Source organism: Pteronotus mesoamericanus, unplaced genomic scaffold, assembly GCF_021234165.1.
Source record: "Pteronotus mesoamericanus isolate MK-2021 breed Mesoamerican mustached bat unplaced genomic scaffold, CSHL_Meso_final contig_246, whole genome shotgun sequence".
Classification (NCBI taxonomy): Eukaryota; Metazoa; Chordata; class Mammalia; order Chiroptera; family Mormoopidae; genus Pteronotus; species Pteronotus mesoamericanus.
Window position 1 is genome coordinate 3174193 of NW_026555104.1, and position 109818 is coordinate 3284010.

The window sequence follows — 109818 nt, forward strand, 5'->3', positions numbered from 1 at the left end:
TTTCTCTCTTGCTTCCTTTAGGATTCTCTGTTTGTCTTTGCTATTTGCCATTTTAATGATGATGTGTCTTGGAGTGGGCCTCATTGGGTTCCTCTTGAATGGGACCTTCTGTGCTTCCTGGACTTGCGTGACTTTTACTCTCCTCAAATGAGGGAAGTTTTCCATCATTACTTTTTCAAACAGGTTCTCTATCCCTTCCTCCTCTTCTCCTCCTTCTGATATCCCTGTTATATGGATATTATTAAGTTTCAGGTTGTCCTGAATTTCCCTAAACGCCTCTTTCTTCTTTTTGAGTCCTTTTTTTTTTCCCTTGCTTTTTCTGGGAGCTTTTTTCTACCTTATCCTTCAGTGCACTGATTTGTTCCTCTGCTTCATGTAGCCTACTTTTGATTCCTTCTACTGTGTTCTTCAATTCAAAAATTGTATTCTTCATTTCCTCTTGTGTTAGTTTCTATGTCCTTTTTCATGCTGATATACTTTGCAGTAAGTTCCTCATAGTTTCCCTGTAGTTATTTGTAATTCTCACTGAGCTCACTGAGCTTTCTTAGAACCATTGTTTTGAACTCAGTATCTGATAGTTTAGTTGTCTTTATTTCATTTAGTTCTTTTTCTGGGGATTCCTCCTTTCCTTTCAACTGGGGTGTGTTTTTTTGTCTTCCCATTATTTATGAGACTCTTCTTTTTTGCTTCTGCTTCTTAAATTGATCTGTCTTGATTTCCTGACTTTGTGGTGTGACTTCTATGGTAGGAAACCACTTTTTTCTTTCTGGATCTGCCTCTGATGATGTCAGATGTTGACCCTATCTGGCCTTAGTCAGTCTGCTCGAGACTTCCAGGGGTCTACTGTCTGTGGCTGTCTCCTTCAGCTGTTAAGCTAGTCACTCTGCACTCAGCAGGCGGGCTTAGACACCACAGGGTGAGGCTGAGTCTCTCCTGGGGGTGGGGCTATTGTGTCCTCTCATGCTGCTGCCGCTCAGGGGAGTGGTCTGCCTGAGCAAAATGGCTCATTTTATAGGGCATGAGTCAGCACTGGAATCCTGCTGGCTACTCTCTCAGTTCTCTCCCCAAAGCCTCCTTCCCTAGTTTATTCTCAGGTATCTCTAGCCCACTCTGTCCCCACCTTTGCCGGAGACCAGGGTAAGTGGCTGCAAATAAATTTATGCTTTGGCCCTTTAAATGGCTCTTTGCATCTCCAGCTGCCTGTCTCTGGCAGAGAGCAACCCTGCTGCTTTTTGCAGCTGTCTGTTTTCTGTGTGCTTTTTGGGCTCTGGTGCTGTAGGCTGGAGACCCCTGCTTATGGTTTAGACCCCACTCTTTTCAGGGGGATCCAACTGGCCATCTCAATATCCTCCTAGTGCTGCCACCTGTGGGTGCCCCACCTGCCTTCTTGAGACTCTACCACACTCCTTAGCAGTTAGGTTGTGCTAAAGCTGATTCTTCTGTCTGTCCGAAGTTATAAGGCTCCTCTTTTACTATTATTCAGTTGTTTTTTCCAGGTGATTTCTCCACAATTGAGTTGTAATTCCAGATTGGTCCTGGGAGGAGGTCAGTGTGACTTCCACTCACTCCTCTGCCATCTTGATTCTCCCTGGTAGTATTTTATTTTTACTGTTTGCTACCTCAACTTCATTAATCAATATGAGATGGCATGAATAATTTATAACAAACAAGAAAAGTATATTTAATAATTCTGTTATTTAAAAAAATCCTTGTACATTTAAGATAAAGACACAGTCATTGTATGGGGCAGATAAAATTTATTGAATAACTCTCATTATGTCTTCTGCATCTGATACTTTAACTGAGAAGGAATAGATAAATCCTTCAACACATGTTTTCAATTTTTAAAAAATCCAAGTTCCCTTTCAATGAGCAAAATATCCTCATGGTATTTTTGATGTTAGGTGAAATGTAGAACAAACACAATCTAATAATCTTGTTTAATTTAAGGATATCTCAGTCTATCAGTTTTATATCTTTGAAGTCCAACTGAGGAGAAAGAATTCTAATGTCCTTCATTAGAATACTCCCCAACTTTATATTAATTCACAAATGTAGTTAGACATTGCAGGAAAAAAAATTTAGCTAACTTGACTTGGTAGCATCAAAGTCCTAAATGCAACATGAACACATTGAGGAGGGCAGAGAACTCCGCCCACTCAAGTAAACTGTGACATTACTATTAGCTCTATAGTTACCTGTTATTTCAGTCAAAAGATAAGGGATGAATAGTGGATGAAGCCCTTATAAAACACTTGCCCAGGAGCTTCTGGAGCTTACAATTAAGAAGCATGGCTTAATAAAAATAAAAACAAAAGCAGTATTATTTTTGAAGTCCTGGTAAGCAGAAGTAACTTGCATGGTGGCTTTGAATGGGTCTTGAATTGGGATATTTATCCAAATTGTTCTTTCTCACTAGTCTTAAAGGCTCCAGTAGCTTAATGCACTTTCCCTGATACCTTTTCTTCAAACTTCTCAAACAGCCATCCTTCAAGAGTTCTGGCCAGTTTTTATTACCTCCTGAAATGGCAGCAGAAGAGCTCTGACCCTCCCCAGCTTGGGGCCCCTTGGCATCAACCCTCTCCTCCCAGAATTGATTTCCTCCCACTATTTGTTCTTTGCCAACATTTTTCTGCCCTGCTGGGAGTTCTAAAGGAGTCAGGCTCTTCAACTTTCTGAACCACAGAACACAGTTTCTTCATAACTTCCCATTTTTTTGAGTAAATATGCGGCATAAAGTCCCAGAAATCTGTGTTCACATAGAAATAGCAATCTCCCTATATTTGTTTTGAAGCATCTCTGCTGTTCACAACCCCTCTTCCAAGAAAACAAAGGAAGTGGCTATCTGTAAAGGAAACCACAGAGTTGATGACAAGCACAAACTGGATGTGTCACTGCTTAGACAGCTGCAACTAAATGTCCAGGAGTTATGGTTTGCATTTTGCCACAAGTCCATTAAAATGTATTGAGTGGCCACAAACGATGGCCATGCCCATTACATAGAAATTGAACAAAGGGCACAGGTCTAAAAAGGTGGCTCTGGGAACATTTCTGGTCTCTTCTTCCCCATATACACTTCTTCAATTTTCTAGGCAGCTAAAATAATTATCTTACAGTTTATTGGTCTTGATATTCTCCACATTGGAATGGGAACTGGATAAACCAGTTCATGACTCCCTACCATTTCACCTGCTTTTCATTCTTCCTTTTAATGACTTGCCATATTCCAACTCATCCTTTAGGACCTAAATTTAGGGAAACCTATCCTGGAAATTTTCTTTGCTTCAAACTTTACACCTCCTCCCAGGAAGAGCCAAGAGTCAATTACACAATTCTGCTACCATTTTGGTTTTATGCAGTCGTTTGCATTGCATTTGTCAGATTCTATTTTCATTCTAGATAAATGGTCATGGGGTTTGGGATCAGAAAGACTTGCATTCAAGTTTTAGCTCTACCAACCATGTGATTATGATACAGGATGCAGAGCAAGAGGTCCCCCAAACCCCACAGTCCTTGGTTGGGGGATGGGGAGAGTGGATGATATAGCAGTTAAGATACTTTTCATAACAATGGCAAGCTAGTGGCTAGCTAATAGCTGTGCTACCATCCCAGGACAAAAGGTATGTACATGACTTTCAGAATGTTGGTGACTTGTGACACAGGGGGTGGGGTGGGGATGAAGGGGGTTTACAGCACCTGCTCTAGAGGCAGGGAGGCAGCTCCACCTGCATCACTGAGTCACACTTGCCCTGACTAAAAGTGGTAGCCAAGAGAATGTAAACAGCACACAATACGGGAAACTGGCAAATGTGGCTCAGTGTGGGAGGAGCCACATAGGGGATCACGTAAAGCTCTGGGTCAGGATTTAAACTAAGGGTGGGCAGAGAGAGGCTGGTCTTCCATGAGGGCTGAGAGAGTAGGTAGCAGCCATGCTGATCTGTAATTAAAAAGGGCAGCCATGTGAGAGATTCAGCTGTGTTGCTGGTAGTGAGATAGGAGCCATGTGGGTGGAATGAGCATAGAGAAGGAGGAGCCATAATGTAGCAGCTAGGCAATTTGTAGTCAGGATTTGGCCATACTTCCTGGTGTAGTAAGGAAGAGAATGGCATGCTGCTGCTCTGATCATGCCCACTCTAGCTGACTCAGAAGCCATTAAGGACTCTGCTTTGCAAGATGTTGACTCTTGGGACTTGGGACATACGGAAAGGCCACTCACTTGGGACTTGTGCCTTTCCTGGACTTCATCATGAACCAGTGCCACATGGTATGTGCTCTCCTAGACTGTTAAATGGAGGCTGAGGATAACATACCCCAGATCCTGAAGGACAGAGCTGTTGTGTGAGGATGGTGGCTTTGAGACGCCCTCGTGTACTTTCCAGGGGGACTGAGAACTGTTTGTGCAGCTGGCTTAAGATAAGGATATGGGGAACTATTGGGCTTGACTTTGGCTTTTAGCCTTTTGAGGAGCAAGGGAAGTGCTAGGTCTTGGGGAAGAACAGAACTCTGACCATAAGGGCTCTCAGCACCCCCAAGGTTGGAGTCTTGTAAATAAAAACCCATTTCCCTCAACACTGATTGTTGGGTCATGCACCAAGGCACCACATGAATGGGCCCTTGTTTGCTCAGTTACAATTATAGGTGAGTTACTCAAAGTCTGAAATTTAGTTCCCTCACCTGTCAAGTGGTAATAATCATCTTTTTAAGATAGTAATCTGAATGCCTAGTATATAGAAGATGCTTAGTAATATGAGTCCTCTTACCTCCGCTTCCTGATGGTGTTATATTTATTGTGATATTCCTGCAACTGTGTCAGTGTTTGGCACATAAGGGGTTCAGAAGTATATAGGCATTGAGGAAATGCATTAGTCCTCTCTATGCGGTAGATTGTACATCATGTATTTTTCATCTTGAAATAAAGCAAACCATCCATCTTAAGTTTGATTTATCTTCTCAGTCATTGATTTTGTATTTGTTGTACAATTTTCCACATTTCTTTGGATCTTAGAAGCTCCCAGATTATAACCAGAAGAATTAGTCACTATTGCTCAAATGTCAATGACCTTTGATCAAACAATATTCGGTTAATTTTGGCCACACACTGTATTTTAAAGTAAGAACAATTCATCCTAAATAATCCCTAGCCCCCAACATCTTCTTTTGTTTTTAGTTGGAGATGGTATTTAAAGTGATGGTTTGGCCCATTTGGGGAAGTTTCTCACTTAAGGGCATCTTCCTTATATACATATTTATCTGTGTTTCTCCTATTAGTCTTTTTATTATGGGATGGGGTTTAGCCAAGAACCTAGAAAGGTAGAGATAAAATTATTTTTCTTCCCTACACTTCAAAAAGTATCATCTAATGGAGAAAAAACTTTAGAGAGAGATGATTACATTTCATAATAAGTGCTAGAACAGAGAGAGGCAGGGATTGTATTTAGGTAATTGATTAATTTAGTAATTATTTAGTGGTTGCCTATTGTGTGGCAAGTATTATTCTAGTCCATGGGAAAACAACGGTTAATGAGACAAATAAGATCCCAGCACTCATGAAGTTTGTCTTTAACTGGAGGAGCAGGGGAGAGAGACAGTTAATTCAGAGATAAATAAATAAACTAGATAAATTAAGAAGAATAAAGCAAAACAAATAGTGAGAGTAACTGGAACTGACTTTAGATTTGGTGGTCAGGGTGATGTTTTTGATGAGAAAAGTGAGCTGAGTGAGACATGAGAGAATCAGGAGCCAAGCACATGGATGTCCAGGAGAAGAAGGGTTTTGGCAGAAGGAAAAGCCGATGCAAAGTCCTGTGGGAGGAAAAATTTTGGTTTTTAGGAACAGATAAAACGCCCATGTGGCTGTAGTCTCAGAGAGGTGGGCAGAAGCCACATCATAGAAAGATTAGTAAACTTGAATTTCAGTTTAGTGCAATGGTGGATTTTAAAAGGGATGTGGTGATGTAACCACAGAACCAGCTCAAAATGGTCCTATCCTGTTTAACAAGAACACTGAGTTGCTCTTCAGAGACAGCAGACCAAAACCACATGTTATGCAGCTGAAGCATGGGCAGAGTAGAGAACTTTGATGTCCCGCTGCACCCAGAACCAAAGTCCCATGTTCCCTTCTCCCCCTGAAAACCTTAGGGGTCAAAAGACTGAGGCATATCTGGAACTTGAACACTGATGGCCTTTCAAAAGTGAAGGGTCCATTGTCCAGGAAGATCTAGTACTGATGCCTTTTACCATGAATGGCCAAGTTCCAAGGTCCTCCAATTAAAACTTGTCCTACTACCAGTTCTGCGTACCTGTTGTCCCTAACCCCTCAAAACCCCTTAACCTAGTCCAGCGAGCAAGATGGATTTGAGGCACCAGTAGACCTCCCATCTCCTCAGTTGGCACCTTCTTGATCAATAAACCTTCACTTATTTCAAGTTCTGAAGTTTTGACTTTTGGCTTTTTGAAGCATAGAGCATACAAACTTGGGTTCAGTAACAGTGACATGATGTGATTTGTGACCGCTGCATGGAAAATAAAGTACAGAGTACAAGATTGGATGCAGGAAAAATAGTGTGGAGGCTAATGTAGAAATCCTGATGAGAACGCCCAAACTATGGTGTTAACAGTAGATGGAAGGAGGTAGATGGATTCAGGGTACAGTTTGGAAGTAGGTTCAGCAATACCATTGAATCAGCTGAGGGGAGGGAGAGGAGAGAGAAATCAAAGATGGCTCCTATGGTGGCAACTGGGTGTTGCTATTTACTGAAATGGAAAAGGCTAAGGGAAATATATTAAGACTTCTATTTTAGACATATTTTGTTTGAGATGCAAACTAGTTATTCAACTGGAGAAAATAAGCAAATGGTTGAATATACGAGCAGAGTTCAAGGGAAAGGCCAGGGTCAGAGATATTTGAAAGTTTTGATGCATTTGAAAGATTAGATTCCAATGTTTATTCCATCCTCCTTCCTTGAGTATCCAGGATTGTAGAAGCTAGAAATTTAAAGTGCTGCAGTCTCCTCCCCTTCACTTCAGGACCACCCCAGCCAGCTCAGGGAGTCAGATTACAAATAACTAATAAGAATCCCTAGCTTGTTTTAAGCTTTGTTCTCATGAGTTCTCTGGTGGTAGCAGAGCAGCTTCAGCCTAAGTATAACCTGGCTACAAGCCACCTCTCAGTCCCCAAACCAAGACTTAAATTACTCAGGCTTCCAAAGGTTAAGATCTCAACTTCACAATCTCTTTTTAGCTTAAATCTCATGTAATTTTTCCTTGGGTATGAGAAAAGGATGAAAATACATATTTTAAATTACCAGCAAAAATGTAAGGAAATTCTGAACTTTGTAAAAACAGTATTAACCCTCCCCTCTTCTACATGTTTCTATGTTCTCTGTATTATGTGATGATGATAATTTTGTCTCTCTCCTAAATACTTTCATAGTGAAATGGGGTACAGAGCAAGATGTCCATGAAACAGTGATGTTCCCCCACAGCTCATGGTTGGGGGAAAGGGAGAAGCAGATGATACGGTTTAAGATACTTTTCATTACAATGGCAAGGTGATAATTGTGTCTTTCCTGAAGGGAGGCTGCGCTGCCACCCAGGTAAAAGGTCTATGTGATTTTCAGAATGTAGAGTGCCAAGTATGAGGTCATGGAGGAAGCCCCACATCAGCATTTAAAAATTAGGGTGGCCAGCCATGATGAGGGAGCCCTGCAGGAGGGAGCCATGCAGTTTGAAAGGGTGTAGAAGGGCCCCACCCCCACACCATCTGCCATGAGGTCTGATGTGAAAGGAGGTGCCATGCAATTTTGGATTAAGAGGTGGAGTAAAAAGCAGAGATCCATTGGGAAACCTCCCTGGAGAACACGGTGGCATGGCTGATGGAACTAGACATTGAGGGAATCTTCCTAAGCAAGTGCGGATTCATGGGAGATGCCTGGAAGGCTGAAAACTGTAACCGGGAAGGCTGAGCCACAGACTTCTGCTTTTCTGAAAGATGGTACCTCTGACTGGTGTATTCTGAAACTGGCCTGGTCTGGCAAAGTGGGGCAGGACTATGTATTTTAGGGTGTTTTAGAAGGAGTGGGACTTAACTATAGGAATCCGCCGTTATTTTCAATCTGTATAACCTGTAGATAAACCCCCTTGCTTTTTCACCAAACTCTTGCATTGGGAGTCACGCTTCTTGGCAGTGGGCAATCAGACCCCACAGCTGTTCCAGAGCAGCACAGGCTGTGTTCTGTAACGACAGCTGTGATGGTCTTGTCTGAAGTAGACAAAGGGTGCCTCTTGAGACACTTAGCTCCTGCCATCATAAAGATATTTCCTATCTTCCCTGTTCCCTTGAGCATCTCTCGTTCAATATAAAGTATTATGTGGTTCCCCTGGGATCTCAGAAGACTGTTCATTTTTTTTTTTTTTTGTAATTGTGGGAAAAATCCTCCCCCATAGTTTTAATTCAATAAAGTCTTGGAAAAGATTTTGAAAGTGTCACAGACTTAGAAAGGAGAGGAAAAAAATGTGTGAGCAGAAAAGGAATCAAAAGCACAGAAACTGGAATAAGAGGGAGCTTGGGACAAGGAGACAGAAGCCATATTTCCTTGACGTTGTACATCTGGTTGAAAAGTGAAGATGTTGGTCATAAGCAGATGTTTCTACAATACCAACCAATTTACCTTAATTAAACATTTCCCTTGAATATAATTTTGTTTAGTCTCTATACAACCATAGAAAAAGCAAAACAAAGGAGGTTAGAAGAATATTATTTAACATAAGTGAGATGAGGATTTTAAAAATGGATGGATAGAGGAAGATTGACCATAAGGAGCAGAAAGAATGATGTTTTGCACAGCGATATGTTTCCAGTCTTCTGTGGTGTAGAAATATAAGTGGCTGTGACCTGCTGAAGGTAAAATCTACAGAGTTAATCTGTGCTTTTAGTCCTAGGTTTTCTCATTGGCCTCAGAAATGTCAATTACTGCCATCTGGTCACCAAGCATTTCAAAGTTTATCATCCTCTGTGTAGTACCAGATTTTTGATAATGAATTTCCTTTGCAGATGAAGGGCACCAGAAGTTTTGCTTTCTGAGGTACTGATTTTAAGATGTTTATTAAACAAAGTTTCTGAGCCTTCAGGCAGGGGGCCTGGTAGCGGTAAACTGATAAACCAGGGGTCTCATTGTTTCTGACCCCTAGCAAGCATTGGCCCATCTTGTGTGTCTCCATCTTCTTCAACTACCTGTAAATCCCCTGTTCTCACTTCTGAAATCTAATAATCCATTCTCCTCCTTTGTCCAAAATAACATATATACCTAATGTTACCTTGCTGTCTTTGCAATTGTCATGCTAATGTGAATTCCCCATATGCATGTATTAAAATTTGGTTTTCTCCAGTTAATCTCTGCTAATTTGATTATTAGCCCAGCTATAAGAATTTAGAGGGTGGGAGGAAAAGTATTTTTTTTAGCCCCCACACAAGTGTATCATTCGAAGCCAACACCAGACTGGTCCCACATGGAGCTGCATAAAGAATTGGGCAGCCTATTCCTTGGAAAGAGCAGATGGAAACTCAAGGTCAGATTTGACACAGTTGTCAGTTTCATTTTTTTCCCAAAGACCAGGTTGTCTGTGATAGTAAGGCTGGGTCAATCCATAGGCTGAATAAAAAGCCACTTGAGAGCTAAAGCTCTGCTTGTTCCAGGATATCCCTCCCATTAACCTGCCAAATAGCTTACAAAAAAAAAAAAAAAAAAAAAGAGAGAGGTACTTTGTGTTATTTCTTTGGGTTACAATGCAAAGTCCTCTGTTAAAATGTCTGTCCAGTGTACTATTTACAGATACCTTCTCTGGCCATGGGGGAATGAGGTGAAAATGTGTACATTTTGATGTGTCCTTGAGAAACGAGGGGATAGGAAAAAAAAAGGGGGCTGGCCAGAGTGTGACAAAACCTCTGAGAGCCCCTGAGCACTTCTAAGAGCCAGGCAGCAGTACAGGGCTCTTACTACCTATGTTACTTTCGGCTGTCAGGGTACCTGTCTGCTGTGGGTGCTGAGCTCTCCCTTTTACAGATGAAGAAACAAGGTCTACACAGAGAGTAAATTGGAGATCCAGGATTGAATTTAGGACATGCACTAAATCACTTGGCCACACAGCCACATTCTCTGAAGGTAGGGACTGAGTTTGATTCTTTTTTTCTTCCCAGCACAAGATGAATAAACCAACCTCCCAAGAGCCTAGGCAGTTGGTCAGGGAAGAGGTGCCCTCCAGAGCAGAATTTCCTGGGATGGTAAGGGAAGAAAGGATATTCAAAGAAAGCACTGAACGCTCAGAGAGGCATCTCCACCCCTCAGAAAATCTTGCATTTTATGCACGGTAAGCTCAGCCCGTAGTTTCAGGTGGTTTTTCTAGGAAACATTTCTGATTGCCACCCCTTTTTACTTCCTTAATGATGGTGTGGTGTTTTCTTCCTGTAGATTTTGGTAGCACAATGATTAAAGCAGCGAACTCGCTTTTATATTAGAAACTATTTTAAGTTGAATTACAATAAACGTGTATATTGGAGGCCAATGAGTTGGGAAACAAAAGACACATGAAATTTAAAAAAAGAATTCAAAACTACATGAATGAGATTTATTTTATCTTTTCTACCATTTGGTCATTTAACCTGTTATGATAATTATCACCTTTCTGAGATGAAGTGGCAGATATCCATAAAAGATCAGTTACAATATAAGCAACTTTAGTGAAGATTTAAAAATATAATAAATACAATGAAAATAGGATTTTGTTGGTTTATAGAAAAAAGTATAACAAATTCCTCATAGCCAGTTTTTCATCTTCCAGACTATGTCTATATGATTGATAGTGTTGCCAGTGGATATGTTATCAAATATATTGATATCAGATACTATGACTGATGATGTTTTAATATTTTTAGCCATAAAAAATACCTTAAAATTTATTTCAATATGTGTGGCACTTTTTGACACACAGTCACTTAAATTATTACTAAAATATCACCTTTACAAAGTAAGGCTGAAGAGGAAATACATGGATTTCTCAGTCTAGGTTATGCTTTCAATAAAAAATTAAACAAAATTTATGTATCATATTCAGAAACTGAAGTTATCTTATGAAAGTAAATTTATTTATTCACATTAGACAGAAAAATGGGAGCAGGGTGACCTGCAGATACACAGCGGCTGTGCCCGGGGGTGGGCCCAGCCGGGCCCTCCGTCCCTCCTGGCCCGGCGCTCACGCTCCCTCACCAGCCCACCAAAGCCCTGCCCGTGTTCACCCTGTAGGTTCCAAAAATAAACATTGAGGCTGTAAAAAGAAATGTCTTAAAAAACAACCACAGGCTTGAGGAGAGACACAGGGTATTTGGGGCTTCAAGGCTCTTCCTCTGGGAGGAGCTCCTGCTTCATAGAAAGGTGAAGTTCCTCATCAAAATTCTCCAGCTCCTGCTCCTTGGAGAGCTCCAGGAACACCTGAGAGCAGATAAGGAATAGACAGAGGGAAGTCACACTGCCTCCTGTAGCTTCAAGAGAGTGAAAAGTATTACTTATTGTACATTTATATTCCATGGATGATATAAAATCACTAAAAGTGACCCACCTGCTCCAGGGTGGACTGCGAGAGGCTGTACTCCTCCAGGTCAAAGCTCTGTTTAACTGCACAAGGATGGATGTACATTAGGGGTTCATATGTTTTTATATACAGATGGCCTTAGAGGTCAGCACAGAGTACAAATAACAATTTTTAAAAACATTAAATAAAAAGGTTAAGACAATAATCGCCAATGGTTTAAATACAGCGTTCAGCTAAAAGAATACCAAGTCATTTACGTAGGTTTGAGGAAAAGGTGCTGGTGCTATGCCTGCATGTTGCACAGGTTTTGAGATCTCTATTTAAGGGAGAAAATGGTGCTGAGAAGGCTTTCTTCCCTGCAGGTGAGCCAGCATTTTCGCATGTTCCGCTCAGGAAGCAGTAGAAGACAGACACATTTTGAAAAGGGTCACATCAGAAGACTATAGAGAAAGATGCCTGTGGTTTTCTAGAGAGCAGGTAACCCTCAACCAGCTTCTTTCCATCAATGCAGCTTGAACCCACTCAGGTTGAAAACCCTTCTCCTCAACCAAAATGGACTGGGCAGGGTAGTTAGAGCCCCAGTAAGAGCCCAGTAGACTGGAAATATACCACCAACAGTACCAGGTCAGAAATATGCCAACAAAGGTACTAGACTAGTACTGGCAGCAGTGCCAGTCTGGGGAGCACTCACATGAGGGGGTGCTCTGCTCAGGGAGTGGAAAGAAGAGGTGTCCCTGCGACCACAGATGCTATCAACAGGAGTTAGAAGAGTCTTCTAGAACAAAGAGACTTGAGTCTCTTCTTCAGGAAAGGTGATAAGCACGCAAAGATACCACTGAGCAGTGGCAAGGAAAGAACACAGGGAGGGAGTGCCAGCTAGCACAGAGGAGAGCGGCAGAGCTCGTGGGCCTGGATGGCAAGCACAGCCCGAGCCTGGGGGCGGCAGATGCAGTGTGGTCAGTTTTAAAGTGCAGCAGACATAAGAAGATCATCTTAATGACCAGACAAGAGGTTAGTTTCTTAATATAGAGCCTACGGCAAAAAAATATATGCAACTCCACCTAAAATTTAATTTTAAATATGTCAGCACCAATATTCCAAAAGAAAGTATTCTCCTTAAATACACATATAACTGAGTTTTGACTTAGCTTGTACCAATGTATATACAAAAAGACAGGCAAAAACCCCAGAAAGAAGTCACTCCCATTACCCTGACCCTACAAACACACACAATTCCTCCACTTCCTTGATATTGTGCTCCTAAAGTTTTAACTTTTAGGAGATTTTAACTTTTGAATTTAACACATTATGTTACATTTAGTGTTTGTCATGAAGATGGATTATTTTTATGATATGAAATTATCTGCTTTCAGGCTCTCATTTCAAGGTGTATCAGTCTTACCCTTTTCTAATTTGAAGAAAGCTTGGGCTAAAGGTCGCACGTCTTCCACCAACAGCTTATAGACCATCAGAGATGAGTACCTGGGAGAGGAGGGGAGACAGGATGATACTACCTTTGACGGATGGAAACGGACTCAGACATCTCAGAGAGATGCCTTTATTTCTCTAAGTGTGGTTTGGTGCAAGTGAAATGCATAGGCTGAATCCACAGTACTAAAAAAGAGGCATTTCACAAAGAAAAACGGGGATGGGAGCCAGACTCAGACAGTTTTGTGCTCTTGGGCTCTTGTATGGAGATGAGCAGGGATGGTACAAATTGCCAAAGTCACCTTCCACCTGACTTTCTAAGCTCAACACTTACTCCTTGGCTTCATCCTCCAACCAGGCCCTGATCCCAGGTAGTTTCTTAAAGTTCCCCAACTTGGGCAGAAATCTAAGTTTATTCTCCAGGGAATTCATACCTCTCCTACCCCCCAACCTCCTACTCAAACTGCTTTCCTAATGCAGGATAACATAATCGAGTCTCTGATTAGGAGACTGGAAATCTCTAGGAGTTCATGCCCCAAAGAATGTCCAACAACCACTTTAAAATAATTTGTTTATCAGATAAATTTGTCTTACACCACTTGAAAATCAGGAAGATTTAGACATCATTTCATAAGATACTATTTCATATATTTATGGAGCAATCATTCTTATCCATTTTGCTCATTCCCTGTACTTCTGTGACATATTTCTAGTTAGTCTGGGGCTGCATGTTGAGTTACAGCATTGCTTTTATATTTATAGGCCACTGTAGAAATATATTTTCAGACCTTGTCGTTATGACTTATTTCTCTTTACTGTTTTCTCCCCAACTCCTAAATTACCTGTCTTCTTTGTAGGTGTTAAAAATGACCCTAGAGTTACTCTTTTGTTTTTTTTTAGGGTACTACTTTTGTGAGGGTTGTTTCATTATCAGACTTTATATAAAATTGGAAATATTAATATATTTGAAATAATCAGTTTTACATCCCAGTTCTCTCACTTATAAGCTGTCATGTGATCTAACCTATCTACCAATTCCCTATTTATAAGGATAATAATTCCATTTATTAAGGTCCTTGTGAAGGTCAGACTATCACAATGCCCTTTTTAAAAAAGATTTTTAAAATTGTTATTCTATTACAGCTGTCCCAATTTTTCCCCTTTTGCCCTCCTCTGCCCACCCCACTCCCAGCTCCCAGTCAGTTCCCACACTGTCATCCATGTCCATGGGTCATACATATGTCCTTTTTAGCTAATCCCTTCCTTTTCTTTCCACCATTATCCCCCTCTCCTCTCCCCTCTGGTGACTGTCAGTCTGTTCCTGTGTACAGGCATGGAAACATGGAACAGACTGACAGTATCCTTTTGAAATCATCTAATTTTTCACTGGAATACCAGAGTCTAGTTTAGAGGGTTTTGGTAAGGATTAAATAAGATCACCCAAGACCAGGACAGTACCTAGCACACAGTAGTACCACAATACGCAACATCAGCCCTTACCTCAGCTCTTCTTTGGTTTACTTTCTGCAGTATCGAACACATCATTTCTTTCTTTTAGGTTTCCTTTTGGGCCAAATGTGGACTCGAAGGACTACAAATTAATGAGCCTGACATGGAAAACTTAACTTTTGATACTAGATCAAAGCCAGCCACCATCTTTACCTTTCCTGCCGAGCAGCCTGGGGGAAAAGCCTCAGAATTTCCATGTGGAGGGGCTCCACCTGCGTGGGAGTCTTCACCTTCATCTGTAGCAGGTAATCTTTGCCAAATTTGCTCTTCAGATGCTGGATGGAACCGATACATCTGGAAGGAAGGAGGAAGTCATAACACAAAGAGGAAAAGAGGAAAAATGCAATGTTTGAGGTCCATAATTTGCTGCTAGCACTGTCTCAAGGCTTCACTGGTGGACCCTGGTGATGTGGTTCCAGTTATTCACAGTAGCCTCTCTGCCTACCGACAAACTCTGCCAGCTGTCCACCTGGGGGAGTCAAAGGTGGGCTTGGGCAGACACCCACCTCAGCCTTCCAGACACCATGATGGCCACGCGGTCACACACGGCCTCAGCCTCCGCCATGTAATGGGTAGTCAGGAGAACGCCTGTCTCCATGTTTTTAGAGGTAGCCCGGATTGCCTGCCTAAATTGCCAAGAGAATATTTGCAATTAAGGATGTCATTGAATTAATCAGAGAAGAGACTTTTCAACGGGCTTGAATGTAAATAGTTAGCAAAAAGAGATTAAGCAAGGGCAGGTGGGAGGAGGAAGGGCAAGCCAGGTGAGAGCTATTACACTGTAGGCAGGCATTAGAAGAGGGAGTTCACCGAACACAACATTTATCATGAGGCTGTGTTGAAGGAGAAGTGCTGAGCAAGAGACTGGTTATGAAGAGGCTGTGTGAGGGGGGGCAGAGTTGTCATAACCTGGTAGGGAAAAAAAAGCACAGGGAACATACATGACAACAAGAGCCCTCCTTCTGCCCCCTCCTTCACTTGCTAATGAGAATTACCATTCTCAGGAGAACTATGGGACACGGTGTGATTGTGTCATAATGTGTCACAGAGAAGCACCAGAGCTGCCTAAAAGATTAATCGAGCAATTCCAATACTCAGACTGAGTATGCTTGAGGCCTGACAATGATTATTTTTCCTTTAATGAGAAATGGTTAGGAAGTATTATCAGGATAAGACTTTTTCTTGTTTGGCAAAGTATTGGTTATATAATGATACTGAGGGTTTTATTAAGAAATGGTTTAAGGGAGTGGTGGCCACCTTGCTTCCTGGTAGAGCTGAGGTGTGGCAGCTGCAGCCTCTAGGACATGGTGACCTGAACTCTCAGGGGAGGCAAGAGAACTGAGTGGAGCCATGGCCAGTGAAGGGTGAGCAGTTGGACTGACCACAGCTGCTGCAGAATTTGCAGGCTGTTATGTTTTGCAAGCCATGAGGCACATGGACTCTCAAGCCAATGAAGTTTTTCCAAAGTCTACCAACATCTGCTTTCAGGGGTGGCTATTACAGAGGTGGGTCTGAACCCAAAATGACAAAACGGGAAGCAGCATTAATACTAGGTCTAAGTTCTACTGTCAATAAAAGAAAAATAAGAGATGCTCATAGATGAATTATGCTTTTAAATCTGCCAGACAAGGGAAGGTCACGTTATATAGAAGCCAAAATCAATGAAGCTCAAGATTTACTAAAAGGTCAAGCTAAAAAGTGAGGTAAACATGAAAAATTTTAAATTCTTATTAGTTATGTATATGAACACTAGCTTTTTATAATAAAATGTTTCAAAGTTACAAATGTTAAAGATGATTTTGCAGAAACTAAGTTAAAGCCTTGGTATAAACTCCCTGTTTAAATTTGAGGATTTTAAATCAGACTATGGAATATTTGAAGATTAGGAGAATCAAGATGGCAGAGGAGTGAGTGGAAGTCACAGCGACCTCCTCCCAGGAAAAACCTGGAATAACAGCTAAACTGTGGAGAAATCACCTGGAACAAACAACTGAACAATAGTGAGAAAGGAGCCTTGTAACCTCAGAGACAGAAGAATCAGCTTTAGCGCAATCTAATTAGTAAAGAGTACGGTACAGACTCAAGAAGGCGGGCGGGGTGCCCACGGGCAGCAGCACCAGAAGGATATTGAAACGGCCAGTTGGATCCCCCTGAGAAGAGCAGGGTCTAAACCAAAAGCAGGGATCTCTAGCCTACAGCACCAGAGCCCAAAAAGTACACAGAAAACAGCCAGCTGCAAAAAGCGGCAGGGTTGCTCTCTGCCAGAGACAGGTAGCTGGAGACGCAAAGAGCCTTCTAAAGGGCCAACGCAAAATTTTTATTTGCAGCCACTTACCCTGGTCTCCGGCAAAGGTAGGGGCAGAGTGGGCTAGAGATGCCAGAGGAGAGACTGCGGAAGGAGGCTTTGGGGAGAGAACTGAGAGAGTAGCCAGCCGGATCTCAGTGCTGACTCATCCCCGATATGGAAGCAGCCATCTTGCTCAGGCAAAGACCACTCCCCCTGAGCGGCACCAACGTCAGAGGACCCAATGGCCCTGCCCCCAGGAGGGATTCCACCTCACCCTGTGGTGTCTAAGCTGCCGGTTGAGTGTAGAGTTACTAGATTAACAACTGAAGGAGACAGCCACAGAGAGTAGATTCCTGGAAGTTTCGAACAGACTGCCTAAGGTCAGAGAGGGACGACATTCTGACATCCTCTGAAGCAGATCCAAAAAGCAAAAACAGCATATCTTAGAAGTTCATACCACAAAGTAGGGAAGTTAAGACAGATCAACTTAAGAGCAGAAGCAAAAAATAAGAGTCTCACAAATAATGGGAAGACAAAGAAATATCCCCTACTCGAAGGGAAAGGAGGAATCCCCAGAAAGAGAAATAAATGATATAGAGGCTAGTAAACTATCAGATATTGAGTTCCAAATAGTTCTAAGGAAGTTCAAGGAGCTCAGTGAGCTCAGAGAGAATTACAAAAAACTACAGGGAAACTATGAGGAACTTACTGCAAAGTATATCAGCATGAAAAAGGACATAGAAACTATCAATAACACACAAGAGGAAATGAAGAATACAATTTCTGAGTTGAAGAACACAGTAGAAGGAATCAAAAGCAGGCTAGATGAGCTGAGGACAGAATCAGTGAGCTGGAGGACAAGGAAGAAAAAAGCTCCCAAAAAGGGCAAGAAGATGAAAAAAAGACTCAGAAACAATGAAGAGGCATTTAGGGAAATGTAGGACAACCTGAAACTTAATAATATCCATATAACAGGGATACCAGGAGGGCAAAGATGATGAGGAAGTGATAGAGAACCTGTTTGAAAAAGTAATGATGGAAAACTTCCCTAATTGTAAGAGAGAAAAAGCAACACAAGCCCAGGAAGCACAGAGGGTCCCATTCAAGAGGAACCCAATGAGGCCCACTCCAAGACACATCATCATTAAAATGGCAAATAGCAAAGACAAACAGAGAATCCTAAAGGAAGCAAGAGAGAAAGAGGTAGTGACACATAAGGAAGCCCCAATATGGCTAGCAGCTGACTTGTCAACAAAAACACTGCAAGCCAGAAGGGAATGGCAAGAAATATTCTAAGTCATGAAAAGCTAAGGCCTGCAACCAAGACTGCTCTACCCAGCAAGGCTCTCAATTAAAATGGAAGGTGAAATAAGGAGTTTCCCAGACGAAAGAAGGCTAAAAGAATACACCTCCACCAAACCAGCACTGCAAAATATGCCAAAGGGACTGCTTTAACAAGATGAAGAAAAAGAGTCTATGGATACCATACTTCCTTTCACAGTCACCAATACTTGATATAACCAATATTTTTTAACACTTGATCTAATTGTGACAATGATGTGTTATTTAATTGTTCCTTTATTATTTGTTGAAACTAAATCCATTTTTGTATATTTCTTGCCTATTTCTATTATTTTTAAAAAGCTTTAAATTACTTTTTGGCATTCTTTATCCATTTTTTGACTAAATGTTTGTAGAATTTTTTTCCCTAAAAAAACGCCAAAACTTTAACCCTTTTTTAGATGTGTTGCAAATACTTTCCTATTCTATTACTTGTCCTTTAACTTTTTTATATGTTTATTACTATACAGTCTTAAATGTTTAATATAGTCATATTGTCAATATTTTACTTTATAGTTTCTGGGTTTGAATATTTTACTTCAGGGTAAGAAAAATATAATTTTGTATTTTCTCCTAGAACTCCTTAGATTCTACATGTTGATTTTTAACTCACCTGAATATTTCTTGTATAATGTGTGAAATAGGGCTCTATATTTGTTTTATTTCAAGTAATAATGGTCCATGTGCCTTATTTGTTGAATAAGCCTTATTTTACCCATTGATTGAAATATCAACTTAATTATATATTACATTTGACAGATATATACATTTGTGTTTAGAAGGCTCATTATATTTCACTGATCTACTTGATTTTTTCTGTGCTGCTCTCATGTTAGTTTAATTGCTGAGATTTTATTTTTTTTTATATTTTATAATTAACTTTGACATTTTAAAAATAAATAAAATCAATCTGCATTTAAGAAAGAAAGAAAAAGAGAAAGAGAGAGATGGAACTCCTACCGTTTGTGACAACATGGATGGAAGTGGAGAATATTATGCTAAGTGAAATAAGCCAGTTGATGGAAGACAAATACCATATGATCTCACCTATAAGTGGACTTTATTCAACAGAATAAACTAACGAACAAAATAAACCACAGACATGGAAACATGGAGCAGACTGAAAGTGACCAGAGGGAATGGGGAAAGAGGTCAATGGTGGAAAGAACAGGAAGGGATTAGACAAAGAATATGTATTAATGACCCATGGACATGGGCAACAGAGTGGGAATTGACTAGGAGCGGGGGGTGGGGGTGGGATGGGTGGAGGAAGGTAAAGGGGGGAAAATAGAGACAACTGTAATAGAATAAACATGATTTATAAATTTGAAAAAAGAATATTTGGCGATTAATGTTTAATAATATGGATAAATACCTACTATTGGATAGAAATATTGTTCATTATTCAGTTAGCAAGTACTTTGGTACTTACTTCAAGGCAAACAGAACATGAAAGTCTCTGTTTCAAGGAACCCCAATCTAACGGGAGACTGATGAACTAACTGGTAATTAAAATACAATGTGATAAATATTATGATGGAATCAGCACAGGTTATTAGAGTAGATTCATCTCACTGGGAAGAAAGGCTGCAAGGTACAGAGAGCTGACTCAGCTACTTGGAACTATGAATTTAAAAGTGAATGTAGCCACAAATTTGACCTAAGAAATGGATGTAAGAAGTATGTATCATCGACAAAATTTAGATTCCATACATTAAGAACTCAATAGTAAAGAAAACAGTTTAAGGGACAATTGTTACAGTAGTAGAACAATCCACAGATTTCCTGCACGGCGTGCACGCTGACCCGGACCGGGTAGGCCTCCTCACCACATCTGCTGCTGCCCCTCGGGGTCCATGCCCGTGGTCGGCTCGTCCAGCAGCACCACCGACGGGTTTCCCAGCATGCTCAGCGCGAAGCACAGCTGGAACGAGAGGAGCCACGCGTCTGGCACCGGTCATCGGTGGGCTGCACAGAGCATCACCGAGCTCCGCCCCTACCTTTCTCTTGATCCCCTCGGATAAGGTCCTCACGGGCTGCTTCTGCTGGTCCTGCAGCTTGAGCGCATCCACCAACCTGCACGAGACACAGCGGAGTCTTAGGGCCTTCCTCACGATGGGGCAACTCGGTGGGGGAACGGGGCCACGCAGGACCAGCATGCGGAGCAGAGCTCAGAAATGTGGTTTTGAAAGTAGACACTGGGCTATGTTTAAAATGACTGATTTGATCCACCCCACCCCCAAAATTAGTTTTTCCTTTCAAAAAGGAGTTTAAGCACATTTCATGATTTCCAAATAGCTGTCCTATGATAGCTTATACTTAAATTTTAGTATTTTTGATCAATTTACCAATGAATACATTTTCAATATTTAATACGGGAAAATAAAATAACACTTTGGAATTGGGGAACCCAGATTTTAATTGCAAATCTACCCAATGTGGTTTGGGTCAGTGTTGACAGTCTCTTGCAAGGTCCTGAGTTTCCCGGAAGGTTGTCACTCCTAACTATCTCCCTGGACCCCTCAGGTGGAGAACAGGTGCACCACCCCCCTACTCCCCCAGGTACCGTGTGATGACGACAGTGGCGTCTGCTTTCCTGAGCCCTTTCACCGCAGCGAACACCTCTAGGTGTTGCCTCACGGTCAGGTTGGGCCACAGCGCGTTCTCCTGAGGACAGTACCCCGGGAACTTGGGGGCCTCGTCTCCGCTGCTGCCTTTTAGTAGCACCTGCGGAGAAGGGCTCATTGTTAGACTTTGGCCTGCATTGCTCCTCTGAGTATCCATGACACCTCTCTCCTTACAAACCCCCAAAAACTAGAGAAACCCTCAGACTTCACTTTCAGTCATCCGCCGCCATTTTGCATTGGAGGAAGGCTGTCAGTGTGTAAGTACCTGGAAACAAACGTGTGCACACCTAATCTAAGCTGAAAGTCAAATATCTCCCAACTGTGGTGTCTTGCCATCATGGCCAACTGTTCACATCCAAATTTTAAGTCACACTCGGGAAAAAGTGCTTTTAATTACTCACTATTGAGCTTCACTCACTGCCTAGGTAACAACTCCTGTGCTACCTGCTTTGGGTGCAGTGAGCAATGGAAAGGCCAGGGTCCCAATTACTTGGAGTTTTCCTTCTACTGAGCGGAGCAGGCAGTAAACAAGTAGAGAAATGAGTAAACAGCATACTGACAGATTGTGTCTGGTGCAGTGATGGAAATATTCAGGAGGCCAGTGTGGAGAATAACAGCGGAAGTGACTTTAGGGAGGGCGATTAGAGAAAGCCTGTCTGCTGAGAGGCCATTTCAGCAGAAGGGTGGCAGGGCACCTGCCGTGGAGAGGGCCAGGGATTTGGGGTGGAACAAAGCCCTGCGGAGGGACGATGCTCCATGTGTTCTTAGACCCTAGGCAAAGGAAGGGGACCTGGAGCAGAGTGGTCTAGGGGAGAAAAGAAAAACATGACTATGGGCACTTGGAGATCAGCTCCTGATCAGAAGGAGAGGCTTCCGTCCAGCCATAGTGCCTAAAGATCACACTGGCTGACCTGATTAAAGCTGATTTCATGACACCCAGATAGCTGTTGGCTTTATAATCAAAATCTCACTTAACTTTTAAAAATCTTTCATTCCAATACATCAATGAATGCTTATCTCTTTTTGGTCTCTGCTTAAGGAGGAATAAAACATTGATTTAGGGTCCACGTGGTGATTGAATTGGAAGGTGGTGTCAACTGAACTAAGGAGACCAGTTAGGGTCAGCTGAGCCACCAACATCATTGAGAGGCCCCCTTCAGGAACACCTGCTCTCATCTTGGCTTCAGAGTGACTGGGAATATGTTTTCTCCTTCCTCTTTAGTGGGATACTTGTCAGTCACATTCCTGGTGGTCTTTCCCCTTGTGGGCTTGACCACCAAGCCCTTTCCCATGGTCTAGTTCCACAGACCTCTGCCTTAAGATTCTGTTCTTCACTTCCTGTGGACATACAAAGGAGCTCTTAATGTTATATGTCTTCTGCGATAGAATTTTGGGAGGGGGAGTTTATAACTCATGTTGTCTCTCTCTGATAAACTGAGCTCTTTTTCTGTTTGCCTAGCCTCCTTATTCAGTAATTGCACGTACAATTCTATTGACTTCACATCCCTGCTGTTCAACTTCAAGGTATTCCTTGAAAACACTCCTCCAAGATAGTGGACCTGTACCTAAATATGTGTTCCAGTAACTAAAAACTTTTTGAAAGACAATGAACATGATTGCTTAATAAAGTTTATAAAAAGGATTTTTATTCATATTGGGAGGACAGTGCTCATCGAAAGTGCAAATCCATGGGTTTTATAGTACCATAAATAGAATCTGTATGAATTCTGATATTGATTTCTGATATTGATTGATATTGAAATCTCACTAAAAGCCTTTGAAATCATGAATAATTATCCCTTTCCAGTGATTAATTTTCATGCGTATTAATGTGATAATTTGTGATGTATTATTCGGCCACATTAATTACTTCATTCGTCTAATGAGTAAATGAGATTTTGCTGTGTATACTGTTTTAACATCTTATAAACTTATTCTGAGTACCACTAGGTAACATATTCGCCACAAAATTCACCTACCTGTCCAGCAGTTGGTTTTGTGTCTCCAGTTATCATCTTAATGGATGTACTTTTACCAGCTCCATTGTGTCCTAGTAATCCTAAAACCTCACCTGAAAAAAAAATGGTTATACTTAATACAAATTGATTTTAATAGTAAAACTAAGAATAAAACACAGTCTGAAGTTTCACTATGTGACAAGTGTTCTATGTGTTTTATATATAGTATTTCATTTGATTGTCACAAACCCCCTGAGAGGTAGTTACCATAATCCTTTCTTTCATATTTGGGGATGTAAGTTCATAGGGATGAGGTTAGTTGCCCAAAGTCACACTGATGGGAAGTGACAATACCACTCTCGGGAGCGAGGTGTGTCAGATTCTGTCTCCTGTGATCCCAAGAACTGTGCAATAATATCGCAGTAAGATATCTAACATCTGCTGGCACATCCCATTCGTTTTCTTGTGAAAAATAATGGACATTAGGCAATCTATTGTGTTCATTAAATAGAAATGCCATGGTTTCAATGGCTCATTTCCTCAGAGTGCTTATGGTTTCCACATAGATGTGACTAAGCCCCTATCCACAGGTAATTAATTTCTTTAGAAATGAGCCATGTAAAAGGAGATGTCAGGGCCACCTGCTGATGGTTCTCTGTGTGAACCAAGAGGTGGTGTACAGAATGATCCTCCTCAAAAAACATAAAGCTGTAAGAAGGGCCCTGGGCACACAGTGGAAGAGCATGCCCAACCTTTTCTAACACAGAAAGAGATATTTCTTGTGGCGATTTTCCTCTTCCTCTTAGAAAGGCAGCGTTTCTTCTTCCCTACGTACTCCTTGCGTAGACAGCTGGCAATAATGACTGGTTTCTGTAAATGACAAGGAAATCATGTCAGAACTTAAAACATGGCCCATTGACCTGGAGAAAGCTCCATCCTCCCACTGGGTAGGCCCCTCCCTGTACAAGCCATGCATCAAAGAAGACTTTCTACGCGGTGACACATTTATTGGCTATCCTCTTGTCTTAGCATTTCTTTTTGGAGAGAAAAGACTGTCATTTTTCTCTCCTACAAAGGCATTTACTTAGGAACAGATTAAGTGGAACCTTGGTACTCGAACTTAGTTTGTTCTGGAAAATTGTTCAAAAATCGATTTGTTGAAAAGCTGAATTTCTTTTGGTTGTTGTGTGAGATACATGTGACTCATCACATAGGTAGCAGCATGAAAGGGTTGTCAGATCAAGGGTCAAGAACCAATACCTGAAGTTTTGTTAGACCACCGCAACATTTTTTCCCTTGAACAACTTTGTTGAAAACTGAATCGTTCGAGAACCAAGACATTAGAGAAATGAGGTTTGACTGTATTTTATGCAGCCAGCCCATCTCTCAGAAGATAAGCAAAGAGATTTGGAGAAGCACCAAATCACACTCAAAGGACAAAACAACATGCTGTGGACTAGATTTTGCCCTGAGTTTTTTTGTACAGTATAGTTTTTCCAAGTAGCAGTGATTTGCATTACTTTGCTCAGTTTCTAAAATTCACAAGTTCTTTCTTGGCTTCTGTCATTTCAAATTCACTCCACTTTTGTTTTTTATCCTAAGAAAGACAAAGCAAGTTAACATGATTCTTTTTTTTTTTTTGTCCTTACCCGATGATATGTTTACTGATGAGAGAGAGAAAGAGAGAGAGAGAGATCATTAGACTCTTGTACATGCCCCAACTGGGGATCAAACCCTTAACCTTTTGCTGTATGGGATGACACTCCAACCAACTGAGCCACCCATATTTAGATGTAAAAATAATTAATACCTGCTAAAATAAAGTTATGATACTCATTTGTATGAATTAGAGAAACTCAAAATCATTTGAGAATTATAGACAAGTCACTTTAACTGACAAACATATGTATTATTTGATGAAATAACTACTTTGTATGTTTGTTTATTTTTTACCTCATCGAAGTTTGTGGAATTCAGGGCATTTGTTGTTCTCACTCTTTCCATCTGAACATCTTCATCCTCCCCTCCTGGATCTTCTGGGTTTTGGCATACATTGTTGCTTCTTTGAGAAATTCTGGGAGTCAAAACCATCCATTAATAATTGATTTTGGGTGTTCATCCTTGTGTCAAGACCACTGCATTCTCTAAATCTTATTACATTTAATGACCACTGCTTCCTACATATATTTCATTCTACTTCTTTATAGAGACATTATTTTTAGAAATATCAATAGCTAACTTAATACCTGGTATATGACAAAGAATTTTACTATAATTTAATGAAAAAATTTTTTTCTGGGCAGCCTAGCTTTGACACCAACATGTCGGCATTATTATATTTTCATAGGGAGATAAGGTCAGAATATTTGAAGTCAGGATGCATCCCCCCCAAGATGCTTTATCTCTTGTTAAGCTTGGCCATAGGTTTTTGGAATATGTGCCAGATTCACTCTTCCCCATTCTTACTCTGTCTTTCATATTTAGAATATAATCTAATTCCATTCTCCCTTCAAACTAATCTCCCATATTGATCTTAGAAGATTTCTTTAAAGTCTTCTTCTATCCTGGAAGTCTCTCATCCAGCTGTGTGATAGTTAACGATAAAACAGATGTGGTGTGGGAGACACAGAGGGAATAAGATGTTTATGGTTGTGTCCTTGAATGGTGCAGAAAAAGGCTCATGTTCTGAGTCCCATTGATAACTGAACCAGTCTATGGTCCACCAGTTGGATTTTTTTACTACTACAGGAAAAGAGCACAGTTACTGCTGTCGTTAACTTATTGATCATTCTAGTCTTCCTTTCTGGACTGACAGCATTCTTTCAATTGCTGATCTATTCAAATTAACTGATATTTAAACTGAACTAGCCACATGTAACCTTCCCTAGTCTTCCACTGCACAGTGTTGGAGAGTCCTTAATACTCAATGTTTCAGATCTTTTTGCTCCATTATTTATGATCTTTGATTAAGGTACCTAGATCTCTATATTTGTATGGGCACAAGGTTCATATCCCAGCCTATTCTAGCACTTCACATTTCTTTGTTAATGGGTTAATTTATACATGAAAAAATATTTAAAAATATTGATCACTGAAAAGAAAGAATCCAATTTGATTTTTCCCAACCGAAAGAATGGATCCTTTCTCCTTGATTTCTTTCCAAACTTCCATTCCAGACATCGAAGAATAAAAAGTAAGATGAGAAAATGAAGCAGAGGCTAGGAATAAAGAAATGCACAATTAGAAACACTGAAAGAACATCATTTCACATTACAAGTGATTTAGGAATAATTGGACTTCTGCAAAGATGTGTTTGGCAAAATCATTACCAATTTCCAATAATCTATTCATCAGATTTGTGAAACTATCAAATTCACTCTCATTGTTGTTTACAGACACATAGGAAACAAATATAATTACGCAATACCATTTCTTTAAGTCATTTCCTCTAATAGTTGTACAGTGTTCTTAAAAATTGGGATGCATAATATCTGGTTAATTGACCTTTATAAAAAAATTTACATTTTTGTACATATTTTATCTCTATGGGCTATGGGTACCCATATATCCACCTTAATAAAAAGTTACACCATATTTACAGGAATTAATATGGTTTAATCTAGTAAAATACATGATAATTTTAAAAAAGAATGTGTTCTTACAATGAGGAATACGAGAAAGGGCTCTGCACCTATTGATTCTCCATGAATTACAGAATACATAGCAAACTGCAAAAAGAAAGACAATGGTTAAACAGGAAGAGTTGAATTTTGTGAATTTTAGCCATATAAATGTGAATTGGCCCACTGAGCAGCCCTGCTGGCATGTCCCCTGATTTCACCAGGAGTATTGACTAAGTGTCCATTCCAAAATGTGTAGCAAGGGGCTGTCTTCTTTCCTCCCAAAGTCTATGAGCCCTTGTGCTTCAGTCTGAAGCAGTAGAATATAGCAGTTATTCATCATCTGCTCAGAGAATCTTGGGGGTCTGTGCTAGCCTGCCCAACACTGAGCGAGAAACAGGACTTACCTTTACCGCACACCCCCACCCCCGCACCTCCTGGAGCCCACTGTTCCTTTTAGAAGGCCTCTTTCTTTCCTTTCCCCTGGATACCTCTTTATGCACATATTGTACCTTCCTTCCATTTGCAGAGGTATGGATATCAGTCAGCTAGGAAAACAGGATTCTATTCATATTGAGAGCTTCTCTAGAATCCTGAAATCCCTAAGATTGGGGAGATCTCCTGTGCCTCCTTCTAGAACTGAACATGCTCAGAAGTCTAGGAAGCCCAGAGTATAAAGGCTGCTCTGTTTCTCACCACCTACTATCCTTCGTCCCCACCCATCAAATAGGGTCAACTCTTCAATTACAGTTCAGCTGGAGTATAATGTCCTTTCTGGGAGAAATTCTGCTGGAGTCCATGCAGTGGAAATCTTCAAATGTCATGCACATTTAACATGCTGCATAGTCCCAACCTGAAGCCAAGCCCCCCCAACTGGTTGTGAATTCCAGGACATGGGAACAGATGGTGGTGTTACTTACATGTGAATATAAGTACATACAGCCAAGTATTGCGCTTTGTGGTATTAAAAAGACGGCAACATATATTGTATTAGGTCCAAGTAAACTCAGCACAGTTATAACTGTATAGAAGATATTGGTCTAAACAAAACACAGATATGCATGTTAACCACTCTGAACTTCAATAGATGCTCCAAATTTAGATGACTCATCTTGGAGCTATTCCTAATTTCCACTCCATCCTCAAAAAACAAGCTGAAATCAGCATATCTCCACTGACATTTTCTTCTGGTGACTTAGCCACATTCCTTTGGTCTGGAGCATCATGAATGAGACATTACTGGGTAAATCTAGGATCTAATATATAGATTATCTTACTATAGGAAGGAGGAAAGGTGGGGTATACTATTTTTGGAGATAAAATTCAGAATGATAGACAAGCAATAATCATAGGTAAAAATTGAAATTGATATCTAATAGGAATCAAGCAACAATGAAAGGAGACTTTTGTTAACTATACCAGTGGAGAACTCTAAGCATTTAATTACCTGGAGTGGCTTAATAGAAGTGCTAAAATACAAAATTCAGGGATAAGAGAAACTTATAAGTACGTCTGATGCTCTCAGACTTTTTCTTCTAAACTATTGTAATCCCTTCCTAAAAGTTTCGATACTTCTAATTTCTGTCTGTTACAAACCATCGGTTTTATGGCTTCCAGAATACTTTTCCTAAAAGGGAGTCTCTGATCATATTTCTTTTCTGCACTATACACTATCCTGGCATCCCACAGTCTGTACAATAAATTCTTGAGCACATCACTTAAGTCTGGTCATGGTTCCAACCACTATGTTCACCATAACTAGGCCCATGCGCAGGCTGCAGCTTGCTTTCTATCTGTATTCATGCCAGGTTATCACCAGTAGCTAGGCCTTTCTCCTAGCCTGGACCTTCTTCCTTTTGGTTTCTGCCTTTCCATTGTTTCCTGTTTGCGTCAACATTGCTCTCCCGCTGTTGAAGTTTTACTCCTCTTCAGGGTTCACTTCCTGGAGGGAATTGCTGCTCTCATTTTCATGAATGACCCTCTCCCTCTTCTGGCTTAATAGACCTCTTTATTACTCAATTGTATGAGACTTTTAAAGATGAATGGCCTCTCAATAATCTTGGCCTTATCTCTCTGTTTCAGTAAGTGTCTGTTTACTCTTCTGTTTACCCTCTGAATGCTCTTTCAGTGTTGAAACTGTCCGTTTTTCTCCATCTTAGTTTGTGACATACTGTTAAAGGCCACCGATGGGTTTGTGGAATTAATAATTTACTTTTTGGCATCCTAAAATGACAGGAAATTAGAATAGATGCTTATAGAGGACATGTATTTTTCCTTCTAATTTAGGTAAAGTAAGTGTTGCTTTATGGAATTAATTCTTAGTCGAGATTAGAGAAGTTGTTTCTGGTTTTAACTATGCTAGTAACTGTATTTGTATAACTCCATGGAGATCTTTGGAGTTATATCTTTTTCAGTAAAAGGAAAATACAGATGGTTTCCAGGTCTCCTTGTATTAAAATATTTTATGGTTAGAAAAAAATCTGGCCACTTTTAAAAAAAGACAGGGTGGAAATAGGGAGAAAAAAAGATTTTCAAAATGCGGATTTTCAAAATGATCCATATACAATGTAAATGCAAAATATTTTAGCCTGTAATACTAATTTATCCTCCCAAGGGTGAATTTTTAAAGTATTAGCTCAGAATCTTATGCTAAATATATAAAATAACTGTCCCAAAACATACTTACAATAAAGAAGCAAAAAGACCAAATGCCACAGTTTTTTCTCCCTTTGCGAAAAATGAACGCAATTATGTATGTGAAGATGATAAGGGATGCAGCATAACCAATAGCACATGGGATCTGAAACGAATAGAAGTGTCACGTTTAGTGAGAGGGTGGTGCCATCTAGGAAAACACTTAAGATTCAAAACATTGTCATAGCACAGGATTTTAGTTATTAATGATTCCTGACGATGTATCAAGGAAAACAATTTGCATCTCTATGAATATTGTAACTTACTTGCATAATCTGATATATAATGGTAAACAGATATATTTGGAGACTTGAAATTTGGTCCATTAAATACATAAAAAGGAATAGCAGCCAGTACAGTGGAACATCAACCAATGCTTGTCCAAGCCAGTAAGCTGAAGGGAAGAGCCCAGAAATCCGTAGCTGGGACCAAACTTTGTTCTATGTAAGAGACAGCAAAAAATACAAATGGCATTTCAATTTGAGGCTTAAGAAAATGTGGATTATGTAAGAAATATTCAAACAAAACATCCATTTGTAATGATTCTGCATCATGCCTACATGTTATCTGGACCAAGGAATATAAATTGTTCCAAATGTAAATGGTCAATTTGCTGCTTTAATGAACAACATTGGTGTTCATCAGACACCTGATAGAACACATGGGAAAGAAGACGTCAGAACAATCAAGGTATCAACACTTGGGTAAACAAAGTGGGGGTTAATGACTTACAGGTCAGGGTGGGATAGTTTATCTAAGCAGCTAACTTTTTATCAGTGATGCTTTTTTGACTAAGTATGAACTGTGCTCTTGCTCTCTTTTTCCTAGTATTGCAGTTAAATATATACTTATATATATATATATATGCACTTAAATATATATAAATGTGCTTTGAATATATTATAATATATAAATTAATAAATATAATAAATATATAGATATAAAATTATACTTATATAAATATATAAATATATAATTAATAACTAAATTAAATATATATTTGCTTTATTATTTTAATCTAAGTAAATGACATATTTGGATAGTTTTGCCATAGCACACATTCATATATTTATTGCCCATACAAATATTTGTGTGTGTGTACATACAGATTCCTTCACAAATATAAATGTATGTTGTATTCCTTGCCGTTCTCTGAATAAACTACTAAGTCACATATTTTAAAAACAACTTATGCAGTGATGTGATTTTGGGCACAAATTATACTTTAAACCTAATAATTTTGAATCTATCTTTTTCTTTTAAAAATATTTATATTCATTTGTTGATGGCTGCTGATCAGCTAAATGATGCTCCTGTCTGAGAGGTAATTTGACCTAAGGATTCATAGCAAAATCTTCCCACACAGATCCACTCAGGTAGTACAACTGAAAAGGACTTGGTGATCTACTTATTATGTGGGTGAAGCTCCAAGAGAAATGAAGGATGGTTTCAGATTACTGACAAGATAACTGATGCGTAGTGCTGACATTTATGGAGACAGAAAATAGCAAGGGGAACACATTTAAGAATATCATACATTTAGTTTGGGAAGGTGAAGTCTGAGAGTCAGTGAGGCCTCCAGCAGAAAAGCTGAGAAAGGAGTCTGGGTCAGCACTGAAGGTGAAATTGCAAATTAGAGATCTGAGCTAGAGTCCAATCAGTGACCAGTCAGTAGAGGGGATTTGAAGCCCTAGCATTAAATGAGCTTGCTGGGGAGAAAACGACATCTAACATGAGAACCAGGGGTTGAGACCTGAGGATTTCCAAAATTTAGAAATGAGATAGAGAAAATGAAACTTCAGAGAGACAGAGAGGAAGACAGTGGCTGCAATGTTAGGAGAAACATAGTGACATCAGGACATCACATAGTCAGGGCAGAAAGAAAGTGTTCATGTTTTCCACGGGTGAAGTTTCAAGTTTGGAGTATGTTATTGCTAAAACGACTGACCGTTCCATCAGGCCAGTGCATAGCCTTTCCCTAGATTCTGGAGATTCTACACAAGAAAGGGAGCATTACACGGATAACACACCCTTTCCTTGGGCAACAGAATGATTTTGGGCAGGAAGTGACACCGATGGAGATGGTAATGAGTAAACAGAGATGCTTACGCAAGATTTCATGGATTTTGCGTAGTAAAATTACAAAAATGGAGCTATTAAAGGATTTCGTATTGAAACTTGTAAGTAAAACTAATGCAAGTTGGCCTGAGTGGGTTAGTCATATATGTTCATCATCCTTTGATTACTATTCAAAATTTGTCTCCACTTCAGAACTACTGAATCAGAATCTTCTTTTTAACAAGATACTCTAGCATTATATCTTGTAGACACATTAAAGACTCATTTGGACTCATGAAAGAGCATCTGTAAATGAAAATTTATAGATTGTGAGTTAAACATTGGGATTTTCTTTTTATTTCTCTAAGTTCTCAATATTTTCAAAATATCATTTCCTTTTATTTCAACAATCTTTTTATTAACTTTTCAAACAATAAAAAGTACACATATGAAGTACAAGGTTGTGTGAGGTTCAGTAAATGCATTTTACTGAATCACAATCACAATCAAAGTATAGAGCATTTCTATCCTCACCCCCACCAGTTTCCCTGTGCTCCTTTGTGGTCAATAGCCGTTATTGCTGGTTACAAGAAACCACTGGTCTGCTCTCTGCCATTAAGGTTTAGTTTTGCCTTTCTGAGAATTGCATATAAGTGAAAAAATTTAACATTTACTCTTCTGTGTCTCATTTACGCTGGTAAATGTATCAGTTACCCCTTCTTTTGTATTGCTGAGTAGCAGTCCATTGTATGACGATACCAGAATTTATCAGTTCACAGCTTGATGGACGTTTGGGCTGTTCAGGCTGTTAAGAATTCTTCATGTTGTTGACATAAATCTTTTATTATATATATGCATTATGAATATTTTTCTCCAAGCCCATAGCCTTTTATTTTCTTATTGGTTTTTTACAAAGAACAAAAGGTTTTAACTTGGGACGAAGTACAAGGTATCATATCCTTGATTTGATTGGTATATGCTTCTTTTGCCCCACAAGAAATATTTGCTTACCACTAGACCTATGATTCATTTCAAAATAATTTTGTGTATGGTGGGAGGTACATGTTGAGAACCTTTTTTCCCCCCCCATAACAGTATCAGGTTGCTTCCATACAATTTGCTGAAAAGACTAACCTTGCTTCATTTGAATTCCTTGACAGTTTTTCTTGAAAATCAATTGATTATATATGTATGGGTTTATATCTGAAATGTCAATTCCATTTTACATATGTATATGATTATCCTTAATTAATACAACACATTCTTAGTTACTACAACTAGAGTAAACCTGGAAGTCAGAAGTGTAAGTATTCCAACTTTATGTTTTTTTCAAAGTTATTTTATTTTCAGTTCTTTGCATGCTCACATAAATTTTAGAATCATCTGTATAGCCTATCTATACATTTATATTTCCGCTTATAAACTTCCCTTTATTTTTACAATTTAGGATTTATGTCTGAATTGGCTACTCAATTTTACACATACAAAAAGCCTCTTGAAAACTCCTGTAATTACATTACCTTCAACGTGTACTTAGACAAAGAAAGGAAAATTGCAGTCACTCGTTGTTACCTTATAATCATCAACGCTGCCCATGGCAATATAAGGAGCACAGCAGGAGGACAAAAACAGCCAGAGCAGGGAGGGGATCGGGAATATCAACGTCGGCTCCTGTGTCTTTTGAAAATGCAAAGAATACCATGAGGCAAATGAACAAATTCAAATTCATTTTCTGGAATGCATTTTAAAAAATATTGCGCAGATTATGTATAACCCTGCCTTATACCCCTTTTGTTACCAAACTCTTTCACCATCCATCCAGTTTTGAAGCTTGACTTTTGGCTTGATACCCGCAATTATGGATAAGGAGAGTGATTAAAAAAGGTGAATGAATTGTGCTGTCATACTACAGAGTTGGAAAGTAATAATATGGGTATGATCTTTCATTTTCTCACTGTGTGCTTTTAAATGGATTCTGATGCTAACTAATAAATGATGATAATTCACAGTTGAAGCATTCAGTTTTCTAACTGATCTTTATAATTGTTTTAAATGTAATAGCTTGACTCAAAAATCATATCATATATTTTTTGGGCACAGGGATACTAAGTTATCTTTTTAGGCACACCATGAGGCAAGGTAAATATTGGTTGAGGATTCAAAAGTAGAGATGAGGTAATAGAAGGGAAGTAAAATTTCCAGGGAAAACCTATGTCCTTGGTTATGCATATGGCTGCTCCTGTTTATAACCATCTTTAAGAATAAAATATTCACAAATCCTCATGGAAACAGTCTTCATTGTTTCATGGTTTACGTAGTTGAGTTTGAGCAAGCACATTACTGAAAAAACGTCATAACCAGAGCCTGGTCATGTTTAGCCTGGCCACCAGAGCCACACTTGCTATGCACAGAAAGATGAGATTTAAAATTACTGTCAGAATTTTCCCAGGACACATACATGCTGGGTGGGTTCAGTACTCTGGAAAATCCATTGACTTTGGGCAGGACAGAGACATGGTCTGCAATTACTTGTGCAATGAGTAGGCAAATTTGAATAGAGTATAAAATGACTTGCTGGAGATGTTAAAGTTAGATCTTGGGTACATAAATATATGGTTAATTGAGCTGATTGGTATCATCACACTCACCTTAGCCAAACAGGACATTTTTATAGATGAACACCCAAGGCAATATCTTGGTTACTATATCCGCCCTCAGAAACCAGAACATTGAAAAAGCCTTCACAGTTATATAGGAGGGGAACTAAATAAACCGTAGTATATATCATAAAATTAATTAGTATTTGATAGGTGACTGAAACTTTTTGCTTTCATGATTAAGTGTCTTACATACCCTTACTGAAAGGAACTACTTCCTGAGCACACAGTGAGATATGTTGTGAGAAAATAACTCAAGATCTTTCTGGAGCATGTGAAAATAATGATGGATACCTGGTCCATTTTATATACACATGGGTAGATGGTTGTTAGCCATATACATTATCATAAAACCTTATAGTTGAGTGGGAAATAGGTAATTTTCTGACCTCTGGTATTGCTTTATGTATTTAACAATTAAGAAGTTCAGGGCTTTTCATGTTCCAGTTCCTATCCTATGTCCAGGGTATTGTATAGTGTTAAAAATACATGCTGAGAGAATGCTTTAGAAGGGAGAACTATATTTAGGGAATAATCTAAAAAGAATAATTGCAAACTCTGATAGGTATTCTGATTTCCAAACCTAAAGGGATCTGTACATTCCAATCACCTGGGCTTCTTTTCAGAAACAGGAGTTGTTTTTTTTTTTTTTTTTGCCTTTATGAAAAAGCTGCTTTTGTCCAGAATAGGCCTTAGGAATTATTAATTTTGACAAGGAACTGGGGTCATTTTTATGTAACCAGTCTCCAAATCTAGCCTGAATTTGTCCTAATTTTTTTTCTTTTGCAGCATTTATAAAAGTAATAAGAAGGCTTCTATTTCTCTCTTTTTTTTTCTTTCATTATTTTTCTAGTCACAGCACTGCATGATTTCACTTTCATTTCCTCACATTCTCTTTGAAAATATATTTTGTTAGTTCTGTTATGCATTAAAAAAAGAGAATCCCTGAAAATCATGTTGATTTCCCAAAGCATGCATCTAAATGCTAATTTATCATGCAGTACTTTACTTAATTAGAATCAAATTCCAGCACTTAAAAGCATCATCAGGGAGATTCCTGATGAGGAGAGTCTCTCTGATTATATACTTACCCCCAAAGATGTAGTTCTGTCAGTTTGGATGTGTGCTGATGGCTGAACCATTCCAAGTAGCCCATTACTAACAATATGCATAAGAACTGGGAAGCAATTCAGTCTTTTGACATTGCAAGCTAATGAAAAGCTGTAATTCTAAAACATAAAAAGCAAGTTTATAAATTCTCAGAAATCTTCATTTTTTTCTAATGAGGTAAAAATTCCATATTTTATTTTAAAAAGTCACATTCTTAAATGGTGTTAAATAATCAGAACAAAAACAAACACTGTATAAATAAACCAAAACATGTCTACAGGCTGTGTCTGATATTTCAGGATACCAGGTGTCTATCTTATGGCTACAATAAAATATTATTATTGTTTAAGAATAAAACAGATGTTTCAGAATATATGTACTTGGCAGTGGGTATTGCATAGTATTTATTTTGTTAATGTACACAGTTTGTGTTGGTAGACAGTGATTGATTTATGAATTATTATACTAATGATGACAATTAACTAAGTAATAAATGAAAGCAATATTTGTTTTTCATTGTGTTTCCTAAACTACAGGCCTGAGCATATTGATACCTTACTAGCTTTGCATGCCTTTAGGAAAAATTACTAAGTAAAAACCACCATACCTTTTCGTGACCAGACACTATGATGGCTCCATTATAAGATGGATCATCTATGCCATTTCTAGTTCCAGATACATCCACTTCCAAAGCTATGTTCTGATGCTCCACAGAATGTATAAAGTCATCAATGTTTGTCCCTGAATTGTAGTTAAATATATTAGGTATCACAAAACTAAGAAAACCAACATCAAGTTCTGCAGTGAACTTAATGGAATAACCTAATGGAATACTTATTGGAATATGGACTATGAGGATATTTTTCCACATGATAACATGCCTGCTACTGTTAATTTAAAAATCTACTCCTTTCTTATGGAGTTTACTTTATAATATGTTTATTGGCTTATGATTAGTGCCATATGGTGCATTTGGAATAGTTTTTTTCCTAGAGTATTTCAATTAGTGGCCATACCAATATGCTTTCAATGACACAGCTAATTGCCACTAATTAACCACCAAATTTGTTAAAGCTCACTTCACTGCTGTGAGATTATTTATTGGTTTTCAAAATATTTCCTGATGTAGGAAGACAACTTGTTGAATGCCCATTTTAAACAGCAAAATCACCAATAAAAAGTACAAAAATATGGAAAATGTCGTACTAAATAGACTACAGAAAGAACATTTGTTTATAGCGTGAGATAATTTGTTAATGTTTTAGAGCTGAAACAAGAGGGCAGAGTAACACCTTGTTCTGCCTCAGGTGGAAATGTGTCTATCAGGTGACACAACATTTTTACAGCTGCAAACACAGTTTTACAAACTGTGGATGACCGCAAAAGTGCCTTGAGTATTGGATTTGAGTCTAGAAATACATTTTAGTGAGTAGACAAGTTTGTAAAGACATAATCTATAAATAATGAGGACCTGTTGCATCTAATAAGAGACTTGTGTCTAGAATATATAAAGAATTCTTAGAACTTAATAAAAAAGCAAATAAGCCATTTTTTAAATGAGAATAAAAGACATTTTCCCCCTAAAGATATTCCACTGGTCAGAAAACACATGAAAAGATGTTCAATGTTATTAGCCATTAGAAAAATGCAAATCAAACCACAAGATATTATTTGACACACACTAGGATGGGTCTGATAAATAACAAGTGTTGGCAAAAAATGTGTAAATATTAGAATACTCACAAAATGCTAGTGTAAATGTAAATTGGTACCATCACTTTAAAAAATAGTTTGGCAGTTCCTCAAAAGACTAAACATAGTCACCGTATAACACAACAATTCTGCTCTTAGGTTTATATCCCCAATAAATGAAAAAAAACCCCACCCACATTCATATAGAAAGTAGTACTTGGACATTTGTAGCAGTATTATCCATAATAGTCAATTATTGAAAAAAACTCCCAAAATATCCACCCTCTGATAAATGTGTTATGTCCATTTGATAGAATATTATTCAATAATTAAAAAAATAAAGAACTGACACGTGCTACAACATAGGTGAACCCTGAAAACATCATGCTAAGTGAAAGAAGCCTGCCACAAAAGATCATATATTATATGAATCTACTCATATTAAATGTCCAGAGTGGCAAATTCATAGAAATAGAAAATAAATTTGTGATTGATCAGAGCTGGGGGCAGAGTGAATGAGAATAATTACTAATGAGTATGGGATTTATTTTTGAGATGAAAATATTCTGAAAAGAAATATAGTGATTACACAATTATGTGAATACACTAACAATCATTGAATTGTTGATTTTAAATAAATAAATATGGCATTTGAATTCTATCTCAAGCTGTGAAAAACGTTTTTGGGGGTACAAACTCTTTTGCTTTGCAAAACGCCATCAGATGATTTAGATAATTTATTTCTCCTTGGCAAATACCTTTTACAAAATTTATTTATTATTTTTGTGGCAAATACTTTCTTAATTCCTGCTCTATTTTGGGCTTGTATATTTGTCACCTCCAAGCCTGAAAAACTGTTTTTGGACACATGCTGAAGAAGTAAAAAAGTTCACTTTTTCTCTCAAGTTTATGTTTTCTAAGTAATGCTTTGAACAGTGAATGTATTGGAAATGAAGCAATTCACTACTTTATTACCTGTTTTATTGATGATGAGTAATTGAGTGAGAGGATCATGTGGTTGTTGTCCAGGAGCAAGGAAGTATAAATGAGGAGAAAGTTCCCAAGTGTAACTGCTTACATCTAATTTCAAGCTGATGAACTCCCAAAGAAGAGGGATAATTCCTATTCCTAGAATGAATAGCCTACACAGAAGAAAAGTGCCAATGTGAATGAATGTACAGTCATTTCCTAACCTTTTAAAACTGTCTAGGCAGGTTATAATTTAATGAGATCAAGAAATTATGAAAATTAAACATATAGTTCTCTTACTCATTTATGGAATATTTTGGTTTTTTTACCTCTAAATTAGACATTATAAAATACAGATTTATCCATTTTTTTTTTCATTTCTTGTTCCTCTCTGGCCATCAGCATAATTGCATGGGATATGTGTCCTTTAACTCAATGCCTGGATTTTCCCTCTGCCTGAATTCCAGTATGGTGTTAATTCATCAACACTTTATATTCAATTTTCTTCATGTTTAATCCTCTTCACATGGTTTCTATTTCTCTTAGAAATCATACAGTGGTGACTGCATGATTTCTTGAATCTCCAGACTTGAATTTTCAATTATTTTTTACTTTTTGTTTTCTTGTGTTTTCCATAGAAGTTGAATATTTTTATTATACTTTCATTATATCTTATTTTGAAATCTTTCCCCACTCTTAACTTCTAATTTTACAATATTACTTCTTGTCTCAATTCTTGCTAATTGACTCGCATCTCTCAGGACACTTCTACGGTGCAGCCAGGTTGATTGTAAAGATTTTTCTTCAATTACGCTAATCTCTTCGTCAAAGATTCTCAGTGAATTCTCTTTACTCATTTATTTAGCAAGGACTTATTGAGATTTTATTATGAACCAAGTTTCCTATTTCTTTGATGCTTAGTCATAGACAAGGCACTGAGGGACAGCCAAAGTACCGTGGATGCCCGGGTGCTAATGAGAGCAGCTCTTGTTCCTGGGAGCAGGAATACGGCTCATTATGCCTGCAGCAGGTATGGAGGGTGAGCTGTTGGCACTGAAGAGGGCTGGAGGGAAGCCCTGACATCTAGGTTAGAGTAAGCAGGATATAATGGGGAAGTCAGGACTTCCTGGGAAGACTCAGTAGCAACTGGCATAGGAATCCTGGGAAAAAAGATCTATATTCCAATGTGTCCCTCGCCTGCCACAGAAAATCTAAATGAGAGCAAATATTACATTCCTTTAACCTTTCCCCTAAAATTGGCTCTTATCAATTCCACCTACTACTCTGCTAGTAGATAAAAACTAGGATCAGGAACTACATTGAGTATTATGCTTTAACGAGTTTTGTAGGTGCGGAAATTTATTTTTGTTTTTTCTCTCTTTTTTTAGACCTTAATTTCTTTTAATGCATTGATTGAACAAAAGCTATGGCACTCTGATACTCACAGTGTTAAAAGACTTTTTCTTTCATGCTTTAACCTTAATAAGCGGACCCGTGCAATTGCGAGGATTTGCTGTCTCCACAGAGCCATGCCACCTACTGTTTCTCTCATCTCACTAAGTGAAGACAGAATTTGTTCTGTCTGAACAAGTCTTTCTGTGTCTCCAGCTCCTTCTGCTTGTACCTCTCCCAAAGTGTCAATATCTACAAAACACAAAATAAGGAATGTATAAAACCCCATTTCAGATTGAACTTACTATAGGCATTTGTTTTACCAAGGACATCACAGGTAACATCTTCCACATAACTGTAGGCATTGTTTGGTATTATTGGCTGTTGCCATGAACTGGATAAATAGTGGGAAGGTTCATTTCTTGAAACAAAAGGACTAGAAAGGTCTTAGATAATTTAGATACAGACAATATATTAAAGAGGTTAAGATAAGTATGCAAGACCATCATAGTGCTGAGGTGTGACTTGGAAACTTGGTAGTGGAAACAATTACCTTAGGTGTTTACCTGGAGAAACAGGCAACTGATGTGCTACAAACTGGGAGGTAACTGTAAATTAAACATAACTAGAGCAATAAGGCATTAAAAATGGATTAAACATAAAACTGTAAGAAACATTGTAAATGTAATAAAAAGCAAAATTCGACGATATGCTGAATTTAAATAAAATGCACAAAGCAGTACATTTTAAATTAAAAGTACAAGTGGGTTGAAACAATTTTTTTAAAGTGGCAAACACAAATTACATTAAAATTAAAGCAGTTGTGTTAATACTAGACAAACGGGGCTTCAGGATAACTGCCATTACCAGAGTTTAAAAGGAACCTTTCATAATGATAATGAAGGCAATTAATCAAGAAGACATGTTAATCCTAAATGTATATGTGCTTAATAACAAATTGAAAGTACATGGAGTAAAAACTTACCTAACTGAAGGGAGAAAAAGACAAAATAGCACATTTAGAATTACAATTGGAGATTTTACTATTCCTCACTTGTAACTGATAGAAAATATAGGCAATAAAAATCAGTAGGGACATAGAATATTTGAAAAACACTATCATCCAGCTAAACCAAAATGATATTTATACAACTCTCCATACAACTGAAGTTCTATAAACATATATTCTACATGTATACATTCGTATAAACACACACAAATATGCATTTCTATGTATGTATGTATACATTTTTTAAATAGAAAAGAAATATTCACCAAAATAGATGTAATGCTGATTCAACAAGTCTCAATAAATTTAAAAGATTTTAAGTTATAGGTTATGTTTAATGACTACACTAAACTTTTCAGCATCAGTAACAATAATATTTAGAAAATTCACAATTATTTTTACATTGAACAACACACTTGTGAATCACCAAACATGACAATAATTTTTAACTAAATAGGGCATGCCATTAGAGATGTAAAAATTATTGAAAATAACCAAATATAAATTTTGTATTTGAGAAGTATAATAAGTGAAAAAAATTGTCAAAAAATAAAAGCTCAAGATATTTCATCTGGTGGAAGAGATGATTAGTAAACATGAAAAAGATAAATTGAGATTATTAAGTCTAAGGAACAGACAGAAAAAAGAATGGAGAAAAATGAAGTTTCAAAGCAATATGAGACACTATCAAGCACACTAACATGCACTGCCACATACAATAATGAGAGTTCCAGAAGGACAGGAGAAAGAGAAAGGGACAGAAAGCACAGTTGGAGAAATAGTGGCTAAAACCTTCCCAAATGTGATGAAAAACTCTAGTCTATACATATATTGAGAGCAACAAACACCACATAGGGTAACTGCAAGGGGGGCCACCGCTGAGGACATCGTTGTTGAATTGTCAAAGTCAAAGACAGAAGGTGAATCTTGAAAGCAGGGGAGAAAAACAACTCAGCGTACAAAGAAATCCTCAGTAAAGTGTAGAGCTGAATTTCTTATCAGAAACCATGGAGACTAGCAGGTAGTGCGGTGACATATTGGAAGTGCTTGGAGAGAGAGATTTAGAATAAGTGTTTTGTCTGAAATTGCTCTTAGAAAATGGGATACCATGAGGGTTATGAGCCTTGGAGAGAAGAAAATGGGCCATCGTTAATACGAAGGCAATTGGCAATGGGGGTAGCAAATGTGACAGTGATGCACTTCACCTTAATACTTCTTGTTTAGGAACGGCCTTAATCATGGAACCCAATATTTTGCAATCATGTCTTTGGAACGGTCTCTTCTTGAGGTATATACTGCACTAGATGCTATGAACATATTTACATGATATTTTTCATGCATTTTAGTTACCTGATTTGTCAACAGTTGATTTTCCTTCTAGTTTCAGGAACACCTCATTCAAAGTTGTCATAGAAACACCGTAAGTCTCAATTCCCAGGTCAGAACGGAGATCAAGAGTCTCATAAAGTTCTAAAAAACACATACACAGTAGCAAATCAAAACAACAAAAATGACAAGTGAATTGAGGACAACTTTTCAAACTAAAAAAAGCACAAATAATCAAGATATGAAATTATACTTGTGATATGTCAGATATTTAAAATTAAAAACTAACATTTTATGATAAGTAACATTTTCAAGTCTGTATATTACTTTTTTTGTATTGCGTTACAGCCCATACATTAACTTCTTTTAATCAAATATTAATTTATATTTCTATTAAAACTCCATTTTTTTATAACTTGCTTTTAAAATTTAATTAATAGTGGAACTTCAAATTTTTTTCAACTCTAAGCCTAATTAATTGAAGAGTCTGTTTCAGAAAACAGTTACAAATAGCCAATTTTGTGAGAATTGGTTGGATTGTGTAGAATCTTCTTCAGTTCAAGAAATATGTGTCAAAGGAATACACATGATATAGATCATTTAAAAAATTTCTGCTTTTGACTGTAGAATACAAATTCACAAGATCTCATAGACAAAGAATGAGGAAGTGACTCAGAATTTTCTTGGAAAGGTAAGAAATGTTGATAGCATTCTCTCTAGCAATTCTGTATCCATTCATTCTTTAGTTCTTTCCAATAATACTTTTGCATTCAGCACTGTTCTTAAAACAAGAAACAATGTTCCTGCCTACATGAATTTGAATTACAATTTTTAATTAAATAAAGCTTAAATAAAAGCCTAATTTAAAATCCTGGTATGGGACTTCTGGCCAAATTGGAGGCGTAGGTAGATACACATTGCCTCCTTGCACAACCAAAAGGACAACAACAAATTTAAAAACAAAAAACAACCAGAATTGCCAGAATATCAAACTGTATGGAAGTCCAATAACCAAGGAATTAAAGAAACACTCATCCAGACCAGTAGGAGGGGCGGAGGTGGGCAGCCTGGGCGGGAAGGATGTGTGGCAAGACAGTGGCTGGAGGACCAGGCAAGGCAGTGGTTGCCAGACTGGGGGGGGTCCCACATTTGCATGTGGAACTGGGAAGCTAGACAGACTGTGCAATCCAGGGTTCCAGCGCAGGAAAAGAAAGCCTCAAAACCTCTGGAGGTAAAAACCAGTGTGGGTTGCAGCGGTGGAAGAAACTCCCAGCCTCACAACAAGAGTTCACTGGAGAAACCCACAGGGTCCTAGAATGTACACAAACCCACCCACCTGGGAATCAGCACCAGAAGGACCCAACTGGCTTGTGGGTAGTGAGGGAAGTGACTGAAAGCCTGCTGAGAGCCAAGCAAGTGGCATTGTTCCCTCTAGGACCCCTTCCCCACATACACGGTAACAATGGAGCAACCTGGGTTGCCCTGCCCTGGTGAATACCTGAGGCTCCACCCCTTCCAATGTAACAGGCACACTGAGACAAAGAAATATGGCTCAAATGGAAGAACAGATCAAAGCTCCAAAAATAGAGCTAAGCAATGAAGAGATAGCCAGCCTATCAGATGCACAGTTTAAAACACTGGTAATCAGGATTCTCACAGAAATGGTTGAGTATGGCCACAACATAAAGGAAAAAGTGCAGCTATACAAAGTGAAATAAAGAAAAATACACAGGGAATCAACAGTGAAGGGAAGGAAATCGAGACTCAAATCAACACTTTGGAGCAGAAGAAAGAAATAAAGATTCAACCAGAGCAGAATGAAGAACCAAGAACTCAAAAAATGAGAGGCTTAGGAACCTCTGCGACAACTTTAAGTGTTCCAACATTCGAATCATAGGGGTGCCAGAAGGAGAAGAGGAAGAGTAAGAAATTGAAAACTTATTTGAAAAAAATAATGAAGGAGAACTTCCCCAATCTGGTGAAGAAAATAGATTGTTGGGACTTACAGGAAGCTCAGAGTCTTCCAAAGAAATTGGACCCAATGAGAAACACACACCAAGGCACGTCATAATTACATTGTCCAAGATTAAAGATAAGGAGAGAATCTTAAAAGCAGAATGAGAAAAGGAGAGAGTTACCTACAAAGGAGTGCCCATAAGACTTTTAGCTGATTTCTTAAAAGAAATCTTACAGGTAAGAAGAGGCTGGAAAGAAGTATTTGAAGTCATGAAAGCCAAGGACCTACATCCAAGATGACTCTATTCAGCAAAGCTATCATTTAGAATGGAAGGGCAGATAAAATGCTTCCCAGATAAGGTCAAGTTAAAGGAGTTGATCATCACCAAGCCCTTATCATATGAAATTTTAAAGGGACTTATCTAAGAAAAAGAAGATCAAAACTATGAATAGTAAAATGACAACAAACCCATAACTGTCAACAACAGAACCTAAAAACAAAAACAAAAACAAACTAAGCAAACTACTAGAACAGGAATAGAATCACAGAATGGAGATCACATGGAGTGTTATCAACGGGGAGTGTGAATGGTGAGAACGGAGGAAAAGGTACAGGGAATAAGTAGCACAGTTGGTAGGTACAAAATAGACAGGGGGAGGTTAAGAATAGTATAGGAAATGGAGAAGCCAAAGAACTTACATGTACAACCCATGGACATAAACTAAGTGGGGGGAATGCTGTTGGGAGGGAGGGTGCAGGGTGGAGGGGAATAAAAAGGAGAAAAAAATGGAACAAGTGTAATAGCATAATCAATAAAATATACTTAAAAAAATAAAATAAAATAAAATAAAATCCTGATATGATCACAGAACACCTGTGGTTTCAACCTAGAGCTTCTCCCTGGGCAAATGGATATGTTAAAAAGCTTTCTATCTTTTTTTAAGTTAAATTTATTGGGGTGATAGTGGTTAATAAAATTACATAAGTTTCAAGTGCTCAATTCTATGATACATCATCTGTATATTACATCGTGTGCGTACCACCCAAAGTGAAATCTATTTAGAACTTTCTGTCTTGATTAGTGTCATATACAGAAACATGGAGAAGTAAGATGTAAACTGCTAATGAGTATTATGTGTCATTCTTCCATTTCCCTAAAATTATACAAACTTCCTCTCTATTATAACTATTATAAAAACACATTAATTAGGGCTTGATTAATGTTTTGCCTGATGATTCTAAAGACTAACTTGTGTTGTCACCATGAAATGTATATTTGAATGACTCTGTGAGGGTAATTTATGTGTCCTCGTTGCCCATGCATATGGTGAGGTTAATTATTTCAACCATTCAGTGCAGGCCCTCACTGGGCCTCATGACCAGGGAGCAGATTCTCTGAGTTATAAACATAACTAGTAATTTTTTAAAAAGTTGAACACATTATTTTTAGATAATTTTAGATTAACATGAAGTTATAAACAATAATACAGAGGGAACTGTCCTTTCAGTTTCCACCAACGATAATGTCTTAAAAAGCCAAGGTGCAATATCACAGCCAGGGTATTGACATTAACATATTAAGATCTAGGACATCACCGTCACCACCATGATCATGCTAGCCAGTAAGAGCCACATGTCCCTGGCTCATCATGGAGAGAACTGACAAAAACCACAGTTGCCTTCTTTTCCCTTGGGAGCAAAGGAGTTAATAGAAGCCCTTGGACTCTCTGACCAGGCTGGTGGGTGGGGTACCAACCTAGTCTGTGAAGACTGAGAGAGGGGCCTGCTTTATCTAATGCACACACGTCAACCCGGGCAGTCAAGGAAAATGAAAACTCATCAGTCAACTGCATTGTAAACAAAGGAACAAGATAAATCTCCAGAAACAGACCCTAATGAAATGAAGCTATATGATTTACCTAATGCAGAATTCAAAACAGCTCTCAAAAGTAAACTGTTACATATTGGCCTGAAAAAGCCAGAGTTCTCACAAAAGTCTTGTCAAGAGAAGAACAAGCCATATCATGGGGTTGTTTAATGTAATAGTTAAGCCAGAGATTTTCAATGATTTGTGTTCATGAATGGTTATGAATGTTAGACTATTCTGCTGCACACTACAAAAGGAATGAAGAACTAAAAAAGCACCTTAATATGCCCAAGTCTAATGCAACAATTGGAATATAATATTTCCCATAGTAGATAAAATAATCTACTTACTGTACATCATGCTTTAAAAACCTGAACACATTGTAAGCCCTCAATAAATGTTAGTTATAATAATTATCATTGATATTATTATTATGAATAATATTTATGTATTTCATTTCATGATGCTCATGTACATTACCTGGAAATTTATTTGTTCTTTCCAAGGGCAATGTATAGACAAGTTTTCCTTCACTTTCTGCTGATAATTTGGCATCAGGGATGTGCTGTGTAATAAGGGATGTTATTTTTCCTTGAACACACGTTTCATTCAACTGCAAACTGGTGTTCAAAAGAAGAGATATGTGTTATTTGACATCATCTCCATTCACAGGAAGAGAATTATTAGTCTCTATGGGACAAAGAAAGATAAAGAAATCTAATGCAAGAAATAAGTCATATGGACAAGAAAAATGAAGACCAAAAAAAATCAGATTATATACATGTGATGGGGGAAATCAAAGAAAGAGCAAACCAGAATTATGGGTCAGGTTATTCAGAGGTGATGCCTTGAGAAGGCCAATATTGACTTAAGTCTTTAAGGGGAGAATAGGTACCAAGATACCAGGAACACAACATAGCCAAGTCAGGACTCTAGAAGATGGGAAATGTTTAAGATGTTTTGAAGGCAGTTTAAGTGGGCTAAATAGGATTGTGGGATTGGGCAAGAACAAGGGAACTTTTGATAGGTAGGCTTAGGTATAAAACAGGTTCAGTTCAATTTAGTCATTCAATGCAAATTTGTTAAGTTCTTAGCGTGTGACAGAAATCATCCTAAATGCTGAAGGTACAATGGTGAATAAAACAGCATTGTCTTGTTCTTATGGAGTTTAATTTCTAATGGGAGAGACAGAAAGAAAAGTAGACAAATGGATAAGTAAAATAATTACCCATAGTGGTAAGTGTCATGAAGGGAATGGGGTTATAGATAGAAACTAATTATGGATAATGTGGGTTTGGGTTGGTGGGATCACTAATTGTTTGCTTTCTTTGTAGTGCTAACTTTAGAACTTTGATTAAGAACAAAGTATCATTGAGAAAATCCGTCTTCCCATTTAAAAACATCAGTGTAAAGCCTTTGGTTGGAACATCATTCTGACTACCAAAAGGTTGTGGGTTTATTTCCAAGTCAGGGCATATACCTAGGTTGTGGGTTCAATCTCTAATTGGGATGCATACAGGAAGCAAACATTCGATCTTTCTATCTCAATGAATGTTTCTCTCTATCTCTCTCCATACCCTCCCTGCCTTCCTCTCTCTCTAAATAATCAATAAACATATATTCCAGTAAGGAGAGAAGAAAAACACCAATGTATAAAAACAAAACAAAAATATTAACCAAGGTTATAAAGTATACAGTAGATGAAATAAAGGCAATGACTTGACATCAAAATTTGGCTTTGCCGTTTGTAATGTGTTATTTAACCTATCGGAACAGTTTACTCATTAGTACAATGAAATAATGATTGCTAACATCTAGGGTGGTTCTAAGAAGTGAATATTAGTGATGTTTGCAGTTAACAAATCTTTCAAAATTGTAGCTATTTTATTTGATCAAATGCTTGAGTCAAAATTATTCTGTTTACTCATAAGGTATTATGAACATATAAGAACAAAAGCCATTTTTAGAAGCAATGAAATCCAGTGATGGAATGAAACAAAAAACAATTACAGTTGTTCTCATGATGATGCTGTCAACTCATGAAACATTTCCCGGCCACTTTGAAGAACTTGTGCTGGGCACTAGAGAGGACTGCATGCAAGTACAAGTTTATAGCTCAAAAGAGAGGGTCAGCAAACTTTTTCTCTAAATAGCTAGATAGTAGATATTTTAGGCTTTGCAGGCCAGTAGATCTCTGTCGCAACTACTTATCACTGCCCTTGTAACATGGAAGCAGCCTTCATACCTAAACAAGGGGGTGTGGCTGTGCTGCAAACTCTATTTACAAAAACAGGAAGTGGGCTGGATTTGGCTTATGGACCATAGTTTGCTGATCCCAATTTAGAAGAAGAAATAAGGCAATTACACAAATTATTGCCCAGGAGACTCATGACTTGGTCAGAGATCCCACCAGCCTTGTTTACATTGAGAACACATTATGTTGCCATGCAGGGCGCTGGTCCCCATCTCACTTATTTTTCTATAACCTTTATTTGCAGCTAAGAATTGTTACTCCCACTTTGTAAGTGAGAAAACTGAGTTTCCGAAAATTGATTTAATTTCCCAGGAGAGATTAAAACAGAGTGCCTTAAAAATCAAAACATTGGGACAATACACAGAGATGTAAGATTGATAAAAGCTACATGAGGTGACAAACAACTCCTTAGGACTTGAATAGGTTGAAATAGGCTCAAGAAAATGCCAGATTCAGGAAATAACTTCAGACAATGAGAAATGCAGGCCATGATATGGCATGTGCAAGGAACAAGGAAAATTTCATTTTAACTAGAGGTTATGGAATTGAGTAAGGGCAAATGATATTGGAGTCATGATAGTGGGCCACACCAACACCATCTGGTTATGTAGTTTGGACTCTGGTAGGTAAAATCGAACCAAGAGAATTTTTTGTTTGCTTTAGCTTATTGGTGTCACACTTTTTGTTTGTTTTAGTTTTTAAAATGTAGATGGTATAAATCACAGATGTATTTTAGACAGACTGACCAATTCATGTATAAATTAAAAAGTAATTTAAAATATGGATTTGGATACTAAACTTGAAATTAAAACCATGCAGTTTCCATTCCTGATTCTTGTACTTATGCACCTAGGGAACCTATAGGTTCACCTGTAGAGTAAAAGTAACAATAGTTCACACCTCATAAAGTAAAAGATTTAAGTATCTCATCTCTGATTCAATCAATAAATAATAGCTAGAATATGCTACTACTTAAGAACTTTTATTTTAAAAATAAAAGGAGGAGGATGGAAAGGACAGAAAGCAAGAAAAATGAGGAGGAGCTGGGGAAAAGAGAAGAAACAAGGAGCCTACTTAAGAGATTATGTTAAAACCCTGGGTGATAGATGATGAGGCTGTAAAATACAATGTTAGTTGAAAAAGTTCCCTTAACACATATCTTCCTTACCAAATAATGTTTTGTGGATATATTTTCTACCACATTTTCTAAACTTTTTTTGTTATCTTATATTCTTGTTTTTTTATCTTATATTCTTTTTTTGTTATCTTATATCTCTAAAATCTACCCATCAATAGCTCTCATATACACATACTACCTCCATATATCTGTATCTCTCTATCTCTATATAACTATATCTGGATACATGTCTCCATATATGTATTGGTATAAATGTGTATATGTACATACAAACATCTGTGTATAATAATAAAAGGTTTCCTTGAATGTTGTGATGTGTTGCTTCAAGTGTCATTCTTTGTTCTACCCATTTTTCATTCTTCAGCCTCCTCAAGTGGCTGTACCTTAAGTGATATCCAATCCCCCATTTCTTCTTCAGAAACAGAGATGAGCCTGCACACTTCAGCTTCCCTTTGGAAAGAAACACTTTCCTATCTGAAAGGGAAGAAGCAAAGGAGAAAGTTTGTTGAAAAGGTGCCCATTCTTTCCTAAGAAAAGACAGTTCATTGTCCATGTGATCCAACTATAATTCAGGAATTTCTACATTTTCAAGTGAGTGCTTCATAAAAACTCATTGAAACAGACATATTTTAATCTTATTTATATACTTTAGGCAGTTTTTCCTTCCAACCAGAGAGTTTATGTGTATAACTTCTAATATAGAATATACAGCATCATCAATCATACATATTAATGGACAAAACACCAAAATTATTTTAATATGTCAAGCTGATTTACCTCAATCTTGAGTAAAAGGATTAATGCTTTTGAACATAGATTAACTTCAGATGAAATGAGTTTCCTGGCAGATCATGCCCCTGTATAATAAAATGATTCAAAATTCCAGGAGATAACATGGGAATGGTTGGAAGTTAAGAGTCTTGGGCCAGTTTGTATCATTGCCAGTTTTTCAAATGGCCAGACACAGCTAGATGACCAGCCTACAAAGTACAGCTGCTCAGCAATAATCTATATTTTTCAAATCTCATAAAGTCTTCATTGTGATACTTAAAGGAAACGAGCAATTACCAGCCAAGATGTCAGCCTCATCCATGAACTGAGTACTGAAGAGAATCACGTGGTCCATTTTCCGGTCCTTCAGCAAGTTCCACACTTGATGCCTTGAAAAGGGATCCAATCCAGCAGTTGGTTCATCTAACAGCAAAACCTGCAGAGGAGAGGTGTATATAAACAGATTTTCCAATAAGGTATATAGTTCTTCCAGAAAACATGTTGAAATCATATTATTTATATTTTAAAGGGCATTGTGGCTAGGGTTTTGTTTTTATATTTAATGTCCCGTCATAAATATTTTCTCACAGGTGTCCTCTGCAAATAAAAGGTTTGAACGACTACCAAAACCAAAAGTTTCATTTTTAAAAATTTGAATTCATCTCTAAATTCCCTCTGACTTACCTGAGGGTCTCCTAAAATGGCAATCCCAATGGTGAGTTTTCTTTTCTGTCCGCCACTTAAGTTTTGAGTGAGGACATTCTGAATATTGTTCATTTCCAGTTCCAGCAAAACTCTTCGTATCTAACCAAATGACAAAATTTGTGTCACAAACCAAAATTTTTTCTTTTTAAAATTTATAAATACAAAACTGTAAAGTGTAATGGTTAAAAGCACAGATGCTGAGCCAGACTGATTAGGTTTGAATACCATTCCACATTAACTAGCTGCATAGTCTTGGTCAAGTACCCTGCTTTCTTAAACCTCATTTTCTACCTACATAAAATGGGAATAGTAATAGTACCTACCTCATAGAGTGGTTGTGAGGAACAAATGATTTATTATATTTAAAGTTAAGGCTAATGCTTAGCATATTGTAAATTATTTGTAAATGCTAGATATTATCTAAATTACATTTCTTTGTCCAACTTTCATGCAATGATTTTACTCAAAGATAATTTAATAACAGCATAAAAAAATCAGTGGAAACAGAGTTAACAATCTCATTTTGACCAATATATTAGTTCTAACATATTTATGTACCTCTTGTTCCACTCTCTGTGGCTGGATTCCCTTTATTTTAGCAAAGAGCCTGAGATTTTCTCTCACAGTAAGGAAGTCAAATTGCACATTGAATTGCGGGCAAATTCCAGTGAGCTTGCTGATATTTTCTAGGTGAGCCATTTCCGAAAGTTTATTATTATACATTGTGACTAAACCTATAACAAAGATTAAAAGTTAATATCAGATTTTATTTAAGATTCTTCTAAATTAAAAGTCACTATATAGTCATTAACTACATTCTAGATACATGATTTTTATCTTCAGGGTTTATACAACACAATTCAGGCTATATATTATAAACTTCCATTTTAGTTGTACAGTATATAGCAGGGAGACAGATCCTTTATGCAGCTTTTTCCGTGAAGATATAGGCTATTTCTCTACCCCTCACAGTTAGATGTGGCTCTATAATAAGTGAAATTTTAGGAAATGTGATATAAGCAGAAGTGCCTCTACCCTGGGATTGCCATTTTTTGCTTTTGGGATCATGGACACCAATCACTGGGTGAAGAATCCCTGATGAGCTTCTGGGAGGATGAAAGGCCACGTAGGAAGAGAAGGTGGTGTGGCCCTAACTGGAGCTCCACATATATGAGTGAGGCTATGGTAAGGTGTCCAGGCTCAGCCACTTTAGTCCAGACAGAAAAACTGCCAGGAAACCCACAGAATCATGAGAAATAAACAAACATTTTTATTTTAAGCCATTAGTTTTGGGGATGCTTGTCTCGCTGCGAAAGCTAACGAATGCAATGGTAACTAATGGTAAAAATTGCAAACCTTTAAAGCATAGTACTATTAATTAACTTCCATTTTTTCCCTGGTAATCTGTGTTTTTGATTAATGATCAAAAGTACTTTATGTTAACAGCTGATTTATTTGTCAACCTGACTTCAGAGAAAAACCTCTTACCTTTGGTGGGAACAGATAACCCACTAAGGATGTTTAGCAGTGTCGATTTTCCAGCTCCACTGTGACCAAGTATTGCAGTGATTTGGCCTTCATATATATCGAATGCCAGATCTAGGGGGAAAAAATAAAAAAGAAGGATGGGAGAAAGGAAAAAAGGAAAAGAGGCAGAGAGAGAAAGATAACAATTCAAAGTACAAGTTTATTGTGGAGTTAAAGGTTTTTTTTTTGTTTCTCTTTGTGTGTGTGTGTGTGTGTGTGTGTGTGTGTGTGTGTGTGTTGCGTGTGTGTGTTTCCTTGAATGGTCATGTTTTCTAAAAATGAATATACTAGATTGTTAAACTCAAAATTAAAAAAAAACCTTTAATATATAGATATGCTGATCCTGTTTTGAAATTTTGAAATTACTTGCTTTAAAGCCAGGAAACATGTCTTATACTCCTAGGTTCACTAACATTGCCTGGTATATGATAGGTGGATATTAATATTTACTGAGTTGAGGGATAAATTAATAGTTCAGTAAATTGTTATGTGGATAAAAATCTTTTGATGTATATGACTTTTCTTTCACTAAGTAAAAATAGCAATACCCACAATAGCTCTGGAATCACAGAAGAAAAATTTGAGACTGTAGAAAACAACCCAGAATTGCCTTAGGCTACCTCAATATTACACAGTATATCTTTCAAATACATATATAGCTGAAACATGCTCCAATTTTTCTAACTTTTATGCAGTAGGAGTAATGCGTTGGAAAGGAAATTTTATCATATGGCTAAACAACTAATTTCAAATCTGAACTACCACCAGTAATTGCTCACCATGAGCAAAATAAAATATAAATAAATGTGAGAAAATTAAGATTAATATAATAACTAAATATTATTATTTTTACCTTTCAAGGCTTCTGTTTTATCAGAGTTTCCTTTGTATTCTTTGGTAACATTTCTGATTCTAAAATAAAGAAAAGAGATTTCAAGTTATGACCATATTCTTCAGTTTGTAATTCTAAGTTAGGTTGATGTGATGGATGGACCTTCTCTTCATGGTAGGAAGACCTGGGATTTTACTCTCATGCAGTCATGCTTGTGTGAGGGAACCAGCAAGAATATTTCTTCCTAGCTTTGGCTGCACATTAGCTTCACCTGTGAAGTTTTTAAAATTTACCTGTGCTAGGGACCCATCACCAAATCTCATGATTCCAACAACTGAGGTGTAACCTGACATTCATATTGAGAACCAGGAAGCCAGACCAAGAGGTAACATGGGCAGTGGATACTGAAGGACTCATCGTGAAGTACTGACTCAGGTTGCAGGTATCTTTGGTTATCCTGAGGCTAGGCCAGGGCCGGTAAGGGAGAGAGGCAAAAGTCATAATATGAGAGCATGGGTTTTACAGTTCTACCTAACTGAGCTCATCTCATCTATGACATTTAGTAGCCCTGTTACCTTCACCACGGTGCTTAATCTAGGTCAATTTCAGCTTTTGCAACCTGAAAATTTGGAGTGCTTCAAAGTTGTGTTAAAGGATGTGTAAAATATTTCATCTTGCATGCATAGTGCTCAGTTCTTGGTATATATTCAATGATGATTATGGTAATAGAAAACAATGGAAGTAATGTGTTAGGTGCTATTATAGACCTGGAATCCTAGGCATTTTATCTATGTTGTTTTATATATAACCTAGGTAAATATATAATCCATAAACTGAATCAACTTTATGTTTCTTATTTTGTCATCTATCCATCAAACAATTCAGGTTCTATTCATACTGAACTGTTTAGATTTTCTCATTTCTGTTTTAATTCCATTTTACCATCATTCTACAGTACTTATAGTTAGGTACAGTGCTAAAGATACAGAGCAATAAACATATTACACATCAAGTAAAGCCATTGCTTTGCTCCAAGCTGATCTGCTGGAGCTTAAACCTAGCTTTGGTCACAGGACAAATATAAGCATAAAAGATAAATATGGAACAGGTTAAAATGAAAAAATGAAATGGTTCTAGAAGCTCAGTAAGCTGGAGTAATCTGAGACAGTCACAGAGGGCTGATTGACATATGCTGGCTACAGAAGGATAAATAGGATTTGAATAGTCAGCGATGTTGAGAAATATCTTCTTTTTTATTTGGAAATAGAAGTTACCAGACTTTAACAAAACATATTCTAAAAAGCACATCTCCTGCAGTTTCCTTTGTGACTATCTCTGGGGCTTTTCTTCCTTCCTCTTCCCTACTCTTCCATCCTCTTTTGAAAGGCAATAAATAAAAGAGAAAAGAGAAATTTAAGAATTGGGAGAAAAAAATAGGACGTATATTAAACGAGGTGGGAGGAGAGAGTGAATAAATGAGTCCAGGCAAAGAAATGAATGAGGCTGAGGCTAAGGTCGAAAAGACAACAGATAAAAGATTGAGAATCTAGACAAGGGTTCTGTGGAAGTATCTCTGTGGGTGAAATCTCAGTTTGCATTTAACGTAAGCATCAACACAACCAAGGGTAAAGAAATTTTTCTTTCAGCTTGATCTGGGAAGGGATGGGCTAGCATGGAAGAGGTTAGGTGGGAGATATCTACAGGGCATTAAAGAGAACTTTGCTTGTTTCAGGTGTGAACTAGTAGCTCCTCAGCCTTTGGCCCACTTTCCACCTGCATCCTTTGTTACCTGATAGCTTCTTTCCCATGGAATTCTGGAGATACTGGTTCAAAAGAGTCATTAGATGAAGGATCAGAACCTATTTCATCTTCAAGAGCCACTCGATCAGCATTATGTTGTCGTGACCAGTATGAGGACTTCAGGAAAAACAAAGGCGAATATTGGTGCCCATATTCATCTGTAGAGCCAGGAAACAAATACTGAGTCAATCACCACATTAAGGGAGAGAGCCACGCCAATGCAGCAGAGCAATGCAAACTTTTGCCATTAAACCTGAACACATGGCTGACACAGGAAATACACATTTTGATACGTGTAGCCTCATAAGGAAAAAAATCATTAAGATGTCTCTCTATTGTGATCATTGTTCCCAAAGAAGGAATTGAAGCTATGACTTTAAAAAATTCCAGAGGAAGTTAAATAAATGTTAAGACTCTTCTTAACCTCAAGAAACCCAGATTGTGATACAAGTGTAACATATGCTTAATTCTACCTAGGGGTCCGGTTGTTACTATACTGGCAAAAGAAGAAGAAATTGAAAAATGACTATCAGATACATAAAATAATATTCCAAGAGAAGATAGAGTAGGATTTAACAAAAATAAGTGACATGCTGTAAGAAAGGGCGAGAATGGGGCAAAATTTCAATAAATTTAACACAGAGTGGAATTTTAAAAACCTAATTTGTATTTATGATTTATCTCATCTCCAAATTATAACTTTCCTCTGAAGCAAATTGATGATCTACTTTAAGAACATATTGTCCATGAATGTCTTTCTGGAAACTAATCCACAGTATATTTGCACATAATTATCACTTCTGTTTTCCTACATGTTAAGAGATACTATGAAATGGAAGAATTATATTTCTCTAATGTTCTGCAACTGACCTCCACTGTAAAGATTGATGGGTTTTAAACTTCTGTGTACTTTTCATATGTTCAGTCATTCATTCATGCAATAGATATATACTTAACACTTTCTCAATACCTGGCATATGGTATATTATTAGTCAGTACCCATCTTTTCCCCTTGATTAGGAAGCCTAGCAAATAAAAGCTGTAATTGGACACATTCTGTTATGAGATTTATTAATACATGATCCTATTATTTTATATAGGTAATTGTCATTACTATCACTCATACTTCTTATTTTTAAAATAATTTTTAATGAAGTCACCTTGTTCAAATTCATGCTTAATTAAATATAGGCTTAATGAATGGATGATACAAATAATTCCAATGGTATAATAAATGTATGAGCCCAAAATTGTAGATCCTGACATCTATTTTTTCTGGACTCTTCTAAAAGGCAGAGGTGGATATTTTTCCTAAAGGATTATCTAAAAAAGACAACATCATCCAGTCACCGTTTCAAGACCTTGTGCGTCTTCATTCTCACTCTTTCCCCTTCTTCCTTTCCTAAAACTGTTTAGTCAGTGATGACTTTTTGACCTGCTCAATGTGTTTATTTCACTAGTGATTTCATAATTTTTCCAGCTTTATTGAAGTATGATTGACAAAAATTGTATATATAAGGTGTATGATATGATGTCTCGTGAAATAATTACCACCAACAAGCTAATGTACATAGCCATCACCTCACGTAGTTTCCCTTTTTCTGTGTGCATCTGTGTATGGTAAGCAAACTTGAGATCTATCTTAGCCAATTTCAAGCATACAGTACATTATTATTAACTATAGTTAACCATGTTATACATTAGATCTCCAGAACTTCATTTTATAAATAAATATTTGTAACCCTTGACCAACATCTCTCATTTCTCCACCTATTCCTACTCCCAATCCCTGGTAACCACCATTTGACTCTGTTACAGTGAGTTTGACTTTTTTAGATTCCATCTATGAGTGAGGTGCTATATTTTCTTTCTATGTCTGGCTTATTTCACTTAACAGAATGTCCTTTGATTTATGCATGTTGTTGCAAGTGACAGAATTTCCTTCTTTTTTTAAGGCTGAATAATATTCCATTGTAGGTAGGGAGATAGATAGATAGATAGATAGATAGATAGATAGATAGATAGATAGATAGATGTTACATTTTCTTTACCTATTCACCCACTGATGAACACTTAGGTTGTTTCTATATCTTGGCTGCTGTGAATAATGCTGCAATAAACATGGGAGTACAGATATGTTTTTGAGGTAGTGATTTTATTTCTTTCCTTTGAATATATACCAGAAGTGGGATTTCTGGATTATTTGGTATTATAAAGGCCCTTGGTGTTCTATTTTGAATAGGAAATGTGGAGGTAAAAGACACAGACTCTGCTTTTGATTATAAAAGGAGGAAGAAAAAAAAAACCCCAGCATTTCAGCCACAACTATTTCCTGAGTCCCTAGAATGCACCAGGCACTAAGGTGCTTAGGGTCCATCTGTGAACAAAACCAGTCCCTGCTTTTGTGGAATTCATATTGTTTTATGTTGTAAGGTGATAAAAATGAAAATTTATCACCTATTGACTTTCCTATTGTGAAACCACATGGAGACTTTTAAAAATATATATGTCCTGGTCCTACCACTAATTAAATAAATCAGCCTCTCTTGGAGTTGAGTTGGGCTTGGAAGTTTTTTAAAGTTCCCCAGGTGATTCTGTTGTATAGCCAGGGCTCAGAACCACTGAGCAAAGTAGTTAGACAAAGCAGCTATAAAGTTCCACAAGTATCAAGCCAGACCCATTTAGGAACTAGCATTCTAAGCATCTCTTAAAAAAGAAGCCATACACTTAGAAGAGAGTGAAGCTCAAACAAAAGTTAGGAACTCTATAAGCAAAATTCAGGCTTTAGGTCTGACCAGTCAAAGAGCAAGAGAGAAATAAAGAACTAATTTGGTCAGTGGCAATGACCTTCCTCTTGGCAATGACCTTGATGCACAAAGTAGTTCTTAAAATACATAAACCAGATGTGTGTCAGGAGATTTGTTTTAGGAAATAAAATTTTTGAAATGGTGTTCAATTTTAATTGTATCACTACTCACTTGGCAAAATTTTTTCAAAATAAATCATCAGTGCCAGATAGAGGACAATATCAAAAGCCAACATAAAATTTGTTGCTGTTATCTGATTTAAGTAGTCCGATGGATCGGGAAGTGCGTTAGAATTCAAATCATAGTCCACACGTAAAAGCTGAAAGTTAAAAAGTAATTAGTTAAAGGAAGTTTGGTTTATGATACATTTCAAACAGGTTTAGCATGAAAATGAAAGAGCTACTCTTTGCCCCATACCAACAATACAAAGTTGAATAAGACTGCCTGCTTCTCAGGTCTCAGATCTCCTGGAAAGCATGCGCATGTCGCCAGCTGTGATGGAATTTAGCAGTGGCAATGGTTTAAAAATGTTCCAAATGAAGTCAAGGAACATATAGCAAGGACTCATGGACAAAACCAAAGGGGAAGAGCTGAGGGAGGGAAGGAGGGAGGGGGCGAGGGAAAGTGGTGGGGGGTAGGCAGAGACAAATGTATTTAAAAAATTTTAAAAAATGAAAAAAGAAAAAGAAATGTTTTTCACTTTTTTTATGTGGCTAGGTCTTATTTTCCTGAATAAAGAAGGATACTTCTATGATTTACTTGAAAAAAAAAATGTTCCAAATGAAAAAGGAGGATTAGGAAGAGGTCAGAAAGTATGGGGAAAGATGACATTTGAGCTCAGCCTTAGGTAAATTTTTACCAAATAGAACATGGGAAAAAGGTGTGACGTTCCTTGAAAATGGCTCATGAGACAGAATTTACATTCTTGGAAAAGTCACTGGTGTGTTTAAGGAGAATGAGTGGCAGAGGGGGGCTGACCTGTAATGTTCAAGGTAATAGTACTTTAAATGAACAATCCTTTTGTTAAGCACTAAATAATGGATATGCAATGACTGGCATTACCATTTAATTGGAGGGATGGTAAAGTAAGTGAGGCTCGGATGAAGTGAAATGATATATTATGAATAGATATGTAATTTAATTTACTATGCAGTACATAGTAAAGTGTTTTTTATTTTGAATTTTCTTTTGTTTTACTTTATGGTTTTTACAATCATGTGTGCTGTTCAACGACTAAGTCAAAATATGAAGTGGAAGATTTGTTTAGTATTAGATTTGTAACATCATGTCCATATTTAATAGTAGCCAAAGAAAATACTCTAAAGAATTATATATTGGCCTTCTATTTTTTTTTTTCACTCACTCCATGGCTTATTTTGCTGGGCTAGATACTTCCAAAGTTTTTAAAAGTTCACAATAGTCTTTATTAGAGTTTCATACCTTATAATGCTGAGCATGGAAATGACTACAGACAATTAAATTCCAGAGAGGAGACACATATAGGGTTTATACATAGTAAACCAATAGTTTATTTTTATTTAAATATAATTTGTTTTATTTTATAGTCTCATGGCCTGAGATTTGACTTATTCATATTCCTCAGGGTATAGAGCATTATACCTATACCTATACTCAATTTCTTCAATTGAGTTTCAGGTGATTATTATAACTAATCTCACCAGGATGTTGTTTGAAGACACTTATCTATGATTGCATAACAAATATAACCAAGATTTAACATGTTGGTGTTTTATTTTAATAAACTAAATCATGTAATACAAAAAAATTCCAGAGAGGAAAGATGGTTCAGAAAGATCATTAATAAACAAGTAGATGGTTTCTCACCTGGGCCATTCCAAGCATGAAGGCAAAAGGGCTAAGACAGCCTAACAGCCACTCCAAGGATGTAGGAAGGTGTCTGTATAATACCGTGAATCCTAGACTCCCCCAAAAGACAGTGAGAAGGAACACGACCAGGCCAGTGAGAAAAGATTTCTTTATCAAGACGCTCATTAGAAAAGCCAAAGCTATCTAAAATGAAAGAAGATGCAGTTGGTTTATGTTTTCCACAAATTATTATATAATATAATATATTTATTATATATATTGAATATATTTACTTATATAGTAAAATAAGAAATTGAATATACAAAATCAGAGTTATATAATATTATTAGTCTATGTATGAAATACAAAACAATGACCCAAAATTTGCATTACAAAACACTACTGATCAAATACCAGTCTATAGACTTTCACATGCAAACACAGCAGGCAGAGAAGAAAAGAGATATGGAGACTAATAAGCAACTTGAAAACCAACACTTGATCCTTAGGGTAAGAGTGAGATGGGAAAAATAATTTAATTTACCAACTTACCAAAGACAATCCATAGAGGAAAAAGTGGATGAAGACCACCATGAAGCCAGTCCAAATTATAAACTGGACAGATTTTATAATAAGCGCCAAGAGAAGGCTAGTAATGAAGATGTAACCAGCATAGAGCAAACCCCAGGAGAGCCTAAAATGAGAACAAAATGTTATTTTAGTATTCCACGTTCAATTGGAAAGAATTTACCAATGGAGTCCAACATCATCAATTCATTCATTCTAATCATACATTCAATTATGCTTATCTTATATTATATTTATGATTATAAATATCCAGCAGATATTTATTGAGAGTTTAGGATATATAAATACTAAGTAAATGTTGTAGAAAGAATTCCTAAGAAATTAAGAATATTCTTTTTCCTAAAATTAATTCCAGAAACACACACACATGCACACACGCACATCATTATGAGAAAAGGAAAGAACAGGCTTCTAGATTGATTTTGCTTCTACATTTTCTCTGCTACATTGTTACTCTGTGACCTTGAACACACTCTGTAACTCCTCTAAGTCTTTTATTGTTCTGGACATTTGGAATAACACTACAGTGAGGACTCAAAGAGGTCATGTCTATGCAGGACCCTGTCCAAGTAAGCGGTAGCTTCTCGGTGAATCTCAGATCCTTTTCTGTTCTCTGGGGGTAAGGAAATTCATGAATTTCCTTGGAGATAAAAAATTTATTCTGTATGTATAACTCTGTCACTTCTCTCTTTTTCCAAAAACTGTTCTGCCTTTCTCTGAGTGTATACACGAAAGAGTCTACATACTTGCCTTTAACTTTATTCACTTTCTGTTAAGCTAGGATAGTTTACTTTCCTTTATTCAGTTCCTTTAATCTTGTTTATTAATATTCTTTGAAGGGTATAATGTAATAATATTAAAAACAAAAAACAAAACAGCAGTTGAACCAACAAAATAATAGCTGACACATTTAGCAATTATTTTGTGAGGGATAATGTTTTAAGAGCCTAGCAAATATTAAATCATTTATTCTCACAGTAGTTCAAAGCAGAAATACTGTTATTTTCCTCATTTTATAGACAAAGAACCTACTAAACAAGGATGCTAACTAATTTTCCAGTCCAGGCGTTTTGGCCCTCGAGTCTTTAGATTTCACTATTTCACTATACTTTTTTTTTTATTGACTATTAATTCAATAAAGAGGTCAATTTTGATTTGTAGGTTTTTATTCCAGCCTCTGGATTTGTTTCCACATGCACAATTCACCTGGCTCTCTTGCCTCTCTGTTATTTCACTTCTTTCTCACTATAAACATCACCTCTCTGCCCTTTCAGTCGATTATTCACAAGTTCTCACAAAGGACTTTGCCTATACCTGGAATTACTAAACTTCTGACATTTTACATTCAAACTACCCAGCTCCTATTTACCATCCTGTTCTGCCAGTTTTCTCCCTCAAGTGTGTCCATCATACCTGATCTTCAAAAAAGAGCTTCTGATCCTTGACCTATTTTTTTTCCCTTTGAGTCTCATCCTGGCTTAAATCCCACTCCAGCTTAGACACCAATGTCTATCATTTCTCCCACACTCTTATCTGTAGACTCACTGGCTATCACCCATTACCCCTGCTTTGCAGTCACCCAGGAAACGCAAACTGGATGTCCTTTCTTCAGTCAGGGATTTAGAATCACCCCCAGCTTTGGCCTGGTAAGCATTATAGTAAGGACAATTATACCAGTCATAGGAAAAAGGTAGAAAATCATTGCTTCAATAATGATGCTTTGAAGAAGCCCATGTTCCCTGAATTTCTGTATTTATTTCCTTGTGCCACGCTTCACTCACCAGAATGCTGCATTTCGAAGACCCATCATTGTCATCAAGCCCTTCATCCTTTTCCTCTCTCTTGTAACATTAATAGAAGCATAGTAAATGAATGGGGAAAAGGAAATAATGCAGAAGAAAATGAAGAAATCAGTCAGTATCCCATTGTGACTAACAAAGGGATGTATCTTCATATTTTTTCCAGTAACTGACATCAATTCCTCCATCACTGAGTGATTTGTTGTGACCTGAAGAAAGACATTGATACCCACAATTGTATATTCATGGATGACAGCTTCCGTTTTCTTTCTTTTCCTGTGACCACATAATGGGCCATGTGCATCTGAGGCCAGTCCACCTTTTCACTTCCGTGTTCTACCACTGGTCCACGTGGAGCCTCCACTCCAGGTGTCCTGAGCTACACACTGTTCCCGACATTTGCTACGTGTTTTACCACCCCCCTACCTAACATTGCCTAATGATTTGCTTGATGTGTCATTGTGACATATATTCAGTAAACCCTTACCTCAAGCTTCAGTTTTATATGTCATTTTAATTAGGAATTCTTTGTTTGTTTATTTATGAGGACATTATTAACACCTCCATGATAATCTACTCCCCTCTTCTAATAATTTTCTTTTTATATGCTCGGCTTCCAGACAAGGGTTTCTTCTTTGAGGAGAAAATTTCTCTTCTATTTATGTATATCCCCTGTGGCACATAGAACTTAAATAAACTCTGTTGTAAAGAAATCATTGAGTAAAAGGAAAAAAAAAAAACCAAGGCAATCAATTTATATTTTCTTTGATGAAACTTTTGATGCTGTTAATCTGCCTTGACCATTTGTTTGCACTGGATATGTTGTACTCACTTCTATAATAGCAGCATTTATGACCGCCTGAAGAGTCACAACACCGTACTTCCAGGAGCTGGTAATTGCACAGTAAACATCTTCGTCATATGTGTCATAACAAGGAGCTTTAAGGGAAGAGAAAGCATAATTAAATGGATCAGTTCAGTCCTCGTTATGGGAAACAGTGGACTTTACAATGGCCCGAAATTCCAACTGTTCTTATTTTGACTCAGGACTTGTGAAAACAAAAATTATAGTAATAAGTCTCATAGTCATGCAAGCAGAGAACTCCTAGGAAATGATAGGCATCAAACTATAATACACACGCTAAATTTGTTCACATTCCCTTTGTGCTTCTTCACCACTCAAGATTTCTGTTGAGCTCTTCTCTGATTTTGTGATTTTATTGTGAAAACAGTATCATCTTATGTTTTTCAAAGTTAGTAGGGTTTAATACGGACTGAGGAAACACTACCCTGAAGTTTTTGTCTAACATTGGTTATAAGGCAGGCATAATGAGCAAATGTAAGTTTGGATGAGATAATTTGCTATGTGTAAATCTTGTCAATCAGAACACCTTTTAAAGAAAAACAAATTTTTTTAAAAAGGCTTACCAGTCCATTGACTATGAAATGACATTAAGGAGATATCATTTAATATGTCAAATTAAAATGGAGTATAGGAATTAAATACATCTTTCTTTAAAATTTTAAGTATTTGAAATCATTTTGGAACAATTTAGATATAAAAATGATCTGTGACAATATACTGAGCACATACGTATCTGTGGTCACTATAAACACAGCCGGCGTGCCCCGTGTGCTGTGCAGTCTTACCCTTTTCCTGCTCCCAAGTCTCCAACCAGTTGCTGCTGTGAACTTTGCATCCATATATATGCCTTTACATTTTTACTTTGTATCCCTAAACTACATGTATAGTTTTTTAAATTTTAAGCTTTATTTAAATCTGATAACTCATTATAGTCATTATCGGCACTCTGCTTCTTTTGTTCTATATTATGATTTTGAAAATTGTATAAATGGCTCATTTTTCTTATGATCATATAGAATCCCATCACAAGAATGTAATTCAATCTGTATATTCTCCTGTTGATGAAAATTTGGTTAGTTCCCATTTTCTTTTTACTATTACAAAAAGAAAGCTGTTGCCATGAAGATCCTTATCTATGTCTTCTTGTGAGTATGTGTATATCAGTTACGACAGTCTACTATATGCTTCAGTGACAGACAAGCCCCCAATCTCAATGGCTTATCATAGAAATGGTCCATTGCTCACTCAGGCTACAAATTCAAAATAGATCTTGGGAAGAAGGAGCAGGGGTTCTCTATTCCACATTAAACTAAGGGTCCCAAGATGATGGTGCTTGCAGATGCTGGTGAAAAAAAGTTATAGAGAACTCACATCTGCTTTTTAGTGTCTTGAGTCTAGGTATCTGGTCATAGCTACAAAACTTAATTATCCCATACCCTCAGGAAGGAGAAGAGAATAGGCTGCAAGTCCTTTTAAAAAAATGATTATAAGAGAAAGTTTATTTAGAAAGTCACAGAGGTAGAAGAAGTGAGCCATAGAAGAAATGCGCTCAGGAAACAACTTACAACACAAGAAGGAAGGTTAGGGGGAGGGGGAGAGGAAGAGAGAGAGACAGAGAGACAGAGAGACAGAGAGTCTGAAAGGAAGAGATGGAGAGAGAAACATTGATTTGTAGTTCTGCTTATTTATGCACTCATTGGTTGACTCTTGTATGTGCCCTGACCAGAAATCAAACCCGCAACCTTGCTGTATCAGGATGATGCTCCAACCAACTGATTTGCCCAGCCAGGGCTCTATGGTTTCTTTTGATAAAGAGAATTCCTTAATTTGGGTCTAGTTAAATTTATCAATCTTTTCTTTTATAGATCACATTTTTTTTTAAAGAAATGATTTTCTAGCCCACATGTATAAAGATATTGTCCTATATTGATTTCCAAAATGTTTATAGGCTTGTTTCTTCTCATTTAATTCTTTACCTGGATTGGTTGTTTCATGTGTGATAATTTCATTTTGTTCTTTATGGAAAGACAATTTCCCTAGTACTAACCTGCAATGTCTTCTCAGTCATACATTCATTTTCATGTTTATATCAAAGCTTTCTTCTGCTTCATTGATCTATATGATTATTACTATGATAGTAACACACTGTCTTAATCCTTAACTTCATTCTTTTTAAATAACATGTTAGCTATTCTGCGCTCCTTTAAGAGGTATATTTTAGAATAAATATAGCAATTTATATGAAAAGATCTATTATGATTTTGACCAGAAGTAGAATAGGACCCTGAAGAAATCTGGGCAGAATTCACATCTGCAGCAGTAGGCAGAATTCCAAAAATAACTGCTTGCCTTTATATAATACCCTCTCCTTTTGTGTGGGTAGAATCTATGAATAAGAGGATATAACAGCTCCATGATTATATTACAAGGCACGATTGACCTTAGGGAGATTATTCAAATGCCTAATCTACTCACGTAAGATCTTTTCTTACTCTGTTTTTTTTAATTGTATTTTTTCCATTACCATTTAACCCCCTTATACACTTCTCCCCCTACAATCACCACACTGTCGTCCATGTCTAGGAGTCCTTTTTCCTTTTGCTCAATCCCTCTATCCCCTAATCTACCCCCTTCAACCAATAGCCATTATCCTGCTCTGTATCTATGAGTCTGTCTCTATTTTGCTAGTTAGTTCAGTTTGTTCATTTGATCTTTCAAATCAGTTTTCTCTAGCTGGTGGGAGAAGAGGAAGTCAGAAAGATTTGAAGAAAGAAAGATTCACTGTGCCCTTGCTGGCTCTGAAGATGGAGTGCTTCACATGCAATAACCAGAGCGTGGTCTCTAGTTACTGAGAAGGACCCCCACCTGACAATCAGAAAAGAAATGAGCAACTCAGTCCCACAGCTGCAAGGAACTGAAGTCTGTCAAAGCATGAATGAACTTCGAAGTGGGTTCTTCCCAAGAGCCCTAAGAGAAGAATTAAGCCTGGTCAATACTTTTATTTTAGCTTGTGAGAACCTAATCAGAGACCCAGTCAAGCCTGCCTACTTACAGAACTGTAAGCTAGCCAATGAGTGTTGTTTGTGATGATTTGTTACACACCCACAGAAAACTAATACAGTATCTATGAGAAATGTCTCTGGGAACATGGCATATCCTTCCATTTACTTGGATCTGTTAAAATTAAGTTTTATACTTTTATCATAATAGTGATCTTATCTTAAATTTTAGTTGCTATTAGCACTGTTTCTTATGGTTCTTTTTTCCTTTCTTATGTTTTTGAGTCTATCGTTTATTTTTTTAACATTTTAGATATGCTTATTTTATATTCTTAGTTTTATAATGCCACTGGGAAAGATGTATCCTGCTTTGTTGGTTCTCCTGACACTCACTTATGGTGCTTTAACTTTTCATATTGGACTGTACATTAATATTCAAAGATATTTGGCCTAAGTTGAGGTTGTGTTTTTCTGTAGAAGACTTATAACCTCTTCTGCTAGGCACCCCAGTACCTGAGCAACCCAGGTTCACATCCCCTATACTTGTTGTTGGAATTTATCAGAACAGGCAGTTGAGGTGGATAAGAATCCCAACCTCAAGGGAAGGTTGGGGGAGTGCTTCTGTCATCCAAAGGCCAGAATGAGCAAACAAGCTTCCTTTTGTTCTTCCTTTGCCAATAGGTAATTTTTTTCTTGTCCACTCTTTTACCGAGTCTATAGCCTTTCCAGGTTCCAAATTAATACAGGAATTTTCACCTCATGTAAATTCACTTGTCCTAATGTAGCTACTGAAATCTAAACCTCTTGGTTAGTGAGATTGGCAAAATCTTAGAGCATTAATAATGAATCCCTCTGAATTTGATGTCATCTTCACGTGGGCCCCTTGGCGTTTTCTTTACTTTCATGTAGGCTTGTTAAACATGTCAAGGGAAGTTTGTTCTATTTCACTCATAAACAACTTTATCTTTCTTCAGCAATAATATATTACATATACTCCTATGTATACATATGTGTGTACCTATACATATATGTATATATCAATATGAACACACATATGTAAAACTACTATATAATATAGTATTGTATACCCCAAAATCAACGCACATTTTTGAAATGTGTTCATTGGGCTTTTGACATCACTGTTACAGATAAAGATTTTAAAATTCACTGTACCAACATCTATTCCCACGTATAGCTTATGACATAGTTGAAATAGAAAGCAGCGGAATAGGACAGCCAGACAGTTACCTGTATGATCCCTGTGTTCCTTCTTTGTTAATGTTCCATGTCCCATACTGAATTTCAAATGATATGAGAATGTATTAGAAAAGATGACTCTTACTACTGTCCCAGGATAATCTTTCATGAATTCTTCAATACTTTCTACATCAGACACTCCAAAGACTTCTTTACCTGCCATTACAAGATGGGAATATTATTGTTAGTAAATTACTAGGAGACTATCTTCACGTTTCATGTTCAATTGCTTTTACTAAAATTCTTTATGGAAATAAAATGAAATCAAATATTGACTTGGTGTAAGTCAGGAACAATAAAAGTTGGGGAGAGACATTTCTAAAATTTTATCCAGATAATGTATAATCAGAAGGCATATATGAAAATTAGTTATTTTCATATGTTGAAATGATTGAACCCATTTCAATTACATATAATATACCATACCAATTAAACTATTCACAGAAGAATTAGCATAACAGTAAATCTAAAATGGTAGCATACACACACACACACATACATACAAATCACAATAAGTACTGGTTTATATCAGGTGGAAATAACTATATAATTTCATTTTTCTTTAACAGTGCTCACAGTATGGTTAATATACTGGAAAAAAGAGTGAAAACTTAAAAAATATGTTGAGCGACTATGTTGATATCACTAAAATAATCCCTCTTTTTTGTTAATATTGTGTTTGGTGCCACACAGATGCTTTATGAAGACTGAAAAATGAGAAGGAATACATGAAAATTTCTAGATTGGGGAGAGAATGTCAAAAATAAAGGTGGAGGGAGTGCCAGCATGTATTTTGATAGAATTAACTCTTCTTTTCCCCTGGAATCTAGTCCTTAAATATGTACAATCATGATCAAGTCACTTAATCTTTGTTATTCAATTTCTACATTTGTAAAACAAACATAACAATATCAATTATTAATAGTTAAGATTTTAATACATAATACAGATACAAATATAATACAGAATAATACTATTATAATATTCTATTACTATAGAATAAAGTCTCTAAAAATCTAGCAAATAGTACCATTTAATGAATATTCATTATCATAATTGCAATTACCTTGTATAATAAAGATAACAACATATTCATTGTAAAGACAAACTCTAAGTAAAGATCTTGCACACAGTAGTCATTTAATAAATATTTATTATCACAATTGCATGTGACTTTTAACAAAGGGGTTGTTGAAAAGGACAAGTTCATGACATTGGGACCCTCAGGAAGACACTTTCAAACAGAGTGAGAATAAACACATCTCAGGATAGACTAAGAGACTAGGTCTTAGGTGGACTGTTGGATCAGGTTAAGATTTTGAATCAAAAGTGGATTTAGTGTTTGTAGGCAAGATGCACACTGTAGACACTCATTTGAGTGGAAATAACGGTGTGACATTTGATGAGGTTCCATGGGAAAGCCTGGCATGTCGACATCCATCCACCTGGCCTGTGTGCAGACAAGCACGGACAGGAAGGAAAGGTCCCACATAATCTGGAACTGTAGTCACAGAAACTCCAATGGCAAGGGCCTGAATGCAAACTATAGAGTGGGTGACTTCTGGATACTGAATTCAGATAAGGGGTCAGAATCCAAACACAGCATTAATGTTTACCTAGGCTAGAGCGGAATCATGGACAGAGGTTGACAAACAAACAAACAAACAAACATGCATTATATAACTTCCAGTGATTGAGAGGAGCAAGAGTCATAGGTTCCCTTAACAATAATACTCTTGCATAGGGAATTATGGTGCCTGATATTAATACTGCGTAACTTCTAAGTCATGTTTTTAAATTCATTTAAAAAATTGAGATTTAATTTCACAAACTTCATCCTTTTACCCTGTGCAATTTCATGGTTTTCAGTATATTCACAAAGTTGTGCAAGCAGTCAGCCACTTTTAAATTGTAACTCAATTCACATTTATGGGGCAATCACCATAGATTCCCCTTTGAAGTTTGCATTTGTATCTGTAAAAAACAAACACAACTTGCTGTTTTATTTGCCTGACATACAGTCCTCCTTCTAGTAAACACCCTAAAATTCATCCAGGATACTGCCCCTCTTCCATTCACAAAGCATGTGGTTTGGATGTAATTCACAGGGTGACCTGGGAACCCAACCACAGAGCAATGACAATACTTTATCCCCCTTCCAGTGAGATTAATTCTTGAAGGATCAAGATGAAGATTTCTCTAAAGTAGACCATTTGGTTCAATGGGCATAATCTCTGAAATTATTTTGAACTGTTGGGAAAGATCTGTATTCCTTTCACTAGAGTTGTTTATGTGGTAGAGCTTAAAGCTAGAGATTCTGAAGACCGGCTCTGCATCTACCTGGAGAGAGCCAACCTGTGAATGAAGGCAGCATGCATTACCATAGACCTGAGAAGAAGAGACATATTCCTTCCTTTATTGTTGACACTCTTCCACCCAGCTGTGCACTGATACTTTTTTTCTTTAAGTTATACAAAAGATGCTCCTTTTTCTTAAGATAAGATGACTTAGGATTCTTTCACTCTCAACTGAAATATTCATGAAATTTGTAATATCAATAACCTTATTTTGAATATGGTGGTAGTGAGACTCAGACAAGTTGACGCCTTGTAAAATGTACAATAGACCTAACGCAGAGCTACTTTAGTCAAGTGTTCTCTGACTCTCTGTTCAGTTCTCTTGCCTCTGCGCTAGGCTGCTTCACCTCAAATTTCAGGAAATTGTTACAGACATGATCTTGACAGTAAGAATGTTCATCTTAGTTTTCATTGGAAAGTACCCTAACACTTTCACCCAATGAAGGGTGAAAACTTGAAACATAAAATACTCTTTAATAGAATCTTCTACTATAGTAAGACAATCTTTTTGTTAGTAATAGGTGAGGATAAAATTCCTATATTCAAATTTAAGAAGAGAAAACACTGGTTGTTTTTTGTAGATAAGAATAAGCAAATACTAGAGCCACAGTCTCATTCTAGGAACAAAGGCTTCCACAGCTACCAGTCAACAAATCGCTAAACACCTCTACTCTCAATGTCTATTGAATTGTGTATTCTATGCATCCCCAAATCCTACACAAGATCAGCAGATTTCTATTTTGAAAGACTATGCACTTCAAGTGGTAATCCCTTGTTGGCAAGAAATGCATTCACAGTTTTGACTTTGATATTGAGTGATGGCTTATTTCCTACAAAGGACAAAGAGAGCCACATTACACATAATCTAGAAATTATGACAATTGACAAGATTTATCAACTGAAATGCAAATGAAATGCATGCATCTGCAGTCAAATGAACCAAATATTGACATCAGGGGTTCATCTTAGGTTGCTAGAAAACTCACCATTTACAGAGGAGGATGAGGCTACTTTATTCATTATCTGTTGGCTTGTATGGGTGATAGGTGTGTATGCAATAGTAAATGAAGATAGGTTAAATGAATCTATCCGTCCCAGGTCCATGGTAGGAAATGAAGAAAAATCATAAACTTCATGACTATTAGGATATAGGTACAGAGAGAGTAGTAGCAACAATGAGGACAACCATTCCTAGACAATGCAAGAGAAAAAAATAAAGAAAACAATGATTTCAAATCAGTCATCCACAACCATTTGGTCATATATTCATCTGATTCACTTTTCTAATTTCAATATATTTCACATCATAAACCATTAAAAACATGGACAACATGAATTTCAGCAGTTTCTGCCATTCCAATGAACTATAAATAGGAATTTAAATTTTTGATCCACAGCACCAGTCTATTTTTTTTTAATTTTATTTTAATTTATTTTTTCAAATACATTTGTCTCTGCCTACCCCCCACCACTTTCCCTTGTTCCCTCCCTCTTTCCCTCCCTCAGCTCTTCCCCTTTGGTTTTGTCCATGAGTCCTTGCTATATGTTCCTTGACTTTCCCCTTCCCTTCCTTTTCTCTGCCCTCCCTCCCTCCTTCCCTCTTGTCTCTGTTGATTTCTTTTCCTTTCAGTGTTGCTGGTCTTATTTTCCTTGCATCTTTGTATTGTTGGTTAGGTTCCACTTATAGGTGAGATCATATGGTATTTGTCTTTCACTCTCTGGCTTATTTCACTTAGCATAATGCTCTCGAGTTCCATCCATGCTGTCGCGAAGTTTAGTAGTTCTTTTTTTCTTTCTGCTGCATAGTATTCCATTGTGTAAATGTACCATAATTTTTTGATCCATTCATCTACTGATGGGGATTTAGGTTGCTTCCAACACTTGGCTATTGTAAATTGTGCTGCTATGAACATTGGGGTGCATAGGTTCTTTTGAATTGGCATTTTGGGATTCTTAGGGTATTGCCCCGGAGGGGAAACCCTGGATCAAAAGGAAGTTCCATTTTCAGCTTTTTGAGGAAATTCCACATGCTTTCCACAGTGGCTGCACCAGTCTGCATTCCCACCAACAGTGGACTAGGGTTCCCTTTTCTCCATAGCCTCGCCAGCACCTGTTGTTTGTTGATCTGTTTATGATGGCCATTCTGACCGGTGTGAGGTGGTACCTTATGGTGGTTTTGATCTGCATTTCTCTGATAGCTAGTGATTCTGAGCATCCTTTCAAATGCCTCTGGGCTCTCTGTATCTCCTCCTTGGAAAAGTGTCTGCCCAGGTCCTTTGCCCATTTTTTGATTGGATCATTTGTCTTCTTGGAGTGGAGTCGAGTGAGTTCTTTATATATTTGGAGACCAAACCTCTATCTGATTTATCATTAGCGAATATATTTTCCCATACAGTTGGCTCCCTTTTCATTTTGCTGATGCTTCCTTTAGCCATGCAGAAGCTTCATATTTTGATGAGGTCCCACTTGTTTATTCTTTCCTTTATGACCCTTGCTTTAGGAGACATATCAGTGAAAAAATTGCTGCGTGGGATATCTGAGAGTTTCCTGCCAATGTTCTCCTCTAGGACTTTGATGGTGTTGTGACTTATATTTAAGTCTTTTATCCATCTTGAGTTTATTTTTGTGTATGGTGTCAGCTGATGATCCAATTTCAATTTTTTGCATGTAGCCGTCCAGCTCCCCCAACACCATTTGTTGAAGAGGCTGTTATTGCTCCATTTTATGCTTCTGCCCCCTTTGTCAAATATTAGATGCCCATAGAGACCTGGGCTTATTTCTGGGCTTTCTATTCTGTTCCACTGGTCTATGGGTCTGTTCTTGTGCCAGTACCAGATTGTTTTGAGTATAGTGGCTTCGTAGTAGAGTTTGATGTCCGGTATTGTGATCTCTCCTACTTTGTTTTTCTTTCTCAAAATTGCTGAGGCTATTCGGGGTCGTTTATGGTTCCATATAAATTTTTGAAATGTCTGTTCTATTTCTGTGAAATATGTCATTGATATCTTAATAGGGATTAGGTTGAATCTATAAATTGCTTTGGGTAGTATGGACATTTTGATGATATTAATTCTTCCAATCCATGAGCACGGTATATGCTTCCATTTATTTGTGTCTTCCTTAATTTCTTTCTTCAATGATGTATAGTTTTCTGCATACAGGTCTTTTATGTCTTTGGTTAAATTTATGCCTAGGTACTTTATTTTTCTTCTTGCTATATCGAATGGTATTTTTTTTTTTCTGATTTCTTCTTCTTCTATTGCATTGCTGGTGTACAAAAATGCCTTTGATTTCTGAGTGTTGACTTTGTATCTTGCTGTTTTGCCAAATTCACTTATTAGGTTGAGGAGTTTTTTGGTAGAGTCTACAGGGTTCTCTATGTACACTATCATGTCATCTGCAAACAATGATAGCTTTACTTCCTCCTTTCCTATTTGGATGCCTTTTATCTTTTTCTCTTGTCTGACCACTGTGGCTAGGACTTCCAATACGATGTTGAAAAGAAGAAGTGAGAGCGGACATCCTTGTCGTGTTCCTGATCTTAGTGGGAAAGCTTTCAGTTTTTGCCCGTTGAGTATGATATTGGCTGTAGGTTTTTCATATATGGCCTTTATTATGTTGAGGAATGCCTCATTTATTCCCATTTTGCTGAGTGTTTTGATCATAAATGGGTGCTGTATCTTATCGAATGCTTTTTCTGCATCTATCGAGATGATCGTGTGGTTTTTGTCTTGTCTTTTATTTATGTGATGTATCACATTTACTGATTTGCATATATTGAACCATCCCTGCATACCTGGGATGAATCCCACTTGATTGTGGTGGATAATCTTTTTAATGTATTGCTGGATGCGGTTTGCCAATATTTTCTTGAGGATTTTAGCATCTATGTTCATCAGCGAAATTGGTCTGTAGTTTTCTTTCTTTGTAGGGTCTTTATCTGGTTTTGGGATCAGGGTAATGTTGGCCTCATAGAAAGAGTCTGTGAGTCTTCCCTTCTCTTGGATTTTTTGGAATAGTCTGAGAAGGAGAGGGGTTATCTCTTCCTTAAATGTTTTGTAAAATTCTCCTGCACAGCACCAGTCTAAAGCATGCACTGAGAGGCAAGCTATCATACATGATCATCAGCTGTTGTTACTGTGGTGACTGACTTATGCTATGCAGGCAAACCTCGTTTTATTGTGTTCTGCTTTATTGTACTTCCCAGATGGCACTTTTTTTTTTTTAAACAAATTAAAGGCAAGGGCCTCTGCCAGAAGAAAGATTATAACTACATTTATTGTGATACTCATTTTATTACAGAGTCTGGAACTGATCTTGCAATACCTCCAAAGTCTGCTGTATTTGATTTGACTCTGCTAAAAGCTTGTGTTTTAAGAGACAGTTTCAAGGCATTGTTCAATTAGTGGTAATATATTGATTTTGTGCCATGGTTCTAGTATTGGAAACTCAATAGCATGTTGGTGATCTGAGAAACACTATCTTGGTTAGTTATCAATACTAGTCTCTTAAAAACTTCCAGTAAGAAATCATTCTATTTCCTAAATGCATGATTGTAGGAAAAAATTCACAACAGATATACAGTAAAATTCCAACTTAGTTAAAAATACTACTTACCTATACCTATCTGACTTTAAAAGACACCAAAGTTTAACCAGGATTTTTGTTATTTGGAATTATTACAAGTTCTAATATTAATTTTCTTCTTGGCATTAATCACATTTCTAAATTATTTACTATTTTTAAAGAGAATGATTTACTTGTTTTAAAAGAGAAAGGTTCAAAAGAGAAAATACCAGTTATCTATTTCTGCAGGTTGATTTGTTTACCACATCTTTAGAATACCGGTATCTTAACCTCAGTATCTATGCATGGGAACATTAGTAAGAAGTGTGACCATAGACCTTTAAAGCAATTGTTGGGTTTTCTGTTGCTGACCAGCTTCAGCACTGCCAGACTTCAAATTACCAGTCTATGTTAACTGAAATATCTTTAGAAAGATATGTGATTTGAGGAACAGCTTTTTGTGTTGTATAAAGGTGTTTTTTGTTTTGTTTTGTTTTGTTTTTTGAGGGGAAATAAACAAAGCGGAGATACCTCCCAAGGAATGTACACTTTCTTATCATAAATACAAAGAGACACAAATTCATACCATTAAGGACTCTCTTTTCATTCTCCATTTTTTAAGAAAGTTCTTGTGTAATAAGGCCCAAGTCTGTTGACACACACTTATCTCTCTCTTATTCATTTTGCCCTGTTAAATAAGAGGAAAAGGGAGAAGCTTAAGTAAATGCAAAGATCTTAATGAGAAGACACATCCTGCAAACACAATGTCAAGTAGCCTGATACCCCCAGCGTTCTGAACGAGGGCTTAGCCTCCGAGTGTTCCACAGTTAGCGTTATATTGTTAGTATACACTTCCCTTTACCCCTCCACTTTTATGTCACTATTTTTGTTTGTTTGTTTGTTTGTTTGTTACCCACTGTGCTGGTTACCAATTTATCACCTCTCAGTTCTAAATTCTCCCTTCACAGCCTGCTTTATAAAGATGCATATGGGCCCAGTGGATATTTTTCTTCACCAGCTGGCATGATGTCAATTTGTCAGGAGACAGAATTGGAGAGACATCAGGAAGAAGAGATCTCTTTTCTGGTATCAGAGTGGTTTATTTGCCTGGTTCCTAGAGAGGGTACTTTTTTCCCACCTCTGCTCAAACTAAATGATTTTCTCCACTGCAAAGTGCCAGGAGAGTGCAGTTTTCGCTGTGTGTTTTCTCTAGGTCTTACATCAAGGAGAAGTTGTCTTCTGACCATAATAGTATGAAACTAGAAATCAACAACAGGAGGAAGGCTAGAAGATTTACAAATATGTGGAAACTAAACAACACATTTCTGAACAACCAATGGGTCAAAGAAGACCTCAAAAGAGAAATCAAGTGGTATCTTGAAACAAATGAAAATGCAAACACAGCATGCCAAAACTTATGGGATACTGCAAAAACAATTAGAAAAGGGAAGTATAGTGATAAGTGTATATATTAAGAAAAATTCTCAAATAAATAACCTAACTTTATACCTCGAGAAACTAGAAAAGAACAAAATAAGCCCAAAGTTATCAGAAGAAAGGAAATAACAAATATTAGAATGAAGTGAAATGAAGACCATAAAAGCAACAGAAAATATCAAGAAAACTAAGAGCTGTTTTTTAAAAAGGATAAACAAGATTGACAAACCTTTAACTAGACAAAGAAAAAAAAAGACAAAAATACATAAAATGAGAAATGAAAGAAGAGACATTACAGTTCGTATCAGAAATATGATCATAAGAGACTACTATGAACAACCATATGCTAAAAAATTGTATAACCTGGAAGAAAGGGATGCATTTCTAGAAGCATACAACCTACTAAAACTGAATCATGAAAAAATAGAAAATACGAACAATAATGAGTAAAGTGATTGAATTAATAATCAAAACCTCCCAACAAAGAAAAACTCAGGACCAGGTGGCTTCACTGGTGAATTCTACCAAACACTTAAAGAAGGGTTAATGCCAGCTCTTCTCAAATTCTTCTAAAAAACTCAAGGGGAGGAAACATCCTTGGACTTATGCTATGAAGTCAGCATTACCCTTATGCCAAGCCAGATAATGACACTGTAAGAAGAGAAACCTACAGACCAATATCCCTGATGAATAAAGATACAAAAAATATCAACAAAATATTAACACACTGAATTCAATCACACATTAAAAGGATTATACACCATGTTCACGTGGGATTTACCCCTGAGATTCAAGGATGGTTCCACATCATGCAAGTCAGTAAATGTTCTACACCATATGAATAGATGAAGGATAAAAATCATATGATCATTTGATCTTATGACCAAAGCAGAAAAAACCTTTGACAAAATACAACCCATTCATGATAAAAACCCTCAAAAATTTAGCGATGAAAGAAGCATATGTCAACATAATAAAGGCCATATACAAAAAGCCCACAGCTACCATCATGGTTAATGGTGAAAGGTTGAAAGCTTTTCCTCTAAGATCAGGAACAAGACAAGGGTGCCCACTTCTGACCATTCTTATTCAACATAGTGGCCCCAGTTTATCACCTTGACTTGTGTCCCACACCCTTTGTCTGGTAACTTTGGAGTTCCTTCTGTAAAGGTGCATGGCAACTTTGACCAGTAGGAAGAGGTTCCATTCTTAGCAAGATGTCCCATTTCTGAACCTAGACTTTTTAAGGCTTTGGGTATACCTGCTTCTTTCTGTGGCTCTTCCACTGCTATGAGAGCATAACTGGGTCCTGGGGGATGAAAGGCACATGAAACAGTTATGTCATCCCAGTCACCCCAGGAGATCTTCATCCACATCAAAGGACAGCCAGCCAAGCCCCCAGGAGTAGAACAAGCCTAAGCAAGATCAGCAGAACCTCTTTCAACTCACCCCAGGCATCTCAGTTATGGATGCTTGCTGTTGTATGTTACTTGTTGCTTCTTTTTTTCCATACAACATGATTGTAGTGATAGACCACAAGCATAGATAGACTTAGGATTGCTTATTTAGTTTGTATAATATTGATGTTTCTTTGGTTTTAGCGAATACTTATTTTCAAATTCTAACTTAATCATGTTATAGTCAGAAGAACTATATACTACTCTGTGAAATATTATTTCTCTGAAATTCCTTGAGACATTCTTGGTGGTGCAGCCTATTTTAATATTTGGAAATAGTCCATGTGTACTCAAAATAAATGTATATCACCTTGTAGGTTGTTTGGTATATAGCTAGTCAATCATTTAAATTTTGTTCTTCAAATCTTCAGCATCCTTTTTTATGTTATATTTATGAGATTAATCATTTCATGACAGAATTCTATTAAAATTTTCCATTCTGATATAGGTTTGCCATTTTCTTATTTTATCTTTGTTAGGTTTTAGTTTGTGCACTTAAAGGCAAAGTTGTTAGGTGAATAAAACATTGCTTTACTGTAGAGACATTAGGTTTATTTAGCTTAAAATGTACCTGATGTAGCTCTATTCATTCCTTTATTTTTAACCTTCTGGTGAATTTTTAAATGATTAATGTATAGAAAATTCATAGTTACTGTATTTTTAGAAATTCAAACTGATAGATACTATATTTTTAAGAGGTGAATTTAATAATGTATAAATTCTTGTTTCAGAGAATCTTTCACTGTGTTTTATTCTCATGTTAAACCTGCTTTTTCTTTGCTTCTAGTTTTGTCCACATTCTTACTTCTACTGAACTTTATCAAGTTTTCTCCCCACCATGTTTTATTTCCTGTTCCAAAGATATAAAAATATTTATATTCATTTAATGGTTACTTTTAAGTTGGGTCCTTTCCTAGGGAACTATCTTTTCTTTTGAATGAAAACTTATCCCTTCATAAAAACAAAGACTTTCTAGAAACTTTATCTCTGTTGAATTCTAATCCTGAGCATTCTGATTATTACTGAAATTTGGTTCAATCTTTAATTTAAAGTATACATAAGTTAGATTTTTTAAATCATATTTGTAGTTAATTAAATTTGCCAATAGATTATATAGGCTCCTATGGGGAGGCTGTCATGTATTTGAGCTTGGGCTTGACATGGAGGGTAGATATTCCATTTGAACTGGGTGAGCTTGGATAGACTTTAGCTGGATTAAACACCCAGGGCCCTTTGCCTTGTGTGTAAAAACATTCCATGGACTCTACCTAGAATTGTCTGTGGAGGGCAGTGTTATCCTTCTGCAACCACTAAAAGAATATAAATATTTATTATACCAGGAGTACAGCAGTAGACCACAACCCTCCCCGTGGTACAAGCAGCAAGTCACAGTTTTAACATATTCAACCTTAAACAAACATCATATACGTGTGTGGGTGCCTGTGTGTATGTGTGTTGGAGGAGCTGTTGTGGTGAGGGTTTGGTAGGGGAATTTATGCACACTTTTTTTTTACACCAAGGACACAGAACACCTCCCAGAAGGAGATGTCTTAGTGCATGCCAATCATACCACATCTTTCTATAGGTACAATCAAGCAAAATTACACAATATGATTTGCTGAGCCTGTTCTGAAAACTGTGGGACTTGTGTGCTTGAAAAGATCTTCATGGTGGGAGGAAACACTGCATCTAAGTTGACTGATAGAAAGAAAAGAGATTCTGAAATGATCCCCAGCTTTTTGGGAGTCATGCCAGATGACTTGGAAGACTGTCCAGGACTTTGGGCACAGAGCAGCATCTCCACCCGGAATCTGGCTCTTCAGCCCTGAATTTGGAGCAAGCTGTCTCCTCCCTCTAAGTGTATACCATGTGGGCCTGGGATAGAAACCATGTGGTTGCCATGAACTCCTTCGTGGTAATGAGTGGGTGTGCCCCTGCCTGAACTCTCATTCCATTCATGAACAAGATGATACTCATGTTTCCTAGAGACAAAGCTCAAGCCATGGGTCCAAAATCCAGTTTCAATGGGAGGCATTTTAGCCAAGACAGCCTCAGAGAGCATTGTCAGGGGAAGAACCCACACACAGCTACTTAACGAGGCAGAGAGGCAAGTCTAGGCAGAAGCAGACTGAGGAAAGAGCTTAGAAAGCCCATGGAGTGACAATTGGAAGGAGGATGAGTTTCCAGGGGAATAAAGAGCATAAGGTCAGGGTATCCCATGTGATAGGGCTGAGGATCCCCATACATTTTTCCTAGTGCAGAGAATTCAGAGTATTCACTTTTAAGGGGACTGTGGAAGGCTGTGCAGGTGGGTATGTTGACCAAGCAGGAGATCTCCTGTTTGTGGAATCAGCCACAGCTCAGGGTAATGTGAAAATGTGTTTGGCTCCAGCCCCTTGGGTGTGCCATTGGGAATCAACAGTGCCTACTCTACTTTTCCTGAATTCATGTGATGTTCTGTAGTTTATCAAAAGGCTAACAACCACATGAATTCCTTTTTATAATTGTAATGATTCTGGTTATTCTTCTGTTGTTTGGTTATTAAATTCAGAACAAAATGTTTACAATTTAGGAGCATGAAAGTTCTGTTTACTGCCAGGAAACATGTTTCTGAAATAACATTGTGATAAGGAAAGCAACATATTCACATTCTGACTCAATACATTCCTGAGGACTTTTGTAAAAAAAAATTCCTGAGGACTTTTGGTCAAGGTGGCAGCATAGGCAGACATGGCTTGCCTCTTTGCACAACCACATCAAAATTACAACTAAAATATAGAGCAACCATCACTCAGAACTGTCAGAAATCAAGTTGAATGGAAGACCGACAACTACAGAATTAAAGAACCACATCCACCCAAACTGAGCCAGCAACTTGGTGCCATATCTGAGGTCCCATCAAATGGCTAATACGTGTGATCGGCCATGGAGATCCCCAGAGACTCTGCCCCACCCAACTTAGGGGCCCATCCAAGCTCCTTTTCCATATGAATGGCTGGTCTTGGTTCACGCTTCACAACCTCCTAAATCCTATCAAGCAACCAATAGCTGGCTTCAGTGAACCCCAGGCCAGGCACTAGCAGCAGCCAACTTAGATTCACAGCTTGGATTTGTTTGGGAACCTCTAAGCCCAGCACAAGCATCAGCCATCTCAAATGGCTTTATAGCACAGGCAGGGTGCCTGGGCAAAACACAGGTGGGGGCTGACTTTGGTCTGCACCACTCAGGAAACCCCAGGACCAGCGTACCCAGCGGACGGCTACAGACCACACTGAAGCACCACCACCCTGCCCCTGCACAGCTGATCCTCCACAGAAGGCAGAGGTTGGTGGTCAGTGGTCATAGCCAGTCCTTGCAGCTGACTGACCTGGGTAAATTCTTCCTATTGATTTGTCAACAGCAATCAAGGTTCAACTATAAGAGGATGGTGTACTCAGCCCACACAAAGGGCACACCTCGAATACCCAGCTTCAGTGATCGGAGAGGATGTGCTACTGGACCCTACAGGACACCTACTATATTAGGCCATGCTACCAAGACAGAGAGTCATAGCAACTCTAACTAATACATAGAAAAAAAACACAGGAAGGCTGTCAAAACGAGGAAACAAAGAAACATGGTCTAAATGAAAGAATAGATCAAAACTCTAGAAAAAGAGCTAAATAAAATGGAGATAAGCAACCTATCAGATGCAGAGTTTAAAACACTGTTATAAGGATGCTCAAGGAACTTAGTGAGAACCTCAACAGCATAAAAAAATCCAGTCAGAAACAAAGGACACATTAATTGAAATAAAGAACAATTTACAAGGAAACAACGCTAGAGTGGATGGAGCCGAGAATCAAATCAATGGTATGGAACACAAGGAACCAAAAAACCAACCAATCAGAACAACAAGAAGAAAAAAGAATCCAAAAAAACAAGAAATAGTATAAGGAGCCTCTGGGACAACTTCAGCCATTCCAACATTTGCATCATAGGGGTGTGGGGAGGAGAAGAGAAAGAGCAAGAAATTGGAAATCTATTTGGAAAACTAACGAAAGAAAACTTCTCTCATTTGATGAAGGAAATAGACATGCAAGTCCAGGAAGCACAGAGAGTCCCAAACAAGATGGATGCAAAGAGGCCCACTCCAAGACAAATCATAATTAAAATGCCAAAGGTTAAAGATAAAGAGAGAATCTTTAAAGCAGCAAGAGAAGTTAGTTACATACAGGGGAGCTCTCATAAGACCATCAGGTGATTTCTGAAAAGAAATTTTGCAGGCTAAAAGGGATTGGTAAGAAATATACAAAGTCATGCAAAGCAGGGACCTACAGTCAAGATTGCTCTACCCAGCAAAACTGTCATTTAGAATTGAAGGGCAGATAAAGAGCTTCCCAGACAAGGAAAAAGAGTTCATCATCACCAATTTCATTATTATATGAAATATTAAAGGGTCTTATTTAAGAAAAATAAGATCAAAACTATGAACAATAAAATGGCAAAATATACATATCTATCAACAACTGAATCTAAAAAAAAACCAAACAAACAAACTAAGAAAACAAGAAGAATGGAGACAGAATCATGGATATGGAAAGCATTTTGATGGTCACCGGATGGGAGGGGTTTGGGGAGAATGGGTGAAGAGGTGACGGGACTGAGCACAAAGAAGTAGTTACAGAATAGTCATGAGGATGTAAAGTACAGTATAGGAAATGGAGTAGCCAAGGAACTTACCAGCATGACCTACGGGCATGAACAATGGTGGGGGGACTGCCTGAGGGTGTGGGGGTACTGGGCAGAGGGGGACAAAGGAGGAAAAATCAGGACTGTAACAGCATAATCAATAAAATATAATTTTAAAAAATCCTGAAAAGCATCTTTCATTTCTAAAATTTGGAGAGCCTGAGAGCCAAAGGTGGGAACAATAAACACATGCATTTCTGTAAGTGTGTTTGGTAAACATTCTCAAAGTCAGAAAAATTTTATTCAGAATTCCCCCAAGTTATTGTGCAGAAAAGTAAAGAACTTCAAAACAGTGCAGGTTTGGAAGTTAATTCTCAATATTCTTAGTTCTTTACAACCTATTAGCAAATTTCAGCTTATTCCTATACTCAGTTTCTGGCTGAAAAACTGTAGAACAGTTGCATAATTTTTAAAACTTATGTTTTAAATCAATGCTTTCATCTTTACAACATTAAATACCAGATGTCCAAAAAACATCCAAATAGTCCATTAATTTGCAAGATAGTTTCTCCACAGATGGTTGGCATTCAATTCCTAAAGACTTATTCCTAATTTCATGATAGAAAAAAGAAAAAGAAAAAGAATAAGCATCCCCACCTCAAACAAAACAGAAAAAGTCAATGAACTTACCTTTGAAAAATTTGAAGCACGTAACCTAGAAACACGTTTTATCCACTGGTCTCCTTATTTAGAAGAAAATGCTTCACATTTTTTCCCTGGTCTCTACTGCATCTCTAGAATTTGCTTTAACTGTTTTGACTTCTGCTTTCAGAGAAGGTTATGATCTCAGTTCTGTTGACCCTGCCAAAAAATCACATTCACGTGATTACTCTTGGACTACTTGTCTCCCTCTTTTTTAAATTGAATAATCATATTTACTTATAAATCTAGGAATCCAAACCTTTTATCTTCATTGTCATTGTTTCAGCTGAGCTAATATAAGCATGAGAATTTCAGAATAAACATATTTTTACCAAGTTGCAGACCAAAGAAAAAGTTACAAACATTTTTGAAGGTCTATTTTCCCAACAGTTTATCCTACTTAGAAATCAATACTATCTCACAGGTAATGTTCATTCTATGTGCTCAAAAAGCAACAATTTTATGTAACCTTTTTTGTTAGAACTTGCCTCAGTCTTTGATAGTAATCTCTTGTTACACATTTCTGATTGCACAATAACATTCCTTTGTTCTACTCTCCATTAGCTACTGACCCTGTAGAAGAGACAAGAAACATGCCTCTTATTTGAGCTTCATTTAACACTTCAAGGTCTAATGAAGGATTTTGAACAAAAAACCAAAATACAGCAAATTACTTAGCTAAATAAGCAATCACTCTGATATAGAAATGGCATCATGGAACAGTTAATTAAAAACCAGACAAACTATTTCATACTTGTACAGAGATTAAAGGTGAATCTGCCCTGGCTGGTGTGGCTCAGTGGGTTGAGTGCCAGCCTGCGAACTGAAAGTTTGCTGGTTCAATTCCCAGTTATGACATATGCCTGGGTTGCAGACCAGGTTCCCAGTTGGGGGCGTCAACAAATCAATATTTCTCTTGCACGTCAATGGTTCTCTCCCTCTCTTTCTCCCTCCGTTCCCCTATCTTGAAAAAAATAAATAAAATCTTTTTTAAAAAAGGTAATAATCTATTCTGTAATTAATACTTTATATTCATTTTATTAATTTTTTCAACATGGCTTTAAAATCATTTTGCTAATGAAAATTGGTATATCCACTATATAGTAAGAAGTAACATGAAGGAAAATTGACCCAGGATTACAATCCTACTCCTTCTACACTAATTCATGAACCAAGTGGCCAAACAGTGCCTTGCCACGATATCATATTCCCCACACCCACCCCTTGCAATGTTAAACTACCTAACACTGCCCAGGAATGGATTTTCAGTTTTGTCACTTAAATCCATTATCTTGTTTCCTTACTATCTTGCCAAACTGGTTTCCTTCCACTTACATTTCTGAGACATAATGCGGCAGGCTAACAGGTCTATATCGTTTGTATAAACAGAGTTGGGTCTTATAGTTGAAGCAGAGGACGAAAAGCCAATAGTGTCTTTTTTTTATTTTTACTTTTTTCTTTTCGGAGTATTGCCTGAACTCTTTGTAATCCCTAGGAGGTTGTGTAACCCCACTGCTTTTTCTGTGGTTTATGGAGTGCTCACTTTCTGGTATTGTACAGCAGCCGCCCAACAATTGCAAGTCAAAAGACTAGCAGTTTGGAAAGAAAATGAGAGCATGGCACATTCTTTGCCTACCTTGCCAATCAGAAAACACAGTTAACTCAGTAACAATTAACGTTGTCTCCAGAGTTGGGCTCTTGGAGTAGATATTTTGAGTGAGAGTGTGGGTAGATGAAGCCCTGCAGTTCAATTTCAGAGGATTTCTTTCAATCTCACCAGAGTTGTGGAAATGGGAAAGTCTCTACCCATGCCTCAAATTATCTGTCTATCCATAAAGTCCAGAATTTCATGTTTTTTAAAGAAGATTTACTTAATTTATTTATAGAGGGAGGGGAGAGAGGGAGAAAGAGAGGGAGAGAAACATATTGATGGGTAGTTGCCTCTCATGCATCCCCTACTGGAGACCTGGCCCGCAATCCAAGCATGTGCCCTGACTGGGAATGGAACCAGCGACTCTTTGGTTCGCAGGCCGGCACCCAGTCCACTGAGCCACACCAACCAGGGCCAGAATTTCATGTTTTAAATGTGAGTCATTCGGTCACTGATTTACAGGGTAAGGCTAATCTAGAAATAACTGTCAAGACAAACTTGGTGAATAACCAGGGGTAAAAGGTGTATATGTCTTTTCATTCACATGGAGCCAGTCTCCGTGGAGTAGTGGCATTTATACCTGGTTTCCTGGCTGTAGCATAGCATAAAAAGCAACCTTAGAGAGGAAATTGAATACTTGTAAACTTTTCTCTATTACGTCCAGATGATTGTGGATCATATCAAAATTTTAAGCACTGCCTTTAAACCATGAGAAAGGAAACAGTTTCACTAGAGAAAAGCTCTTCCCTGCACAGAGCTCTAAATGCCTGATTGATATCATCACCTGGGAAATCAGGATTTTTTTCATTCCTGTTTCTCATTTCATTAGTTTCAAACATTTTCTAATCTCCCTCGAGACTTACTCTTTGACCCAGGCATTGTGTAAATATATTATTTCATTTCCAAGTGCTAGAGATTTTCCTGTTATCTTTTGGTTATTGATTACTACTTTAATTCTATTATGATTAGAACATTTACTTTGTCAGATTTTTTATGACTTGTCTTATGACCCAAGATATGACCTGTCTTGGTGAATATTCCAAATGTACTTGAAAAGAGATACATTCTGCTATTGAGTGATGGGAGTATTATATAAATGTCTGTTAGATTTAGTTGGCTAATGTTGTTCAGTTTTTCTATGTAGTTTTTGGTTTTTCTGTCTACTAGTTCTGTTGATTACTGAGAGAGGAGTATTGAAGATTCTAACAAAAAACTAGAGACTTTTCTTTTTCCTTTCAGATCTAATAGATTTTGCCTCATGTAATTGGAAGCTGTGGTATTGGGTACATACATATTTAGGACTGCAGTGTCTTCTTGGTGAATTGGCCTTTTTACCATTATGCAATGTCCATCTTTATCTCTAGTAAATTTCTGTGCTCTGAAGTCCGCTCTGTCTGCTGTTAATATGAGGATGAACCCCCTCCCCCAAAAACCAGAATTATCATTTGGAGGGTGAGTCCCTTCTGGAACAGGCTTCCCCTACTACATGAGTGTCCGAGGAACCCATCTGTATCAGTGTACCAGTTGGTGTGGTTGTGTTTGGCTTTGGCAGATTTTTTTGAAAACTCTTTAACCTCTTTGCCCATTTCCCGATGGGTGATTTACAAGCACACCCGCCCACACTGAGCTGAGTGTTCAGCAGTTTTTGACCAAAAATGGCATGACCCCCCTGCCCCACCCTCCTTATACATGCAACCTCGCCCTGAGCAACTTCTTTTTTTGTTTGAAAGAAGTCCTCAAAGGGAAACATTTTGCTGATGTGGCAGAGGTGAAACAAAAAACAGCAGAAGCACTAAAAGGCATCAAAATTGATGAGTTCAAAAACTTTTTTGAGCAGTGGAAAAAAGGTCGCAGTAGGTGAATTGCATCAGATTCATCTTTGAAGGTGACTGAAGTTTAAACATGTAAGAATAAATACACACATTTTTATAAATAAATTCAGTTTTTTGGGGAATTTATTTATCCATTCCCTACTATCTTTGATCAACTGACCAGACAACTTCCCCATCATTTCAAAATTCTTTGTTATAATCAAATTTCCAGTGGGCACGTTAATCAGAACACGCTATAGTTCATTTGCTTTGATTCTTTGTTTTCACATGCATAAATGATTTACAGATGGTTGAGCCACTTAGTTCTTAGTACTGTGACCTTTTGCAAATATTCACAGACCGATGAACTTCAAACAGAAGTTGGCTTCTGATTTGGGATAGATATAGCAAATTATGTCAGATCAATGTTTCTAACACCACAACTACAAAAAAGCCAGGTAAATTTCTCATTAGAAACCATGCAAGCCAATAGCCAGTGGAGCCACATCATTACAGCACAGTAAGAAATTAGTTCATTTTGATTTCTAATAAACTATCTACCAAAAAATGAAGACAAAATAAACACTTCAGAAAAACAAAACTAGCTGAGAGAATTTGACACCCAGCAAAAATAAATTGTTAAGGATACATAATGTCAACCTTAGAGTAGCAGTAAAAAAATATGTATACCTAGAGAAGTACATAAATAAATAAAGCTAATATGCCAATAGGATAAAGTAGAATACTAAAGGTATAAAATGGTACCTCTAATGCAATGATTTCAATAATTAAACAAAACACAAAATAATCAGAACACACTCCAACTATAAAAGATTCCCAGACTTAATTTTAAAAGTGTGACATAAATATATGCTGTCAACAAAAAGAAAGCCTACTTTATTTTATTTTTATTTATTTATTGATTTTAAGAGAAGGAGGGAGGGAGAGAGAAATTTGTTCCACATCATTTACGCATTCACTGGTTGATTCTTGTATGTGCCTTGACCAGTGATCGAACCTGTAACCTTGGTGTGTCTGGATGATGCTCCAACCAACTGAGCTACCCAGACAGGGCAAAAGAAAGCCCACTTTAAAGTTAAAGATCAAAAGATGAAAACTAAAACAATGAGAAAAGATATACCATGGAAACAGGAAAGCTGGAGGGCTATATTAATAAGATATAAACTATGACAGGAATTATTGCCAGAGATAAGGAAGAATATTCCCTAATAACATAGGGGTTAATTCATTAAAAGACATAAAAAACTTAAATGTATCCAGAACTAATAGCAAAGCTTGAAAATTCAGGGATGAAAAACAGAACTGAAAAAGCCAATTAATGAGTCCATAGTTATAGTGGGAGATTTCAACATTTATATCTCAATAATTAATAAAAACCACTGTTCGCTCTGGCCCAATAACCCATAAGTAAATTGCCCTATAATACATTCTGTTATAGTCTGTGGAGTTGCCTGCTTCGGTCTGAAGCTGTGTTCTCATTCTGGGGATCATTACACCTTTATTCCGCCTTAGGACATGCGCATTATGGTTGAACTATTTCTCTGCTTTGAAAACTCTCATTAAGACTTCTACCTGGAGGGCAACTGTGATTGCAGTTCTCTTGGCCGGAGAGCACGGAATGCAAAATTAGCTTTTTAAACTGTTCAAATGCTGATTAGGTTACCTGAACTAACAAGTCAGTCCAAAGATTCAGAACTCCCAAGTAGACATAAAAGGCTTTTCTCTGACTAAGCTGTTCACTTCTTTACTATTTAAAGATAGTAGGGTTTTTTTGTTGTTGTGGCATTTTTTTTTTTATAAAGATAGTGTTTTATATTTTGAAACCAGCCACTTTTTTTTCCCCAGAGGCCTAGGAGACAACATTTGTAAATATTAGAATCCCTCGGTAAGATATCTGTTTATAATATGATACAATTAGCCCAGCTGAAGGGCAATAGAAAAGCAATGTGGCCAAGAGTAATCGATGTTGACATGCTGATTCAGGTGAGCTAATCAGGGTTTGAACATTTTAAAAAGCAAATTCCGGATTCCTTTCTGCTTCTCATATTACATCTTCCTTCCCTACCTTTTAAAAAAATTCTCAGGATAATGCTCAAGATAAAATACAGGAAATCCCATTACCTAGCTTTCCCTTCCTCCCCCAACATCACCCTCACACCCAGGTTGGCCTCAAGGTGGTAAAATCACCAAGCCATTGGTTTAAAGGTGCACTGTTCTGACGTAAGAGGGGTGATTTGGACAACTTGGGAGATGTTTTCAGTTGTCACACTCAGGTGCAATTGCTATTCTGCTGCTGAAAATTCTGATACACAGGACAGCTTCTCCTTCTTCCTCCCATCCCCAACAAGAAATTATTCAACACAAAATGCCAATTGTGCCAATGTTGAGAAACTCCCATCTGGTATAAGAGTAAATTAGCCTAGTATCATTAAAATTACTATTCATAATCACTGTGATGTTTTCTTTCATCTAGTCCTTTGAATAAATTATTCTTACCTTCTACTTTAAGCACTGCAAGCATTTACTCAATGTACATTTTGTATATCCAAATTAGGCCATCTTTGACAGCTGAAGTTCCGGAGGGATATTGCAGCAGCTAGAAGTGGGGGTTCCCCCTGAGAAGTGTGGGATCTAAACCTCAAGCTGGGATACCCAGCCTACAACAACAGAGCCTGAAAGGAGCCCAGATAATATCCGGCTGTGAAAAGCAGCAGCGTTTCTGTCTGCAAGGGAGAAACGGCTGGAGACACAGAGAGCCTCTTAAAGAGCCAACACACAAAATTTTGTTTGTGTGTTGGTAAAGGGAAGGTTCTGGTATAGAGAGGGCTCCGGTATAGGGAGGGCAGAATGGACAAGAGACACTTGAGGAGAGTCTGGGCCTGGTGGCTAGAAGAGGAAAATTGAAGGAACAGCTACAAGGATCCCGGTGCTGAGTCATTCTCCATACAGCAGGAGCCATCTTCCTCAGGCAGAGCACACCTCTCCAAATGGCAGCAGCCTGAGGGGAAGCAATAGCCCCACCTGCAGGCATTACTCTGCCCCTACCCTGAAGAGCTTAAGCCCAACTGCTGATTACAGCTTGATTAGATTAACAACTGATCAGTTGCATGGCTGATTAGCTTAGCAACTAAAGCAGCAAATACAAAGAAGCAGTCAAAATGGGAAGACAAAGAAACAGTCCCCCAAATGAAAGAACAAGAGAATTCTCCAGAAGAACGTGGTGAAATTGAGGCAAGCAATTTATCAGATAGTTTAGAGTCATGATTATAAGGATACTCAAAACCATGAAAAAAAGGACAGAAATGATAAAAAATGATCAGTCAGAAATAAAGGATGCAATATCTGAAATAAATAATACACTGGAAGGAATAAAGAATAGGTTAGATGAAGCAGAGGACTGAATTAGTGTTTTGGAAGACAAGGTAGGAAAAAACATCCAGGCAGAGTAGCAAAAGGAAAAAAATTTTTTTTTAAATGAGGAGAGCTTAAGAAACATTTTGGATAACAATGTCCACATCATGGGAATAGCAGAAGAGAGTGAGCAAGGTGCCAAGAACTTGTTTGAAGAAATAATGACTGAAAACCTCCCTAATCTGGTGAAAGAAAAGTTCATACAAGCCCAGAAAACTCAGATTCCCAAACAAGTTGGACCCAAAGAGGCATACACTGAGATACATCATAGTTAAAATGACAAGGCTTAAAAACAAGGAGAGAATCCTAAAAGCTGCAAGAGAAAAGCAGGTAGTAACCTACAAGGGAGCATAAATTAGATTGGCATCTGATTACTCAACAGAAACATTTCAGGACAGAAGGGAGTGGCATGAAATATTCAAAGCGATGTAAAGCTAGGACCTACAACCAAGGCTACTTTACACAGCAAGACTATCACTTAAAATTGAAGAAGAAATATGGAGCTTCCCAGACAACAAAAAGCAGAAGGAGTTTCTTAACACCAAACCAGTGCTGCAACAAATGTTAAAGGGCTTGCTTTAAGAAGAAGAAGAAGAAAAAGAGAAAGAAAAAAACATAGAGGGAAACAGCATAACAGTAAAATGGCACTATATATGTATCTATCAATAATCCCCTTAAATGTAAATGGCTTAAATGCTCTGACCAAAAGACACAGGTTAGCTGAATGGATAAGAAAAGAAGACCCATATATATACTGTCTACAAGAGACCCATCTCAGATCAAAAGATACACACAGACTAAAAATAAAGGGTTGGAAAAAGATATTTTATGCAAATGGAAAATTAAAAAAAGCTGGGGTAGCAGTACTTATATCTAACAAAATAGACTTTAAAATCAAGGCTATTGGAAGAGACAGGAAGGACACTACATAATGATAAAGGGAACAATCCAACAAGAGGCTATAACCCTAGTAAACATTTATGTACCCAACATAGGAGCACCTAAATATGTAAAGTGAATCTTGATGGACATAAAGGGAGAGATCAAGAGAAATACAGTCATAGTTGGGGATTTTAACACCCCATTAACTTCAATGGATAGGTCTTCCAGGCAGAAAATCAACAAGGAGACAGCAGTCTTAAATGACACACAGGATCAAATGGATTTAATTGATATCTTCAGAGCATATCACCCCAAAGCAACAGAATATATATACTTTTCAAGTGCACATGGAATGTTTTTGAGGGTAGACAACACGTTAGGACACAAAGCAAGTTTCAATAAATTTAAGAAGACTGACATCATATCAAGCATCTTCTCTGACCACAATGTTATGAAACTAGAAAGCAATCACAAGAAGAACACAGAAAAACACGCAAAGACATGGAAGCTAAATAACATGTTATTAAACATAGAATGGGTCAACAATGAGATCAAGGAAGAAATCAAAAGATACCTGAAACAAATGAAAATGAGGATACAACAACCCAGAATCTGTAGGACACTGGACAAGCAATCCTAAAAGAAAAATTCATAGCATCTCAAAAAACAAGAAAAAGCTCAAATGAGCAATCTAACTTCTCACCTAAAGGAATGTGGACAAGAAACACAAACAAAACCCAAATAATAAAAATCAGAGCAGAAATAAATGAAATAGAGTCTAAAAAAAGATATAAAAAAATCAATGAATCCAGATTCTTTGAAAAAGATAGAATTGGACAGAAAGAGCTGATTCTTTGAAAAAATAAACAAGATTGACAAACCTTTAACCATGTTCATCAAGAAAAAAAGAGAAAGGACCCAAATAAATAAAATCAGAAATGAAAGAGGAGAAATAACAACTGACACCAAAGAAATACAAAGGATTGTGAGAAAATATTATGAACAATTATATGCCAACCAACTGGACAACTGGGATGAAATGGATCAATTCCTACAAACATACAACCCTCCAAAAATAAATCAGGAAGAATCAGGAATTTGAATAGACAGATTCCTAATGAAATTGAAGCAGTAATAAAAAAAAAGACTCCCAAAAAGCAAAAGCCCTGGACCAGATGGCTTCACAGGTGAATTTTACCAAACATTCTGAGAAGAACTTAACACCTTTTCAAAGTATTTCATAAAATTCAAGAGGAAGGAAGGCTCTCAAACTCATTTTATGAGGCCAGCATTATCCTAATTCCAAAACCAGATGAAGATACTACAAAGAAAGAAAATTACAGGCCAATATCCCTGATGAACATTGATGCTAAAAGCTTCAACAAAATATTAGCAAACCAAATACAGCAATGCACCAAAAAAATCATACATCATGATCAAGAGGGATTTATTCCATGAATGCAACGTTGATACAACATTCACAAATCAATAAATGTGATTTACCACATAAACAAAATGAAGAATAAAACCCACATGATCAAATCAATAGATGCAGAAAAAGCTTTTGATTAAATCCAGAACCTATTTATGATAAAAACTCTCAGCAAAGTGGGAATAGAGGGAACATACCTCAACATAATACAGGCCACATATGACAAACCCACTGCCAGCATCATGCTCAATAGGGAAAAATTATAAGTGTTCCCCTTAAGATCAGGAACAAGACAGGGATGTCTGCTATCACCTCTCATATTCAACTAGTACTGGAAGTCTTAGCCACAGCAATCAGACAAGAAGGAGAAATAAAGGACATCTAAATTGAAAAAAAGGAAGTAGAACTGTCTTTATTTGTAGATGGCATGATACTGTACATAGAGATCCCCAAAGATTACACCAAAAAACTACTAGAACTGATAAATGAATTCAGCAAAGCAGCAAGATACAAGATTAATATCCAGAAATCTGTTTCATTCTTATATGCTGATAATGAACTAACAGAAAGGGAAATCAAGAAAACAGTCTCATTCACAATTGCTTCAAAAAGAATAAAATACCTCAGAATAAACCTAACCAAGAATGTAAAAGACATGGAAAATCATAAGACACTGAAGAAAGAAATTGAAGAAAATACAAATAAGTGGAAGGACATACTGCATTCATGGATAGGAAGAATTAACATCATTAAATGCCCATACTATCCAAAGCACAATTCCTATCCTATAGATTCAACACAATTCCTATCAAGATTCCAATGATGTATTTCACAGAACTAGAACAAATATTTCAAAAATTTATATGGAACCACAAAAGGCCCTGCATAGCAACAGCGACCCAGAGAAAGAAGAACAAAATTGGAGGAATCACTCTACCTAGTATCAAACTCTAACTACAAGGCCATAGTATTAAAACAGACTGGTACTGGCATAAAACAGACACATAGATCAACAGAACAGAATAGAGAGCCCAGAAATAAACCCACACCTTTGTAGTTAATTAATATCTGACAGAGGAAGCAAGCCCATGCAATGGGTAAAAGACAGTTTATTCGATAAATGGTGTTGGGAAAATTGGACAGATAACGTGCAGAAAAATAAAGCTAGACTACCATTTTATACCACACACAAGAATAAATTAAAAAATGGATCAAAGACTTATTAAATGTTAGGCCCCAAACCATAAAAATCCTTGAAGAAGACAAAGGCAGCAAAATCTTGGACATTGCTCATTGAAATTTTTTTATTGCCTCTATCTCCCCAGGCAAGGGAAACAAAAGAAAAAATAAACAAAGGGGACTACATCAAACTAAAAAGTTTTTGCACAGCAAAGGAAATCATCAACAAAATAAAAAGCCCACAGAATGGGAGAACATAGAGGACTTTGTTTCTGGGGAGGAGGACCCAGAGCACTTTTGTTTGGGGATTTGGTCCTTTCAGCCCCCTCCCCCGCAACTCCCCACCACCCCCGCCCCCACCTGCGCCTCTCTGCTTTCCTGAGCTGTGGGCTGCGAGGGAGGAGCAGCGTCATCTTGCAACCCCCTCAGCTGGGCCCCAGGGTTATTCGATGCAGGCCTGGCAAGGCTCCCCATGCTAGACCCGGGCTCACGACTAGGCAGCCTCCACCCACCGGCCTAGCCTACATTTAGCATATCATGTGATCTGGCCCCTCAGTATGAAGGAAATACTTTCTGAATAAGAGTAAATGGGATCAATGTGACTCTAGAAACAAACGGATGAATTAATATCCATATGAAAAGGAAAACAATGAAGAATATTAACACTTTTGAAAACAGAATGTTAATGCTTGATGGGATTCGGGCAGTCAGAGTCAAAACAGAGCTTTTGGAATCTGAACTAGGGTAAAGCTTCAGGAGAAGCAGCCAGCAATGTTTAATGAAATGAGTTGTGACAACTACTTACAGAATATGGTAATTTTTACTTAGTAATTTGTAGTATTTTAAATCAACTCTTCTTTAAAATTGGAGATAAAATCCAGAATTTTAATGAACTTCATTTTGGTCACTCTACTAGAGTTCTTTGGCGATACTGGGATGGACAACATGCTATATAACGTCAGAGTCTCAGAACTGTTTTTAAGATAAGCAGTACTGGAATTCTGAAGGTTATTTTTTTATTTCAATCTTATGAGGCTCTTCCCTCATTTACCCTCATTCAGCCTATTAAGGCTGAAGTTAGAGTCTTCATAAGAAGATGAATAGTGGTGAGATTAATCACATGTATGATTATGGCTTTTACAAAAGATGAGACATGTTAGCCACAGTGAACAAAAGGTTATAGGAATGCATCTGTGCATCACAACAATGAATGAGATAGCCTGAAGGTGGTGCATTGGTCAGATTCTGAAATTCTGTTAAACCTAGTTTGGAGACCTTGTTTATAAGATACAGACGTGAACCTCCAGTCTTTTGGGGAAGAAAAAGTTAGTCTGCCTTTCAGGCTACAGACAGCATTGTAAAGATACTCTGCTCTCCATGGACCTCATGTTCATGAACCATGAAGGCATTCTTTTGTCCTTTCCTTCTTGCTATAAATAGTCCCTTGGGTCTGTTCCTGTCAGCTGGTCTTTACCATCGCCCTACCCCTTCAGAGGATTCAGGACCTTATGAGCATATTTTAGAGCTTAAAGAAAGACTGTGAATAAGCCGAGGATAGCCACTCTGCCTGTGGATGTGCCTGTGTTTCTTCAATCAGGATGTAAGTATTTAGAGGGCAAGAACTCTTTCTTTTATTTTTCTGATAGTTCCTGGCACATGATAAGTCCTAAGTAAATACTTGCTTTATTCAACTCATCCAGGCATTACAACAGGCATGGTGAAAAATATGAAACCATTCAATAGCTAGTTATAAACCTGCTCCATCTTCCTCATAGGATTGTTGTGAATATGAAAATAAACATTGGAGATATTGGAAATACAAAAAAAAAAAAGATTGGGAGAACATATTCTCTGATACATCTAAAAAGGAGTTAATATTAAAAATTTCTAAAGTACTTACACAACTCAACGTCAAAAAAAACTAGCAACCCAATTTAAAATGGGCAAAGGACCTGAATGGTCACTTCTTCAAAGAGGACATCCAGATGGCCAATAGACATATGAAAAGATGCTCATGCCCTGGCTGGTGTGGCTCAGTGGATTGAGTGCTGGCCTGTGAAACAAGGGGTTGCTGGTTCAATTCCCAGTCAGGACATATGCCTGGGTTACAGGCCAGGTCCCCAGTAGAAGTTGTGTGAGAGGCAACCAATAGATGTATCTCTCACACATAGAAGTTGTTCTCCCTTTTCCTCTCTCCCGCCCCCTCTCTAAAAATAAATGATTTTTTTTAAAAATGATGCAAATTGTCACTAATCATCAGGGAAATGCAAATTAAAACCACAATGAGACAAAATCACAGTGGCAGAGGAGTGAATGGAAGTCACACTGACCTCCTCCCAGCACCAATCTGGAATTACAACTCAATTGTGGAGAAATCACCTGGAACAAACAACTGAACAATAGCGAGAGAGGAGCCTTATAACCTCAGACAGACAGAAGAATCAGCTTTAGCTCAATCTAACTGGTAAGGAGTGCAGTAGAGACTCAAGAAAGCAGGCAGGGCACCCACGGGTGGCAGCACTAGAAGGATATTGAGATGGCCAGTTTGATCCCCCTGAGAAGAGTGGGGTCTAAAGCATAAGCAGAGACCTCCAGCCTACAGCACCAAAGCACACAGATAACAACCAGCTGCGAAAAGTAGCAGGGTTGCTCTGTGCCAGAGAGCAGTGGCTGGAGACGCAAAGAGACTTTTAAAGGACTAAACACATACATTTTTATTTGCAGCCACTTACCCTGGGCTCCAGCAAAGGTGGGGGCAGAGTGAGCTAGAGACACCTGAGGAGAGACTAGGGAAGGAGGCTTTGGGGAGAGAACTGAGAGAGTGGCTGGCGGGGTCCTGGTGCTGACGCATCCCCCATACAGCAGCAGCCATCTTGCTCAGGCAGACCACTCCCCTGAGCGGCAACAGCATGAGAAGACACCATAGCTCCACCCCAGAGAGGGACTCTGCCCTGGCCGGGTGGTGCTAAAGCCTGACTGCTGAGTACAGAGTAGCAGCCACAGATAGTAGATCCCTGGCTAAAGGGGTGGCAGAGTGGTCTAGAGACACTTGAGGAGAGACTGGAGATGGAGGCTTTGGGGAGAGAATGGAGAGGGTAGCAACTGAAGGAGACAGCCAGACAGTAGATTCCTGGACGTCTTGAACAGACTGTCTAAGTTCAAACACAGTCAACATCTGACATCATTAGAGCCAGATCTAGAGGTAAAAAACAGCAGTCTCCTACCGTAGAAGTTCACACCACAAAGTCAGGAAATCAAGACAGATCAATTTAAGAAGCAGAAGCCAAAAAGGAGAGTCTCACAAATAATGGGAAGACAAAGAAACACCCCCCAGTTGAAAGGAAAGGCAGAATTGCCAGAAAGAGAAGTAAATGAAACAGAGGCAAGTAAACTATCAGATATTGAGTTCAAAACAATAGTTCTAAAGGAAGCTCAATGAGCTCAGTGATAATTACAAAAAACTACAGGGAAACCATGAGCAACTTACTACAAAGTATATCAGCATGAAAAAGGACATAGAAACTATCAATAACACACAAGAGGAAATGAAGAATACAATTTCTAAATTGAAGAACACAGTAGAAGGAATCAATAGCAGGCTAGAACACAGAAGAATGAATCAGCATGCTGAAGGATAAGGTAGAAAAAAGCTCCCAGAAAGAGCAAGAAAATGAAAAAAGACTCAAAAAGAATGAAGAGGCATTTAGGGAAATGCAGGACAACCTGAAACATAATAATATCCACATAACAGGGATACCAGAAGGAGGAGAAGAGGAGCAAGGCATAGAGTACCTGCTTGAAAAAGTAATGATGGAAAACTTCCCTAATTGAAGGAGAGAAAGTCACACAAGTCCAGGAAGCACAGAGGGTCCCATTCAAGAGGAACCCAGTGAGGCCCACTCCAAGACACATTATTAAAATGGCAATTATCAAAGACAATCAGAGAATCCTAAAGGAAGCAAGAGAGAAAGAGGTAGTAACATGTAAGGGAGCCCTGGTACAGCTAGCAGCTGACTTCTCAACAGAAACGCTACAAGCCAGAAAGGAATGGCAAGAAATATTCCAAGTAATGAAAAACAAAGGCCTGCAACCAAGACTGCTCTACCCAGCAAGGCTCTCAATTAAAATGGAAGGTGAAATAAGGAGTTTCCCAGACAAAAGAAGGCTAAAAGAATATGCCGGGAGCCGACCTAGCCCTGCTGTCTGACAAGGTCGCAGAGGGACGTGGACAATCGCAAGGCAGATGTCCATAAGCTCGACTCTTGGGACTTTCCTGTTTACTTATGGTTATAATCCCCCTCTTGGGGGTATGCCCGATTGCTCATAGAACAGCCCCTTTGTATGGTGTTGCGGGAGTTCCAGGGAATGAGACAAATAGGGCAGGGGAAAAAGGAATTGACCAATGAGCCCCGTACCCCATTTAAAGAAGTCTATAAGAAAATTAGAGGGGAGGAATTGCAGGCCCTCATACAAGCCCCCAAATCACCCAAGCCTGTGGGCTATCGGGCAGCCCCCAGGTGGGGAGGAAACATGGGAAGCTCCAGGATAAATAAAGCCCCGGGGAAAACGGGGAATGTAAGTAAATATGGGTGCCTGAAACCACTGTTGAACCATTGCCTTACACAGGGGCAAACGTGGACGGAGAAAGAATGGTAGTGAAAAATGGAAAACATGTGAGGTGGCAGGAATTGAGCTCCCTAGAGGCCTTGGCACGGTCAGGACTCCTTGGCCCCCTAGTGTTATAGAATAAAGGAATCTAGGAATGCTATTAGCAAACAATTAAATAAGTATTATAAAAAAATAGGGTGCTGGTATTATATCAGAAATTATGAGTGAAAATATGCCAGACAGGGGTAACCGCAGGACTTCTGCAAGGCTCCCACAAATAACCTTTGCTGAGTATGCTTTAGCAGTATAAGCTTTAGGACTTAAATGCTTAGTTATAAATATAGACTAAGAGTAATAGAAATAAAGTTCAGCATAGAGGTAAAAATAAGTGGGGCTTTAAAACCCCAAGACTATGTGGTAAGGGAAACTGAAAGAATTGATGTCTGATTTATGTTAGTACTTAACCACAACTTATGTAATGTCTGAATATAAATAAAGGACTGACTGCGCGCTGCAGACAGACTGCCTGCAACTCCATACCTGACCCCTCATCTTTTCACTGCGCCGACTCCATCCATTCCCGTGGGACCCTGAAGGTTGCTGGAGTGGGACTCCGGCAAGAATACACCTCCACCAAACCAGCGCTGCAATATCTGCTAAAGGGACTGCTTTAAGAAGATCAAGAAAAAGAGTCTATGAATACCCCGTTCCTTTCACAGTCACCAATACTTGATATTACCAATATTTTTAATACTTATTAATCTGATTGTGACAATGATGTGTTATTTTAAGTGTTCCTTTATTATTTGTTGAAACTAAACCTGTTTTTGTATATTTCTTGCCTATTTCTATTATTTTCAAAAACCTTAAATGACTTTTTGGTATTATTTATCCATTTTTTGACTAAACGGTTGTAGAACTTTTTCCTAAAAAAAAACCTATTAACCCTTTTTTAGATGTGTTCCTATTCTATTACTTGCCATTTCACTTTTTTTATATGTATATTACTATACAGTCTTAAATGTTTAATATAGTCATATTTTCAATATTTTATTTTATGGTTTCTGGGTTTCAATATTTTACCCCTGGGAATGAAAAATATTATTTTGTAGTTTCTCCTAAAACTCCTTAGATTTTACATATTGATTTTAACACCTGAATATTTTTTGTATAGTGTGTGAAATAGGGCTCTATATTAGTTTTATTTTAAGTAATAGTGGTCCATGCACCTTATTTGTTGAATAAGTCTTATTTTCCCCATTGATTTGAAATATCAATTTAATCATATATACATTGTTAGACAGATATATACCTTTGTTTCTAGAATGCTCATTATATTTCACTGATCTTGATTATTTCTGTGCTGGTGTCATGTTGCTTTAATTGCTAAGACTTATAATGGATTTAAATTTTTAAATATTTTATAATGGATTTTGACCTTTAAATAAATAAATAAAAATCAACCTGCATTTAAGAAGAAAGAAAGAAGGAACTCCTACCTTTTGTGACAACATGGATGGAACTGGAGAATATTATGCTAAGTGAAATAAGCCGGTCAGTGAAATAAAAATACCATGTGACCTCACCTATAAGTGGAATCTATTCAACAAAATAAAGTGATAAACAAAATAAACCACAGGCATAGAAACATGGAGCAGACTGAAAGTGACCAGAGGAGATGGGGAAGGAGGACAATGGTGGAAAGAAGGAGAAGGGACTAGACAAAGAACATGTACGAATGACCCATGGGCATGGGTAACAGAGTGGGAATTGACTGTGGGAGCGGGTCTGGGTTGGGGGGTGGGATGGGTGGAGGGGGCAAAGGGAAGAAAATTGAGACACCTGTAATAGAATAAACATGATTTTTTAAAAAAACACAATGAGAAACCATCTCACACCTGTTTGAATGGCTATCATCAATAAAACAACAAACAACTAGGGCTGGTGAGGTGTGGAGAAAGGGGAACCATTTTGCACTGTTGGTGGGAATGTAGATTGGTGCAGCTTTACTGGAGAAACCCTGGTGTTGCCTGGCAACCCGGATGCTAGCCGCTGTCCAGCAACAGCAGCACAGTCTCAGAGCTCTTCCTACGCTATCTCCTGCAACATTCCCTCCTGAGAGATGCGGCTCTCAAAAACTCTTTTTTGGGTGGCTAAGGGGTGATGGTCCATCTTCTGTAGCTGCGTCGGCCTTGGATTGGACAGTGGACCTTGCCTATTGAGAACCACGAAACTCTCACCCTATTCTATGTAGCAGTTGATGGAGAACTCCCAGGACTGTCAGGGACACTGCACGTCAGTTCAAGGAGGCAGAGGGTAGTGTCCTCCTATCGGCCCGTCATAGAGGCCTGGAGTCTCTGGTCCCAGAGGTCAACAGTTGTTTGTGATGATTATCTGTAACCTGATAGCCTCTATTCTGGAAGAGATAAATTTAGTTAGTGAGTTGATGATCATGGGTAATTAATAATGGTGCTGTGTAGTGGATTCAGGGCTTGATTCCCATCAGCTTCAGGGAAGAATGTGTCATAGGGACCAGTCCATTGTTCAGCCAACTGCTGTTCAGGGCCTTGAGTCTTCCAGGTCTCTGTATAGTAAGACTTGGCCCCTTGGCTGGAACGGATTCAGAGGCCTGTCAGATGAATAGGCAAACCTGCAATAAGCAAACTTGTGCAAAATGGTTAATTCACACAGCAACCCACACACCATTCTCTGAACCTGCAAGACATCCAGTTGCAAGGTCTTTGCTAAAATGACATTTAATAATGACAATTTGGCAGATCCTTCTTGCCTGTAACTTGAGTATCTTTGATGATATTACAAATCCAGTTTTAACTTCTAAATGAAAACAAACTATGAAAACAGTTACTTACGCTAGTCTAATGTCTACTGTCAAGCACTGTGATTTTCCTTGAATTATGAATTTTCTCCCTAAGATTACCCTCATTGTCATTAAAGGGACTGTATTAAGTCCACTTTTAATTTTGCCTGTTTGTTTACATAAACACAATAAGAGCAGCAATTGATCTTTAAGTGTTTTCGCTGGAACTCACACAAGGAATCTTTAGATTGCTACACACTTGCCATCTGGCCTCATCTGTAGCACCCCCTTGAGGTTTCTATTGTTCCTAAAGGCCTCTGTCAGCACAGCTGATGACCCAGTATGAGGCTTCCAGAGCCACCAGGATGTGGGGCGCTGGATGAAGCACCAATTCAGTTACTCCTTCGAGTTCTAGAAATCCTTGTCGTGCTTAAAGGTATGACCTGAAAATTTATTTTTAGAATCAAGTTTGGGAGGAAAAGGGTCCAAGTAGTACATTGTAGAAAAACTTGGCCTTCAAATTGACAAGCGACAGGGGGCACATAAAAACAAGTTCTAGATTTTTCTTCAACCCCCATAATATTATTCAAGTTAGAGGAGAGAAGTTCAGCATAAAAGCTAAGGACAGAGTAAGTAGCCCTAGTATCAAGAAGAAGAAAATTAATTTTCTTACCTGCCACATGGAGAGTCACCTGGGGTTCTTTGGGGGAGATAGAGATGCTGGCGCCAGCTGGGGCCACCCTGCCCCTGGCACCCTCAGTCCTCATGTGCCACTGTGGTCATAGGAGATGACCCCTTTCCATTCTAGGAATGAGGGGAGTCTGCTATCCAGTGCCAGGAATCAGGGCTTGTACCTTTGTACTTGGTTCATGGCCCTGGGGGTGGCCTAGTGCATTCTTTTGCCCAGTGTCCAGGGAGATTGCACCTAAAGCATGTTTGATCCTTGTGCCTCTCATGCCTTTGTGACTTTCCAGGGCTACCTTGAGGTGGCTGGCCACAGCCAATGTTGCCACGAATAGCTAGTGCAAGTAGCTTGGCCCGCCTCTCTACGCCTCGATTGATAAAGACAGATAGGGCAACATGCATCAGTTGTGCCAAAGAGACTGGGGTCCCATTTGTAATTTCTGAAGCTTTTTACGGATATCAGGGCCTGACTGGGTGATAAAGTGTTGCCCTATTAATACTTGACTCTCTAGAGAGGATGGGTCTATATTCATGTATTCCTGAAAGGCCTCTACCAGTCTGTTTCAGAAGAGCACAGGATTCTCTTCCTTTCCTTGTGTTATTTCCTTAACATTATCATAATTCACTGGCTTTTGGATACAGGCCCTCACTGCAGCCAATAAGCCCTGTTTCATGGTGGATCTACCTCTGTTCTCTCCTGGTGTATTATAGTTCCGTCTGGGCTCAGGATCTGGGGCAGTGTCAGCTGCGGGCCTTGTATGGTTAGGGTTTTCAGTGTGTAATCAATCCGCATGTTTGCGGGCCCCTTCCCAAATTAGCTGCTTTTCTTCTGGAGAGCAATATGTACTTAGAACTATATAAAGGTCCCTCCAGGCTGTACCACAGGCAAGGGTTAAGACACGGAAGTTGTAAATGAAGCCTGTGGGATCCAAGGTTTCTCTTCCTTTAGTAACTTTGGGTATATGGGAGAGTAGGGTGGAGGAAAAGTTGTAGAGGTCAACTCAGGGGTTGAGGTCTCGGGGCTCTGAGGCCTGCCAAATTCCCCCCAAAAAGCTAGGACAGGTGTGCTAGCTTCCCTCACTTACCCCTAAAAGACAGGTGGGGAACTTACAAGGAGGTCATCTAGAATGTCATTGGTAGACCCTGAAATAGATGCTTCCTTCGACCCAGAACAAAGAGATGGAGAATGAGCTAATACAAAAAGAGCTTGCAGGTAGGGAAGCTCCAAGCACTTGCCCTGCTTCTGACAGAATAGGTATAACTGGAGTACAGTATTGTAACTAATACTCCCATTTTGGGGCCATATTTCATTATTTCCTAACTTACACTGAGGCCAGGCTGTATTACACAAGAAAATTAGCCTCTTTTTGTTGAGAGTTTCAGGGTCAAACTTATCCCAGTTCCTACGGAGGCATCCCAACAGGGATCGGGCGCGGGGGATAGAGGGTGTATTTCCCATCGGGTCCGTGGTGCCCCTAGGGAGAGAAAGCAAAGAGTAGCACTCCCGCGCTCCCAAGAGGCACCCCCCTTGATTACCCAGCGAGCCTTCTGGTGGGCCGCAGGGCGTCCCCTGTCTTCCCACCGCAAAGCTACCAGACGTCTCTGGTGACACAAGAGACTAAGAATGAGACTAAGAGCTAAACTTACCACGGACTACTTGTATCTCCTTTGCTATTGGTGAAGGTTAAAGCAGACCCTTTCTGCAGACCTCAAGGCTTTTTTGAGTTCAGCTCCTTGGTCCCGAGGAGCTGAAAAGAGGGAATGGCACTAGTCACTTGGTATATTTCCTGCAAGAACTGGAGGCCAATATAATATTGTTACAGAATAAGAGAGGTCCTTACTGTGGTGAAATATTTGCCCTGGGTCACTCCAGTCTCGGGGTCTATTAGATTAAAACACAGAAGGTGTCTAAGGAGGAGAGGCAAGTCCATCTCTGTAAAATACCAATGGGGAGGGGAGAGTGAGCTGGGAATGCAAAGTGCCCCTCTTCCTGCTCTGAGGTTAGAGAAAGAGAAAAAATAATTTATTCTTGGTGATTACTGTATTTCTTTAGTGTGCTCAAAAGTGGGCTGTTTCATTATTAGTGACCCTGACAACTTTTACAGAGGCTAGGGCCGAGGCGGGGAAGGTAGCAGGCTTGGCACAGCTTGCTCCTGAGACCGCAGCTCCTGGGCCTCCAGAAGGAGAATCCAGCATGTTTAAAAGACTCATTTTTCCTTCCTGCGTTTTACTGTCTACCTAATAGATTCTCTGATGGAATCAAAACCAAGCCACTCCTTTTCAGAACAGAAAATGAAATCTCAAGCTCAGACAGAGCTTCAAGGAGGGACTGGGACACTAGCCTCAGAATCTTATCTCATACCAGCTAGGACCATAAACATCCCTGACAAGGGCCAAATGCATGGAGCTCAGATGGCGGAGACAGAAGCTTCCTGGTGTATACAGAAGAGCAAAGGTCAAACTCGAAGTCCCCCCAAAAGATAAGAAAGCAAGGAATGAAGAGAGCCGTACTTGCTCCTGCAGAGGAACTGAAGCAAATCTACAAGTACATGTATGCCTTTGTTTCTGTTCTGTGGTGGCTTTTGCTCTTCCTTGGGCCTATCTTGTTTGTTAAAAATACTGATGCCTATTTCTATCAGTTGCTCAGTGGGTGAAGGTGTTTTCACAAGTGCTCTGACCCTACTTAGGGCTGATGTTTATACTTTTGTTAAGCCTTAGTTAATTGCCCCTGAAAAAAAAATGTAGGATTTTATTCTTCCATTCTGGTCCTTCATTTGTCCCCTTTGTGTTATTCTTTACACTGTAGCAGTGGGAGGAAACCATCTGTAAGTTAGTAAATGAAAGTGTATCAGGCTGAGAAATCAATTCATTTGTCACCAACTGTCTTTTTACTTGGGGTAAGGCTAGACTGCCCTTAGACTGGCCGCCCCACTTCTGCCCTGCTCAGGAATCCGGAGGAAAAAAGAAAAAAAGAACAAAACAGCTGAGAGAGCAGGCCGAGGCCACAAGCAGCTAAAAAAAAAGCTCTGAGTTTTCAAATGTTACTTGTTTCCTCTGCGTTGGAAAGACAGGCACGCTGCTGTTTCTGCTTGCTATAATGAGTTTGAGTAATTTGCAGTGTTTCGAAGATTTATATGCCCATATTCCTTGTTTAAGACACAACATTCTAAAATAAGCATAAGTTCCCTAAAATTTAAGGCTGACTAGCTTGCTTCCTTTGAATTACCCTATTATTCTCAGGACCTGGTAGGTTTTAGGTCTAGAATTTTACAGTGTTTCAAAGACTTACATGCTCACCTTTCCTTCTTATTTTTCTACCTCCAATGTCCTTTCATCCCGTGCTGTAATGGGGCACAGCCAGGGCCCTCTAAAGGGGGGATTTGTAACGGGGTCCAGAACTTGGAGTGTCCAAGAAAATTATAAGATATTCTCCCCGCCTCCCAAGGCGGGACACCATGGGGGATGGGAGACCTGGAACAGGGTCATTGAGAGTTACTTTGTGTTTCAATAACAGACCAGCTTCACACCTGACTTGGAGCAGGGCTGTGGAGAGTCATTTTTCATGTCAATAACAGCAGGATAGTTTCAGACCTCATATGCAAAGACGGTTATTTTGCATCTCAACAAGCCTAACCAGGAAGGTTTGAAAAACTTTAATGCAGAATGTAACTGGAAGGGGGAGACAGGGCCTGTGTGAGAGGCAACGGGACACAGACTCTGGGGAACAATGTGAAGACAAGGTGGGAACGAAAGGGGAAGAGAGGGCTCTTGTTAGTGGGTCTTGAAAAGGTGCCACGTGGTTTGGATTAAGAACTGGAGATCGCGGGACACAGCTGGTGGTGCTGGGCACAATAAGAGGCCTGCCTAGTGGAGCCCTGGACTTCTTTCTTTTCTGAGGACGGTACCCTTGACTGACCTGACTGGGCAAAATGGGGGCCGGGGGTGAGGCAGGACTGTGTGTGTTGGTGGGTGTTTTAAAGGGATTTTGAGATTTTAACAGTGACGTTTAGCAATTATTCAAGCCTGTATAACTTTTGAATAAATAGTTCCTTTCCTTTCCACCAAACTGCCATTGAGAGCCATAATTTTTAAGGGCAGTGGGCAGAGAACCTACAACAGAGGGACCCTGGGGAAGGGAGGCCTTGTTTCAGCGATAGCACCTGGGCTCCCCCCTCCAACAGGTCCACATTCGGGAACATTGCCACACATGGATGTGGCATTATCTCTTTCCTTTATTCCTTCTTACCCTTCTCCTTCACAACCCTTCACTTTCTTAATTCCTTCTTTTTCCTTCTTTCCCCTTACACAGTCCTTCAACTTGCACAGATCATCTATGACTTACTCGAATCTTCTGCAATATACGTACCAAACATTCTAAAGTAAGCATATTAAACCTTTAAAATCTAAGCTGGAATAGGATGCCAAACCTTTGACCTAACGAGTATATTTCGAAATGAAGAGGGAAACTTACGAAGAAACTCATGAAATTTGAGCGAAGAAGAGCACAGCTAGGAGAAAAGAACCTGGAAAAGCCAGCCCTTTCCACCAAAGACTAAAATCTTGCTTTCTCCTCTTGAGAACTAAACCCCAGTGGGGAATGTGATACAGGAATGGAGGCGTGATTGCTTTACAATGTGCCTCTTGTTGTGCAGACTTCTGCTTGTGGCTGGCAGGAAACCTAGCATTCTGTCCCGGTCCCCATCCCAGCTTGTCCTCTCACTGGTGTCTTTGTTGCGGCAAGCACCCCAGCAGCTCTTAAATGCTTGACCTGTTCTAAGTTCTAATGGGAGAGCAAAAGCGAGGTGGCAAGAGCAGGGTGGCCAGGAGCCAGATGGACCGCACCTGGGTGGCCAAATAGCAGTGGCCAGAACCCCCCACCATGTGGCAAGAGAGCCGAGAGCCAAGAGAAGAGAATGAGTCCTTTGTTCTGAGGACTTACATAGTTGGTGGAATTGGGGGTGAAGGAGTTACATTTTGATGGACAGGTAAAGGTGGTGCCAGCTTTCCCTCCCCTCCCCTCCCCCGGGGAGACGTACCTACCCAAAGGCAGGTATGTAGAGAGGTCTGTTAGCCCAAATTCTTATCATGCTCCAGACTCTTATTTGTTCATTTTGCATATGTGATGGGAGGCAGGCAGTTAGCCAAAGTTGTTTAATGGGTTTTTCTTTGGGCACTGTAGACGCCTTCCCTCCCCACTTCCAGGCCTTGGAATGAATACGCCGTCTCAAGGTTTTCCTTTTCCCAGAGAGTAGAGGTGATACACACAGGCTTTCAAGGGTGCCCACCTGCACTGTCTTAGTTCACTTGAGTTGTCTGGGACACCTGGCAGCTTTCTCGGACCAGGCTCAGGACTACGAGGTCAGGGGTGAGGCATGTCTTCCTTTGCTTTAGCCTCTGTATTAAGTTCTTAGTTAGATTGCAATGGTGAGTGCCCTGCCTTTATTTTTCTTCTGGCCGCTCATTCCTAGCTGCTGCCTATGTGTTAAAAGGTGTTGCCTGGCAACCAGGATGCTAACTGCTGGCCAGCAACAGCAGCGCAGTCTCAGCTTTTCCTATGCTGTCTCCCGCAACATAGCCACTGTGGAAAGCAGTATGAAGATACCTCAAAAAAATTAAAAATAGATCAGCCTTTTGACCCAGTGATCCCACTTCCGGGAATATATCTGAAGGAACCCAAAAAACTAATTCAAAAGACCATAAGGACCCGTATGTTCACAGCAGCATTATTTACAATTGCCAAGATATGGAAGCAGCCCAAGTGTCCATCAATAGATGAGTAGATAAAACAACTATGGGACATTTATACAATGGAATTCTACTCAGCTATAGAAAAGAAGAAAATTTTACCCTTTGCAACAGTATTGGATGGACCTGGAGAACATTATGCTAAGTGAAATAAGCCAGTTGGAGAAAGACAAATACCATGTCATTTCATTCATATGTGGAACCTAATGAACAAATTGAACTAACAAACAAAAGAGAGGCAGACTCATAGATGGAAAGGAGACGACAGCTAGTTGGGGTGGAGGGAGTTAGGGGGTGGAGAGACTGAGCAAAAAGGAAAAAGGATTCATGGACATGGACAACAGTGTGGTGACTGCTGGGGGGAAGAGGGTATAAGGGGATTAAATGGTAATGAAAAAATACAATAACGATTAAATTAAAAAACTAATTAGGCCATCTTTGCCCAGTTTTTTACAATACAAGTAAGGGTAGACTCATCCAAAAGCATCTTGGGTGTCTTGGGTTGGATTGTGCCCGAAGAGGAATTTTTGAAGCGACACTAAAGTATCTCCAAAACTTACAATGGAAGTACTATTTCAAGGTAGCAGTTTTAAGACGGAAATGAACTCATAGATACAGAAAACAGAATGGTGGTTGCCAGAGGAGAGGGGTTTTGGGTGAAAACGGTGAAGTGATTGCAAAGTACAGGTCGGTAGTTACAAAATAGTTCCGGGGATGTAAATGCAGCGTAGGGAATATAGTCAAGAACATTGTAATATCTAAGTGTGGTGTCAGGTGGGTACTAGAAATATCGGGGAGGGGGGACACTTGGTAAAGTAGATGATTGTGAAACCAGAATGCTGTACACCCGAAACTATCATAATACAAAATAATATTGAATGTAAACAGTAACTGAAAAAATAAAATAAAAATTGTTTGAAAGATGGTTTTAACTCAAGATTTTAATTCTTTGCTTTGAAATTTCCATGGATCTAACTCAAAAAGGATCAAAACCAAAAAACATTTCTATTTGCAGTCACAACAGGAAGTTACTATCCTCTGGCTAAACACTTTGCGGGCAGTGTGGTGGAAACAGATTGAGACTGAAGGGAACACCAAGTTGTTACAGAGTCAACACAGACAGGTAGGCGGGAAGGATCAACCTCGCAGGGTCCTGATCCAGGCGAGGATCAGGGACCGGCAACTTGGGATTGTCTGAAGGTCTTTGCAGTTGCATCTGTGCTCTGTTCAGGGTTTTGTCCTACACCGTTGTTGGCATGACCTACTATGTTAGTCGGTGTATGGTTAACTACCTTTTCTAACATCACACAATCTTATAAATCTCAGTAGCTCAACACCACAAAGGGTTTTGTAGTGGTTCAGCGTTTGGTTTGGTTTTGCAGTGTGTGTGGGTGTGTGCATTTCATGTTTTTTATGTTTCAGTCCTAGGCACGGCACGTGGCTCTTATAGCCCGCTCATCTCCAAAGTGTGACTCAGGGACTTGAGTGCTTTCCATTGTGGGCTCTGCCATCTCAAGTCCCTCATTTCCTGACTCATAAGTGAGAAAGAGAAATCACCCAACTGACCTAGCAGGAGACTTGGGTAATGGCCCAAGAGTGTCACACATCATTTCTACCCATACTTTATAGTCCACAGCTAGTCCCATGGTCCCAGAGTAACTGTAAAGGAGGCTGGAAAAGGAAGTTGTCTGTGGCTACCTCTGCTCAGAAAGAAAATGGGATTGGTGAGCATCAGCAGGTCTACCTAAATGACACAGAAACTTACATGGGGCTGTTTTTACCCGAGATTCTTAATAAAGATGCCACACAAGAGGAGAAACAAGTGCCCCAACAAAAGAATATTCAACAAAAGAAGGCAACTGCATGTTACCTCCGAAGTGTTTTCAGTACCACTGGAACAATGTAATCCATCACTGCGACTCTCCTGGAAAATGAAATGCAATTAACATTCTTAATGATCATGAAAAGATCCCTCAGCATCAGGCTTCATATCTCTGTTGTTAATGTGCAGTATAGGCTTTAAGCCTGAATTATTTTTCTGCTTGGAATGTAGTTCAATGCCTGGAGTTGCTATACTTGGAGGGTGTGTCCTCCTTGATATGGAAGGTGGGATTAAAAAAGGAGGACTTTTTTTTAAATATTGATGGAAGTTTTGTTTATAAAGGGACTATTTGCAAAGGTGTAAAAGAACAGAGTACCCCTCCCATCGCTCTGATTACTGCTCATGTGACTATCCTTATGATTATAGGAAAATTATTTTTTAATTTATAAACTTTCACCTGTATTTTGTCATCTGATTCTCACAGCAAGTCAATGAGTAAATAGGTTGGGTATTAATACTCCATTTTTAAGATGGAAAACTGAGACTTAGCATGTTTAGATCACCCACCTACAGATCCATAGCTTAGAAAGCAGCCAAGTATATAACTCTGCCATTTCTGAGACCCAAGAAATAAATTCCTATGGATATTTAATAGAACTTGGTGTGCTCTTTTTCAGTGAGTCCTCAAGTTCTTTGCCAAGATTATTGCATTTTCTTTTATATCCTCATAGCTTATAAAGTTCATAGCAAGGGAAGGCACTCCTGGTAACTTTCTTTATACTTGTGTCTTGGAGCTCTCCCTGAGACAAATTTTGTTTTTTCCTTAATTGACAACCTACAGCACCTTCAAGGACAACATAAAATTCTTTCTTTATAGATTCAATTGTTGACAGGCATGTATTTATTGCCATTTTATTGTTCATAGCTTTGATTTTCTTTTCTTAAATAACTCCCTTTAACATTCCATACAATAATGGTTTGGTAATGATGAACTCGTTTAGTTTTTTCTTGTCTGGGAAGCTCTTTATCTGCCCTTCAATTCTAAATGGCAGTTTTGCTGGGTAGAGCAATCTTGGCTGTAGGTCCCTGCTTTTCATGACTTTTTATATTTCTGGCCAATCCCTTCTAGCATGCAAAATTTCTTTTCAGAAATCACCTGATGGTCTTATGGGAGCTCTCCTGTAGGTAACTAACTTCTTTCTCTTGCTGCTTTTAAGATTCTCTTTTTATCTTTAACTGTTGGCATTTTAATTATGGTGTGTCTTGGAGTGGGCCTCTGTGCATCCATCTTGGTTGGGATTCTTTGTGCTTCCTGCACTTGCATGTCTATTTCCTTCATCAAATGAGGGAAGTTTTCTTTCGTTATTTTTCCAAATAGATTTCCAATTTCTTGCTCTTTCTCTTCTCCTCCCCGCACCCCTCTGATGCAAATGTTGGAATGGTTGAAGTTGTCCCAGAGGCTGCTTATACTATTCCTGTGTTTTGGATTCTTTTTTTTTCTTCTTGTTCTGACTGGTTGTTTTTTTTTGTTTTGTTTTGTTTTGTTTTTTTTGCTAGAAAAAGAGACAGAATCATGGACTCAGAGAGCATTTTGATGGTTGCCAGATGGGAAGGGAGTGTGGAGGAATGGGTGAGGAAGTGAGGTGATTAAGAAGTACAAATAGGTAGGTACAGAATAGCTATGGGGATGTAAAGTACAGTATAGGAAATAGAGTAGCCAAAGAATTTATAAGTATGACCCATGGACATGAACAATGGTGGGGGGACTGCCTGAGGGAGTGGAGGGTGCTGGATGGAGGGGGACAGAGAGGGAAAAATTGGGACAACTGTAATATAATCAATAAAATGTAATAAAAATAAATTTAAAAAATAAAATTATTTCTTATCACTATGACAACAATTATACTGCAATGGCTTTAAAGTGCAGTGTTTATGACACCAACTGTATATAAAATATATCAAAATAATAAGTTTTGGTGATTTGTCTATAGACCCCGGAGTTGTAACAAAACACATAAAACCTGGAACACTTTTAAAAATTGTATCTGAGGTATTTATATTAAACCATTCACAATGGGGTCATTTGGATTTACCATAATAATTGGCTACATTTAGGACAAAAGTAATTTTTAGCTTCAAATCCTTGTATTATTCTAGTTGGTATCATAACAATTAGAAGTTGATTATACAGTGTCTATATAGTGTTATATTCTTTAGATTCTCTCCCCAAAAGACAACAAAAACTTCAAGTTGAAGGAATGTTCTTCATACCTTCATTGAAACTTCAGTCCAATGTTTAATAACTGCTGGATGA

General features: G+C 38.1%; 1 protein-coding gene and 1 pseudogene across 6 annotated transcripts; one reads left to right on the forward strand and one right to left on the reverse strand.

Annotated features, from left to right (window-relative positions):
- Positions 1-10444: 10444 nt before the first annotated feature.
- ABCA8 (ATP binding cassette subfamily A member 8) lies at positions 10445-87699 on the reverse strand. Of its 6 annotated transcripts, XM_054573096.1 has the most exons (41): positions 87420-87695; positions 82195-82404; positions 81429-81599; positions 73760-73861; positions 69597-69801; positions 66245-66409; positions 61965-62071; positions 61115-61341; positions 59298-59439; positions 58764-58949; positions 57090-57237; positions 54101-54269; positions 52333-52391; positions 51441-51551; positions 50511-50686; positions 49932-50051; positions 49545-49683; positions 48860-48950; positions 45565-45704; positions 41285-41404; positions 38979-39177; positions 37540-37706; positions 35480-35613; positions 34854-34991; positions 32678-32782; positions 29314-29487; positions 29040-29153; positions 27274-27393; positions 26396-26461; positions 25860-25951; positions 24687-24807; positions 23486-23603; positions 22755-22846; positions 20715-20875; positions 20149-20224; positions 19978-20072; positions 15027-15146; positions 14674-14814; positions 12986-13065; positions 11611-11666; positions 10446-11483 (listed from the first exon to the last, which is right to left on the reverse strand). In XM_054573096.1, exons 4-41 carry the CDS (start codon positions 73853-73855, stop codon positions 11385-11387), a joined length of 4869 nt encoding a protein of 1622 aa, XP_054429071.1. In that variant the 5' UTR covers positions 73856-73861; positions 81429-81599; positions 82195-82404; positions 87420-87695; the 3' UTR covers positions 10446-11384. The 6 variants fall into 6 exon arrangements, with proteins under 6 accessions (XP_054429072.1, XP_054429073.1, XP_054429071.1 ...); XM_054573093.1 differs by lacking the exon at positions 82195-82404; XM_054573095.1 differs by lacking the exon at positions 87420-87695 and having other exon boundaries at positions 82195-82466.
- On the forward strand, positions 15620-16254 carry LOC129070242 (mitochondrial import inner membrane translocase subunit TIM14-like; annotated as a pseudogene).
- Positions 87700-109818: the final 22119 nt, after the last annotated feature.

What these genes read in the sequence shown, in the direction of transcription:
- ABCA8 (XM_054573093.1), bottom strand. Translation starts at nt 73,855, where the DNA reads ATGAATAAGAGAGAGATAAGTGTGTGTCAACAGACTTGGGCCTTATTA. An exon ending in TCATGCTTGGAATGGCCCAG is followed by an intron (nt 57,238 to 58,763) that starts GTGAGAAACCAT and finishes TTTAACTTTCAG; the next exon opens with CTTTTACGTGTGGACTATGA. An exon ending in ATGGTGTCTGGAAGGCTGAG is followed by an intron (nt 14,815 to 15,026) that starts GTGGGTGTCTGC and finishes CCTTCCTTCCAG; the next exon opens with ATGTATCGGTTCCATCCAGC.